The sequence below is a fragment of the Neolamprologus brichardi genome, chromosome 7 (genome assembly GCF_056152115.1).
Source record: "Neolamprologus brichardi isolate AB-2024 chromosome 7, ASM5615211v1, whole genome shotgun sequence".
Classification (NCBI taxonomy): domain Eukaryota; kingdom Metazoa; phylum Chordata; class Actinopteri; order Cichliformes; family Cichlidae; genus Neolamprologus; species Neolamprologus brichardi.
The window spans coordinates 32,495,513-32,636,807 of record NC_142110.1 but is presented as its reverse complement, the minus strand read 5'-3'; the positions used below and the strand labels follow the sequence as shown (position 1 = coordinate 32,636,807).

Genomic DNA, 141,295 nt, shown 5'->3' with positions numbered 1-141,295 from the left:
TAAACACAAAATATAGCCAAATGTACTTAACTGAAATCTGGAGTCATCATGTGAGGATAATTTAGACAAATTTGACTTCCTTGTATGAAAAATCAATAGCAGAAAATATGTGAAAAATCTTCACGTGCGTACACAAAGACATATGAAAAAATGTTATGAATTAGATCTGCTTTTAAAGAAACATAAACAACGAGCCTTTTAGACACCAATTCCTTTCCATTGATCAGAAGGCATATAAATGTGTTGGCTTTATGTCTGGTTGAGTACAATGGCTACTTTTTCATGAAGTCTGCAACCGCAGTCTTAGTAGGTCTGACCTTTCAAGATGACACAAGTGTGAACTATGCGCCTTTGCATTAAAAAATAAGCATGCAGAAGATCTCATGTCTAAACGGCTCAGTTTAAGATACCTGCCATGATGTATTCACAATGCATACACTATATGAACAAAAGCGTGGAGCCATCTACACATGACACCCACAGGAACTGTTTGGCTGTGAACCCCTGCTTTGAAGGTCCCAGCACACAGTTTTTGTGCTGCTGTTAACGCAAGATGGGATTTGAAAATCTGAAGCGTTGGCTGATTTTACACATGATGTGCTTCAGCACTCGACGAAACCCGCTCTGTAACGTTATCTGGTCTGCCACTTCATGCCATGAGCTGCTGTGGTTTATAAAAGCTTCCACTCTGTAATAATAGCACTTACAGCTGATTGTGGAACATCAAGAAGGGAAGAAATTTCATTACCTGAATTGCTGCAAGGATGACATCCTAATACAGTATAACAGACACTTGAATTCATCTTTAAAATCTTTAAAACAAGCCTTTCTTTCACAAGTGTTGGCAAAGGCAGACTCCTTGGCTAGGTACTTGATTTTGTACACATGTGACAACCGCACTGAAAATACCTGAATTCAAAGATTAACCACATAGACCACACAGTGTCAAAATTTGCAAGCATAACAACATTCATTCTGTCAGTGTTGTTCATATGTTGGAATAAAACCGAGGTGAAAATTCACTCAACTTACGTATGCATATTAATGAAGCTTCTTCCCATCACACCTTTCTTCACACATCTGTTGACCTGCTTTGTAAAGTACTTGGTAAATCCACCTCTAATGTGTTGAAATATTATTGTGTTGATACTTAAAATACCTTAGCAGACAGTATTTTAACAATAGGGTGTATATGTTTGCAGCTGTTGGTGTTGGTGATCAATATCAGCCAAGTGGGCTGGAAACTAACGTGTGTAGCCAGATCCCTTTTTTTGGTATATTTGTGCTTTTGTACATTTTCTCTCAGTGTTCTTTTTGTTTCTGTCTCTTTGTGTTTTACTCTTTGTACCTTTTCTGTATGTTGTTAAAGTGCTGTTATTGTTTTCTGTGAGGCAGCTAATTTCCCAGGCTACATTTATATAACAAGCGTGGCTTGAGTTTCGACCTCTTTATACCCTTGCTCTTTTCCAGGCACCTTAGAAGAACGCAAAGTTGAGCCAGAAACCTCCATCCTGTTTTCAGAGACCTTGATCACAAAGATTTAAACAGCACATTACTAAGTGTATTTGTGGCTTGAATGCACGCTTAACTTCACAGATATCTGCTGCCTTTTTGTCCCAGCTGTGAACTGCAGGACATTGATACCTGTCTCCTCTCCTCTCCAGTCTTTTATTTTTCAATCCAATTTTATTTATGTAGCACCAAATCACAACTTTATATTGTAAGGTAAAGAACCTACTATAATACAGAGAAAACCCCAGCAATCAAACCATGCCCAATGGGAAACCTCAGGCAGGGGCACTGGATAATTTGAATCCTCCTGCCTGAGCTTGTTCTACTTATTTACTTCTCTTTACTTTGTGAGTTAATGTAATTAAAACTATCCATCCTGCCTCTGTTGTGTCTGACCTTGACTTAATTTTTTAAAGAAGAATAACATTTACAATTACTCATTTGTTGTTATTCTATACAAAAAAAAACAAACAACCAAACATATTTAATCCTACATTTCCCATATTGCAAATTAATAGTGTTTTCTCCCCTTCCTGCTCACACCTCCACTTTGTACTGCAGGCTTTTGTTATAAATTTGCCATCTCAAACTCAAGCTAAGATACCCTGCTGGTTAGTCTCTGGATGATTTGACAAATAACTGTCTGCCTCTTGTAAACAGAAGAGGTAAGTGTGTGAAAGTAAGTGCATGAGTAAATGAATGTTAGTGAACAGCAGCTTCTCATAACATCCTCCCAAAGACGACAGATAATGAGTTTAGAATCAAATCAGGTGTAAATGCTTATATCATTATAGCAGCTGTAATGACTCAGTAATCACCACCATCGTAGTAGTTATGAGGACTGAAATGAAATTGTAAGTGAGCGATGGAAGTCGAAGCCAAGAAATGGAAAATTGGAAAATGCTTTGTATTGATGCATCGAACAGGATTTAATCTTCATTTAGAGCCATGTGTCCATACAGGGAGAGAAGCTGAATGGCCTCAGAGTTTGCACACGAAGCATCACATGTGCACACCTGGGCAGGACCTGTGTCACCTTGTAGTCTGGCTAAGAAAACTAAGGAGAATTTTGTTTGTTAAAAGTTGGACTTTTAATGTGTTTAATGGTGTGAAAGGTCGCATTTTAACCCAATCTATGAACATCAGTCTCTTAGCTGAAAAGGCAGCAGATGGTTTATGCAGAAGTGTAAACACTGAGTATTTTACAAGAACATTACCAACAGGTATGGAAAATGTTTACAGCACACTGTCTTGACAGAAGAAGAGCAGACAAGGGTGACTTTGTGATTTTGCAATCCTCATTACAGAATAATGATCTGCTTTAGCAAATCCATTTACGGACCTGGTCTGAAAGACTTTTGACTGAGAAAAGTTTTATGCTTTGAATGTTTAGTCTGTCTCGAAGTTTGTCAAAACTTATTTAATTTCTGTGTGTGCTGCTGAGATGAGGAAAGGTTTTCTCCACCAGAAATACTTTACATACCATGCAGTCTCTTCTTCTCAGCAACTTCTGCTTTTTGTTACTAATCTTGTTGTCCTCTCAATGAAGATATAAACCCTTTGCCCACCTCTTGCTTCCTTATAAATATTGCATAAGTAGCTGCTATTATCTGAGCTCTGTAGCTGTGACCCTTGCAGTCTTGACTTTCAGATAGTTCTACTTTTATTCAATGAATCTTTCTCCTGGAGTCATGGTATGTCTGGGTAACTGAAGACATATTTCACAGTATGATTGTTAGTAAACTCTTGTAACTGGTGGAATCAAGCAGGGTCAGTGCACAGGGTGAAAGGACTCATAAATCTGTGGATTTATCCAAGTGTGATATCTAAGCAGATGTTAAATGAAATATTTATTGTGTGCTTTCCAACCCACAGCAGGCATTAAGGTAGCATAAATCTGGGAATACATTTGGTGTGTCTTCAATATTGCATCTCTGCAGACTTCACACCATCAAATTACACCAAGAAGCATTTCAGAGCTAAAATGTTTAACCTGCACTGAGCCTTTTATTTTGAAAATCCTCCAGATTCTCTTTGGTGTTTCTGTCTCTGACTTCCTGACCATCTTATCTGCTGTGAGCACCTATTTTGAACTGCATGTAGCCTGCATGCCACAATCCAAGAAAGTTACCAAGAAAGTTACCAGATAAAAGTAATTTTGCATACAAGAATGAAAGTGTTTATACCAATAATATGTCTACATAACAACTGTACACAAAAATGAACCATTTATAAATGATAAAGCAGTTTGGTTATATATATCAAGGTAGTTACTCATTAGATAAAAAACCTTAATTTCAGTGATTATCGGCACAAAAACGTTATATATGGAAGAAGATGTGAAAATGTGAAACTTAAAAAGTTTTAAATTAACGTTTTAAAAGCTTCTTGTGCTGGTTATTAAATTACTATCATCATCTTTGCTGTTGTGGATATTTTCAGTAGATTTCACTTTATTTCAGTGGCATTTCCTTTTTTTTATAATGTCTCTGTTGCTACCCATGATTTAATCTAACAGTCACCATGGATACCACAGGCTCTCCTGCACTTGTCCAGCACAGTCCATTATTGTAAACTGTAACTGCAAACACCTCTGTTTAGCTGCCCAGAAAAACCTTTAAAACATGAATCTTTTTATCATTTCATTTATTAAAAACATTTAATGGACTGAATAAAACAATCTGTAGAGAATGAAGAAATCTGTATCCTCTCTCCTTATTTTCTCAGTCTCGTAGGTAAAGCACATTTATAACTTTTTTGTCCCCCTCACTGGAAAATACAGCAGCTGTCGCTTCAGCTAGGAAACAAACTGTGAGCCAGCTGCACAGAAATCTTCTGTTTTTGTTATTTGTTGAGATGTTTGAAGACTGCATTTGAAATTACCTGCTCGCTCCTGTATTATAGCAGTAGCTGTGGATGTTGGTCAGCTGGAGCACCCTTTATGTTCAGCACCCATGGTCCCCATGTGTCGTAGGCTATTGAAGGGATTCAATTAGACAGCTTGATGTTCCTCTCTGAGTAGGTTCAGGTTTATTCATTTATATAGCACATTTACAAACAACAGAGCTGATCAAAGTGCTTAACAATCAGCAAAAAAACAGCAAGAGATTAAAAGTAAAGCATAAAGCGTGTGATTTACCAAATGAGATGTTCCACCTTGATGGTCAGTCCACCTTAAGGCCCAGTAGCCAGGGACAGGAGACGATGATTAATCTTCACCTCTACATTATGTACTGGTGAGGTCCTCTATTTTAGAGAGATGCTAAATGAAGGAGATATGAATAACTTCCCAGGCAGCAAAGAAGAACTGCTTTGCTGCCTGGGAAGTTATTCATTCCTTGTGGATTGTGATGCAGAGTGAATCCCACCTCCCATACCCCAAAAAAGGTCAGGCTTAGAGTTCAACAGACTGCACTGTAGTGTTGGCTGCAGTTTTTTCCTTAATTTTTTATAGTGTTTATACTTTTTGTTTTTAACCATTGTATACTTTTATTATTGTTATATGAGTTTTTAAGTTTGTACTTACGCGTATAGCATTTATTAAGGATTGTGGCCTCTCTGATTGGTCTGAGCCTTTGCACCTGTTTGACTGAAAGGATGCGTGGCCGCCCATGAGAGAGCTGTCGGGTGAAACAATGGAGCCAATTATGGAGCATTTCTTCCAATCTGATTGTGGGAGTTTTATCTATTTTACTGTAGGGTTTTTGCAGGATATTAACATCCAGTTAGTGCAAAGTTTGAGGATATAAAAGATAAGTGCTTTAATTTGCTCTTATGCAACAAAAACAAGCACTTTTAACTCTTAAAAACTGAAAGTTGGCATGCAGAATAACCTCCAGCCCTACATCCTCAGGGCTCTTGAAGTGCCAGTGCCTCAGGGCCCAGCACGCCTAGTCCTGATTGATTCTTTAATAGGGAATGAACAGCAGCGCCTGGTGCTTTGGGTAATTGTCACATTTGTCACCCAGAGAGGCGAGCTGAGGCAGTGAGCTAAGGCGGCGAGCACGAGCAGCGTCTGTGATCTAATTGGACAGAGTTATCAGGCACCGAACAGCAGCATCCGAGCGACGAATGGTGGTGATCCATATCCTGCTCACAACAAGAATGAAAAGTCGTTGAGAGAGACAGAGAGACATTAGAGGCATTGGGCGCATGCATCAATTTACACACATTCTCATAAACACACACACACACATTGAGTGTATCGTATTAGTTTTAGTACCAATATATCTACGTAAATATATAGCAAACAAGTCTTTGCCATAAAACAAAGCTGCACACAGGCTTTCATCGTCACCTGAAATTTACACTAGAAGCAAGACATCATTTTAATAAGCACCATAAAAGCCTCTTTCCTCTTTACCAGGATGACTGATATCAGGAGTATTACCAAACGTTCAATGTGCAAAAGTGTAACACTTTAGTTTTTGCTCACATTTATTAATTGAAATAATTTTGCTGTACATTCTTACTCATATTTCTCATATTTTATTTTTCTCCTTCCAGTACTATGGTCACCTGCCAGATTATTCATTTTGACAGCCAGAGTGAAAAAATGCTGCCAATGTTCCCAAGTCTGAATATCAAACAATTATAATGACAATTATAATGAATTTATAATTTTTAAGACCTGGAGAAACTGGCAGTTGTTCAAAATTTTAAACCACTTCCTGAAGAATTTCTTTTACAGTGGAATCATTGGTTTCAAATCAGTTTAAATCCCTTACCAGACTGTTTGGCATACACCCCGAAGGTTTAGAAAGCTCTTTAGCTCTCCTTGTGATCATGAAACCGCACTGTTCAGTGGCAATGAGAGCAGCAGACCCAGAATATAAGAGGTTTTAAATAAGACACATCCCTCCTGTCTAAAAGAAGACCTTATTGTTGGCAACCCTGATTCAATATTTACAGATCTAAATGCATCACTTTAAAGAACAGGCACTGTTTCATCACTCATTTGATTGCTGAAATATACTGGAACAAATCAGTAGTTTCCTTGGGATGTACTTACTTTTTCATGACTTAAAGGAAGAAAACTTTAATCGATTTCAGTGAATTGTGCATTTTACTGTTCCACAATGAAACAAAACATCTAAAGGTGAAACTTCATGTCTTGATTCTCTTGCATTCATCACATGAATCCAACACAGATTTTACATTGATCCATACGTGGGCCATTGATCCACCCATACTGTGGGTGGCCCATGTATGGATCGGATGGTAGTTGAAGCCAAAGGCCTTGGTGGTCCGATCCCCAGGTGCTGAAATGGGGTTTGCATACATGGCTGATTTAAATATTGGACTTTATATTGGGAAATATAAGTAATCCAGGAACCACTTACTTTTAACCGTACTGTCCATGACCCTAATATGGTTGTTTTTTAATATATTTTAAAACTTCAGCACCAGAACAATAGTAATTCCTTATGGGGTAATGCGAGTGCATATAACAGCTGTTTTTTTTTAAGGGAGGACACTACAGGTGATTAGATATTTTTTTGTATTGCCAGCCTCTTAAAAGTGTTGAAAGTGGAGCTGTTAAGCTTTTTCCTTTCATTTAGTTAGTTTTACAGTTCCTGTTAAATATAGCGAGTGCTTCAAATAATTAGACAGAAGCTCAGACTAAAGAAAGGGTTTTTTTTATACTGAGGTCTTTATGATGTCAGTGAGATTTGACATCCTAATATGTTCATATCAGGTGCACAGCTCTTTGTGGGAAGGGCTAAAACAGCTTGTTTCAGATAGAGGTTCAAGTGTGAATCATTCTCTCTGAGAATAAAAAGGGGTCTGTAAATACAGAGGACCACTTAAATGTTTACTTGAAGAAGACATGCTAAAATAGCACAAAATCTTCTCATGTTGTCCCGTGATTATCCTGAATTATACATGTGATAACATGTGATGTTAACATCCCAACCACAAAGCAGAACATGGCACCAGCGCTATGGTTTGGTTTGGTGAGGTTTGCTTCTTCTGACTCTTTTCAGATAGTCCCTTTTTCCCATGAAGAGGGTGTCAGTGCTTAAAATGAATGGGTGACTGGTGCCTAAAACAATTTAGAAAAACGTTTTGTTGCATGTAGACGTCATAGCACAGATAACCCAGGACACATGAAAAAGGAAGCACGAGAGAGCCTCTTTGACAACATATGACGAAGGAGGATGCTACCTTGTTTAAGACCTTCTGATGAAAGAGTTGAACTAATGCTCATGTGTCCTCTGTAATAATTTATGACCCCCTGCAGCTGTGCAAATACCACTATCGAGCAACATTTCTCACCGCGAATGACGGCATGAGCTTCAGTATTATAATGACGGATCAGCCCTGGATAATTCATCTGAGGGCCCTAAAATATGCAATTACTCTGCAAGTTGCTGAGGATCCATCTATCACAATGCACAGCAATTCACCTAAAGGTTTTTATCAACGCAGCAGTTAAGGGATAGAACATTATAGACCCTTGGTGCGTTCTTTTGTTGACCAAGATGAAGATCTGATCCATAACAGCAACTTACAATGGAGGTGGAAGAAGGAAGGAGTTGCAAAAAATATTGACTGTGAAGAGCCAAGTGCTCAGGTTGACCTCTGACCACAACGATAAGGAGCCTGGGAGTGAATGCCTTACAGCCTGCAATCAATCTATCATAAACACAAAAGCCAGTCCACCAAGAATTCTAATGTCCAGGTCTCTTAATGTCTTACTATTTTGTCAACATGAACTTTTGGCTTCTGTCATCGCTTAACAAACCGCCACAATTGTCATCATTTTATTGCTGTCTGTCCTGATTCCAAAGGGGAGGTTGTATACCAAATTTCTTGGAACCAAATTCCAAAGATTCACAGGAACATAATTTAAAAAGATTCACGTAATAACATCTTTGCTCCTCTGCAGGAATGAAAAGTAAAGGCTGTGATTGGCTGAGATTTCTTTGTGTCTAAGAGAGAGGTGGAAAGGCCCAGTTCTAGTCCGGTACCAGAATGTCACCCCCACATTTATAATAGTAATGGATTTAGTTTCAAAACATAGTTACAAAGTGATTTACGGAAGATGGTAAAACAGCCCAAAGTCAAAAATGAAAAAAAAAAAAAAAGACTTGAGAAACAAACCATAAAACATGAACAAATGTGAATAATATAACAAATCAACTAAATAAGCGGTGGTAGAGAAATAAAAAGATTCAAGAAATGAAGAAAACAGCTGTCCTGTAAAAGTAAATTTTGAGGAGTGATTTAAAAGCAGAAACATAGTTTGCTAACTACGTTTCCTCTGGTAGAGTTCCACAGTTTTTGCGTCCATTTGTTTATGTATTTGGCTACCATGTTGAAGGATTTTTGGGTATGGAGTCAACCCAGATGTGCTTGAGTTCAGTCCTCCAAAAAGCCAACAGCACACAGCAGAACAGTGATGATGCTTTGCAAAGATGGAAGTCTGATGAGTTGAAAAGGTTTCTTGAGGAGGACGGAGAGAGTTCATTGCTTTCTGTTCCTCGTTAAGCTAGTGGACCGACAGCAGCACAACCATAAACAAGTGTAGTCCACAGTACTAGTGGTCCCACATGTTTTTTACACTGCCCCCTGGTGACTATACACAGAAACACCACGTATAACATAGTCTGCACAGTTCTTCATAGAACCAGGCCAGAACCATGCCTGTCCCTCAAGAAGGGTTTTACACTGGCCCTGAGAGGCCAAATGGACTGCAACTTAAGAAAACATTAGCAATAAAAAAAACGCTGCAAAAGCACACAAAACACAATGGAAATAGGAAAAAAGAAAACAGAAATGGGAAAAAACACAAGGGAAGTGTTTCTGGGGAGACAATAACCTGACGGACCAGTTGCAGGAACCAAAATATGCTAAGAATTGAGCTGGGAGCCACTTAAAAGAAGTTGTGTTTTTTCCTATTTCTGTTAGAAGGAATTACAGTAGTGCAAGCATGATGAAATGAAAGCATGTGTGACTTTTTCCAGTTCTGCTTGAGATAGCGTCTGTAATACTTTGGCAATTTGTATGTCAAAAATAAAGCTCTGTTCGAGTAAAAGATAACACTCAAACTGCACGTGGGATGCTGGATGTTGAAGGATGGCATTCCAAGATCACTAACAGCCATTCCAAACCAACTAGTCTGAAATGAGAATGGGTTATAAAGCCCTCAGTCAACAGGCTTGCTAACCTCAACCAACACCTCAGATGTGCAGAGGAAAGTGTGCACACTTACAAAAATTACTTTTGAGTTTTAAGCTCAGAAGAGCTGTCTCCGTAACAAACCAAACTGACTGTCTTTGGTGAAAAAAGGTAAAAAAAAAAAGATGATGGGGTTTTGATTTAAGCTGCAATAATTTCAAATACCTGTTAATAGTTTTTAATCACTGAGTTATCCTTTAACTGCTTCTGTGGTACTTCCAGATTTATGCTCTGTGGGCTTTTCATGTCCAGCATGTTTATGAATGAATGCAAATAAAAATTAACAGTGTGCTCATTTTTGCCTTATTTGTTCTGTATATATACTTCTAGTATTTTTATAGTGGCCCAATTTGAACTTTAACATGCAGATTTATCAGGACAGAAAAATTACAGAACATCGGCACAATAAACACACAAAGTGTTTTAACAGACTTTTTTATTCATTGTTTATTTGATTGTTGTAGCACAGCCAAGTCACATGTTCCCCCTTGTTTACCTATGAATTAAGAAAAATACATATTGCTTAATGTTTGATTAATTATTGCTCAAATTTAACTCAAGATAAATGACAGGATAATCCCATCACTCATGCAAACTCACCTCTGCCTCTTCACTAGTCTCCCAGAGTGTTTGGGCAAAAGAATTCCTGTGGAAACCTGTCACATGTTTTTTTTTGTTGTTGTTGTTGTGTTTTTTTGTAATGTAAATACTGCATACTAGGGACCCAGTGAGATGGAGGGAGATGATCTGCTGTGGCATCCCCTAAAGGAAGCAGCCAAAAGAAAACAAAGAAGACTGTAGATTTGTGCATATTTTTAAACCATTCTTTACTCTGTATGTGCATGCCTTTTTAAATGCACTGGCACATGCCAATAGCAGTCAAAGGCCTTGCAGTGTATATTTACAGACACTTGAAGAGGGCAGCATGGTGATGTGGTGGTTAGCACTGTTGCCTCATAGAAAGAAGGTTCCTGGTTCAAACCTCCTAATCAGGCTGGTGTTTTCTGTAGGCTTCACATGCTCTCCAGGTACTTTGGGTTCCTCCCACAGTCCAAAGACATGCACATCAGGTTAATTAGTGCTTCTGGCTGTAGGTGTGGATGCGACAGTGCAAAACGTGTAATAGAACTCTGATCCACCATGTCCATTTCATGCTTTGCCTCTCCAAAACGTGAAATGGACATGCATGCAGAAAGTTGCATTACTGCATGACTTAAAATAAAATATCTCGCTGTGCTATTACTGCAGCTTATGGCTTGCATTCCCATTTCACGTTTTCGAGAGCCAAAGAAATGGACACGTTGGACCAGCGTGTCTATTATAAGCTTTGGGTTGGGACATCAGATGGGACAGTGTGTGGTTCTTTTTCTATGCTGGCCCTGTGATAAAGCTTGCAGCTTGCACAGCATGCACTCCCTTAAGTCCCACTATAGCAGGGATAGGCTACATGATTGTAACCGTGGGCTAATGATCATAAGTTGGATAGGGAGTTAAGATGATTGATGGATGGACATTCTGTTGACTTATTTGGGTTTAAAGATGATTTTGCCTGCAATTGGGAGGTGCATGTATTCCCTTATGAATGTTGTTTATGATTGATCATCTAACTGACATTATACTGACATCATTTTAGTCCCGAATGAGGCATTCACCCTAGACATTGTCCTTTTGTCAGCCAAACTAGCTCACTGTGTATATCTGGGACTTGGACTCTTCTAGTGTACCCCCTTGGATGCCTGACTGAGGTCACAGTGCTAAAAAGTTCACGTTATTATTTCTTTTTCTTCTAAATTTCTACGATAAATACCAACAGAGTAGAAAAATAATATTTTAATAAAAACCTGTATTATATATTGAAACAGATCAGTCTTTAATCTTCAAGTTATTGACATTAATCTATTTGACTCATATGTTCATGTGATGGGAAGCTCCTGTTTTGGGCCTTAATTAAGAGACTGCTCCACAGGCACAAGTGTGAATCCATGTGGAGTTAACCTCTCGCTCTATGACAAGTGTGGGGACCGACAGGAATGTGGCCTTTATCTACTCTGCCGCAGTTTGAGCAGCTTTTTCTAGGTCATTCCTCCTCAAACATTTTCTTTTTAATATTACATCTATTATAGGTACATTAGTGGCATCATTAATCACTGAACATCTCAGTGGGAGTGATCACTTAAATAGTTTTTCAGCGGTATTTCAGATTCATTCGAATCATAGTATTTTTTATTTTATTTTATTAAAAACAAGTACTTTTGTAAGCATTTACATAACGAACTGTAGGAGGGAAATAACAATACCTCCACTCAAACATAACCTTGTAACTCTTTTCAAAAAGATTAGTGCTGATTTTGAAATGCTCTGAATATTTAACCTTTTAAATAAAACAAGTCCCTCTGTCCTCATTTTCTACTGATGTTCAATTAAAATAAAATTCACACCACAGGGTGAAATATCGAGAGGGGGACACAAAAATAATAAGAAAAAAGGGCAGTGATGATAAACGGCAATTACACGTTAAATAACAATAATCTAAAAAAGAGAGAGGACAAACATTTTACACTGTTGTGTAGAAGATCCACTCATGATATGAATTACATTTAAATGTCAGGGGCCACCCAGACTACACTGCTGAACAAGTGGGACGAGAGATTTTATTATTTGGTCACAGGCTGGTGTGGATTCATGATGAGTGTGTGTGACGGAGCTGTTTGAATATATTTCCTCAGTTTTTCTCCTTCTTCAAAAATGAAGTGCAGACATTGTTAGACTTACTCCATAAGCTGCTAATAGTAATTAAAATTAATATTTTGTATATTATATGTGTGGGAAGCTCTGGGTTTGCAGGAGGAAAGGTTATATGTTGTGTCATAGCAGGCTGTTATGTTTGCTACATTGTATTTAATAAAAATAAAAATAATAAAAATATGACAGTGAGTCACCTTACTTGTCTATTTCTTATTTTCTATTGAGGCATTGTGACTATCACTGTTGCCTCATAGCAAGAAGGGTCCTGGTTTGAACCTCCTGATCAGGCTGGAAAGATGCGGAAGGCATAAAAACCATCTACAACAGATAAAAAGTATCTGGAAGTCATATGCTTAAGAAAGAGGAGGAAAAACTCTCAGCAAGGATATGATCTGAAAGATGAATCTGTCCCTTCAGCTGATCCATCTAATGTTGGATCTAATTTCATCAGACATCTCAGTGGAAGAGTGGTTTTCAAGAAGCCGTCCTTAAGGAATGGAGACCGGGAAAGAAAAAAAGGTTCAGGAATGCCAAACTACACCAGAACTAAGCTGTAAATCATTGGCGATTGGAATTATAGATTGATAAATCCAAATTTGACATTATAGGGTGAAATCTTCATCAGTATGTATAGAGGAGTGGAGGAGAGAGGTGAGGAACAACAGTGAGTGTGTACAACCATCTGTAAAACCTGGCAGAGCTTCTGTCATTGTTTGGGGCTACATTTCATTCAGTAATGTTGGATTTCTTTTCAGAATTGATGGAATTATGGACACAGAAAAGTACCGTCAGATTTTAATCAACCATGTAGTACCATCTGGAAAACATCTGATTGAGAATGGCTTAATTTCTCAGCATGACAATGATCCTAAACAGACTGCCAATGCACACAATGGAACACCATCAGTCATGGACTGGCCTCCCAAGTGCCCGTAGTTCAATGTTATTAAAGCAATGTGGGATCATCTTCATGTAGAATGGAACAAAAGGCTGCGAAAATCCAAAGAAGAGCTTTGAATATCCTTCAAGAAGCCTGGAGAAGTATTCCTGAAGACAAGTTAAAGAAATGACAAGGAAACAGCCTAAGAGAGTTTAGACTGTGTGGAAGAATACATGTGGTCATACCAAATATTGACTTTTAAACTCAGTTCTTGCTTAATATAACATAATATATTGTTCCTGTGTGTTTCCCCATTTCAACAAATTGCTGCAACAATTCCTCTTTTTCCTAAAATGTAAAGAAATGAAGGCTGGCTCAAGAGTTTTGCACAGTACTGTATGCATCAAAGCCTCAACCACCACAAAAGCTTAGAGTTTCCACATAATGCTCTCAAGTCCACATGCTTGAAATAAACTAGTCTTTAACAAAGTCAGTGGATGAGTGAGAAGTCACGCACATGGCAAAAAACTTCTCTGTAAACTCTTTAACATCACGCTCAAAACCTTAGAAAGAGATTAAAGGTAAATAGGGCCAGAGAGCTGAAATCAAGTCAGCTCCTTAAAAACGTTTGGGTCTCCTTCCATCCATCAGTGTGTTCGTGGCTCTGACCTCTGTGGAGTCTCAGCAGTGCTGTAGACCAAAAAACAGCTCATCAGCAAACACATCAGAGTTTATTTATCCCGCTAACCCACTCAGCAGCGTCTCTCTATGGCAGATGAAGCTTGCTCCTTTGATATCCATTACCGTATTATTCGCCGGTAATATCTCTGCCAGCATTATGGCTGTAATTATGACTGTCATTCAAGCTGGGCTTTTAACATAATTGAGTCATAAGAAATTAGCATAAAGGCTAATTTGTTTGATTATGCGTGAATTTGGGGAATTATGGAGCTAAGTGATGACGGCTGTGTGGCAGGTTAAAAATGAGCTGTGGGGAAATTGTTTAAGGAGCTCCGAGGAGAAGTGCAACGATGCAGCCGCTGTTCATAATGTGTCCGTCATGCCTGCAGATCACCGCCGTCCTGCCAAAACCTCGTAAATCCACTCTTTGACTTTCATGGTTTAATATCGGGAGAAGGATCGCTCCCTCCTCTGTAAATCCCACCGTTGGTTGTGAGAAAGGACGAGGTCATCAGTTGACATTCTGTAGACAAACACTAAATCTCAAGGGGTTTATCCTTAGATTTGAAAGGAGTAGGATAGAAAGAGCACAGCTAGTTGGAGTTTGTGCTGGGTGTCTGACGAGCTTATTGTTGGCAATATGACAGAAATAGCCCCCAGAAAGACACTATTTGGTTTTTGTGCAGACTTCAAAATGAGATATAATGCATTAAACACAGGCAGTTGTCTCTGAGACAGGAAAATAAAGCAAACATGGAAGTGCTAACTCTAAGACTGGCTCCAAACGTGAGTCAGTCCCCATAGACTCTCATGTTAAAATGATCAACTTTAGGGGATCAGAAGCAAGATTTTGGCCTCTAGTTTTCCCCTTCATAACAGCTTTATGAGGGCTCTTTAATTAACAGGCGTCCCAACACAGAAAGCTGTATGCTAAGAAGATCTGCTGTTGGTGTCCTTTTGAGCAATTTTACTTGATATATCTAACAAAACACTAAGACGTACTGTGAGGTACAGACCACCCAAGAAGCTTGCGCTTTAGTTTTGGTACAAGAAATTCTAATATTTAAATTTGATACATAGATATATGTCTGTACACCCAAGGGTGACCGAGTGGTTTTGGGTTGAAAGGAACATGTCTGTGAAGGTTCTCAGTCATCCAGGTCATCGTAGTCTAAGGAGCTTGGAAAGAAAAGCGTCTGGACTTCTTTAAGTTGCTTGAAGACGTTTCACCTCTCATCCGAGAAGCTTCTTCAGTTCTAAGGTCAAATGGTGGGGAGTCCCAGATTTAAACCCAGTGGGAGTTTCCCCCCAAAGAGGGACAAAGGACCCCCTGATGATCCTCTACCTAATCACCTGAGGTGTGAAAGCGGGTGTGGGTCCCAATCAGCCAGGGTTTCGGGTGAGCTCATTGTGAAACCTGGCCCCACACTATCATGTGACTTCCTGAGGTCAGATGGCCCAGGATGTGAGTGGGCATTAAGGCGTCTGGGAAGGGATCTCAAAACTGGATTATAGATGGCAGACAGTTGGTGTCGTAAACCACCGCCTCTGTTCAAACAGAGACGGTGGTTTACGACGCTTTTCTTTCCAAGCTCCTTGGGTTGAAAGGAACCTTTCCTAAAAAGTGCAAAACATTAATGATTAAAAATCAGTCTCTTTATTTCTTTTTATCAGTGTTGGGTTGTGACTTTGGGCTGTTTTTTTCAAAGTGGACTGGAATAGAGACCTTTTTTTCAGTTTTGAGGACAGATCTAAGTGAGAGAAGCTGGTCACAATGACCAGTCTCGGACAAAAACATTTAGCATGACTATCTCATGATGTGACAGAGGCTACAACCTACATCTGCTAACTACCCAATAACAGGAAGAAGGAACTTTCTGCTGCTCACGTTTTTCTCGAGGGATCACCAAAAGATGTGGTTTGGCACAGATTTTGTACCAAATGCCTTTCCTGACACAACCTTTCCCTTTATCCAGGCACGGGACTGACACCTGAGGCTGAATTTCCATCTTGAAGTGGGTATCTTTCATGTGTGAGATAGTTGTGTTAACCACAACCCCACAGATCCAACTAACTAACCAGCTAATTATATACATAAGCATAACAGCAAATCTCCATACATCCATTCACCGACTCCCCCTTCCTGTTAATGTGAAGAAGTTTATCTGCACATTTAATGCCTGAAATATCTTAATATAAGAAGAAGTGCAATTGCAACAGTACAGAGAAATCTGACACTCTTTAAAATTACAGAAAAAAGGTTCTAGTAGCTCACTGCCTAGACTGCCCTGTAATTATAAAACAGAAACGTTTTGCTATATCACAAAAAGTCCTTTTTGGAAATTGCAAAAAAGCCTGAAAATCCTATGCCAGACAGTGAAAAACAGGAACTTTTCTGCCGTTGAATTGTTTACCTATTAATTCATTAGTTTAGTGCAGTATAAATGATCAGGGGGGAGCTTCACAAGTCTTTATTAGTAGGAAAAGCTGTAAAACTAATAAAATTGAAAGTCAAAATTTTAAGCCTTTGTTCACTTTTTTTCAAAGCTGTCCAGTGAACTAAATTAGACTCAGGCCAATTTTGGACTCCAGGACTTATGTCTTACACTCCTGCCACAGACAGTTTAAAAGATGGACACGGCCTAAAGTCTGCTATCATTTTAATGGCCAGTAGAGGGCGATACCTACAACAAACCCTCTGGTTGTATAGAAGTCTGTTGAAGAAAAGCCTTCAGCTCCTTTGTTTTTTGATTAAAGTAAACATTAAGTTTGTGGAATTGTACACAAATGTCTGTATTATAATTCCTGTGTTGTGCATTCAGTAGATCATTAAATGCATTTTGTAAACTATGATCATTTAACAAGTCAGAAAAGGAGGATTATCCAGGTTATGCGCGCTGGCTGGCTTGTCTGTGGGTAAAACATGCAAACAAAGTAGAGCTGGAGCAGCGGATGCTTGGTATTCAAGCAACAAAGCTGCCAGTTACATCCAGGTTACACAGTGTGGACCATAGCATGTAGACAACTTTACCCCAGGTCTGCCTTTGGTTAAGGGCTCAGTTTTTTCCTCTCCTTTCATGGATGCATTTTTCTGACCAAAGACATCGGTGTGAAGAAACTCTTCCCAAGAGACATTTAAATTCAAGCACAGAAGAAACTTTGTAACTTTGTATCCATTTCTAATGGATTTGGAACTTTTTACCTTCGCTGAGAACATCCTCTCTGTAATCACTGGAAGTGCTCTTTCTAAAGTAGAACTAGCCTTTAGATCAAGGACCCTGTTTTTTTTTTTTCTTTTTACAGTACACAGAGATCAAAGTTCAGCTCCAGCGCCTCACTCCTGAAGCACGTAGGATAAAAGAGAATTTGAAGCGGCAACAGCTTTTGTAATTTAGAGCGTGGCAGACGGACAGATTCTCAAACAAACGTAATTAACGCTGGTGCTTCAGGACAGCAAAGTAATGAAACATAATATAACAGCAAAGTAGGTGAAGAAATGAGGAACGAGCTGCTGATTTAGGATTACATCGAACAGGCTTTTTGACCCGAAGGGAGACTTTATGAAAGCCGGTTTTACACCAAATTGGCAGTTAGAGTCACAAACCCCACCCCACCCCGCACGCACACACACACACACACACACACACAAAATAAAGGTTAATAAAGGTTCTGATTTTCTTTTTACTAAACTTGCAGTCATGCAATTAAATACTTATAATAGATTTTTATTTGTTTGTGCGCCGCTGTTTAAAAATGGATAAAATGTTCAAATTAGCTTGTTTTCATTAGAAATAAATAATTGCTTTTTTATAAAACTTTAAATGAGCATATGTTTTCATTATACAGAACATTTCACAGTTTGCAAAGGTCAAGGCAAGAAATGCTACGTAGAAATAGCATCACATTTTTCCCGTAAAGAAAAATATTTTAAAGCTTTTAGTGATTTTTCTAAGTGTCCTTCTAATTTTGTGGCAACCAGAAGATGAACAAAGCCAGGGAGTGAAAAACAGTGTAGCGCTTAAGAACATGTGATTTATTTATGATAAAACAAGCCCGGGGGCATTTAAAAATGCTCTAGAATCATCCATCACAGCAATCAGTCACAACAGTTGTGTCTCACTGGGAAAGGCCTCAAGGTCCACCTCCTCCTCCACGTCCGACACCACCTCCACAAACAATTCCACGGCCAATCTCAGGTCTCCTTGGTATCCATTCATCTTCTTGCCAACAACCATGTCACATTCAAAGTAACTTAGACTACCTTTCTTGGCCACGCAAATACTCTGCTTGAACTTCAGCAAGTCGACTTGACCACGTCTAGGCCCCATGTGATTGGCTGATTAGACATTTGCATTATGAAGCAGGTGAACAAGTGTTCCTAATAAAGCAAACCAGTTATGTGTAAATGAATCATAAATTCAATTTAATAAGCATGATTTTTTGTTATATGTTTAAAATACACTGGCTTTATTTATTTGTTCTTTCTATGTCTTTACTTGTGATAGGCCTTTGAATGCAGCAGTGTTAAAAACACAGAAAGTTTTGTTTGGATCATACCACTTCATAATGGAGGGGGTGATGGTTTACTTTAAACATGTTGCTTGTTTCATTTGATTGTTGAGGGATATGGCAATTTAAATGCTGATAGGTTTAAGTAACTATTGAAATAACTGTTGGTTTTGTGTCTTAGTTATAAGACATGTTAGAGTGTGTTTGAGCTCCCCCTGTCAGTCAGTGAGCTTGGGTTGGATTTCCTCTGAGTAGTTTCCATGTGTTACTTTGATTGGGTTTAAGTATTTTTTTTACCTCTTACAAAAAGGCCCAGAACTACGATTTGACATTTTTGTATAAAATAAAACCGTTTTCCTTCAAAAACCACACCGTGTTTCTCATCCTAACCAGCTCACAGTCCTTTACAGCTCACCTGATTCAGGCATTATCACCCAGCATCAGTGTCTACCTCGCTAATCTCTCACGGCTGAGTGGGAGCGAGTCTCTGCAGTATATCTGCTCCTTATGTTGTGCAGAAATGCTTGAAACCAGAGTGATGGAGGCTGTTACAGCAGCAGAAAAAGCCACTGTTTAAATGACGGGGTGTCCACATACTTTTGTTCACGGGTTGTAAGTTTTCAGTCTGCAAGTGTTTAGCAGTGTCGAAGCAACAGCGTCTCCCCCCAGAGTCTATGTTTCTGGCTTGCAGCGGGAGGCTTTGTGTCCTGCAAAAAACTGATACCCAGAGTCAGTGAAGCGCACGAATCCAATTTGCTGTGTGGGAGCATTAGAGTATTAGACTCCTGTGTTAATTTCTTTCTGAAATGACTTCCAGTCTGTTGTGTGCGCACCCTGGGACAGAGAGAAGGGAAGGGGGAGACAGATTAAAAGAGGAAACAGGGGAGAATCAGAGAAAACGGGGGAGGAACCAGACAGAAGGCTGAGCAGAAGTATTCAAATTGCTCAAGTATCAGTTCTAATATTAAGACAGAATGGAGGCAAAAGTGTTTAAATATAATGGCATATCTTTGTAAAGTGAGGAGGGTACAATAAAGTCGAGTGTTTTTTAACGAGTGCAATAAGACTGAAATTCTTTAGACGGCTAAAAATAAGTGGATGAGATGACTCAGAGTGGGATGATAACAAAATTAGCAGCAGTTATAGCTGGACTGGAGCAAAATAGTGCCCTGAATATTAGTTTTGTCCTGTTTGTGTGGTCTGTAGATGGATTCTAGTGTGCCTATATCTGATTCATGTTTGATAAAACACTCAAACTTTAGAGGCTGAGGAGGTGTTCTTACCACAAAATGATAGCTTGATAGCATATTCAGGTTCTTTTATTGGATTTAATCCTGAAATAAAGGGGGAAGCCGTCCGATCTTTGGAACTTAACCCCTCAAGAAGCTACATTATAGCTCTAAAACTTGGCTTTCTCCGCCTCTCACTGGGTCAGTGCTGCACCAGAATAGGCGTGTGTTTGCTTGTGTTATTCCCACAGTAATGAAGTCACATGTGCTGACCCATCGTGTTTGTGTTCATGTGTAAGTGAACGTCTGTTTTACAGCAGCTGAGAGCCAATTAAAAGGAAAGCTGCCGGACTTCTGACTTCCCCGTCTGACACTGTGTTTCTCCAGTCAGGCAAATAGTTGCTGTAAGTCAGCAGAGACTTGTGATCTCAACTGTCCGCCTCCAGTTTAAAGGACTGGACTTAAACATGTTGCTGCCTGTAGCCTGTTTCCCTACTGCTGATCTGCTACGAGGACGTGTGGATGTATTTCCAATGCAGTGACCACACACACAGACTCTCTGGTGACTGAAAAACACACTTGCTCAAAACTTTGCTTTTGCTTCACGACTGGGTGGTCTGATTTTTGGGACGCAGATCCAAGCAGCAGCTGTCATCGCCATCTAAATGTGCATTATGGAGAAAAGGAGGACTAGAAACACAGAAGTTGTGATATGCACTTCAAGATTTTCTTTTTAGGCTCCTCTGAGTATTTTAACCATCCGACTGACGCAACAGTGGAATTACAGCTTTGATAAATCTAGCGGACCTTTATCAAATCCACTGAGATTTTAAATAAGCTATAACAAAAACATCATTCTACAAAACTGTTAGGGAAAATGGACCTCCCAAGCGCAAATAAAACACAGCAAAGCCAAGCAATGTGGACGAGAGATGGAATGGTTGACTGCTACCAATTAACCTTATCACCAGACTCCACCCAACAGGTGCCTGTGGGAAGGGGGCTTTCCAGAGGAGAAGGGGTCCCATCTGCAGCTTGGAGACCCGACAGACCGACTTTACTTCATTGCACGTCACACCCCACTTAACCTAATCTTGACCTGTCTGCACCACCCGCCCAGTGCTGTGGCTGTGCTTGATATACTCAGCCCAGAGGTCGTCACACTGGCTGCTTTTCAAGCTATCAAATTCTAATAGGAGCAAATTTCCGATACTGTGAAAAAGTGTCAAATCATCCTTCATTTCTTTATATTTTGCCTGGAAAATGAGAAATATGTGCAAAGATTTAATGAAAGGTGCAAATATACATGGACATATATGTTTATTCTTTAACACAGCCTGAGTTCTCTTAGGAACGCTGTCATTTCTTTAAGTAGCCTTCATTAATAGTTCTCCAAGGTTCTTGAAGGAGATTTAAAGTTCTTCTTTGGATGCTGTCGGCCTTTTGGTTCACTCTCTGTCAAGATGACCCCGCACTGCTTCAATACTGTTGATGTCTGGGCACCATGATGGATTTGGTTCCACTGTTTGTTTCTTCTAACCTTTTCTGTTCTTTTACTGCATTGTTATTGTGTTTGGGGTCATTGTCGTGCTGAAAAATCAAGCTGTTGTTGATCGGATGCTTTCCAGATTGTATTGCATGGTGGATAAAAATCAGACAGCACTTTTCTGTATTCAAAATTTCATCGATTTTGAAAAGCTCTTTCAGGTCGTGCATCAGGTCTTTGCTGGATTTCTTTCTCCCTAATTCTTGGACATGATTTTGATATTGTTAAGGACACACAGCACACACTGTTATCTTTGGTATTTCTTGTAGATTTAACTATAGAAATGGGAACAAGTTTTGTTTTTTGTGACATAGCAAAACGTTGCTATGTTTTCTGTTTGGTTTTCCCTTGAGTTTAGGTGCCTTTTTATGCTTGAACGATTAATAGGTCAGTGATGGTCAGGTATAAGGACTGAAAATGGATGAAAAAGCAGCCAGTGGTCAGAGAAAAACTTTGAAAGACCTGGAGAACTGTTGATTAAGACACCTTTTTAAAAATAGCTTTAAGAAAGATAAAAAGTCTGGTTCATTGGAAGCAACAATGAGGGGTGGGCCAAGCCTTTTCACAGTAGTGTGGAGTGCTAAATTGTCAGCTAATATAAGCAAGCAATGATGTATTAGACTGTCAATCAGCAAAACTGGAGCACAAGTGTCCAGCCTCTCTGAACCACACAACAAGCCATAATATCCTTTAGATAATTCCACTACAGATACAGATCCAGCTAAAAGTGATTTCAAAGTAAAGAATCCTCTTAGAATAACAGTAATAATCACAATGGAGAGTGAAATATAAAATAATTATGAATGATAGTTAGTTAATTATCATGATTAATAATAAAATGTTCTAGAAATAACAGATAAGAAATAGAATTTAAGTGCATCATTTGCCCATGATTATTTGTGTTATTTTATCATTTTAACAGATTTATTGCAACAAATAAAGAAACGTTCAGCTTCTTTATTTTATCATCTGAATCTAATTGACATGTTTTTTACGGTCATTATTGGCCTTGATAGACTTAATCAAGACCAGGCTGCACGATACGCTGCACTGTTATGCAGGAACCCCTTTTAACCACTAGGTGGAGGTATTTGTCTTCGTTCACTATGCCGACTGGAGGAGAGCGGTGATAGCTGTAGTGCCACTGCGATGCTACAGGCTGACAGAAGACGACAGGTCCATTATATCTTTAGCTGGAAAGCCAACCTAAACTATTTACCAGTTAGTGTAAAGTGCATTAGTTTATGTCCGTTTTAGGCCATGTTTTATGGTCCCACTCCACCTGTCAGCTGTGTTCATCTTTCAGAATAACGTGTTACATTTGAAGAAATACAAACAAGCCTATTAAAAAGAACTGTTCATTTATGATCGCTTTTTATATTTGTTGTGCCTCACAAAAACATTGTGCTCGTCCGTTTCACTGCTATGGTTTCATTCCCCTTCTAAATAAAGATTAGGAGAGAGTCCAGTTAAATGTATTAGATTTTTTGTTTTTTAACCTTTTCTTTTGAGTCTTTCATCTCCTAACACACGGGTTCCCTCTGCTATGCCTTTAGGCAAGTGCAGGCGTGCACTTGTAACAATAATTTTGAGTAAAACTGCAACTAAAATTTCTAAAATCAAATTGTATTTCTTAAATGAATCACTAAGGTGTACCAATGGATTAATTTTGACCAGATTCCATTAAATGAAAGATGTCATATGTAAGTCAGCTTTTTTTTTTCTTTCCTACAGCCAGGCATACTTAATGCAATAAGCAGTTTCAAGAAAAAATGCTTATAAAATGAATACAAGTAATCTTCTTCTGACACATAAACGCAGTTGATTAACATCATTATACATGACATACTGAATAAATGTATAATCATGGGTTCATTTAAATTCTCACACTATTTACTGAAGATTTTGTATGTTCCATACTGGCCTGCATTTTGAATTTTGCAGGGCAGCATGCTTTTCTGTCCTTTATGATACAATCATTTGCAACAACTGCAGAAAGAGAGTCAAAGGTCAGGTCGGCTTAGAGGAATAAAACAAATACCTACAGATGACCTATACCTCAAATAACTATTACAGTTTTAATACAAGTTATGTTTCTTTTAGGCCACATGCCTATAAAAATCTCATTCTTTTTCTTTAAAATAGTTCTGGTGCATGAAAGAAAAAAGATTTATTCATATGGTAAAAGTTAGCGCCCAAATATGTAGCATTAGGTTTCTTTTCAATTTGTATTAAAAGAAAGAACGATTTCTTAATCTGAGGTTTGATTAATGCTGCTAAATGCACTGACTGCTTTTTAATGTATTTGTTTCATCCTGTGATTAACTGATTAGTTTCAGTGGACATCTGAGGCAAAAGGAGTCGAGCAAAAAGTCCTAAAAAGTATACAAAAGAACGGATTTTGACAGCTGCAAAAGGAGAGGAAATAAAATATTAATAGCACTTATCAATCTGCCACACAGATCATCCTCAAGTACTAAAACAACAAAGTCTCTCACTTCTATACCTGTCTGGGTAATTGAGACACTGAGCTTTTAATAACTACATCACATCGGCCAATCAGAAAGTAGAGGTTTGTTGTTGCTGAGTAGTGCAGTGGGCAGAGCTCGAGCTGCTATTGGCCTAGGTTGGATTTCTTTTAGTGATTCCTGAACAAATGATGTGCCTACAACCATATGGCAGACCTCGGGGTCCTCCTTTGTGCTGTGACTGATGTGACTCCCATCAACTTTAAAGGGCCCCACTTTAAAAAGCACCCCCCCCCCCCCCCCTTCGCCCTGCTAAACCCCACCTTCCTCTTCCTCTGCTGCTGCTGCTGATCTGCAGGATCAATGGGGAGTCAACTCTACGTCGATCTGGCAAAGTGTGCCCTTCGTTTTGTATACAGCCTCCTCCCTCCTCCTCTTCTCCACCCCTCCAGCCGTGCAGCCTGTCCACTCACAGCGCCAGACTTTGTTTTTTGGTGAAAAGGACCAGCTCAAATGTCCCATGCAGCCAGCAGCAGCTGCTCCTGGACCTCGCCATTCTTCAGCACAAAAGAGGAGAGAGGGCCGAGGTCTCGCTGCACCTTTGTTCGAGGCCCCTCCTGTCGTTTTCTGCTCTTTGTGTCCATTGATGGGGGCGTAGACGTGTTGGCTGTAGCTTTTTTTTTCTTTCTTTTTTGCCAGAGTTTTGTTTTTGTGTGGGTGTGCAGTGGGTGGAGGTGCGGCACAGGCACATTTAGCCATCTGATCTTCCTCCTCTGCAGCATACAAGGATACGGGCCACTGCTGTGTCACTCAAATCTGGCCTCTAATCTACATTATTACATAAATTATGGTGGCTTTGGACTCATTTCAGTGTTGAAATTCTGCCATGTTGTCTGTAAGGCTAAATGCATACACAGCAATTCGCCGTGTTGAACCAGCAGCAGCTGAGCCAGGCCCTCGAGGGCCTCAACGCTCAATGGAGAAACAGACCCGTGTTTTGGCAACAGCTGGCAGCGCTTCTGCTCTCTGAGTCCACTTTATCTTAACAAGCTGCAACGCTGGACAAAACAGATAATCTCTTTGTCTTCATATTTACTTATAAACACTCTTGTTACCCGAAAGATGAAATTGTCATGCAAACAAATATATTTTCACTGTTTTCTAATTAACTTGTAAAATTGCTGAAGTTTTCTCTGTTACAAATACAAACAAGCTTTGGTTTGCTTCTTTAGATGGTGGCGTGTTTACACCGGATCTTTGTGCAGGATTGAGGCCACCGATGAGCAGTGCACCCTTCAGGGGGCCTGCTAATGTAATTAGTGATTAGACTCATTACGAGCCGGAGCAGGTCTGGGCGATTGCGATCACAACCAGAAATTAGCATCAGCAGCTGATGACCGGGGGAACAGGGTGGGCGTTTCTGTTCCGTATGTACACATGCACACAAGCAGCGCAACAGCAGCAGGCGTATGGAAATGATAAATCAGAAAATTTGCATACTTTAAAAAAAAAGATTAGCATTGTTGTCAGACAGCTACTGATTTCTGCAATTTTGTTTTTTCTAAAGTAAAAACATTTTAATTGACTTTGGCTTTGGCTAGGGCTCTTAGATTATTCAATATTTTAGGATTTTAGATGCATAAAAGCCTTTATTGTCCAAAAAACCCTAATAACCGAGCAAAGCAAGAAATATAAATGGACTGCTCAATCAAAACGCCAATAAAACAGGAGAACACAGAAACACACACTGAGCCTGCAGCCTGTCATTACCATCTGCTGCAGCTCTCCAGCACTGAAAAGACTTTAGGAGGAGAAGAAAGCTTTTATGTTGAAAGGATACTTGAGAAGCTGCATGCGCCTGCAGCAGCACAGCTCTTAATGGTTGGGTTGAGGCTGAGGGCAGCTGGGTTTGTTTAGGGTTCAGAGAAGCAGACAGAAAATGTACCCTTAAATGTGTTTGCAGGTGAGTTCCAGCCTTAATGTTGCTCTCTGACTCCAGCGATGCTAAGCTATCCCCTGCACATGGCAGACACTGGTTCTCATTTAGTGTATCATAAAAAAATAAAATAAAATAAAATAAAATAAAAGCACATTTTTCTAAAATGCTCAAAACTGTTTAACTACTTTTAGAGGCCGCTCCATCCTGCTGTGCTCAGACTTCAGATGTGTTTCTGCTGACTGCTCGGCCGGGGGATGTTGTTGTTAGTCAGGATTTGGCTTTGAGTGGATGAATGGCAGCAGACTTGTGCCAGGCACAGGGCCACCTCCTCCTCCTCCTCTCCCTTTCTCTCTGTCATTAAATTGGACAGCAGATGGAGTGAGTGTTGGGTTGGTTGCTGTGGAAATTTAAAGGGCTGATTACGTTTCAGCTGGCCTGGCCCTTTTTTCTTCCTTTTTTTTTTGTGTCACAAAGGGCTGCTGGGTGTGCGTACGTGCACACGCCAGAGTGCAACACAGACTGATGAAGCTACTCATTTAGATCAACCACTTTTCTTCTTCTTTGGTTTAATTTTTCAATCTTTTAAAACATCCCACTAGAAAGCAGATCAGCAGAAAGAGTAAGGACTTAAGTAGCAATCATGGGTGTCTGTGTTTGTGTTTGTGTATGTCATTTGGGGCATGGGGGGCCTGCAGCAGCTGTTGACGCCACAATAGTTCACACTGCAAGCAACATGCAGGTCAGAGCACCTTTAAAATCTGAATCCAAGCACACAAAAGCTTCTTAAAGGTTCTGAATTGTAAATTTGAGAATGAGAAGAAAAAAGCAGCGTGTGCCAGGAGCAGAAGATCACCTCCATTAACCTCCATGCAACCTCTGTGTAGCTGAGTTTTATTGGGGAGGAGTGTTTTTAAAGAAGGGTACAGGGAACAAAGTACAGTTAGCATGCTGACAAGAGTGAAATAATTTAAAATGTTTGGAGTTGGCAATACTAAATGAGCTAGCCTCAGAAAATGTCATCGGTTCAGTCACTGCAAAGTTTTATAAACACCCTTTTTCTTTAAAACATAAACATACCTCTGCATAAACTGGCCATCAATTAAATGAGGAGACTAAACTTTAATTTATTAAATTTAAATTTAATCTATTTATCTCAACTTCTTGTTAGACACATTAGACACAGTGCTGCTCAGTGTCTTCGTTCAAAAGCTCAAAATCTGTTTGTTGTCCTTTGTAGAAGACTGAAGCCTTTAAGGCAAACAGAGCCTTTTGGTCTGTGGCGCCAAGGCTCTTTACCACTCCACCTCTGTTTAGCCGACTCTGTGAAGTCTTTAAAAAAAAGTTCACTTCTGTTGAAAAGGGGGATATATAACTATGTTAAAGGTGTCAAATATGTTTATGTTGTCAAAGTCATCAGTTTTTGAGATAGATGCAGATGTTATTTGCCTGTCTATAGGCTGCACTCATTATTTGGTCACATTTAACTCGAGTTTAGGTTCATCATCAACTGGACTTTGTAATATTTTAACAGGAAGCAAAACAAACTTGAATATCACAAACTGAAAGTTTTCCTTCATAGGTCAAAGTCGGCCTCTCTGGCTATAGTACTTGACAAAGCGTGATAAACAATATATACAAAAAATACTTTTTAAATACATTTTTGAGATTAGAGGGTCACCTGATAGCAGCGTTCATTAGATCAGATTTTTAAACAAATTTCAAATTTCACACTATCCATCCATCCATTATCTCCCTTATCCTCATTAACCTTATTAGGGTCGTAGGAATTTCACACTAAAAGAAAAAAAAAGATTTTGGCATTTGAAGTACAGGAGAAGCAGCAGGCTCACAGAGACAAACTTCATTTGATCTGTAATCATTACTGTAGAGGGAGTGAAAACAGCAGATTTAAATCTCTGGCCATGCCAGGTAACGTTAAAATCACCTCACCTCCTCTAGACAAGTAAATGGATTGGTCTTAGCTGTTTTTCATGTGACTATGAAACTTTTTAGAGGTCTACCATTATGCATCTATTTTTCTCACTTTATTGTTTTTTATCCATCTCGTAACCCCTCCTAAACCTTTACTGCCATAAAGAAATGAGTCTGATAACAATAATCTGAGCTGTGCAATTACATTGTTATATACTTGGTTTTTTTAACTTTATTCCCATTTCACTCAGGAGCTGCAGACCTTGCTGAGTGATTCCAGTAAAAGTAAAACTCCCTAAAAGAAGCTCAAAATGTTGCCACGGAAAACATCCAAGTGTTACTGTGTTTCTACTTCAGACAACTGAGACAAAAAATTAAAGAATAGTGAATAAGCAAAGTAGAATTTTCAAATGTTTTATTTGTAACTTTTCATGTGAAAAAAAATATGCAAGAATTCACAAATAGTTTCGTTTTTCATGAAGTTGAATTGAAAGAGTTTTTGTTTCACACTTCAAGATTTAAAGTCAGATCTTTTTTTGATTTAAACCTTTTTTTAAATTCAGTATTAAATATCCAAAGTGAAACCTTTAGATCATTTTTTCAGAATCTTTTTTTTTGTCATTGTTAAATTTCTAAAGTGAAACCTTTAGAGAATTAAGACAATTCTGGAAAGTGGGAAACATTTCCGCTGACTGCAACTGATGTCATGTTGCTCAGCAAAGAGGACATCCTTAAAAAGTCTCTTTCTAAGAAGGCCTCTCTCTCAGCACCGCTTCTTCTCCTGCTGCGCGTGCTTCAACGTGCGACATTTGCTCTGTGGAACCACAGGACGCAGAACTCGCTTCTCCTTCCTCTCCAAACCTCATCCGCACAAAGAATGAGGGTCGATGCGTCGCTCTTGTGGCATGCCCGACCTCATTCACATAAAGAATGAGAGTCATCTTGGCATGGACGGGACAAGAGGCGACGGTTCACGGGGGCCCCTCGGGCCGGCGCCGTGCTGCCTGGACGGGAATCCTCCTCAGGAGTATCCAGGGATGAGCAGAAACAGGTCCATCCTGTCCATCAGGATGGGTCTTTCCAGATAAGAAGCTTTGCAGCATCTGAGCAAGTGAGGAGCAGGTCCCAGATCAGCGCTCGGGGAGGCTGATCTCAGGAACCCAGTCGTTCAGACGCCTGCTCTCCTCACAGAACAGGTGCAGCTTCTCCAGAGCAGGGTCCTCCCAAGACCCGTCAGCCGGGTTCTGATCAAACAGGAAGAGGAAAGTAGATTTAGTCACACGTTTCTTTTCAGAAAGCACAAAAAAAACAATCAGCCTTGAAATTCTTCACAGTGCTGCTACTGAGCTCTACATACCGTGATGAGGACGCAGTGCGCATCTTCAAACTGTTCCGCTTTGTCCCCAACAATCTCCACCAGACGCTGCATGTCGCTCACTCTGACGATGCTGATGTCGTTGTCGAAGCAGAAGGACTGGATGAGGGTGAAGTGGATCTGGAGGGCGATATCACACTCAAACTCCTCATCCATGGCCAGGACGCAGAAAGACACACTGTCCGGGTCTCTGTAGGCAAACAAAAATCATCCTGTTAAACGCTGCTGTTCAGTGTTTATTAACTCTAACGTTAAGAGAAGATGCTAAGGTCACATGAAGTTTACTTACTCAGTCATAATTTTTGCGCTCTCATAGACTCCAACAGTGAGTCGCTCCTCGCTCTGAGCACACAGCAGAGCTTCCTTCAGAGATTTTCCAGGAGATTGCATGGTTAGTTTGTATCTCACAGTTCTGCTGAAGCAGTGTCAGAAAGTCCAGAAAAGGCTGTTTGTGCTGCTTCCAGGAGATTGCCAACATTTATACTGCAGACCCGGCACGTGCTGACTCTCTCATTGGCTGATTGCTGCACAATGGTAACAAGAGGCCAGCAGCCCCCACCCCACCCTCAGGCACGCGTGCCCATAGAAAAGTCTTAGAAAGTTGGGGGCAGCTTCATTTGAAAGGATCAAATGTAGAAAGCCTGACCTTTAAGTGCTTGTTTCAGCTTACAAGAATAATGAAACCACACAGCAAGACCAGACTGCTATTGTGAAAGTCCTCAAAGTTTTGCAAGATTAAGAAGCGACTGATAAAGCCACTGAAATGCTTAAACGATGAAGCCAAAGGATATTTAAATCTAAAGTATTTCTCAATGCAACTGCACGCTTTCCAAATCATAATATTGTGCTTTAGGGGGGCTTGTTTTAATGCACCCAGTCATTTGCATTCATTTGCATGGAGTTAAATTTACCGGTGTTTGTGGCATCTCACCGAACATCAACAAAGTGTTTGTCAGGTTCATTTCAGACTTTTCAAATCTATCTGTTTCAAACTTGCTCTTTCTTGTGCAATCAGCTAGTTTTAATAAGACTTGGAGTGATCTTCGATTACATCAAGAGTAACAGAGCATTAGTAGGATGTAACTTTGGTCAAAACTCCTGCATTCTTGCATTCTTGAGGTTCTCCATGTAACTGTTGCTGTTTTGTGCGAATTGATGTCTGCCTGGATCAGTTCAATAAAAAGCTCCAGTGAAAACACTAAGAAGTCTACATCCTTTTGATCCAGTTATGTCATCCATATAATTTCATATTTGCCATTTAAAATGTATTACTCCATTCATCCACGGAGTTTGGGCTCTGGATAAAGCTTTCCTGCAAGGTTAGAATCCTAACACCAATGTCTTTGGACTGTCTGCATTCATTCATGTCAAAGTTAACTTCAGATCAGATCTAAGCAAGCTTATAAAGATTATTAAAATGAGCTGAAATCACAGAGAAAGACTTGCTGTTTTAGTTTAACCTTTTGTGGAAATGAATGGGTGGCAGTGGCTGATTGGTTTGGTCTGATCCATCTAAAGATGGATTTTTAAAATCTGAAGACAGAGCATTAGATGTTGAACTGGTTTGTTTTCAAATGATGACATTATATTTTTCTGTATAAATAAAAGTTTGATTTAATAAGCTAGTCAGATAAAGTCTTGTGTACACAAATGCTTCAGTAAATCTATTCAAGACTTGTAAGATATTTTCATGCTTTCACCACTTTTTGAAGTTTCTTAAAAGCTAAATATTTTATTCCTAACTGAAAACGCAGCTGGTGTAAAAATGCAAAGATATAAACATTTATGAAATATGCACAATGTATTTTTGTAAATAGGCGAGAAATGTCCAAATTGTTACTAATGCTGTGGTCAGAACAGCTAAAACACTATTGGAATACCGTTGGACAGGGCCATTTAAGACGTCGTAGAATTTTTTCTGGAAGAATAAGCAGAAACGTTCTTAAAAACAGCATCAATGCAGGGTATTCACCAATGTTTGATGTCAAAATAATCAGATCTATCCACCCTTCCAACTGTAATGACTGTCAGGCAGACTTTTAGACGTCGTGACCAGCTTCACAGCATGAACTGTTTGTTGTAGATTAAGAAATGGCACGGGCCGCTGCTTTGCATGCGTAAAGACTGGCGCGTGGCATCTGGAGATGCCTGCGTGCTTTATCTCTCTACTCTGCATCACTCTCCATAGTAACCGGCAGATGCCATCTGTCCCAGGGGGAAGGTAAAGTGAGGGTGAACAAAAGAAGTCACGCAGCACCTGCTGGGCGTGATAGACAAATGTTCTACTCCTGCAAAGATTATTTTTGTAAGTTGTGTTTAAAAAACGCAGAGATGTAGACAGACTGCGTGGATCTACGCTAAATATGATTGTTATGTAATGTGTGTCGCTCTCTAACTCAAAAACGTATTTTATCAGTGCAAAAATATTTACAAATATTTCGTTTTTATTCACAAAGCTTAAGTCATCTCTGCAAACATTAAAAACACATTTCTGCAAACCTCTGAATTATCTGCCACCTTTGGACATTTCCCTTTATAACGCAGAGGGTGGGCTCTGTTGAGTCGCCGCAGGTCACCAGTAAAGAGCTTTGAACACCAACACCTGTCGCGCACTGCCGGAGAGTCCACCATCTGGCAGATGTGCTTCACCAACAATGGGTCGGTATCGATTTGCACGCGCCTGGCCCGTGGTGATACGAGCTTATCCTTCCTAAAACTAGATGTGTGTTTTATTTTGTATCAGCTAGATCCAAATCAAACTTTAGGCCAGATGACGCGCAGATGAGGACTGAAGTGAAAACAAATAAATGACCTTGTTTGGAGCAATAATGCAAAGATAAGCATTTTGTTGTTAAACGAAACACTTGGGGCATTCTCGTCTGATTACAGCTCAAACTGAGAGTGATTTTTATTCGCCTCTACTTGTTTGGGGAGACAGCCTTTTACATTTTGCAAGTTTAGACTGTGAAGTCTCATCTGTGGTATTCTAACTTAATCAAAACTCAGACAACAGACTTGCGAATGTTGAGACATGTCGACAAAAGACAAAAAAAAAGCCCTGGGGTCGAAGATGACCTAGGTTTAGGAGAAAGAGAAGGGGGCTTGGAGAAGGGGGGCTTGGAGGAGGGGGTCCCCTCATAGCGACAGTTCTCCATCTGCCACTGTGCCTTCCACAGAACAATAGTGCTGAATCAATCACCACCGACCTGTGTCTGCACCTCCAACCCCCTGCGCAATTTACGCAGCAATGGCAGCAGGTCTGACCTGATGCAAGATGTGTTTTGGATTATTATGTAGATGAAATGGCACCAAATAAGAGAAGAGAAGAGAAGAGAAGAGAAGAGAAGAGAAGAGAAGAGAAGAGAAGAGAAGAGAAGAGAAGAGAAGAGAAGAGAAGAGAAGAGAAGAGAAGACAAGAGAAGAGAAGACAAGAGAAGAGAAACGGCACTAGAAGTGAACCGAATGAGGCAGGATCGTGCGTAAAAGTGTGAAAAGAAGTGAAAAGAAGTTGTGGATAATAATAAAACCAGACAGAGGTCAGGTTAGTTGAACTGGATACTAAAAATTACCAAATAATGACAATATGTTACATTGAAACGCGTCGAGCAGGTGAAATGGAGTCCTGCGTAAAAGTTTGTCGGGACCACTTAAATCGCAAATGAAAGCATTTAGTGGAACTATGGGCCAAATTCCAAGTAAAATAACTTTTAAGGCTATTTCTGCGTAACTCGCGTGGCTCCTGAACTCCCCAGAGTAAATAAATAAAACCCGAGGAAGGAAGGATTTGGGGGCCAGCTGATGGCCACGTGGTTCGCGTGGGCCAGCACTGCAGATTGTGCAGCACGCACTGCGTTCTGGCACGCGCTGATGATTTGCATTTGTATAGAAGATCGTGACAATAGAGGAGCTTCTGTGCTTACAATGGGGCAGTTTTATGGCCAGCCTCTACTCCACAGATGGCATCATCCACCTGCCCTTTCTCTGCTGCTGAGAGGGGGGAGGGGAGCTTCACACTTTCGCCATTCTGCTACTTAGATTCTATCAGAAAAGTATAAAATGAAGGAAACGGCATTCGAAGTTTGTTTGGAGTTCAAAAAATGTTTTCGTAAAGTTCACAAAGAAGTTTGTGGGGCTAAAAGTGTCCATAAGTAACATTTGCAAAGATTTCCGAGTAGCTATATGCGCATTTTACTTCAGTTTGTAGTTTATTATGAGTGCATGTAAAAAGACAGGTGCACGATGTGTCACTGCAACTTAAATCATATGCTGTGTTTTGAGTGTGTTGCACCAAAGTGCTGCAGAGTAATCAAACGCTTTCTGTAATATAATTAAGCAATTTTTTGCTTGCAGAGCAAGCTGCTGTGTGCGTGCAGCCGGGGGCGTGAGTGGCTCGATGACCCCCATCAATCTGCCACGAGCCGGAGTGTGACAATAGCATTATCATACCAATACACCATTCAGCTTTAGCCAATCAGGGCACAGAGCTTTCACTGCGCCGCACGAGCTGCAGGGTATAAAAGAGGGTGACTGAGGCTGTGAAAGCACTCTGCTCTCTCTGCGGATTTACTCTTCAGACTTTCTCGAGCTTTTCCACTGCGGAATATCCTCACAGCCTTCATCATGACTTTTGAGGAGGTCCTGATCCAGAAACCCACCGAGCGTGCTCAGTGCGCCGGCACTGCCCTCGAGGAGGTCCTGGTGACCGCCAAAGACAACGACTCCCTCACCGTTGGTGTCTACGAGTGCGCAAAAGTTATGAACCTGTAAGTATGAGACTGCTGGAAAGATAAAGTTTACTACGTGTAAACTCATTTAAACGCTGATTTATTCAGTTGTGGGTAGAATCTCATGGATTTTGTTCTTTAATGTCCCCACAGAGACCCGGACAGTGTGTCTTTCTGCGTCCTGGCCATGGATGAGGAGTTTGAGTGTGATATCGCCCTCCAGATCCACTTCACCCTCATCCAGTCCTTCTGCTTCGACAACGACATCAGCATCGTCAGAGTGAGCGACATGCAGCGTCTGGTGGAGATTGTTGGGGACAAAGCGGAACAGTTTGAAGATGCGCACTGCGTCCTCATCACGGTATGTAGAGCTCAGTAGCAGCACTGTGAAGAATTTCAAGGCTGATTGTTTTTTTTGTGCTTTCTGAAAAGAAACGTGCGACTAAATCTACTTTCCTCTTCCTGTTTGATCAGAACCCGGCTGACGGGTCTTGGGAGGACCCTGCTCTGGAGAAGCTGCACCTGTTCTGTGAGGAGAGCAGGCGTCTGAACGACTGGGTTCCTGAGATCAGCCTCCCCGAGCGCTGATCTGGGACCTGCTCCTCACTTGCTCAGATGCTGCAAAGCTTCTTATCTGGAAAGACCCATCCTGATGGACAGGATGGACCTGTTTCTGCTCATCCCTGGATACTCCTGAGGAGGATTCCCGTCCAGGCAGCACGGCGCCGGCCCGAGGGGCCCCCGTGAACCGTCGCCTCTTGTCCCGTCCATGCCAAGATGACTCTCATTCTTTATGTGAATGAGGTCGGGCATGCCACAAGATCGACGCATCGACCCTCATTCTTTGTGCGGATGAGGTTTGGAGAGGAAGGAGAAGCGAGTTCTGCGTCCTGTGGTTCCACAGAGCAAATGTCGCACGTTGAAGCACGCGCAGCAGGAGAAGAAGCGGTGCTGAGAGAGAGGCCTTCTTAGAAAGAGACTTTTTAAGGATGTCCTCTTTGCTGAGCAACATGACATCAGTTGCAGTCAGCGGAAATGTTTCCCACTTTCCAGAATTGTCTTAATTCTCTAAAGGTTTCACTTTAGAAATTTAATAATGACAAAATATTCTAAGACATATATAGAAAACAACAAAATGTCTATATTCTAAAGGTTTCACTTTAGAAAATGGCTCAATTAACTTAACGTCATGAGAATTTGTTAGATTATCCTATAAATATTTTACTATGTAGCCTGTAGTGAAAACAAATATTTAAAGAAAATAAAATTTGACTTAATGTGTTTGATCTTTTTGAGGCAATGCTGGAAACTAACTTGGTGTTAACTTATCAGCTGTTTCAAACATTATTGGAAGCTGTAAGTGGAAAATACTCAATAAAACTTGAAAGATGAATTTTGCCTTGTGTTTTCACTTGCAGTTGCAAAACTCTGTTTTTTGTGCTTGTTCGGGGTGTTTAGAGGGAGGAGGGCTGAAACTAACACAAGCTTTAAACTCCCTTTGGGTGGAGAGACCGATACAGCCTGACATCTGAGGGAGGAGGGGGCAAACACATTCAGGCCCTCCTCCTCCAGACTTCATCTGCATATGTATGGCGCAGAGCACAATAGCGGGGCTCCCGGCCTGTCAGCTCCAGCGGTCCGAACAGAGTGCCTATTGTTTAGCCCGCAGATGTCTTCCCTGGCCACGCCGCGCCATCTGCTGCTTCCTGCAGGTTGGGGTCGGGCAGGGCAGGGCTGGGAGGAGTCGGAGGGGTTAGTCAGTACAGTGCTGCAGGGGGGCTGAGTGAGGTCTGGCTGGTTTGGGCCGGTTTTGGGGAGAAGAGAGGGTGTCCTGACTATCATATGGTATCCTGCCAGCTGCTGTCGGGACTATTATTTACTGGCAGGCACTTGGTGAAACTTTGGTAAACACAGCACAAAGACAGGAGATCAGCTGTGTTTGGGTGCAGCAGCAGAACCACCTGCTCTGCCTTTAAAATGAAATCTGCATCAGGCACCGCTCCTTACTTTAGTTACACTTTCGTGAACAGGGTATAAGCTTGTCTCTCATTTAATGTATGGAGCAGTGCAATAGAGTCCCATTCTCTCTCTCTTTTTACAGCTTTTATATTGTCTGTTGGGCTTTGGGAATTTAGAAAAAAACATATTTTATGTGTTTAAATATTGCTAAGAGTAATAATTAATGAATGAAAACACACATTCCTTCATTGATTACTACCTTTGTTTAATTTCATTAGGCACTTCCATGTTTATTTAACATTAGGGTATTCCAAACAGTGCAGAAGGTGACTGGGGCATTGCTGCAGGTTGACACCTGAGTTGCATTAGGAGGAGAGAAACAAATTTATCAAAAGCTAAAAACTGTAAAAGCTACAAGTCATTTAAAAATGTTCCTGTTTGTTGCAAGTTGGTATAAAATAAGTCTGTGCAAAAGCAGTGCTTTATTATGAAAGCACACATAACTTGGAGGTGTGCCTGAGGCCCCTGTAGGCCCGGAGCCCCTCCCTCTTGGGGTCTCTCACCATCCCTCGGACTACTGGGGGAGAGTCGCAGCCCTTCTTCTTCTGGGCCTGGTGAAGCAGGATGCGGTAGACCCCGGTGACAGGACTCCGGCTGTCTTTCAGTGGATTGTTTTGCAGGTGCTCTGCGGTAAAGCCAAGCTTCTCCAGCGAGCTTCTGACCTCCTCCACTTCCTCTTCCAGGCTGGTGTTCTCCGAGACCATCAGGCTCTGCAGGGTGGTCATTGAGTCGGAAGGGAGAAACGACCAGGGGAACTCCACAGGTAAGAGCCAATCACAACCCAGCATCTGGTCGATAGCATATCGTTCGCTGGGGACCAGCTTCAAGATGCCTTTTATGAGCCTCTGACAGGGGCCTGGCACCCAGGGGGGGATGGCGTAATTGCCTTCAATGACGCAGCGCCGCAGCTTGCCCATGGTTTCGGCACGGAACGGCATGGTGCTGGTCACCATGAAGAAAAGCAGGACTCCCATTGCCCAAACATCTACCGGAGGCCCCAGGTAGGACTCATCCCTGAAGAGCTCTGGGGCTGCGTAGGGCGGCGAGCCACAGAAGGTGTCCAGGGCATTGTTGCAGTTTGATATCTGCGTGCTGAATCCAAAGTCAGCCACCTTCACGCAGCCGTCGATGGTGAACAGGACATTCTCTGCTTTCAGGTCCCGGTGGATGATGTTGATGCTGTGCTGCAGAGCAAAACATAAAGAGAAGGTTGGAATTTCAAACTGTAAAGTAAATGTGAGGTTAGACTTTCACTATTAAAGTCTCATCTGTTAAAAGGCTTTTGGGAATTTAGATGTACAGCTGGATGGCTGTAATGAATTATAATTTTAATGGTGACCAGTAAAGTGACCGCACAACTTTAACATTGTTTTGGAACACAAAAAAGTGCTCTGAGCAGACCTGCACCTAAGCTGCCCAGGTTACAGCTAAACCCACAATCACCATGAAAAAATCTAAAGTGAAAATTAAAATATTCACTCCAATGGTTTAGATAACTGGGTCAGCACAAAGGCTTGTTTATAATCATGTTTTTGCATGTTTTTGATGTATGTCTCCATTCTCCATTCCAAGATTTCATTTAACGGACCCTTTTTTCCATTCTTCTAATGCAACCTGACTATAAGAGTTGAGTGTGAGTCAATAAAATAATTGTATAAGATAAGAACCCTTTTATGAATAAATAGGAGATATATATTGGATCTTCATCAGGTCTTCATCAGGATTTTCCTGTAGAGAAAAAATTTTGGGACTTGAAAAGAGGTTTTATTCTTTCCCTAAAAGAAAATCACCAAGACTGAAATAAAAATATTAAGCAGGATTTTATTTACTGAAGCATAAAGTGCATCGAGTATTTCATGGCCAAAAATAACAGTACATTTCCTCATGTAAGGTAGCACAGACTTGATGCCACTGTCATGATCCTGGATATTTGACCCAGTGCTTCTGGCTTTAGACTCTTTGTTGTTGTTCTTTCAGTTTTTTGCGTTCTTTACAGTTATCCCCCGGATGGTTTCCAGTTTCCTGGCAATGTCAGATGTTCCTTTGTTTGGTTACTTCCTGTTTTATTTTGCTAGTCTCTTGTCTCCTGTGTGTTTAGTTTTGATTCCTCTTTATGTCATTAGTTTGATTCTGTCCACCTCTCTTTATTTTTCCAGCCGTGTTCTTTATCTATAATTACCCACCTCATGTGTGTATTTAAGCCCTGACTTTGTCATCAGGTCTTTGTTGTGTCATCCTGGTTTTTCCCTGGTGAATGTCCTGACTTTTACCCTTTGTTAGTGTGCTGATGTATGTAAAAACATCTTACAATACATACATGTCGTGAGGGGTTATGTTTTATTAAAATACCTAATATAATAAATACATAATGATAAACTAAAATGAACCGTGAAGCTGATGAAAATGAACCAAAACAAGCAAACCCACACTAGAAATTTACCAAATAAAAGAAAAGATAAAATTTCAAATAATTTTTTAAAATAAAATGGTGTATTGGTATAAAGTAAAATTATAACAGCTCTGTGTCAGACATGGTGGGATTAACTGTTAGCTGATCTTTGACCTTCCAGCTTCTCAGTAAAAATCCAGATTGTGTTCCTGTGTGAACAGGGCAGGTTATAATCTGGCTTATTCACAGCGAGCCAGCGTCTGTCATGTGTCCTGCCTCCTGCCTGCTCTACCCAGGCAGCTCCCTCACCTTCAAACCAAACAGAGGACTGCCAGCAGCCATGACACATCTGAAACAGATGACATCTTGTGTGTGTCTCACATGTGAGAAGGTGTGACTTCACTGAGCACATAACTAAACTGCATGATGGGAAACACAAGCAGCATCTTGCTCTGAAAGCTTTCAACATCACTGACCATATGTTTGATGGCAGAGAGGATCTGGGCGAAGGTGATCTTGCTGGCATTGTCTGACAGTTTTCCCTCGCTGCATATCCTGCTGTGGAGGTCTCCTCCTCCTGCGTACTCCAGCACCAGGTGGAGGCGTCTCGGCGTTTCCACGACCTCGTACAAACGGATCACATTTGGGTGGTGCAGGGCCTCCATGCTGCTGATCTCCCTGGAGAGAAGACGCTGGGCTTCAGCATCCAGCCTCGTCCTATCCAGGATCTTCAGAGCCACTTTGTCTGTGAAAGATTGGACAGAATGATCGTGTCATGGTAACATAACTCCAGAGAAGGTGTCCATGACATCAGAGGCTGAAAGTCGAACAGAAACTGAAAGCTTACACAGAAACCGGAGTACTTTTGCATTACATGGAGATACATGGAGAGAGTAGTTCAATGAATCTGAAAAACAAAGTATTTAACTAAAGAAGTGACTGTGAGCAGAATTCTTTTATTAAATTTACAACATATAAAAAGATGGTGTTAATTATTAAGTAATGATCAAAAAGTTAATAAAGGGTTAGCTTGCTGAAGGTAAACCTGAAATCCCAATGTTTGAAATTGTTTAGCTTAAAGCAGGACAAGATGAAAAAGGACTGGCATCACCAGAACAGCATGTTTATATTATATAATATATAATCAACTGCAGTTGATTGGTCCTCTTAATTAATTTATCCAGATGAACCACCAGATATCAGCTGCTTTTCAGACTTGACTCCTTGGAATAGAAAAAGTTTAACCAGGTGCATAGTGGAAGGCAACCTGTCTTTGAACATTTGCAGACCAACACAGATGGCAATCAGTCTCAGACAGATTGGCAACTGTTTGCAAATAACTGCCATCTAATTTATAAAAAAAATTGCTAACATGTTTCAACCAATATGAGTCGGTCTTAGGCAATAAGTGCAACTCAGCTGCGACATGTCTCTTTGCAATAGCAGACTTTTCTTAACTGTTTGTCAGCTGGTTGTATTCTGGTTATATTCCTATGTAAAAGCAGGTCTTTCCAAGCACTTATGCCATTTAGCAGTTTAAATATCTGAATTTCTGTTTCAAATCTACGAGAGTCTGGCTAGAATCAAAATAATTCATGTGAATTTCTGTGGATGAAGACGGCAACAGATTTGCAATCGTCACAGTTAAATGTTGTATTATCACAAACAAAATTACATGTAATTGTCAGTTTGACCCCATTCAATTCCCAATCGACAGGGGACTGATTGTTTTATTCCCATTGCCCTTCCTTCTTATTGCTTCCCATAGCAAGTTGCTTTGAAAATGGCAACTAACTGTGAGTGGTCACAGACCTGGCAATTTGAAAGGCAACAATTTTGCAGTAACCAGTTTTCTCTAGCAGTTCTTGTGGTTCTAGTGGTACAACCAGCATTAGCAGTTTTAAGTCATTGGATTTGTGCTTAAATGTTGAAGGTATTTATAATGATACAATCTGTTTGTGCTTTGCAAATGTGAAAATCTCCTCAGTTTAACTTTGCTGTATGTTGAATATGTTTGTGGTGGACTGTTTTGCAACACATTCAAAGAGAAGCTATCTCAAGCTATGTGAATAATTGGATCTTTTCAGGTCAGATTTCTGCCACCTGTCCTGAAACGACTCAACACATCAGGTTTGGAATCAGGTTGCAGCTGTTCTGCTGCTGTGCATTGTTCTAAGTATTTCAGTAATTTCTCCTTTTAACTGAGCAACTAATCAGCATCTGGTGCATTGGAAGCTTTATAGATGAGTTTTAAATTTGGAAACTGTGTTGCATGAAAATGCTCATCATTGCGTGAGCTGTGTTTGGTTCTCAGTTTCAGGCCCATCAAACATCAGATGTGTGTAGTCTTTAAAAAAGGTTTTCAAGTGTTGTCAACAAAGGGCTGCAACCAGTTTAAACCTTGCATATCCACACTCTATTCAAGCTCTGCTTTGAGAGGGTTGAATCTGAGACAGAGGCAAAGGAAGCAAAGGTAAAATATAAGTGAAGATTATCTTGAAGATTCAGAATATCCATCTACCTCTCGTCAGTGCGTGGAAAGCCAGTTTGACCCTGGAGAAGGTCCCGTAGCCGATCTCCCCGCGGACCATATAGAATCCAATTCTGCGCCCTATGATCAGCTCCTTGATGGTCTGCTCGTCCTTGCACATATCTCTGGTGAGCTTCTCCAGGGGAGTGAGGTTGTCTGTCTCCTCATCCTCAGGCCCAGCATCAGAGCTGTCCGTCAGGCTGTAGAGGCTGTGGTGGAGCCTGGCGCTCACCACCTGGTACTGGCCTCCAGGCATTTCTGCAGCAGGCTGAAGATAATGGTGGAGTCATTAACAGTCCATCTTATGTAAGTTACAGTACAGAGGAGCATATAGAAGCAAACTAGAGGGACAAAGGTGTTGTTTTTTACTTGATTCCTGATATTCTCTATAAATTTCCCCAAAAGAACCACTATTAAGTTTCGACACTTATTTCACTGAAACCAAATCGCTCAAGTAAAACATTAATTAAATCTGCAAAGTATACATGTTTTATACTGTTTTAGAAGCCTAGTAGTGAAATGAGAAATTTTCTTACCAAGTTTCTGCATCAAACCATGGCCGCAGAGCCCCTTGCAAATGATATTAAAAAAGGGGGTTATTTTTTCCGTACAGAACCCTAAAAAATGTCTTCAGAGCAGCGTTGTCATGGCCTCGCTCTCTTCTCAGTCCTCTAAATCAGATGACTACACACTCATGGCAAATCACATGCAAGGCAGCGTGGTAGGGGGAGCGTCTCTACGATTAGTAAAGTGTTCAGTCAGTGTGGGCATCTCTGGCCACACCCCTCACCTTTGCTTATCTTCAGCCTCTTTTCATGTCCAAGAAACAAAAGCTTAAGATGATGTCATGACTTCTAATCCTGCTTTAATCTGAGTCTGCCCCAGTCCTTTCATACAGCTAACATCAATTCAAACATCAAAAAAGGAGCCATAAAACAGATATGCACAAATAAGTTGTTTTTAGAGTTTATATGATCAGAATGCGGATTTCACGTCTAACATAATACACCTGTGCAACTGACATCCATGTGCTATCTAGGTAAAGTTGATCTCTTGGCTTTTGTGAAGATGAAATGTTATGCAACGGCATTAGCAAATGTTCCCATAGAGATTAGCTCTCTGTCCCCTTTAGATGCTGGCAGAACAGCACAGATAACGAGATTAGAAAGGTCAACGCCTCAGCAGGCATGAGCATCTTCATTCAGGTGTGTCATCCCTGTGTAGAGTAGTGGAAGGACATTAATCAGCAGACAGCAGTCAAACACCATGCAAATGTACAAAATCATAATTATTTTACACACTGCTCAAAACAAAACAAACAAAAAACACTTTGCCAAAAAAAAAAAATCATGCTGGATATTTATACTGATATGTACTGGGTAACATGTTAGGAATAAAAGGATAAATAATCAGCCTGCAGAAGGCTGAATTCAAAAACACCCTGGAAGTCAAAGTGAAAATGATGCAGCAGGCGAGTGGATATATGAACGTGTGAAGTTTTATTTTTACTGTGCAAAAGATGGAAACGTGACAGTAAGGGCTAAAGCTAACATAAAAGCAAGTAGCAAATAATCTCCATCCAACCAGCCAAAGCTTGATTTCCAGCAGTTAATCGAAGCAGTGGTGAGCAGACAGGCTTGTAGCACTGTAGCCTACCTGTAACTGTTTCCACGTGTAAACCGCTGTGAAGTGCTCTTACAGCTCATTTTCACCAACGTTGTTGTTGGCTTTGTGTTACTACTTAATGCTTTCTTTTTTAAAGAAGCTGACAATATGTCACACTGACAACACCCATGCTGTTCACACAATGATACAGGAAGTATAAATTGCTGTATCATCTATTTTATTCTAAACAGAGCTGTAATTTATAAAAGAAAAAGAAGAAAAGATTTGAAACAGAGGAGCTGTGCCCGATGTTTCACTGGATCAACTGAAGTTTTTTTAATACACATTTTCTTATACAGTCTATGATACACACAAAACATTAGCCTATGGCAAGACACTCTGCTAGTTGAAGACTTCTGTCAATTAATAATGCTCAGAACAATAAACCACAGAGAAAATGCATCTATATGAACACAAAGAGAACTCAGTGTGAATTACAAGAACCTTGAAAAAAGGGAGATAAGTAGTATTAATGATTTCTTTGAATGAAAACAGATTTACATCCTTGAATCAGACTGCCCTTTCAGCCAATTCATTCACAATCGCACTACTCCATCTACACTTCCTCTCTCCCTCCATCCTTCCCTGCAGGTGTCTAATTGGATTAAATCCTTAGACAGGAATACAGCATGTGTTTGTACTTTCTTTACACTGGTCACCTGCAAGAAGAGCACTGAATTTGCAATTTGCAGTCAAATCTAGTCACACTGCACAAGCACCAAGTAAATGTCCTGTTAAATATGTGAGATTGGAAATTTCAGAATGCTCTATGGGAATCATGCACGTCCACTGGCAGGTCAGCAGCTCGTTAGCCTCTAAACAAATTAAATCTTTCTTCTCTTTGGACGGCTGTCCAGGATGCTGCTGGCACGCTGATTCTCTTCCAGTTCTTTGATTCTCTGACGCAGGGCAAAAATCTCTTTGTTCTTTTCCTCCTGGAAAAACTGCAGCTTCTGAGAAAAACATAAAAAGACATACAACACACTTCTGAAAACACAAAATCACTGCTGACCTATAAAACACTCCCTGTAAATACTAGCTTCTATTCTTCAGATTAATGCCAGGTAAACGAGTTTAAATGAAAAATCTAGTCTGCCATGTGCTTTGCACTGAGTGGCTGCTGAAGCTGATGGATATTTTCATTGCTGTTCATGATTTCATGCCTTTTGAAATTATTTTCTTATTCAATCATTTAAAGCCCAAAATGTAAGAAAACACATAACTGAACGGTTTCCTCCCCAAATGAAATAAAATTTCATATCATATCAAAATCATAATAATGAAAATTTTGGTTAGCAGTTTTCAACAAAACATACTCCGACTCATAAAGGTAATTTAAGTGAATTTGAATATTGGATGGTTATATCTAGTGTGCATTTTCTGTATTCAATCAAGGTAGGCAGAAGCGCATCTCTGAATGTAGATGGAGGACGGTGACACAAGGTGACACCGCTGCCATCCAAGAACAGGAACCTGTGGCTACAGTTCACAGGGACTCCCCAAAATTGAGCAATGGAAGATTGGAAAAATGCCTGGTGTGATGAGTATTGCTCATACCAAACTGGTATAGCTAAGAAAGTGGACAGCTAGTGTTAACCTGAAGGAGGTGTTTGTGACAGTCAGCATCAAGATTAACTGTGGTGCAGTTCATTTATAGCAATGAACCTAAAGTTGCCATTTCACTTCTTGGAGTTTAATTTATGCTTCAAAAATGATCCAGCTGACACTTTCGGGGTAAAGACATGCCCATGTTAAAAGCTGAGTGGTCAAACAAGACTAGAAAAGCAACGTATACAGGCAGTCAGCCTACAATTTAAGTGGGAAATTATGTCTGTTAAAGCATTATAAAGGCTGATAAAGCTGACATAGCATAACGGGAAGTAGCCTGATGACTTAAAACGTGTAGACTAACAAGATAAGATTTCTAGTTAAGACTTAATGGACTTTGCTCTACTCTCAGTTGTAGTTTCTATGAGAAGGATACATCAGTACATCAGTAACAGTTACACACATGGTGTTTACTCACCTGTGCTTTTGTAATATGGTAAATCACACCAAGACACTCAGTTACAGATTGACAACAGTTTAAACAAGGGGGTGTAACAGGTTCTGTGTGGGCTGCTTACCCTTTTAAAGACACTCTGAGGAAGGTTTGGGCCATGTTGCTGCTGCTGCTGCTGTTGGCTCCACTGAGCTGAACTCTGAACTCTGGCTAACTTTGCACCAAACTGCCAAAAACACACAGAGCAAAACAATGAGCTTGTAACTGAAACTAGACACTCAAAACCAAAGCAGAGTTTATTCGGATTTCAAAGATTTAGACTCCTGCTCCTGCCTGTGTTCTTAATATTATTCATTAAAATCACACACAATTTAAACCTGATTATTAAACATCACAAATATATTAAAAGCTATGACAGATATTTATGTAGATCTATGTTAATCAAATTAAGTATGATGGTTACAATTTCATGTTATTTTACCTCCATCTGTAACTTCAGTAGCTCGTTCTGACTCTCCTTTTCCTGATCTTTTAGTCTCTTCTTCATGTCCTCTAGATCCAGATCCTTATTCTCCAGCAGCTTCTTACATTCAGCATCTTTAGCTTCCACTGAACAAAGCAAACCACAGGCAGATTTCTCTGATTTTGTCAGTAAAAAACTGAGGTTAAGTAAGGAAACTTCAACAGATCTGTTGTTAGCTGTCCGTGTTGTGCAATAGGACTCAAGGACCATAAATTATATAAATAATGTGTCAGTATTCCCTGAAACATTGCATAACATCACCACTCTCACTTATTCTGAGTCTTACAACCCCCTCATGCACTCAATGGAGTGTGCTCCCATTATGCATATAAGATCTCAAGGCTGTCAAATTGTGAGATAATTTGCTTGATGCTTTGTCTCACTCTGTCTACAGCCATAAAAAGCAATCAATCAACAAAACAAGTGCACGTGTTCACAAAAACATTTTTTAGAATCAACAAAACTAAAGATTTCCTGCAAATCTGAGCAAACTGTAAGTTGTTTGATGCCTTTAACAGTTTCTGCAGAGCTTCCTGATCAGAGTAGCAAGCATGTAGCTAAATAAGAGGGAGAAGCAGCCCTCTGCAGACTTTATTAAAGCTGCACTGAAATGTCTAAATGCACATCATAAAAAGATAAACTATGAAAGGATTTTGCAAGCTGACAATGCTTTTTTTGTGTTGGTGTGTCTGGCAATGCGATTTAGGTATCCCATTTATCAGACAGTGTTTGGAGCTCTTCCATCCTACTTGTTCTCATACATTTGTTGTAGCATGTTAGGGTGCAATGGGTTCATTCGAAATGAACCAGTGTCTCAGTGCACTGAGCACTCTGTGAGGCTTTACATTGACTAAAATACTCCCTGTGGGCATCCTCCGCCTCCCTGCCACACTGCTGTCTTAGATCCTCTAGCGCCCTCTTGTGTCTCCCTTCTTCTGCACTCATTTCTCTGACCAGCCGCTGAACTTCAGCCTTTCCAACCTGATAACAGCATACAAAGGCTGAAATTATGCTGAAAAAAGTTTTAGCACAGGCTCCGACAGGCTCATACCCCTCAGAAGTTTTCACTTCTAAAGATTTCTTCTCAACATACTGAAACCGAGTTTGATTGACAGCTCTGTCACTTGCAGGCATATTTTTGTATTTAGATAACATTGACACACTTATCATGATTTATTATTATTATTATTACAATTAATCATCAAAGTTATAAATTTGGGTAAATCCAAGCATAGCTTCAAGAGTGCACTATGAAGCATGTGTGACCTGGCCAGGCTTTCTTTGCCTCTAACAACAGCATCAATAAACGCTGTTGTTGAAGGCAAAGAAAGCCCGTGGCTCCGAAGAGATGTAAAGAATATTTTAAAAGTTGTTGCAGCAAAATGAAACACTGGTGATCCAAATAATGCAGAAAGAAAACTCCTAATCTTGTACAATTTGATTATTATTATTATATTTTACCCCTCTGTGCACTCTCAGTGACAGCTTCACTTTACACCTCTTAAACTCTAATCATGATATTTTTAACATCATAGGCTACGCATTAAGAAGTAAAAAGTAATTTCATTATTAAATATTCTGTGACAAAATAGGCTGATCAGTTCTCTAACCTGTCTGCTATTAGCTACAACAGCACAAGACTTTACTGCAAACCTGAAGCATTATGTTTCACTAAATGGGAAATTTCTTTACACTACTTGGCTCTAAGAAAAGTAATTATTGAAACACTTGTACAAAAGCAACGTTTAAATCTGAAACAAACCCAAAGCCTCTGTGAAAACACATTTATGTGCGTTCTGCATCATCTGCCGAATGCTCTATTGCAAATTTCTGGCACCCTGCTGGATGCAGTTTGCATTGCTGTTCACGACAAAAAAGAAAAATTGATTCATGACTTTTAGATAACATGGTGCAATCCCAACGAATACAACACCGCCGCAAACGTCTGCTTAGCCAAACACAACAGATTGACAGCCAAACATGTTAACATCATATTGTAACATCTATACTGGATATAATCCAGGAAAAGGCACCCTTCCTGCCTCAAGGTGTCTTGCATAGAGGCAGCATCAACTACATCCAACAGCAAGACTGAACAAGACTGCCACATTACATGATCAAAAAAACCAAAGGAGAAAGTAAAATGTGCAGGTACAATTCTGTGTTTCTCACTTGACCAACTCTAGGAAAAGCTTTGTATCATTTCTATGATAGATGTTCATCAGTTTAACCCTCTCGAGGCAGGCATTGCCGATTTGCAACAGTTAAAAACTAACAACCTGATTACCCCACATACATATTTTATGAGGTTTCTTTTACTCAGAAGTACCACTGCAGGACTTGGTTGTGCATTAGCAACAAAAGGTTTAATTTGAGCCTGAGAGGGTTAAGTTCCTTCACTCATCATAAACAGCTGAACAGGTTCTCAGACGTGCTCAGTCCTGTATGCTGAGGTGCTCAGACGTCACTGATGTCGGTCTTCGTGTTTCTAGCACCACCAAACTTATATAAAGTACTGAAAGTACTGAGCCTAGACTACTTATGAAACACATGAGCACCACCACATAAACAAGATAAAGAAAGATTCGACCCAACAAGACATGATCTGCTTGTTAAATTTGTATTTTCAAAACTTTGAAAAGAAAAATCAAACACAGAGAGCATATTGGTGGTAAGACCATCTGTGGCGAACAAAAAGTGTCAACTTACAATGGTCTTTAAACCAAACTCTGAACACAACCTGAAAACCTACTCTGGATATGTGTTCAGCATGTTATTATGGAGATTTAGCTAGGTAGAAACACTCTATGTACCTGATAAACCCTTTAGTTTTGCTTTGTAGCCTAACAGTTTAGGTCTAAGGAGCCAGAGTGATTACAAGAAACACCTGTTGCTTGCTCCTACTTCTGTTCGTACCTCTGCTGTTCTCTCATTCTGCTGTTTCAGATCTGCCATATCATTCTTGAGTCTCTCATTCTTCACTGAAACATGAAAAAGATTTTACGGAGTCATTTTCAGTTGATTATCACCCTATCAAAAATATAATTATTTAGTGCACATCGCAGCAAATTCCCCCACAAATCAGACCATGTAATGCTCAGAGAAACAGCAAACAACCCAGACAAGCCTTATTTTCACATTTCAAATGTTAAAGTTCGTGACATACAATCAGAAAAAGACTGAACGAGTATGGCTTGTTTGGAAGGGTTACCGGAACAACCCACATGATTTCTGGAACACTCGTTTTTGGACAGCCAAGACCAAAGTGAAGATGTCTGGCCATGATGCGCAGTGTCACATTTGGAGAGAACTAAACACAGCATCTCAATAGAAACACCTCATACCCACTTTAAGTACAGTGGTGGAGGGTTGATGATTTGGGCTTCCTCTCCAGCATACAAGACCAAATGTGCAGCCATCTCTGCAACAGCTAAAGTTTATCCAAAACTATTGAAATATTATTGTCTGATATTGAAACAAGGCAGTGATCCTAGAAGAAAACAATTACTTCAAGTTCTTGCTACTAAAACTTGTTCTACAAACTGCACAGGGTGCACTTAGTCTTTAACACAACATTTCTGCATTCTGGTTTAGTTCTTAAATAAATAACAACACAATATAATATGTCACATGTATATACCCGATTTTAAGACCTGCTAAGAACTATTATATTATTATGTCCTGATATGTAAAACTTTAGAGCTGACATAGGGCACCTTTTTTGCTGTATATATGTGTTTGATATGTTATTAGAGATACCTCTGAGGTTGCACTGCTCCTGCAGAGTCTGCTGCAGTTTGTTCACTGTGAGAAGAAGGCTATCTTTTTCTGAAAGAGGTTCAGAAACAAAGTCTACTTTCATGCTCCAAATACATATATAAAACAGAAATTAATTTAATAATTTACAGAAAAAATCCCCAAATATTTAAAATGTTTTTCTTCTGTAAAGTGAATCGTTACCAAATCTGGCTTGTTATTAATATCTGCTAGATGGTATTTTTCTATGACATATGTGGAGTTACAATGCTGGATACTGATATGAAATGTGGCTAAAATGTCAAATAACGAAATCAACAAGTTATAACATCTCACTTCATAAAGAGGATGAACCGAGGGCCTTCACCAAGGTCAGTATAAGCTGAATAACGATTATTTTTATGTATGAATCATACAGCACTACTCCAGCAGGGCCCAATGAATGCAAAACCACCAGCAGAGGGAGATGTTATTAAACTGAATGATAGGTTTTGAGCTTTAACACTCACCTTCAATTAGGCTCTTCTCCTTGGTCTGGTAAAACTTCACCAGTCTATTAGCATCCTCCAACATGATCTCCAACATGCTGTTTCTGCCATTAACTTCAGTTATGTTCTGTTTAATAAAGATCCAGAGAAAATACTTTATTCCATAAAGACACATATGCACATATATAATAAAACACAAACAGTCTCAGGTTTATTATAAAGTAAAATCCACATTTATTACAAATGTATGATGTATGTTCATTAGGATTAAGTTTATTTACAGTCTAATCTATCTTTTACTTACTAGATTTCCTTCTTATGCTTAAGTGACTAAGAGCAATAAAAAACAACACAAGAAAAAAAGATAGCTGACATTAATAAAAACATTTGAAAGCCTTCCTGTAAAAGTTCATAGATAAACTCCCAGTCTAACAAAGAGGCAGAAAGTAAAAAAATGAGAAAGTAAATAGCAGATGAAGTTAGCCTGTTAGCAAGTTAGCTGGCTAATAGGGCAATGTAAATTACTTTACCTGTTCTAGTTGACAAAACTCCTCCAGAAATTTCTCAAAATTAACGCAGTTTAACTTTGTCATATTTTAAGCCCGAGAGCAAGTCAGTATAGTATTGTCTTTATTATCTTCCTCATAAGTGATCTTAACATGACGCTAACAAAGACCCCAGCTCGTTTGGGCATACAGCTAGCTTACTAGCAGTGAAGCGGTTTTTCTGCAGTGCTATGATGATTTAATATTTAGTAAAATAAATAAATAAAAACCTGCAGTTTCTATAAATTTCACATAAATTATTACCTTTAAGAGAAAAAAAAAACTATATGGTGACAGTTGTTACCATGTTCTATTTTTTATTATTGCAAATAAAAATAAATATATTGTGACTTGTCCCCAATTTAGAATTTTTTTGATATTTTATGATTTTGACTTACTCAGAAGTAACCCAAAAATCAAGATACTTGTGGGTTTTTACCAATGGCCGTAGAGTCACTGGTTTTTACATAAATAACGCAGAAAAACAAAACACATTTTAGTTTATTAAGACACATTAAGTCAAAATCAGATTTTTTATTTCAATTATTTGACAATATTTTTAGATTATTGCAATAACTATACAAATTAACACTGTTCATATACCTTTAGCTTTTACATTGTATCAAATGCATATAAGCCAACCAGAAATAAAAAACAAAACAAAAAACATCAACAAAAGAATCAATGCACTATAAACACAAATACTCACTGAGCAAAATAATTTCAGTTCATATCGTTTTGGCTTTAGCTCTCAAAACTTTTCACAGTTTTTAAGAACACAATATGTGATAATATTAATATTAAACTAGCATCTTACATTGAGCTCCTGTTTATCCTGTCACACATAAATCATGCTTTATTATTCTTTTTTAGGAATCAATATGTTGATATACACTGAGCATTTTGAAAAGCACAGAACTGAATGCACTGAGTTTGCATTGAGGCAGAGTTGAACTGACAGATAAAAAAAAATGTCATTCAAAAAAAAATAAAAAAGAAGGTTATTTATTTGTTTCTTTTCAAACATTGTCTTTTCATATGTACAATATGCACAAGGACGTGGTGCCTTTAACATTAATACTGATTAAAATGTGAATCTGTAGCATAGCAGGTGTTGCTCGTTGTTAAAATATTGCAGGGAATTGTACACCTGCAATCCATTTTTGTCCTTGTTTGGCTTACAGCACCAAATGACAAAACATTAGCAAAGATTTAAACAAAGAGGACCACCAGGGATGAAAGGAAGTTTCATTTTTTTACTAAATCTTATAAATGCAAATAAAATAAATACATGTATACTGGATGGTGCACTTCATAAGCAATCAATATTTACTTTTGATTTTATTCAGGGGGTATTCTGACCCCTAGTGGTCAAAAACTGGTTAATACGGCTTTAACAAAGGTGGTTAGTTAAGTTGTTGCAGACCTGGTTTTCGACTGCAGCATTCCCTTTTATGCTTCCCTTTTCCACAATCAGAGTAAAACACATTTTTATTCAGTTCCTTTACAAAACTCTGCCAAAGGATGCAGTCAACATTCAACCTCCAGATTTTTAATTTGCACACTTCGACACTGAATTACGGTGTGATACTTCCCAGAAGGTTAGCGGTCAGGTAGCCGTCTGGTGTCGGCATATTCTTTGGAATTATCAGATGTGGGGCTGGAGCTGAATTTGGTGACAGTAAGAGACTGTTCTGTCTATCAACACCTTCGACCACAGTGTAGACAGGAGCAGGAATTGGTGGGGGCGAGGTGGTGTTTGATTCATTGGGAGGTGACGGAAATGTTTTACAGGGTTCAGTCAGGTCCCCTGTGGATAATTCTGGGCTTGTTTTTCCTGCATTGAGCTCTGAAGTGTAGTCTCTGTGATCTGCATTCATCACGAGGAGCTGAAACTCTTTCTTCTCTTTCTCTACCACAATTTCGTCCTCCTTCTCTTTACTAGGCATTTTCTCCCCCTCGGTCTGTTCCTCAGGTAAGAGCAACACCTTGCCCGATGACCTCACCTCACTCACCTGGGTGTACAAAGTGTCTCTGTCCGTGACAAATGAAGGAAGCTCCCCAGAGTTGCAGCTTTGGATGGGAGAGCTTGGCTCGGAGGTTGCTGCACATAATGTCTCCTGACTGAGGGCAAGATTTGGGACCAGAGGAAGGAAAGGTGATGGTTCTGGGTCGCATGGGAGATCTGGATCGCAGCAGCTTGCACGACCTGAATCGTCATCTCTGAAGACAAGTGATAGTGGGGAGCAGTTAGAAGTCAGGTGGTGGTTCATGAGACAGTCAGTGTCCAGTTCTGTCACTCTGTCGCTTTGCTCTTCAATGTCCAGATCGATGAATTCCATCCAGGGGTCGGAGTTGTAGAGCTCCGGCCTCAAATCAGGAGGACCACCCAGGATTGATGTCAATTCCCTAAGCTTCCCACTCTGTGAGAAAGAAAATATAACAATGCACTTAGAGGCCATCATTGCAATTTAAGTCTTGTTTTTAACCTGTAGACTGTACTCTAGTGTAGTGTCATTCAAATATATATATATATAGTTTTGTAATTAAGCTAATCAAGCTATTTTACTTTGGATAAGCACCTTGAGTAGTTCAGAGTCAATTCCTTTAATTTTGGGTCCAGGAACAGGAGGCAAAAGGATAACCATCCACCTTGAGGAATAAATGAAAAAAGAATAGTAAATTCCACAATGCATGAAAGAAATTAGAAAACAGTAAACACAATTCTTCACATCTGAGCCTGTGGTAGATTTTCAAAGTTAAGCAGCCAAAACCGTTTCAGCTTAGCATAAAAACCTAATAAATCTAAAATGCTTACTTTTCTTGCTGTGATATGATAATCAACATCAGGATTCCCACTAAACACAAGGCACCAAAGATGAGCAAAGCCACCACGGGGAATCTTGAAACTGAGGAAAACAATGGACACACACACACAAAAAAAAAATCACATTAAACTTCACATAAAACAATGTGAAATAGTACTCAAATGTTAATTCATGACAAATATAAGATGATCTTTACAAAACCGTTTACACCCGGTTCAAACACTGAGTCAAACGGTGAGTTTACCTTTCGATGGGATGTGAATGAAGACAGATTTGCTGAATTCTCCAAACTCTTTCCCACTGAACATTTTGCACCGAACCCGGATCTCATGATTGATGTTAGTTTGAAGTCCGTAAAGGGAGCACTGTGTACTCAAAACAGGGTCAACCTGTGGTGAAAAAATAAGGTTTCAAAGTCTGACATTTAGGTTTCCTTTGACAACAATAAAAAGATTATTACCAAAATCAGCCAGTGTGCACGCTCCCCATAAAAACTGAACGTTTTGAAAATGCATCAGAGCTCGATGGGTAAAAACAACCCCCAAAACAAATCATGCTGGATATCTGTACTGATATGTACCGGGATAAGGTGCTAGGAATGAAAAGATGCCACATAATTTGATGGAAATGAAAATGATCAACCGACAAAGGGCCGAATTCAAAGACACATCAAAATCAAAGCAGGCAAGTCCATTTTGCCAAAATTCAACTGCAGCAACTCAAAATGATACCAGGTAGTTTGTATGGCCTCCATGTGGTTGTATGCATGACTGACACCATCATCATAACGAGATGATGGATGGAGTCCTGGGGGATCTTATCCCATATCTTGGAGTCACTGAGCTCAAAGGTGCAACCTGTCAGTGTCAGATTGACCAAAGCATAACTATTGGATTTAGGTCAGGCGAATTTCGGGGCCAGTCAGTGGTATCAATGTCAGGCCCACAGGCTACCCTCGTGACATTTCTGATTGTTTGGTTAGAGACATTCACACCAGTAGCCTGTTGGAGTGCATTTTGTACCTCGGCAGTGCTCATCTTGTATTGATGGCCATTGCCAGAGGTTGGACTACTTGTGTATTGCCGCATGCTAACAATAGTGACACTGACCCTAGCCAAATGCAAAAAAACCACAATTGCAAGCAAAAAAAACAAAAACAAAAAAGATAGGAGGTAAAAATGTTAGTAGCCTCCACCAGTAAAACAATTCCTGTTATTGGGGTTGTCTCATTGTTGCCCCTCTAGTGCATCTGTTGTTAATTTTAATAACACCAAAGCACCTGAAACTCATTAACAACCCTTCTGCTATTTAACTGACCAGATAAATACCCCAGAAGTTTGAAATGCTACTTTAATTTTTTTGAGCTGTGTATTAGATTCATGACACACCAACCATTTCCCACACACTGGAGCTGTTGTCACGGTGCTGAACTTCATACTGCAGCTTCATCCACCCTGTCTCCACACCTGAAGATGGAGGAGGCTTCCAGCTCAACAGTATGTCATAGTAGATGCCAGTCAAACTCACATTCAGCAGCATCCAGTTCAGGCTGACAGGAGGATCCGGTTGCACTGCGGAACAGAAGGTCACTTTAGAGCACTTTTTCATCAGTAAGGGGGCTGGTGTCAGGAAGTCTTCCACTGGACTGAACTAATTAATTTGTTGAGTAATAACAGACTGATCCTTACATCACTGTCCTCGACTGTCTCTTTCACTGCCTACATGAAAGCAAGCAAAGACCAGGACATTGCAAATGATTGCTGAACTTGTTTTTACAAAGCAAATGGAATACATGCACTGCTGTAATCGCCTCTTCTTGGAATTTGGCTGCAAGTCATCCTGAAGCAAGATTCCAAAACCTGACATCAAGCCTTTAGTCACATTCGGCCCGAGAGAATTAGTGAAGTCAGCCACTGATGGCTTGGCTCGCCGTCAATGTTCAGATTTAATCATGTTGAAACAGGAAGAGTTTTTCCCAAACAGTTGGCACAAAGTTGTAAGCACATTGTTGTAGATATTTCTATGAAAAATAGGCTTAGATTAAACAATAAAAAAAAGGGGGGGGATGTTATGAAACTATCAGTAGATGAAAGTCATGTGTGCTCTATGCTCTATAAAGATCCTAACTGAGTGTTTTCACAACAGTAAGTGAAAAACTTTGAGCTGCACGAGGCGTTAGAGGAAAAGCTGGAAGATATGTCTCTTCTCTATTTTTTTTAAATGTTCCATTTATTGGCCTTTGCAAACGTCAATACAGATAAGTCCTTCATAAATAAACCTTTAAAGCAGACACAAAGAGAGAAGAGGTGAGAGATATGCCGCCTGACGGGGTGACGACAATAAACCAAACCTTTCAGGCTGATGGGTGAAAAACTGCATCCCCAGTTTTTCTTTTTGAGGAATACTGGATGTGTAACAATTTAGGAGTGGAGGATAACGTAAAGTGACAGATTATCAGAAATGTAGCAAGGCCCTGACCATGTAAGCGAGTCTCATATACAAGCAAGAGCATTTTATAATCAATTCTGTAGGACACTAGAAACCACTGTAGCTCTGTTAAACCTGTTCTGCAGCTTCTATGAAGCCTGAACAATATGCAAATGCTAAGACTCATGGGAGATGTTATCCATAATTGCACAGGCAATCATAGGAGGGATGACCTGAACTTTGGCCATAACCCTTTATGTTAACCAAAAATTCCCTTTTTGAAGTTTTCTCTAGCGAATTATAAGAAAAAGATGAAACAGAAACAAAACTTTGTAACAAAGCTCAAAAGTATTGTTCACCCCTGAAAATGTCATATAACTACCTCGCGTACTTGTGATGCTGTGACAGTTAAAAGTGGTGACAGTGTAACATGCAAAACATTTACAACTGTATCTTTTTATTAGTCTTTTCTAACATAATAATTTCAGTGTGTGCAAAGAGGCAGTGAACTCACCAATGTCATTAACAAAGAAACCCTTCTCATCATAGAGGATGGTCTCATCCCTGGAGCGGAGCTGGACGTTGTAATATGTCCAGATCGAGGTGTGGTTCTGATCGAAAAAGCACTCGTTTGGTGTCTCGTTGCTGTAGTGAGGACATTCACTCCAATTTTTAGAAGACAGAGGAGGGGGTCTGAATGGTGGGGGACAGGATCAGTGCATTAGTCAGTTAAGAAATCCATGAGCAGTGCAAGGTCACAAAAAAAGGTTGTTCCCATGTATGCATGAAATGCGATTTCATGGTAATCTGCAGACCTACCCTGCTAATAAATGGCATTTTGTTATGAGGGGAATTATAGATAATAATGAAAAGAGGCAGTATGATTAACTAATCTTTTAAATATTCTGTTTGAGTTTTGAGGAATAAACAACTGTGTTATATGAACTCATCAAGTATGACATGTATGTAAAATTAAAGCAATTTATCTAGTTTTTCCTAGCTTCACAATCAAGCAACACAGCTGATAACACATAAAATACAGCCAAAGGATTCATGGGTCATGAAGGTAGTGCAGGTCGGCCACAAGAGGTCATTCATCATAAATAAAATAATTTAAAAAAAAAATTGAACTAAAATTCTTACTCCTTATAAAATTTTCCAATTTTAAAGAGACAGAACTATATAATTTTGAAGGGTTGCATCTTTTAAACTTTTACAAATCTTCATAAAAATCTTTTGGAATAAACTTGTAGGTTTAGATGCACTTCTCTGACTGAACCAAATCTAATTCTTATTAGATTCTACAGGATAAAGTTCTTACATTTAGATGCAAATTCTCATGAAATATTTGTATTATAAAAAGACACTGGAATAGTGAAACGAAACAAAATCAGAAGATTTAAACAAACTGGGCTGTAGCAGACAGTTTAGAAATAGCTGGTGATAGTCTGGAGATGGATTGTAACTGGGATTTTCATTATTCCTATTTTATCTTTTTATTGCATTTGCTGACAATTAGAAAATTTACTTTCCCTGTGTGAAAATGTGTGTACATAAAAAGAGTATTTAAGGCAATAAAGTGAAATCTGCCCGAAGTTAGGCGTGTTAAACGTTACAATGGGGTGGCTGTAGCTCAGGAGGTAGAGCAGGTCACCTACTGATCGGAAGGTTGGTGGTTCGATCCTTGGCTCCTCCAGTCTGCATGTCAAGTATCCTTGGGCAAGATACTAACCCCAAGTTGCTCTCCGATGCATCCATCGGAGTATGAATGTGTGTGAATGTAGTTAGATATAGCACTAAGTATAGATAAAGTGCTTGTGAGAATGGGTGTGATTGGGTGAATGTGGCATGTTGTATAGAGCGCTTTGAGTGCTCCGAGAGAGCAGAAAAGCGCTATATAAGAATCAGTCCATTTACCATTTACAATATAAGCTGGACTTTGCTTTGTCAACAGAGTGAATGTCTGCACCATAAGTTTGAATTTTACGCATTGGAGGTATAAACCCAGTGGCCCTGATTGACCTAAGCAGCTAAATGATGGTTTATCTACACATAAAGTGTTTCTACTGTGTTTTTGCTCACTTAACAGGCTAAAATTTCTATTCTTCTAACTTCTATTCTAATACTTTAAAATCATTTCAAAGGCTGCAAACAACTGGCGTTTTCCTCACACTACATACGTGGAGAAACTCTTTAAAGCTGTGCTTAAGAACCTGCAGATGTGCGAATGCCTGTACAAAACAGGCACCTATGACCCATGTTTTTCTTCTTTTTTCCCCTTCCTAATCTTTCCCAAAAAAGCACTCTGGTAGTGATGAGAGATCTTTTCTTCTTACACATTTATAAAGTAGAATAAGCGGAGAGCTCTGGGATCAGAGAGATTCTGGAAAGGGCCAACATTCCATCTGCAATGGAAAGTCATCATGTCTGGGGAAGCACAGCCAGTGAGGTGTGGACGTCTCTCAGAGAGAACTGAAGGAAACAGGGAGAGAGGAACAGAGGGGAAGATTGCACATAATTATCTTTAATACAGCAAATATCTACTTCTCTTTTCTTTTCCTTGTTGCAAGTGTTATAAAATCTTGGTGCTTTTGAGGATTGCAAAGATACACTTCAGTGACAAGCTAATAATGGTAATCTAACTCCACTGAGGAGCGCAGCCACAAGGCGAGTATCAGCAGTTTCCTGGAAGTCATTTTATTGCTCTTTAAGAGAAAGCAGCAGCTGGAGAGTTCAGTGCCACGACGCTCACGGAACAAGCTATTTGCTTTTGCCTTACCTAGAAACACAGTTACACAGAAAGAACCTCCGGGAATCTGTTTTACTGCCTGAATAAACTCGAAACACGTGTGCAGAGAGCACATTTCTGCAGTTTCCTTACGATACTCTGACCCAGATCCTGCCTGTGTGAACTGTGATCAATGCAAAGGTGAAAAATGTGAGCATAATGTGGTTTAACTGGTCTTTTCTGTACAGAATGAAGAAAAACATTTAATGCAGAAACCAAAGTTTAAGTGGTGCATAATATTCAGTGCATACAGTTAGTAATTTAGCACTGCTTCTTTTTCTCTTCAAGCACTGATGTGCATGCTCAACACGTTCACCCGTAAGGTCATTTTGTCCATTTATTCAATGCTTTCTGCAACACAGTAACATAACACCACTTTAAACATTTGTTTAAACAATACTGATGACGCCAAATATCTACTGCACTCTGCAAGATATGCATGGGACTTTTCTTGTGGTAGTCATAAAAACTGATTTGGACTTGGCTTGGCAATTTGATTGAATGTGGGTGGTTTCCAAAACTATGTGGAAAAGATTAGAAGGTTGTTTTTTTTAAACCTAAAGCACAAACGTGTTGTTTTTCAATTTACTGCAAATGCTGAACTCATATCAAAAAGCTGTGTAAATGTTCACATTCACAATTTATAGTTATGCAAACATTTAGACACATATATTTAGCATATATATTATATAGAACCTTTCTGGGGATTTCAAAGTACTTCCCAACAGCAAATAACAAATAAAAAGACAAATATTCAAACAGAAGAATGTGTGTGCTGGTTCTCAGTCATCCAGGTCATGGTAGTCTAAGGAAAGAAGGTTAGTGGACTTCTTTAAGTTTCCTGAAGTTTCACCTCTCATCCAAGAAGCTTCCTCAGTTCTAAGTCCAGTCACCTTCTTTCCAAGCTCCTTAGATCTACTATGATGAGCTCTGAAAGTGAACACCAAGGCCTTGAACTAACTTTCAGTGCAAAGATGACACAAAATAGGTGTCGCACGGGACACCAGAAACTTTCAGTATTATCTGCTGTATTTAGCTTTAACTAAAAATCCACTAAGTCTGTCTGAACCTTCACAATACGTTACTGTTTAAATGAATACATGCTTCCTTAGCTCTTTGTGAAGAATGTTTAAATCATTTTGCAGGCAGAATCTTATCTCTAAGAGTCTTGCACCCCTCTGTGATGAGTCAGGCCCCAGCTTTACGATGCTCCACTAACCTCAATCAGTTTCATCCAGTTTCGCTCCCTACTCTTAAGTGTATAATTGATCACCTAAAACACTCAAACGCTGTTCATGACATCCACCCATCTCGCATTATTAAAGATGGGTTTAACGTTATCGGGCCCTGTATTTTATCACTAATTAGCCTGTCATTGTTATCGGGCTGTTCTGGCTGCTTTTAAACATGCTGTAGTGCAAACTATACTCAAAAAGAGCTGCCTCGATCAGAAAGATCTCGCTGACTTTAGACCTATTTCCAAACTCCTGTTTCTGTCTAAAATCCTAGAGAAGATTGTTCATTCCCAACTTCAAACTTATCGGGGAAAGATTTCAGTTAATTTAAAAAAAAAAATTGTATTTAGCAAAGATCCGGCCCAAGGGTAACAAGTATAAAGAGAACAGCATAGAACCTAGCACAGACCCCTGGGGGACACCAGAGGTAACAGGGGCAATGGAGGAAGAGTAGGTACCCATCGTAACAGAAAAGGACCTTTCGGATAGATCAGATTTAAACTACCATCTGATTAAATTCAATTTTTTAAATCTTGATTAAAAACTTATTTATTTAGCCTTGCCTTCCCTGCCTCCTGGACCCTGCATTTTTAAGTGTACTGTAACTTATCTTTTTTTGCTTTTATTAATGTTTTTATGATTTAACCTTCAGCCTTTCGGCTCGTGCCTACTATGCCTGCTGTATCATTGGTTAGTTATGTCTCCCACCTGTCAGTATATTTTATTTTTATTTATTTCATTTTATTATTTTATTTACTACTTATTATTGCTCTTAATTGGTTTCTGTGAAGCACTTTGGCATATATGTGGTTTTTAAATGGGCTATATAAATAAAATTGTATTGTATTGTTATCCAGAATCCTGCAGTGAAATCACTAACAGAGACTAGGAAAGAGATCACATTTCTCCCATATCATCATTGGCTGCCTGCTAAATCCAGATTTGACATTAAAGTCCTCCTCACATACCAAGTTCTTAAGGATCAGACCTGATCGTATCTCAAAGACCTCATAGTATCATATTATGCCAATGGAGCAATTCTCTCTCAGACCGCTGGCTTGGTTGTGGTTCCTAGAGTTTCTAAAAGAGGAACGGGAGACGAAGTCTTCAGCTATCAGCTAAACTCCCAGTTTAGGTTCAGGAGGCAGGTACCCTCTCTACTTTTCAGATTGGGCTTTAAACTACAAATCTGGAGGACCTCCTGTGGTTTTGTGCTGGGCACCTCACCCCTATTCCCCTCTGTCCTTGTTTATCATCATATTTTCATAATGATGATAAACCATTAACCTTGTGTCTTTTCCCCCATGAAGTCCCACTTGCTTTGTTCTTGTTCTTTCCTGCAGATGTTTCGGTTTCCGGAGCTTTGTGTTCCCGGTGTGAGTTTAATGAAGCCTCTAACCGGCCAAATGTTTCCTTTGTGTGCTGTTTGTCATCTCTCTCTGCTAAACTTTGCACCTTCCCCTCGCTTTCCAACCAGTCGCACCAGATGGCTGCCCCTCCCTGAGACTCCACCAATGTGCAGCTCAGAGCAAGATTGGCAACGGTTTCGGTTTTCTCCAATATTATAGAGATTTTACCATAAAACAAAATGCTGTTAACTGGTGCTACAATTTTGGGAGCTCGTGGTTTACACTTTGTTCCTTTTTTTTTTTATGAAAGGTTTTCAGTTTTGTTCATATTGTTTGTGATTTGTTTATCATCTCCACAGGGACCGTAGTCCCTGCATTTTGTTTGGTTATTTTTAGGTTTGGATTCTCTGTGTGTCTAGTTTACTGTTTGTAGAGCAGTTTTAATTTAGTGCCTCGTGTTTAGAAGTTTTGACGTGTTTATTTTCTGAGCTTCCCTATTCAGTCTTTATGGTGTCTTGTTTTTCTACCTTTGTCGTTTGAGTCTTCAGGTGTTATCTTTATTTACTGATGTCTTTACGGAGTTTTTGTTTAGTTAGTTCCCTGTTTGTCTTCGCCTTTTAGTGTTTCCTCGCCCCGTCTTCTTGTGTAGACATGTTCAGTACGTTTTCTTGTCGCACTTGGTAAATGTTTGTATTCTTTTCTGTTTGCTTCCTTTAGAAACTGTGTGCACTTTTACTTCCTACCCTTGCCCCTGATCATTCTCAGCTGTTTTTTGTTAGCCCTTATGTGTCTCCGTATAAAGGCATCCAATCCTCCTTTTGTGGTTGTGTCATGTGGTCCTCCACCTGTTTACTTCCAAGCGTTCCTAGTTTAGTTTTGGATTCTATTTTCTCTTTGTTTTGGACTCTTGCTGTTAGAGATCTGCATGCATGAAGGTATAAACAAAACAGCCCGCCTCTCCGCTTTTGGGTTCATCTTTTCTAATAATATTTGATATCAAATCAGGGATGTGGGAATTAAAAAAAAAAAACCCAAAACAAGGTAATTAGTTTTGCCAAATAAAAAGGCACTTTTTAATCCACATATGCACAAAACTTATAATTAAGGATGTTGGCGCTTCAGCTGATTTTTCCTGACTTTCACAAAACAAATCAGCAGTGCTGATGGGAAGAGTGATTTTTTGGGCTTTTTTCCCTCCAAGTGAAAACCAAATAACAGCCGGTATTATCTCATCTTAAAAACAGTTAAATTTTGTGTGTCCATCATGTCCTTTTACACTATAAGTTGGTTTTTTATTATTTTCATGAATTTTATTTTATTGTACACTGGTCAAAAAATCCAAAGGAACACTGGATATCTACACTGATATGGACTGGGCAGTGTGTTCGATTTGAAAGGACGCTACATTGTTTGATAGAAATGAAAATAATATGCAGCAGGTTAATCCATTTTGCTGAAATTTCATTGCAAATGAAAATTGTATTCTGTAGTCTGTATGGACCCCGTGTCCTTTATGCATGTAGAGACATTCACAACAGCAGACTGCTGAAGGTCATTTTGTAGCTCTGGCAGTGCTTATCCTGTTCCTCCATCCACAAAGGAGCAGATACCATCCTGCTGATGGGTTAAGAACCTTCTACAGCCTTGTCCAGCTCCTAGAATTAACCGTCCGTCTCCTGGAATCTTGAGTCTGTGCTGGGAGACACAGCAAAGTACATCTTGTATGTTGGGGCTATCTATTCTGTGTACTTTGTTGACTTGGGTGGTTAAAAGTGACTTGCTTTGGCTAATTAGGGTATGTATGGACAGCAGTCTGCATGGGAGAATGGAGATATGTTTGTGAAATGTCAAGTAGGTGTCCTTTTAAATAGAAAACTGAGAGCTTTTTTTTTTTATTTTTTTAAACAAGCTGTTAGGTAAACACAGCAGTAGCCGCAGGCAGCTGACTACATCAACATGTCTGAGAGGATAAAACATGAGATAGAAGTGTGAGAATGAGATGACTCCTTCACATCTGAGAAGCAGCAGATGAATAGCTTTGGCCTGCTTCAGAGAAAAAGCCGTCATGGGTTAAGAATAACCTGTGTATTCGATCCCCTGCTCCTCCTTAGAACTGTGTCAGGACTAAGAGAATAATTAATTTGACACTCATATTGTGGTGGATTCATGTAGCTCAGTTTAGTGATAAATGAAAACATGGTAAATTTCTTTGAGTTGGTATGCGCTTGAATGTGAGCATTCAAGAACATTACTTCATATTAATTATTATTAATTACTCTTAAACTGTAGGCAGGAGGTAGGCGGAGCAATGCAGGTATTTGTTTTTCCTTTTTTTAAAGGAAAAAAAAATCAACAAATAAGAACTTTCTGATGCAACTGCACTTAATGTCAAGTGAAATTCAACTTTGATCTCCTTGTAATGTTAATCATTGACAGAAATTGTGTGTGTGTGTGTGTGTGTGTTTGTGTGTCTCGGGGGGGGGGGGGGGGGGGGTAGATCCTTTTGTATAAATGAGTAACTTGCAGATTTGCTGATGTACTTTGGATCACTGACCCACTTTTGCACTCAAACACAATATTTTTGAATACCGAGGACTTCATGGTCGACTCAATGACTGCAAGATGCCCAAATCACCGCCCCTCCACCACCATGCTTGATAGTTGGTATGAGGTGTGGTGATCTGCATGTATTATGGCAGGACATTGTTCCAGATGCCTTTGGGTTTGTTCAGATGCAACTTAGATGCAAACCTAAACCATGCTGCCATGTTCTTTTTAGAGAGAAGAAGAGTTTTCTTTTTTCCTAGAAACCCTTCCAAACAAGCTGGACTTGTTCAGTCTTTCTCTAATTGTACTGTCAAGCATTTCACATGCTAACTGAGGCCTGCAGATTTTAGGATGTAGCTCGGGGGAGGTTTTACAGTTTTTCTGAGTATTACACAGTATGACCTTGGGGTAGAATTGCTGGGTATCCATTCCTGGAAAAAAAAATTCTGGCCTTGTGTTAACATGAACCTGGATGCTCCAGACCGGCAACATGTCAAAACCTCTTTTTTTTCCTTCTTTTTTCCCCCCCAAAAAAGCTAGTCACACTTGTTAATAATGAAAGCAGCAAGGATGTACTTAGTTTTTCACTAGGTTGAAGAACGTGAAAACGGTTTTTCACATGACTGTAGTGCCGGCATGGAAAATCTTAACCTTGGAAAGAGTGATATACTGTAGTTTGATGACACAAAGTCCTCTTGTAAAGTGCGTAATTTCATTCAAAATGCAAAACTAGCTATCTGCATCTCATGTGTTCACCCTCAAACGGTTTTCCTCGAATGTTTCTGACTCGAAGTGTGTTTCTACCACCACAGTGACACCATCTATCTTCTCTAGCTTCATATATAATCTATGATCTCAAGGGACATGTAGGCACGTGACTGGGGAAATATAGTTTGCATAAAACAATGACACAGAGGTTTGAATATGGTCTCTGTATGATTAGAATTAAAAAAAGGAGATTACTGATGCCATGAAAAGTGTTAAATAATACTCTTGTTTCAATGGGCAGAAGGTATGCTGACCATTCTGGTCAATCAGTAACACTATGTGGATATGTAATAACTTCTAAATAAGGCATGTTATTAGTCAGAATGCCCAGCAGGTTGCAAATTAATCGTAATTCATTCAGCTCCACCAGCCAAACAATAAAGTGCTTTCAAATGAATGCGACTTTAATTATGGCCCAATAAAATGATAAGAGGTGAAATTATTACTCAATCGATGGTAACAACATTGCTGTGAAATAATCATGATTTGATTTGCTAAAAGCACAGCTTCCCTGCTTAAAATGGTCTTAAAGGGAAAAAGCAAATGGGGTGCTGCACTGTGTTTTGTTTGAGTTTAAGATAAGTTGCGACCAAATAATATAATATAATTAGTGCTGTCAGCGTTAATCTCGTTAAAATGACATTAACGCCATAACCGCATTAACATGGCAAATCTCCGTTACCGAGTTAGCTCGTTAACGCGTTAGCGCCGTCCAGCCCCATGCACGGGGCTCTCCGCGCTAACTGGCTAATGGAAATTTGCCACGTTAATGTGGTTATGGCGTTAATGTCATTTCCTTTGGGATTAATAAAGTATTCTGATTCTGATTAAACGAGATTAACGCTGACAGCACTAAATATAATACAATGAAAGGGTAAGCAGAGTAATTTTATTTTAGAAACACTTTTGCTAACAACAATTCTGTGATTTCAGGGTTTATTTCACTTGTATTTAAAGTACTGAGTGAAAGTTAAAAAGAGGACAAAATGAAAAAAGTGTATTTTGCCACAGCGTATTATACACGTGTTGTGTAGTTGGGCCATTTGCAGGCAGAGAAGTAATTAAAAAAAACTAGACTGGCTTGCAAAGGGTTTTCATTTTTGTGCTTGTTCATCAACGTGCTGCTGTGTTTGCTTAGCAGCCACCAAGCAGAGTTCACTTGTGGTGTAAGTAAACATGTGAGCAGTAGTTCTGGAGCAGCAGTTATCATTAGAGCTACAAAACACACAGACGGTTTCCAAGATGGCAATATCAGCTTACAGCTTGTTCTCATTACAGGGCTTCTCTTACAGATCTGCCACGAGCTTACGGGGTAAACATGTTTACTGCATGTTTTTTCTCAGAGGCCTCCTGGCAGCCTATTTCAGGGTAAAACAAAACACCCTTGTGTGATTTGTTTTGATAAGATGTGTTATGTTTTAGCTCTGAAGGGAAATAGCAGATAAATTAATTTCCTTTTGACGGACTGCCTCGTACACTCACCAAATCCACCTAATTAATCAGTTCATGTTTTTCCCCTTATTGCACCTGTTAACCTGTGCTCAGCATAGTGGGAAGCCTTCATTAATGTCTTTCCTGTGAGCAGACAGCGAAAACAGTGATTTAGAGATTCACATGCTCAAACATCAATAAGTGCACTCTCAGGGGGGAAATGCCTTACGCGCTACATTTAGAAAAGCCATTTCCTTCCTTGGCTAAGAGCCAAGAAGCCTTTATCGGTGATTAAAGTCCCAGCCTTTTAGAGACCCAACAAGCTTTATGGGCAAATCATGGGCAGGAAAACAGTTTATTCATGCCAAAAAGCAACAATATAACCTCCTAAGGGAGGAAATGCTGTTTTATCAACGGCAAATGTCCTGATTTCTAAGTAATATCCCTTGTGGTGCTCTAGTAGCAAAGAGGAAAAACACTTGTTGACCCCTACATAGACCACTCAATTCCTAGAAGTAGTACCTCCCACAGCTGGTGCTTCAGTATAGCTGGAAAGTGAGAGGAGTTATTTTTGGCTATGTGTGCTCTCAAAAGAAATGTACTATTTGTTCCAGTGCTGTAGCTTGACCCAGATGAGCATATAAGGGGCCAAATGGAACAAGAAAGGAGGAAAGAAAGAGCATAAACACCCCTTAATCTGTGACAGAGCTATTGTAAAAGTTTTGTTACCTTAGGTGAAAAAAACAACAACCTTGAAACTTGAAACAGATAATGTTGACTTTTATTGTGAAACAAGAACAAAACAGTTAAAGCCGACTGATTGTTGACTATTTTTTTACCTCTTTAAAATCCTCTAACTTTTTCCTCTGCTTTCATCATCATTACTTTGAAAGCCAGTTACATTTCTTAATTATTTCATTTATGTTTAACCGTTTCATTTTCAAAATGCTAGCGGAAATGCCAGATTGAGTGTGGTATTTTATGCCTCACTGGTTGCCTCAGATGTTACAGCCCTTTCTCATCTCCAGGGCATCAATTAGTGCCCCTTTGTCAAAACTACTGGTATGGCAGATGAAAAAAGGCACAAGTTGTCCTTTTGCATCTTGCCCTGATGCACCATGTTAAGGATTAATTGAGCCCAATTGGTCCCTCCCAACTCATTATTTCACAACAAACAGGGCCATTGTTGTGAAAGGGTGTGTTTAAATCCGAACCAGTCCTCTCCTAATCCTATCCATGGAGATTTTACCTAAACTCAGCACTAGTTTTCAGTGCCAAATCTAACCAGTGAGTGGAATTAAAAGTAAAAAAAAAAGTTAAAAAAAAAAAAAATCATTAAAAGTTTAATAAACTATCATATTGTCTTCATTTTTAGTTAGCACATACCTTAAACACTTCAAGCTGTAAGCTAATGATAGTTATATAAGAGCAGATGCATGCTGGTGCAATAAGCTGTACGCTTTACGTCCAGTGGATGCATGATCTGATTGAAAATTTGCGATAACGATATAACTGACGATATAATTGACACTAGACAAAATACTTTACAACACCACAATTTTATTAGTGCAAAAAATAAAAAAATAAATCAATGTGTTTTCACTTAAACAAGCAGCTGTTTTTTATGTGCATTAAAGTTATATAAAAATTTAACAGTGCAAATGCAAATTCCTTGCTGACAGTTTAACCAAAAGGCATTCCCAGTGGAATTTGGCCGACATATCCTCAGCATAACCATGTATAATATCCACAAAACTTATAAAGAGGTTATACACACACAATACGGTAATATTATGTTGAAGCACAGTACGTATCACTCCGCGAGGCTCCTGCCCACGATAGCCGTAATGCTCCGACAATCCGCGGTGCGGCTTCGTAGCTTAGCAAAGTCATACTAAAACATTTGACAGATTTTCGAGCGCCGTGTACGACATAAAATCGTTTCGAGGTCAGTAAACACAACCAGAATTCATACATAAGGCCCATTGGATTAAAAGGGGCACTGCCGATTTTCAGAAAAATCAAAGGATTGATTTTAAGTGTGCCGTATTTTCCAAAAAACACGGTAATAACGACGGCCCGCTAGCATGCTCTACCAAAAATAGTGCTTTGTTGTGTATCTGACGGACGAAAGCTAAACCAGTTCCACATCACTGAAGTTGCAGCATTTTTACAAACCACTTCTGGTTCATCCCTTTCATTCAACAATCCGCTTTCGCCCTTCTCATTCTGCGTCGCTGCCGCCATACTCCGCCATGTATGTATGAAAACAAAGGCACTGCGCATGCACGTTTTACCCATATTCTATCGCGATATTTCATTTTCTTATCATTGCCCAACATTATACCGGTATTACCGTGAACGGTATGATATGGCTCAGCCCTACTGTACAGTACAGAATGCATTCAGCTTGTCAAATTTACATAATTCTTCGATCGCTAGCAGCGTGACTCTGAAGTGCTGTACTGTATGTTTGCAAGCTTTCTCCCCAACAAACACAACAATGTTGACGAAACGTTTTGCACCATCAAAGGTACTTGCGGTAGCACCCAAGAGGCAGAGGAAGAAGACCATCGCACAAAAAGTTAAAGCTAAAAGAAGGTAGAAGTTACCGTATTTTTCGGACCATAAGGCACACCAGATTATGAGGCGCATTAAGCGAAACAAAACAGTAGATAAGTCCAACTTTACTCAACTCATTTTTCTTGCTTCCTCTACTTCCGTACCATTGATTCATCAATGTTGAATTCTCTCGCAGCTGCTCTATTCCCATGTTCTGGACCTGAAAATAGGGTTTGATCTTTGGTTTCATTCTATAATGGTGGACATATTTTTCTATGAAGGTCTAAACTTTGAAAGTGTTTAAATAAGAGAGAAAAGTGTGAAAATGTTCATGCCTGTCTGAGAAACATGTATAAAGTGTGTAGTGGGGGATTTTACAGCCTTAAAACATCTATAATAATTGTAAAAAATAAAGCTGGCTATTTCGCAGATTTCACCTATCGCGGGTTATTTTTAAGAACGTAACTCCCGCAATAAACGAGGGACCACTGTAGTGCATAAACGTCACCAATGATCTGCTGAGTCAGCTACTGCAGAGCTAGAAATTCCTATGGATATAACATCAGCACAGAAACTGTGCAGTGGAAGCTTCATGGAATGGGTTTCCATGGCAGGGCAATTGCACGCAAGCATTACATCACAAAGCACAACACCAAATAGTGGCTATTATAGCTACAAAGAGGGTCCCAGTACCTTTGTCCATATAGTGTACATTTGCGTAAATACAATTTCAAGGCCTCTGGCTATATTTTGATAATGATTCAGCCTTTTTAAATTTATGTTGATTCTGAAAATTTTTCCACACACTAAAAAATTCCAGAGTAGATTCTCATATTACACAATTAGATCACGAAGTTTATGTTGATTCTGTAGATATTCCTCCCACTGGGCAAGCAGCCATTAACTATGGTGACACTAAACCAATAAGAATCCCTCCACAACATTTGAGATCACTGGAGTGAGTCAGAAATGTACAGGTCACTACAAGCTGGCTAGCGTGTTGCCAAATCTGTTTTTAAAAAGAACTCTTTTTACTTGTGACTTCACTGTTTTCAATCTACAAGTTGTCCTCAGTCTCATATTTTTTTTTCTAGAGCAGCAAACACTCCTGTCAAAACACAGCGGCCTTGTAAAATCCCACCTAAAGAGTACTGAGCACAAAGAGGATAATAGCAAACAGCAGGAGATCATGTTCTCTGTCCACACCTCTGCTAATTTACTGAGCATTATGTAACAAGACAAAGCACCGGATGTCCGTGTGTGACATAAATAGCCAGCACAGACATAGTTTATCACTGTGGATAAAACACAGCCTATGTGTCCACATACACAGCATTTCCACTTCCATTTGCAGAGTGTTTGGTAGAAAGCCAGGCCTCTACGAATTGAACAGCTTCCCATTGTTTAACAACAGCCGAGTGCTCTCTGTTCAGAATTCCTGGGAAGCCACTTTACTAGAAATCTGCTCTCTGCTCACCGAGGCTCTCTGTGAATGTGTTATGCAACCCACTTCATTTGAAGCCAAACCAGCTCAGTAAGTATGCAACTATTAGTATTTTACATTATACTAGGCTCAAAGTCTCCTGTGACCATTAAAAGCATCCTGATCTCTGGTAATAGTTCCCCAGTTATTATGATGATCCTCAATTTTTATTCCCACAAAACATTTCAACAGCATCTGAAAATCTGGCTAGTAGAAGGCACCAGATGTCATAGCAGTAGAGTTGCAAAACACAACCAAAGGCACGAATAAATGTCATTTAATGACTGTGTTTTCAAACCTGAGTCAGGTCTTCCACAGCTTTACAAACATGCATGCTGATTTATTGAAATAAATATTCAAAATCCTACCTGGTTCTGAGGCTGACTGCAGCACCGAAGCAGTGAGGATGTGAAGCACAAAGAGGAGCATGGTGAGAGTGGGAGCCATGGTGTGGAGCTGTGGAGGAGACATGTGGGTAATGTTAAGTTTCTCAGGGCAGTCCACCCAGCTGAACCACACAGCCGACGAAGGCCCAGCCCACTACCACCATTAAACCAGTACGCTCCCACCAGGGGCGTAACTAGATCTAAACCTCTGCTGAGGCAGTTATTTAAGGCAAAGAATTTTTTTTCCTGGTTTACTAAAATATTCTATACCAGCTTCCCATGCTGAACTTATTACTACTTCGACTACTGCCACACTGCTGCAGGTGCTATACATTAGTAACAATCTCTGTATGTTTATAGTTTCAGCTTGCTTATACGAAAATTGGATTAACTTTATTAAACTTTTGCACATTTGCATTCTTTTGCATTTTTTCTGCACAATAACTGATAAAAAAAATCCATGACTTGAGTAAAGATTCTAAAATAATATATAACAACCTAGTGCTTAATGCATGTAGAAGACCAGCTGTACTGAAAACAAGAAAGCACAAATATTATTTATCTCAGAAATCTCTGTCCTCCCCCTCTCTATCTTCCTCTCTCCTTCTCTGTGCCAAGGTAACAGTGAAACAGAATTTATAACAATAAAGTCATACCAATATTCTAAATCAATACGGGCTGCTGCTGGCCATGGACAGGTAACATTCTTTTCACTTGTTCATACCTGGATCTGTAACTGTCCTATACTGTAAACAAACACTGAAGGTTAAAATTGTCCTTCACGGTTTTTGATTGGTTGAGTGGTTGCTGGAAGCTGACAAGCATCCGCCAGCCGGTTAGGGAATACACATTTTCCCTAGCACCCAGTGGTTGCCGGGGGCTCGCTGTATGACTGAAGCCTTTGTTAAATACACGGCTCAATTCCCCCAAAATGGATTAAGCCTCATCCTAGACTAAACCTTTTTTCAATAGAGTTGTCGCAGATTTTTTTCCTTTTAGTCTTTTAGGTTTAATCCATGTTTGGGAAACTGGCTAGTAATTCAATTCAATTCAATTCAATTTTATTTATATAGCGCCAAATCACAACAAATGTCGCCTCAAGGCGCTTCATAGATACAGAGAAAAGCCCAACAATCATATGACCCCCTATGAGCAAGCACTTTGGCGACAGTGGGAAGGAAAAACTCCCTTTTAACAGGAAGAAACCTCCGGCAGAACCAGGCTCAGGGAGGGGCGGCCATCTGCTGCGACCGGTTGGGGTGAGAGAAGGAAGACAGGATAAAAGACATGCTGTGGAAGAGAGACAGAGATTAATAACAGATATGATTCAATACAGAGAGGTCTATTAACACATAGTGAGTGAGAAAGGTGACTGGAAAGGAAAAACTCAATGCATCATGGGAATCCCCCGGCAGCCTACATCTATTGCAGCATAACTAAGGGAGGATTCAGGGTCACCTGGTCCAGCCCTAACTATATGCTTTAGCAAAAAGGAAAGTTTTAAGCCTAATCTTAAAAGTAGAGATAGTGTCTGTCTCCCGAATCCAAACTGGAAGCTGGTTCCACAGAAGAGGGGCCTGAAAACTGAAGGCTCTCCCTCCCATTCTACTTTTAAATACTCTAGGAACAACAAGTAGGCCTGCAGAGCGAGAGCGAAGTGCTCTACTAGGGTAATATGGTACTACAAGGTCATTAAGATAAGATGGGGCCTGATTATTTAAGACCTTGTATGTGAGGAGCAGGATTTTGAATTCAATTCTGGATTTAACAGGAAGCCAATGAAGGGAAGCCAAAACAGGAGAAATATGCTCTCTCTTTCTAGTCCCTGTCAGTACTCTTGCTGCAGCATTTTGGATTAACTGAAGGCTTTTCAGTGAGTTTTTTGGACATCCTGATAATAATGAATTGCAGTAGTCCAGCCTGGAAGTAATAAATGCATGAACTAGTTTTTCAGCATCACTCTGAGACAGGATATTTCTAATTTTAGAGATGTTGCGCAAATGGAAGAACGCAGTCTTACATATTTGTTTAATATGTGCATTGAAGGACATATCCTGGTCAAAAATGACTCCAAGGTTCCTCACAGTGTTACTGGAGGCCAAGGTAATGCCATCCAGAGTAAGAATCTGGTTAGATACCATATTTCTAAGCTTTTCAGCGCCGAGTACAATGACCTCAGTTTTATCTGAGTTAAGAAGCAGAAAGTTAGTGGCCATCCAAGTCTTTATGTCTTTAAGACATTCCTGCAGTTTAACTAATTGGTGTGTGTTATCTGGCTTTATGGACAGATAGAGCTGGGTGTCATCTGCATAGCAGTGAAAATGTATGCTATGTCTTCTAATGATGCTGCCTAGGGGAAGCATGTATAATGTAAACAGAATTGGTCCTAGCACTGAACCCTGTGGAACTCCATAATTAACCTCAGTGTGTGAAGAGGACTCTCCATTTACATGCACAAATTGGAGTCTATTAGATAGATATGATACAAACCACTGCAGTGCAATACCTGTAATACCTACAGCATGTTCTAATCGCTCTAACAGGATATTATGGTCAACAGTATCGAATGCTGCACTAAGGTCAAGAAGGACAAGCACAGAGATGAATCCACTGTCAGAGGCCATAAGAAGATCATTTGTAACCTTCACTAAAGCTGTTTCTGTGCTGTGATGAACTCTGAAACCTGACTGAAACTCTTCAAATAAACCATTCCTCTGCAGATGATCTGTTAGCTGTTTGACAACTACTCTTTCAAGGATTTTTGATATGAAAGGAAGGTTGGAGATTGGCCTATAATTAGCTAAGACTGCTGGGTCTAGAGATGGCTTTTTGAGTAAAGGTTTAACTGCAGCCACCTTGAAGGCCTGTGGTACATAGCCGATTATTAGAGATAGGTTGATCATATATAAGATCGAAGAATTAATCAATGGCAGGACTTCTTTGAGCAGTTTTGTAGGAATGGGGTCTAAAAGACACGTTGATGGTTTGGAGGAAGTAATTATTGAAGTTAACTCAGAAAGATCGATTGGAGAAAAAGAGTCTAACTTAACATCAATGGAACTAAGAGTAGCTGTAGATAATATTACATCTGTGGGATGATTATTGGTAATTTTTTCTCTAATGATAAAAATTTTATTTGTGAAGAAGTTCATGAAGTCATCACTAGTTAACGTTAAAGGGATGGTTGGCTCAAAAGAGCTCTGACTTTTTGTCAGCCTGGCTACAGTGCTGAAGAGAAACCTGGGGTTGTTCTTATTTTCTTCAATCAGTGATGAGTAGTAAGCTGTTCTGGCTTTGCGGAGGGCTTTCTTATAAAGCAACAAACTATTTCTCCAGGCTAAATGATGATCCTCTAAATTTGTGACACGCCATTTCCTCTCCAGATTACGAGTCATCTGCTTTAGGGTACGTGTTTGAGAATTATACCACGGGGTCAGGTACTTCTGATTGGAGACCTTAGTTTTCACCGGAGCTACAGTATCCAGAGTCGTACGCAGTGAGGAGGTGAAATTATTAACAAGATAATCGACCTCTGTTGGGGTAGCGTTCAGATAGCTGCTCTGCTCTGAGTTGGTACAGGGCATTGACGATGATAACAGTGGCTGGATTATATTCTTAAACTTAGTTACAGCGCTTTCAGAAAGACATCTACTTTGATAAAGTCCACTCTCCACTGCTGCGTAATCAATTATTGTAAATGTAAATGTTATCAAGAAATGATCAGACAGGGGAGGGTTTTCAGGAAACACTGTTAAATGTTCAGTTTCTATGCCATATGTTAAAACAAGATCTAGAGTGTGATTAAAGTGGTGGGTGGGTTCTTTTACATTTTGAGAGAAACCAATTGAGTCTAACAACAGATTAAATGCCATGTTGAGGCTGTCATTTTTAGCATCAACATGGATGTTAAAATCACCCACAATAATTATTTTATCTGAGCTCAGAACTAAATTAGATATAAAGTCTGAGAAATCAGACAGAAACTCTGTGTAAGGCCCAGGTGGACGATAGATGATAACAAGTAAGACTGGTTTCTGAGTTTCACAGCTGGGGTGGACAATGTTAAGCATCAGGCTTTCAAATGAATTAAAAGTCTGTCTTGGTCTTTCATTAATTAATAGACTGGTGTGAAAAATTGCTGCCAAACCGCCCCCTCGACCTGTGCTTCGAGATTTCTGGTAGTTAGAATGACTCGGGGGTGTTGATTCATTTAAACTAACATAATCATCCTGCTGCAACCAGGTTTCTGTAAGGCAGAGTAAATCAATTTGTTGATCAATTATTAAGTCATGTACTAACAGAGACTTGGAGGAGAGAGACCTAATATTTAATAATCCACATTTCACTGTTTTACTCTTTGGTTCAGATGTGGATACTGTATTGTTCTTTCTTTGTAAATGTTTAAGTTGTTTGTTGCTGGTTTTTAGTTTGTTTTTTGTCTTTTTGGAAGCAGACACAGTCTCTATGGAGATGGGTTTTTGGGGGGGTAGCAGGAGGAGAGAAGCTGCAGAGAGGCGTGTAAGACTGCAACTCTGCTTCCTGGTCCCAACTCTGGATAGTCATGTTTTGAGGGGTTTAATAAATTTGTCCATATTTCTAGAAATGAGAGCTGCTCCATCCAAAGTGGGATGGATGCCATCTCTCCTAACAAGACCAGGTTTCCTCCAGAAGGTTTGCCAATTATCTATGAAGCCCACATCATTTCTGGGACACCACTCAGACAGCCAGCAATTTAAGGAGAACATGCGGCTAAACATGTCACTCCTGGTCTGATTGGGGAGGGGACCAGAGAAAACTACAGAGTCCGACATTGTTTTGGCAAAGTTGCACACCGATTCAATATTGATTTTAGTGACCTCCGATTGGCGTAACCGGGTGTCATTACTGCCGACGTGAATTATGATTTTACTGAATTTACGTTTACCCTTAGCCAGCAGTTTTAAATTTCCTTCAATGTCGCCTGCTCTGGCCCCTGGAAGACAATTGACTATGGTTGCCGGTGTCTCTAGCTTCACATGTCTGAGAACAGAATCACCAATTACCAGAGTTTGACCCCCAGCGGGTGTGTCACCGAGTGGGGAAAAACGGTTAGACACATGAACGGGTTGGTGGTGTACCTGGGGCTTCTGTTTAGGACTATGCTTCCTCCTCACCGTTACCCAGCCGCCTTCTTTCCGCAGCTGCTTGGGATTTGCCGGGGAACAGCTAGCGGGGCCTACGCTATCTTCGGCTGCACCAGCTACAGGGGCCTGGCTAGCTAAGGGTGAGAGAAGGGTGCAAAGCCGAGTCTCCAGATCAGTAATCCTGGCCTTCAGAGCTGCAAATATGCTACATTTGTTACAGATATCATTACTGCTAAAGGAGGCCGAGGAGTAACTAAACATCTGACACAATGAGCAAGAAAGTGCAGAAGGGACAGGTGAAGTAGCTATGGTGCTAACGGGTCGGCTACGAGCTAAGCTAGCGAAACAGTACAGAGACAGTGAGTGAATACTTTGGCTATAAATTAGGTAGTGAGTACACAGAAAGTGTGCTTCGGATGAAGCACGTGAAGATTATACTGTGGAAAAAAAAAAGAATGTATTTAAAAGTTGTTAATTAAACTGCTAAGCAAATAAGCTACTCAGAAACACCACTGTGTTTGAGCAGGAACAGGAAGCGATACTATACCACAGAGCGAGCGAACACCAAGTGACAGCGCCACCGACAGGACAGTAAAATTCTTTATAGTTAAGCTTTCAGTTTAAGAGTGAGTGACATTTTCAGATTCGTCCATCCACATGTCTAAGAAATTTCTGAGCTAACAAGCTAGCCCAGTGTCCATTTTAAGCTAGCTGCATGTTGCTTGTTTTTCCAGACACCACTACGTGCTACATCTGCTGCACTATCACAATTTAATGGATGCATTTCTTGTTACCAGCATTAAACTCAAGAAAAGAATAAATGACTAAGTCTCATTCATCCACACTTCAAATCACTTTATTATATGACGCTCAGAGTGCACAAAGAAAGCAGCAGCAGAAGCAGAAACTGCAGCTTCTTAACGCAACGAAATGATGAAGCAATAAGACAGTTACACTCACTGGCACCTTAATTAGGTACACCTTGCTAGTGGTGTTTTGGACCCCCTTTTTTCCTTTGAAAAACTGCCTTAATTCTTCACTGCATAAGTTAAACATGGTGCAAACATGGTGATAACATCGTGCAGTTGCTGCAGATTTGTTGGTTGAGTGGGAAAATCCCTTCAGATCAGCAGTTCCTGAAATACTCAGACCAACCCGTCTGGCACCAACAATGATGCCATGTTCAAAGTTACTTCAGTCACCTTTTCCCCCCATTTCAATGCTCATTCTGAACTTCAGCAGGTCATCTTGACCATGTTTACATGTCTAAATGCAGGCTTAGCAGATATGCATTTAAAAAGCAGCTGAGCAGGTATACCTAACAAAGTGGCCAGTAAGTGCATATCCATCGTAGTATTTTAGAAGCTGTTCAAAACTGCAACCTGTTTAATGACATGTTTTTATTATCTTTTTTTGCTTCACAAAGATGGGGATGAATGAGACAACACCAGTTATTTGAAAGCAGCAAGGACAAGCAGGTTAAGAAATGTGTTTTATTCATTATGCTTCTTGGTATTCACAAACAATCCATCTTTCTTGGAAAGGCATATTTCGAAATACTAAACAGATTTCTTCTGAACGTGACACCCAGCCAGTGGTGCTGGATTCCTGCCAGCTCTTGTGAAATCCAACCTTACTACTTCTCTGGGCTTTGCGTAGCTCTTGTTTGCTGACATCAGTTGCCATTTTTTCGGTGCCAAATTAATCTACCCAGAACTCACTTCTGTGAGCTTTGATTAGAGGTGTTAATGAGGGATGATGATAATAAAGGTCTATGTGTATAAATATTTCTCACAAACACTTATTATAACATTTAAAAACTTAGCACTGCTCAGACTGTTGGAGCTTATAAATTTGTGCCAAGGGATTTTCAAAAGTTAAAGAAAACGCAAAAACCACATATATGTTAGGATGGAGGCAGCATTTGTTGTAGGCCTTGTGAATGACGCTGCACCACATACAACTCAGAAAACACTTTCAGTGGTTTCAAAATGTTTATCTTTTAATAATTTAACTCTTTCACAAATAAAGATCTTCTATGCATAATGATGAGTTTTCACACCTCAGATCAGGGATGTCAAACTCATTTTACACCGTGGGCTACATACTGCTTAAGTGGACCGGACCAGTGAAAGCCCTCTTTTTGTCAGTGAACCAAAGTATAACTCCACATTTAATCCCTGACATATCCTAAAATAAGAAAAATAAGTGCAATTTAAACAGCATGTCTCAGTGTTTATACATGATATTTAAAAAAAACACATGTTGCTCTAGTAAATGAATGAAATGTGTCAGTATGACTTCTTGGGTTTAAATTGTAAGATATGAATGTGCAAAATTTTGGACACCAGGCCTCATGTTTGCGATCCCTGCCTCATATCAACAAAGATGTGGTTTTGATCTCCATTCGAAGAGGCAGAGACCTGCTGAACCCATTCATGTTGTTCACTAAGCCTGTTTAGCTTCGATCTACATGAATGTTTCTCTGACGTCTGCCGTCTTGCCAGTTTACAGTCTCCACTCTAATATATTCACTGCTATTTGTTGCCGTGCTATTCAAAGATGTGCAGCAAGGTCATATTTCTTTCTTCAACTAAGCTCACTTTGGAGCATTGACTTTCTTACACTTAATTTACAAATCATCCAATATTAATTTACTAAAGGTTTACTGAATGATATCAGGACTTAGGTACATGTGTATTTTTGTATTCTTTTTAACTTTAAATATTTATCAGAATTAGACACTTGTTTGGTTTACAGCAATCACTGATAACTTTCCTCCTTTTCTTTCAAACTCATTTTATACAGAACATCATTAAAAATGAAGAAAGTGACTGATAAATGCATTAGTTAGTGTCACACAATTAGATCAGGGTTATTCTATGTCAGTGTATCGAATTCCTCCCGTCTGACAATCTTGGATTTGCCTGAAAAAACAAAAGCTGCACTTATCGGGAATTGTGCAAAATTTCAAGTCTCTACTGTGGTTAGTTTTCTACAGGCAGGGCTGTTTTTAGATGATTTTCTAGCATCGTTTTCAGAGGGCCCATTTGAAATCCCATTATCTAAAGACCTTGAGCTGAACTTTTTTAGGATAAATATCTCACAGTATTGTTCTGAGAAAACAGATTCTCAGCAGCTAACACAGATTGGCCCTAAAATGTTTCAATATATGTGATCACTGACAGCAGACTTGGAAACCTGCAGATACCACACTTCTGTAGGTAAATCACACATAACCTTTAACTTATAAAGTGGAGTCAAAATGCACACAGTAGTGTAAGTTAGTGTTTACCTCTGTTTGTCTACACGGAGTTAAGAAAGTGGTTTCTTACATGTGTAGTTTTTTTGAGTTTTTTTTTTTTTTTAACTCATGCTCTTCCAGACTAAACTTTGCTCACAGCTGCAGAGGTCAGAGCCTGTTAAATAAACACACCTGGGCTCCGCTACCATGTTCAAGGCCAATACCAAGTTCTAGAGAAGCTTATCATAACTTTTTAACATGTATTCAGGGCCTCGTTGTACCGGTGTTTTCACAAACAGACATCATTTCAGTTTTCATAATCTTTATGAGCCTTAGTTATGTTTAATGATCAGGCTTGATTGCCCTGTGTCCAACAGCAGCAGTAATTATAATGGGGACAAAGGAGGAAGTACACAAAGTATTCTCAGCGCTTCACTTGTTCCACATTTTTTCATGTTACAGCCTTATTCCAAAATGGATTAAATTCCTTTTTCACCTCAAAATTCCACACACACTACCAAATAATGACAACGTAAAAGAACCCAGCTTGAAATTCTTGAAGTTTTTGTGTATATCACACAAATATATTGCTAAAAAAAACCCAAGTATTTAATAGAATCTGATATGATTGCAATTTTTAACACTGTGTGATATATGTTTATGCTCACATACTGCGATTTATCATGGGGGGTTTTTTCAACTGCAAATGATTCCCCTCAAAGTTACATTTTCTAAGTATCTGTTTTATCTAACAAGATTAAATTATCTCATGTCAAGTCTTTATTTTGCTCACCAACCCTGTCACTAAAAAGTGTTGCCCACAGACAGAGTTAGAGCCATTCATCACAGAATGAATGGGTCAAGTTGGCAAATACATCCAACCTGTTTGTGATAATACAGTAACTAACTGTGAGAAATTATTTAAGATCATACACCTGTTTATGCTTGAAACTAGGGCTGGGCGATATGGCCTAAAATCTGTATCGCAGTATAATCTGAAGCATGTGCGGTAACGATATATATCGCGATATATTCTTTTCCTCTGTATACCGTGTTTTCTGCACTATAAGGCGCACTTGAAATCCCTTAATTGTCTCAAAAATCGACAGTGCGCCTTATAATCCGCTTTATCTGTGAAATCTGGTTGTGCTTACTGACCTCGAAACCAATTTTATGTGGTACACGTGCTCAAAAATCAGTCAAAAATGTTTTAGAACAACTTTGGTAAGCTACGAAGCCGCACCACTTGATGGATTGTGGGAGCATTACAACTACCATAGTCAGGAGCCTCGCGGAGTAATCTGGGTCCAAAACTCCGTCTGCTTCAGGTCCCAAAGTCAAACGAACACTGCGGGATCACTGAGAGTTAAAAACTGTCTACATTTTTCATCTTTAGTAAAATGAGCAGCGTTGCTGCTTTACCAGGTGTAACAAAAAAGTTTAACATCCAGGCATGAAAACAGAATTTATTAAATTTCACAGAGTTAGAAGTTAGCTCGCTAGTTTTCACCTAAACATGATATGCCATGTTAAAACATACAGGTCTGCTATCACTTCCAGCATAAATGAAGACAGAAAACTAAACAACAGTGACTTGATGCATTCTCAATCATCCAGGAAAATAAATCTCCAAAAGTTGATTCTGTTCATCTGGACGTAGATCAAACCAGCGTTCTTCCCTGTCCAGGAAGAACGCTGGTTTGAGTGGGGAGTCAAGGAGGCCATTTACCTGAAAAGGGAAAGACCATCTCTGAATTGAGGAGGGGAGCCTAAGGGTACATCTTTCGCCATCTTACAATGCTGTGATTGCAGCCATCCCCCAACTCTCTGTGAATGGTACTCATGGCTATTGATCAGTGGTCTTTGATCAGTGGGTTTTGGTCAGTGGTTGTTGATCAATGGTCATGAGAATTTGCATAATTATGATTAAGGAACTGACCTCCCAGCTCATTGTTCCTTCAGTGGGCTGGTTTCAGTCATTATGCAAATGTACTGTTTATAAGATTGGGGAAACCTGCAGTCAGCTGAGACTGAAGAAGTCACTTGGATGAGTGACGAAACGTTTCTCCCAGAAAACGCTACGTCCAGATGAACAGAATCAACTTTTGGAGATAAACAACAGTGACTTTTGTAGAGTTAGTGAAGTTGGACTAGCTGGTATATAATGATGTGCTACGTGATCGCTAGCGACACAGCTATGTTAGCATAACATAAACACAGTGAAGCTGGAGGATGAACGCTAACCTTTTTCGACTCGATAAAAGTTAACATGAGGGTTCCTGATGGTTAGAGACAAATGCAATTGCATGGCAGGATGCTTTAAATGGACCAAACTTCAGTTAGGAGAACAACTGAGATAATCCATCCACAATACGAGGTTAGTTATTAATATACTGCAACAACATGGGAATAGAGCAGCTGCGAGAGAATTCAATATTGATGAATCAATGGTACAGAAGTGGAGGAAGCGCAGTTTTTGGTTTTGCTCATATTTCAAAATGTGCTTCTTCTCTTTGCTATTACTGCCAACCGGCATAATTTGCAGATGATGTTGTTTGCAGCCACTGCAATGCTTTCGACCAAAACAGGCTTGATGACACCATCAACATGCGCTATCGAGGTGGAGTGGTATAGTCAAAATCTCTACCGTTGGCCAAATTCATATTGTTTCTACCGTATACCGTTTATACCGCCAACCCCTACTTGAAAAAAAGGTTATAAATACTATCACTTTTCCTTTTCCATCCAGGGAAACTTTGTAAAATACAAATAAAAAGTCCAGCGATTTGCAAATTTCACAACCCCATATTTTATTTACAATAGAACAATGAAAAACATATGAAATGTTTAAACTGAGAAAAAAAAGCCAGATGATCCCAGAGGATGTTTTCCAAAAAGAATTTGAGATTTCAGTTTGTCTGACCACAGAACACTTTTCTACTTTACCTCAGTCCAGTTTAAATGAGCTTTGGCCGAGAGAAGATGGCAGTGTTTCTCGATCATGTTTACCCCTTTGCATGAACAAATGCATTAACCTGCATTTGTGGATGACACAGTGACCTGTGCTCACAGACAGTGGTTTCAGAATCATGCCTATTTTTAATGCAGTGCTGTCTGTGGGACTACAGATCACAGTATCCAATACTGATTTTCAGTCTTGGTGCTTGCACACAGAGATTTCTCCAGATCTTTTAATGGCATCATGCAATGCGGATAATGAGATATTAAACTAGTGATGCACCGATACCGATACTGGTATCGGGTATCGGGGCCGATACTGTGAAATGTGTGTGTACTCATACTCGTAAAAGTTAACCGATACCATGAACCGATACTAACTTATTTCATTAATCAGAGGGTGGCTTGTCATTTTTGTTGTAGTTTTTTAGATTGGCCACTAGGGGGCATCCCGCGCTAAACAGGCACACGGTTAGAAGAGTCAGACTGGCAGCTCCAAATAAAAAAAGAGAAACTGGAGGCTGCTGTAGCTAGGCTAAACAAAATGTCAGCAGTGTGGACTGGAACAGCCAACTTTAACTCAGGTTTTGGAAAAGCGATGAAAAATGTCAACAGAGGCTCTGACTCATTTTATCGCTCTGGATGACCAGCCAATGCCAGTCGTGGAAAACATAGGATTCTTCTCAGCATACTCGAGCTGCGATATGAAATTCCCAGCCGCCCACACATCAGGGAGATAATGGTGCCAAAACTTTCTAAAGAGGTAAAGACAAGCAGTGTGTGCGCGATGTCAGTCCTTGGTTTAACGACACAGTGGACTGATGATCCACAGATGGGGAGTTCGTTCGTTAATGCCAAATATTTTCGTTATTTTGTTTGTTTGTTTACAATATGGACACTCTGCAACAATTTAAAAGTTTATTTTATTCTCAAACCTAATTTGTATTTATTTTATTCCAAACAGAAGTGTTTATTTATTATTCTGAAAGCTCGAGACAGTGCCAATAGTTCAGTGATATTTTGTTAAATTACAATGTGGAGACTCTGCAATAATTTAACAGAAGTGCTTATTTTTCACTTGAAATTTATTTGTGGTCATTTTTATTAAGATATTATTTATTATCGGCAGAGAATAAAATAAAACCTGTCTTCCAATTCATTGCATTTGTGTGTGTGTGTGTGTGTGTGTATGTATGGTAGAAGTATTGGTTTTTGTACTCTGTATCGGCAAGTACTCAGATCCAAGTATCGGTTTGAAAAAATTGGTATCGTTGCATCCCTATATTAAACCCTTGGTCATTTTATACTGAGGAACTAAAACTGTTTCACAATTTGTAAGCACAGCTTTAACTCTATTTTCCAGCCCTTTTAAAACTACTCGTACTTGTCTTCAAATTATGCATTTTCTCAGTTTAAACATTTCAGGACCTTAAAAAAAAACGAAAACAAAACAGTAAAATATCTTTTGGGTGAGACTGCATTGGGTTTTTTTTTTTTTTTTTTAACTAGGACAGGGCTGTCAGATTTTATGAAAACAGGAAACTTAACACCGTGACAGGCAGGGGAATTCCACCTTAGGTTTAAGGCTTTAAAGCTTTGTACTCAGTTACTTCACAAAACATTCAGCCACATTCAAATGAGATTTTATTCCTGCAAATAAGAAGAGAATTTTCTCATTAACAAAAGCCTCTTATATTTCATGGAAGTCTGTTTTTCCCTTCAGCTTCGAGATGTTTTGGAAAGACATTCTTCTCAGCACATCATCTCCAGCCCCACCCTCCATTCATTAAAAACCAGACTTTCTTCTAATTCTTCAAACTGGTCTGAGGAATAGTTCTCCAGGATGTCACTCACTTTCAGTGCAGTCCTTGTATCTGATCATTTTCAGAGGAATTTTGTTTTATTTGTTTGTTTAAACAGTATCTAAAAGTCATGCCGTAAAGAAATAGGAAAAATTCCAGCAAGACCTGACACAGTACCTGAAAGATACATCTGTGTCCTCAGCAGATCCATCTACTGTTCACTGAAGCTTCTCAGAAATTGTCTCAGTGTGAGGTTGGTTATCAAGAAGCCATTCCAAGGGAAACAGGGAGAAAATACTGAAGTATGCCATAATATACAAGAACTGGAATAAAAACAGTGACAACAGGTCTTATGAATCCAAATTTAAAATTGATAGTTCAAATTGTTGTCATGGAGTTCAGAAAAGAGGAGCAAGATTGCATGTCATTGTGTTGAGGCTCTGTCATGGTTTGGGGCTGAATTTGCGGTGTTGGGGATAATGTTAAAGTTGATTAGGAAATTATGAATGAAGGAAGTACAGTAAGATTTTGATCTACCATTCTGATTCCATCTGGAAGGCATCTGATATGCTTAATCTTTCAGCATGACAGTCTCAAACACCCTGACAGTGCAGTAAAAGCAGACCTGGATAGAAAAGATAGCAGACAATGGAACAGAGCGAAGAGCTTTGAACGTCCCTTGAGAAACCCGGAGAAGTAGTCCTGAAAACTACATAAAGAAATTACAAGAATAATTGCATTTGCATGTTTCAATAAATCTCTACACCTACTTCCTATTTTCCTGGTAAAATACAGAGACATTGTCAACCTTAGTTCTTAGCATTCTCCCCAGATGATTCAGTTTTTGACTCATTCAGTTAGAGAATCTTCTTCCAGGAAATCCAAGAGTCCTCCAGCACAGCCAGTACTCCAGATGACCGCTAAAGCTCTGTTAGAGTGGTAGAGGGATCCCAGGCTATTTTGAGGCCCTAGTTACTACTGGTGGCTCTAAATATCTTTAGTTTTTGAGTTATTGAGGCTAACGTGTTCACAGGAACCCTCAGAGCTTTAGAAATGGTTTCATACCCTCTCCCTGATCTGCACCTCGCCACAGGTTTTAACGGTTTTTGTCCTGACATGCAGCGTTAATTATAGGAGCTTAAACGCACACTTTTGAACGTCTCTAAACTATTGTCTAGTCCCCTAAGGTTGCCACGAAAGGAGCCTAGACAGGTTCTAGATGCATTTTCAAAAATTGCTGATTCAAACAAGATGCATCTGATGCCACTTTGCATTCAGAGTCATATAATCACATAGTGCTGTGCCAAAGTTTTGACTCACCCCTCATTTCTAGCTTTCATATTATCCAAATATATTTTCACTACATGTTAGCTGAAGATATTAAAAATGGAATGCAGCGCTGCAATTCATCATGTTGTAGGAGTTAATCATTTCCCTTTGTAACGTTCCTAAAATCCATGAGGCATTTGGAGTATTTCATTTTTAGGTTTCCAAGTTACAAGTAGTGTCATTGCCAAATATTTGATTATCAACGAATTGATTAATATGTGCTTCTTCTTCTTATGTATCCCCCCCACAAAGTTCTGTTTTGCGTGACAATACAAAAAGTAAACTTTTTTAGGTTTCGTAAAGATCTAAAACCCCAAAATTGCTCAGTTTACTCAGTTAAGACGAAGGAAAGGAGAAAATCCTCATGAAAAGACACATGAAAAGAAATCCACATGACTAGAGAATTTTTGCTTGGAAACATTACATAGCTTAATTGATTAATTAGTATTTTCTCAAAATAATAATAATAAATAACCAAAGTAAAAATTTAATTAGCATTAAAGTAGTTCTAAACAAAAGTAATGAGCAGGTGGCAGCACCCTTACAAACCCCGTTTAGTCCCAGAATAATGACGTCTTGGTTTGTTTACACAGTCGGAGTTGTGTCCTTTCCCCTCTTCAGTCTAACCTCATGAAAACGTGAACGAGAAGCTCTGACAGTATCACACTCAACACAAGCAAGGCTTAATCTACTGCGTGTGGGATTCCCAGATCCACTGGTGGCTTTTAGATCCGCGTGGGTTACAACACACATCTGTAACTCACCGCAGTGTGCTCGGTCCTGGAGGTCTCACTGCTGTCCTGGGTAAAGCTGTAGCAAAGGCGAACGCACGCAAGAAGGAAAAAAAAAAAAAACTAAAACTCCTACTTCGCTCAGGAAAGAATGGCCTCCGGATTATCTCTGCTGCGAGCCGTGATGATTTTTTGTTACTTTTATTTTTGTATTTGTTCACAGAATGCGGGATGAGCTGGCAGCGCTGTCGAAGAACGCCTCGCTGTATGTCAGTCGGCAGCAGCTGTGATGTGTTTACGCTGTGGAGAAGCAAAGAGTGGCGCCATCTACCGGTGGAGTCTGAGAACAGCAGGAAAACAGTGAGAAGGCGCTCACCGGACACTTTATTAGGTACACCTTGCTCCTGTCTGTCTTCATGGCTCTGTGGGATTTAGATGTGGTGGCTGTGGAGGCCATTTACGCACAGTGAAGTCATTTTCATGTCCATGAAACCAGTTTGAGACATGGTGCGTTCTCCTTTGTGCTCATAAAGGGATGGGCAAGGTCAGCAACGATCAGCTGGGCTTTGCTGGTAAATGATCCAGGGATCCATGTTGTTTATGCCAAATTCTGAGCCTTCCATCCAAATGTCACAGCAGAAATCTATTTTTGGTGAGCCTGTGTGGGTTGTAGCTTCAGTTTCCTGTTCGCAGCAGACAAGAGTGGCACCTGGTGTGGTCTTCTGCTGCTGTAGCCCATCTGCATCAAAGTTTTGCATAAGAACCACATGTGATGCTTGTCTGCACACTTTGGTTGTAATGATGGGTTATTTGAGTTTCTGATGTCTTGCGGTCGAAGAAGTGTGGCCATTTTCATTTGAATTTGCTAGATCTTTTCCCTATATATTTCTATTTTTTTGAGTAAGTAATGTACCAATTTTTTTCCAAAACATTTGCCTTATTTCTTCCCAATTTAACATTTTTTTTCTTGTTGAGTTACAAAATTTACAAAAAAACTAAACCTTTTAGTATTTTCTTAGTCTGCTACAGATTCTTAATGTATTTTTTCACTCTCACCTTTTGTCCTTTGCAATAATCATAAGTGTGTCATGTGCATTTGTCTTTATTTGTTTTATAAAAAATGTCAATATTTTTCTGTCATTGTTGAAAATGCTCTGGAAAAAAATGGATAACACAGTATCATCTAAACAATTCAATTTATTTACGTGATTACGTGCATTAGTCAACCTTTTTAATAAAGCTCTTACAGCTGATTGGTAGCTGCCATGGGTGCTGAGAGAAACTGTGAGAGAAACTTAACAAATGGCTGAAAAAAGCTCAGCTCCAACTTGGACTCTACATGTGGACTAACAGAGCGAATGCCTCCCAGCCTGTGGAGTCACATTTCAGTGCTTTTTCATTCAGCAGTACATGTGAGTCCTTACCCAATCATATGTCAGCTACAGCTTGTTTTTGACCCTGTCCTCAGACCACCCCTCAAACCACCCATCACTCTCCACATGCTGGGTGGTTTGAGGGTAACATATAGGATCTCATAGCACACACAGAGACACACACATATTCTGCAGTTTTGATATTTGAGATAGGACGCAAACTCAGTCAATATAGGTGAAAAGTTATGGTTATAAAAGAAGCCTTATGTTAGTGATATTAGACTCTCAGGGGAAGAGGATACAAAATCACAGAACACCCTGTTAATTTAATATGTTGAAATTTTCACCAGGTGTATACTTAGACTGCTCTTACAGTTCAATCACAGTAACTCAAAGAATCTCATAAAAATCATTATCATCAGTATCATCATGATTTGGAGCTGCTTTGTTTTTGGTCGGCTGAAGACTCTTTTACGCTATGTCCGCACCTACAAGGGTATTTTCGAAAACACAGCTGTTTCGTCCACACGTAAACGGCGTTTCGAATCACTTAAAACGGAGCTTTTTTAAAACTCTTTTTTTTTGCGTTTATGTGTGGACGAGGAATACAGAGTTCATCACGCAATGTCAAAGGTATGTGCCTTTTTTCATGTCATGCTGTGCGCCACGTTATTGCTTATATGGCTGAATGGCAGATATTCAGATTAACAATATTTTGTCTCTATCTGCAGGTTTTACACGCTTACATATAAACACGCAGTTACTGTCCCTCCATTTACAAAGGCAGAGGCGTCACGGTGTAATTTTTTTTACATGTAGTTGTTTTTTTCCTGTGTAATAATATTCAACATTGTTATCAATACAATTTTCCAAAAAAAAAGCCTCTCTGTGCAAAATGGGCTTAAAAACATAAACAGTTGTGGGATACTGTTTGTCCGTGATTTGAACCGGGGGAACAAATCGTGGCAGGATCAGCCTGATAGTATTTGTATCCCGCTGTAACTTTACTGTATAAAGAGCTAACATCTCCAAAATGTCAGGAGTAGTTAGTCATTACAACAAGTGTTTGTGAACTAAAAATCAGGAATGTGGGATACTGTTTGTCCATGATTTAAACAGCCCAGCGGTGTTCCCGATGCAGGGGAAACCAATCTTGCAGGGGAGACCTACCTTTGCACTTGTGCAAGTGAAACCAAAGGGAAGATGGGCTTCACCATATTTTCTAGTCTTTGGCTTAAAATGAAGTTGGTTTGGAAACATATTCAGCAATGCTTCATCATCTCCTGCTTTGTGTTTGTGTGGGAGCCCCGTGCTAATACTAAAATACTAAAAAATACTAAAATACTAATCACCAGAACGACAATACTTCACCAAAAAAAAAAGGGGGCATGAGCAAGAATTTATAGTCCTGTGTCCGGAGCATCCATCAAGCACCACTACAGCACAGGTTTGTGATACTGTCGCAGTGGTAACCAGTGCCCTCTAGAGGACCAAGTGTGCACACAGGCAGAAACACAATAGAACTACAGCTTCTATTATTATGCTCCATCAGGCTGACAAAAATAGAGGCTACTGTGCTTTTAAACATCATTAGCAAACTTTTACATTTTTTGGGTGTGATCTTTCTTTTCTATTTTTCAGTTTCACACATAATACCTTCTTGATCTACTGATTTTACACACCAGGTGAAAGAATTTCTGCTTTCTCAATCATGCCTTACACATTATGTGTAGACCACAGAAGGGCAACTTCATCATTTTAGCACCAATTAATGTAAAAATCCTGGTTAATTCCTAAGACTTGAACTATTTCTTGCAGCTATTTGTTGCATAATGACAGACCACTGCTGGGCTATAATCCAGTCTGCCTGTATAAATTCTACCTCTGACGGGAGTTTTAAGTACTTGAAATGAAGGCAACTGGACTTCTACCAGTATTTAATACCTGGGACTTTTCTACATGAATTGTGCAACAAAAAAATCGAATGTTTTCAAATATGGGTCTATGTGACCTTTGGCTAAATCACGCTGACTCAGCTTCTGGAAGCCTTAGCCAGGATAAACAGCTGTGACGTAGCTGCTGCTTTTCTCCTACAATGAAAAAAGGACAAAAAAACAGCACACCGTTCTTGTTGTTCCCAAGGCAAACAGGATTATCACATACTTTTACTGGAAATAGACAAACAGATAAAAAACGACACAAAGTTTGACGGAGAAATGGAAGCTGTGGAAAAGAACGCCAAGTCTCTGTTCACGGCTCATGAATTGTGGTTGTTTCTTCAGTGTGGGAATTCCTGAACTCTAATGAGTAAAAACCACCAACCCTCCTCCAACCCTCTCCAGCTGGTTATATGAGCCTGAGTGCTATTGTGCTAGTCCAGAGGAGACGGCTGAACTCTGAGGAGCACATCATGAAGGTAAGCACTTATCAGATTTAGATTATATCTAAAAAATAATTGGGAGGTATTTTTTGGCTAATCAAGCACAACTAGTTTGTTAATGGTAAATAATGAAAAATTAGGAGTTTTTACATTAAATGAACTCTTTCCCTGCATTTTTTTCACAGCTGAATTTGGCTGCTGCTTTGGCATTGTCACTTGCCTTCATCTCTCCTGTTTGGTAGGTGCACACATGCAGAAATCTTTGACACTGATGGCTGTTAAACCTATCTCTGGTACACTGTTTGTCAAAAATCATAGTTTAGATTTTTTTTTCATTATCAAAGGTTTTTCCACTATCTGTTCATTTTAAATAATATAATATAACATAACTGTTTTGCAATGAATACACTGTCCCATCCTCATCCCCAGTTGTCAGCAGCCTGTAAACTGCAGATGGGGGCCTTATGGAGACTGGTCTGAGTGTGATGGCTGCACAAGTACAAAGGTACATTAGAACTGCTTCAGCATTCACTTACATGCAGCAGAGACATGTAGCTAAAAGCTTTGCACGTAAATAGAGTGCCTTTTAGCCTGAGGTACTGTAAATTCTAACGAGTAATTGTGTTTCTACTCCTGCTCAAGGACACTTAAGCACAAGGAGTGCCTCGGAATCAACTCTCCAGTCCTAAAACAGCTCTAAACCCATAGACTGTATATAAAAGATGGGATCTCAAATCAACTACTGATTTGAGAAGTCCTGTTGTGAAACCTCAAGCTGAACGCCAAACTGCAATTTTGAAATTGGCACTGCATGGAGGGAGAAAAGCTACAGCCACAGACTTGACTGGGGAAGCTGACAATCACACATGCCAGAAACAGTTATAAACAAAAATGGAGTCAGAAATAAGACGTGTGTAAATGTCGAACAGCAGTTGCCCTTCCGTACTCTGAAAAGTAGCATTTATACAGCACTTCTTACTGAAGAGGAGCTTTAAATGGAGTGATAATTTAAAATATTAGTGTCATGTTGTATTAAATAGGGCCTAAAACTAGTTATTGAGATCATACAGAAACTTTTTACAGCCTAGGCCTGTTCTTTCACATAGATTTCTAGACAACAAAACATGCCAGAGTCGCCCGCTGCAGCCCTTTAGAAAGATGCAGCTTTATGGCACTTCCACTTTAGCTTTACTTTGAGAACTAGAAGCGAAATCTAATTTTTACACATGCATCTTGCTGTATGGGTAATTTGGCCCTACTTTTCAAATAATATCTTTAGGAACTTAAAAACAAACTTTAGTTTTGGCTTGCCTGCCTGACCCCCAGTTTAAACAAACTGTTACACAATGCAAAAAATGTTTGGTGAGGCATAGGCAAAGATCACCCCACAAGTTTGGCTTTTGTCTCTTCTGATCTTCACTTTAAAGCCAAGCCTATTAAAGTATAATGTTTTATGATCAGTGTTTTGTCCCGAGACGTGCATTATTTCTGCACAGTTTGGCCCTTTGCTGTGACATAATGAATATAGTGCACACACAAATTGTTTACACAGCAGTCACATATTCAGTGATGCCTGATCCCCCAAGTCCATTACGTAGACTCTGATTTGCACTTTGTGTAATCCTCAGGCCAACAGAAATGATAGGCCTCAGGACTGTGAGAGGAAACACAGTGAGAGCGCTCCATCTATTCATTACACTTGCATGGCTACAGTTTAGTCAGAGCCACTGCAGTCAAAGGAGAAGTAATGTTTCTATTTTAGCAGAAGCAAGGTCATCACCAAACAGAGCAGGAGTGAGTGACCAAGGATTGGATATTTATGAAGTCAGATACTAGCTACAAGGAAGAACTGGGGTGGAAGTGGGTTTCAAAGCAGTGTATTGATAAACAACAATTGTAGGCAATTGAGCTTCAATAGTGCATGTGACCATGCCAATAAGCGCGCTTACATAGGGTGCACTAGCAGTATTAGCGTGCAAAAAGACTATTCATGTTTTGAATCACTTTTTTTTACAGGTACGAACTCGACACGTGGAAGTGTTTGCCCAGTTTGGCGGTGTGCCGTGCTCAGGAGAGGCCACTCAAACACAAACATGTGTCCCACAGAAAAGATGTCCACTGGAAGCAGGCTGCGGAGACAGGTTTCGCTGCACCTCTGGTAAATTGCAGTGTAAACAAAAATATCGCAAATAATTAAAATGCTTTCTACAGCGTTTTTTGGGGTGTTTTTTGCAATCTGTGGATAAACCTCTTTACTGAAACCATCATGCAGGTCAGTGTATCAGCCAGTCTCTGGTGTGTAATGGAGACCAGGACTGTGAGGACGGGCTGGACGAGCGAAACTGCGGCGAAGACAACAGCCTGGCCACGTGTGACCTCGACAAAACACCTCCAAACTCTGACTTCACAGGTCGAGGGTAAGTAGCTACAGCTCCCAACACCAGGAATGTGACTGCAGATCAGAATATGATTTTTGGGAGGGAGAATATTTAACTTATGTGTCTATAATATAGACTGCATAACCTCAGTGGGTTCTGCTTTAAGTTCTGGACTCAACAATTTGTCTCTATGCTAGCCTTTGAGACTGCAGTTTAGTGTAAAACTGGTGTGTGTGTGTGTGTGTGTGTGTGTGTGTGTGTGTGTGTGTGTGTGTTGTGCAGGTACGATGTGATAACAGGGAAACTGAGAGCAGGTGTGATCAACACTCGAAGCTTTGGAGGGCAGTGTAGGAAGGTGTTCAGCGGTGACCATAAAGTCTTGTACAGACTGCCACACAACATCCTCAGATATAACTTTGAGGTGAGTCAAACAGGAGCCTGTAATTTTCATGCAAAATAAAGTTGGTGAGCTGACTCCTATGAATAACCCAGTAAGATAATAAAAGAATGCTCAATTTGACATCAAGTAGTTGCAGGTAAAAGTTCACTCAAAGTGACAAATTTGCTTTGGATGATGGTCTTTTGAGGAACACTCTGTTGGATTTTTCCACCGGTTGGGATAATAAATGTTTGCAGAAAATTGCCAGCAGTTGTTGAGTTGTGAGCTGACTGACAGCCTGAACAACACGGAGCTGATGTGACAAGCGGCCATCTGATTTTAGAAAATGCTGAACTCTGATGTTTGTGCTGCAGGTGACAGTAGACAATGATGAGAGCGACGAATCCTACGAGAGCTCTTGGTCCTACATACAGCACATCCAGAGCAACGCCTTTCTGGTGCACGACCGGCGCACGTTTCACAAGGAGGTTACTAACAACAAGGTGTGTATACACAAATACAGTTTATGTCTTTTCTTTAATTCCAATGAGATTAACAAACTGTACCTATGCTCAGATCAGTCGGCTCTGTCAGCATCTTGCTCAAGTTTTTCCTTCCACATCTGTTGTCCAGGCCTACCGACTTATAATCCTGAAGAATAAAGTGGAGCTGGCCCAGTTTCAAAACTCTGCCCCCCAGTATCTGACTCTGGCCGAAGGCTTCTGGAAGGCCTTGTCCTTGCTGCCCCTCACATATGACTACTCAGCCTACCATCAGGTGCTCCAGAAGTACGGCACACACTACCTTTCCGAGGGCTCACTTGGAGGCGAATACCAAGCCTTGTTGGAGTTAGACCGTCAGGCACTCGCATCTACCAGTAAGAATATTTGGTATTAATGACACCAGGCATTTTAGTCAATTTAAAATAATGCACACACATTAGAGATAATCTGTTTGATCCTGGCTTGTTTTCTGTAAAGGTACGACAGATATAGATTACCAGAGGTGTTGGAGGAAAGTTAAGCGCCGTTTCTTCAGGAAAAAAGTCAAAACCGTCTGTGAAAAACTGACAAAATCTGTATCAAGCAGCCACGGTGGGTGAAAGGTTTTTATATCAAGACTTTCGAACCACACACAGTGGCCCATAGAGAGTCAAAGGAACCAAATAAATGATTTAACCTCCGCTTACTTTCTACAGGAAGCAGTGTTAACAAGATGCCCATTAAGGTCAATGTGTTCGGAGGAGATATAGGACTCATTGGTGCTCTGAGTGTTCTGGATCTGGAAAACCCAGAAGCTAATGGAGAAGTTTACGATAACTGGGCTTCATCTGTCAAAGACTTCCCTGAAGTCATAAACCAGAAGGTATAACAGTGAAAAGAGTGAAACATCTATTTGCTTTCTTTCTATTGTCTGCTTCATCCTGGTTAAGTGACTCTTTCTCAGGCCCCTCCAGGTGTGGGGGCCTATCTCCCCTCACCATACTCGTGCCTGCTTCATGCCCTCGGGGGCAGGGCTATGGTTCTCCACACCCTCTAGCAGATAGTTACATGGAGAAACCTTTTGAAAACACAGGTGTTCACGTGGGTGCTCATAGACACACACTATATCTTCCTTGGCTGCTGCCTCAAAGCATACCATGCGCTGTCGGTCTTGCATGCTGCTCAGTAACTCTGTTACTCTACTTATCTAGGTTGTTGCTGTGGTCTCCCTATTGTGTTGTTCTCTTTTTTGCTCGTTTTCTTTTTCTGTTTTGTTCCATCAGGTGATCGAGAGGATTTTTTTAGTGTCTTCTCTCACTGTCCCTCCCCCCCTCTGTTTTTCTTTCCCACCTTTCTTGCTTTCTTCCTTTCTATCCCCCCTTCATATCTGTCCATTCTGTAATAACTTAAAATATGATAGATAAATAAATAATAACAATAATAAAGATCAATCAAGTTGACCAATAGGATAGGCAAAAAAATAAAGTGACTCTTTGGTTTGGGCAGAAACTCAAACAGACTCACAGGAAGGGAAAAACTAGAGTTTGGAGTCAGTGAAGTGAGATGTGATCTTTTGCAGAGTTGCCATTATAAATTATTGTTTAGAGTTTAGGCTTGGCTTCTGCCAGCTATGCGTTTGCACTTAAGAAGATGTAATTTGGTTTCTTTTCATAATAAATAACCTTCCTTGATGAAAGATTATGTGTATTTGTTTTAAATGTGTTTAAGTCCCTTATAACCTTTGGGGTTTTTTCAGCTGCGCCCTCTGTATGAGCTGGTTAAGGAAGTTCAGTGTGCAGGACTGAAGAAGCTCCACCTGAAAAGGGCCACAGAGGAGTACCTGGCGGAGGAGCATCCCTGTCACTGCCGGCCGTGTCAGAACAACGGTCAGCCACTGCTGACGGGCTCCGAATGTCGCTGTGTCTGCCGCCCGGGAACCTCAGGACAAGCATGCGAGAACGGAGCTGTGATTGGAGAACAACCAGGTAACCAGCCATAAAACCCAGAGGGGTCAGAACTTGTGCCATCCAAACTCCTTTCCTAACAAGACAGAACTGGAAACTGAAGCTCTCCTGATTTCCTTCAGGGGTGATCCACGGCAGCTGGAGCTGCTGGTCTTCCTGGGGATCATGCTCTGGAGGTCAAAGGTCAAGAACCCGAAGCTGCAATAACCCCGCCCCCAGCAGAGGTGGTCAACATTGCACGGGACTGCAGGTGGAACAGAAGCCCTGTGAAGACCCAGACATCCAATATTTACAGTAAGAATCATTTAATTTAAGTATTAGTCTGGTAAATGTAACTTAATCAACATAATGCAAATAAATAAATGAAATAAAACAGTTTAAAAAGCAAAACCAAAAGTTTTCATTCATTTCAATCTCAAGGTTATTTGCAATGTCCTTAATGATTTGGATCCACAAGTTGTGATTTTGATATTCCAAACTAATCCACTCCGGTGACATTCATTTAGGAGTATCAGAGTCATCTAACTGCAAACTGTTTGCTCACAGGATGATGGAGCCCCAGTGCTTCAGTCTTTCTGTAACTCCACCAAAAACCTGTGGGCCTCCTCCAAACCTCAGGAATGGATTTGTTCAGGTGAGGCTAAGCAGCTGTTGAGGCTACTGAACCTCTGGTGTTTGGGACTGAGAATCGTCTTTAAGTCCATCAGGCTGAGGATGATTGAGCTTTCCTGTCATTTTTTTTCTAGAATCCCAGAGATTTTTACCTGGTTGGAAACACGGTGGAGTACTCTTGCGTGGACTGGTATTACCTCAGTGGAAATGCAGTAGCAACATGTGCTGAAAACCAGAAGTGGACTACAGGACCGAGGGTTTGTAAAAGTACGTTTTGTGATTTATTTAATTTTTTTTGTGTGTGTATCATTGTTTCCTTTGCTATCAGGTTATCCCAGAAACTGCTGTGTGAATGTAGCCACTGGCTAAGAAGCCAGGACTCAGGGGTCTGGAGTCATGGAGTAATTTTTTTGTGTGCCATGTGGTCATTTATGAGTGCTTTGGTCCAGAGAGTATTCTTCAGTATGTATGAACGGATTCCTTAACATGAGCAGAGGTGGCAAAAACATAAAGTGACAACTCTATTTAAGTACAGCAACAATGTATTTGTACTTCATTACTTCACACCTTTGCACATGAACGTTTTGTGCTCCTGTTCAGAGATTTCTGGAGCTTTGAGGCTTCTTTTTGCAGTCATCTTAAATTTATTTCAATAGTCACAATTAGGCAGGTTGCATTAAGGTAAACGGTTTGTGCAGCAAAAGAGGGAACTGGATGGCTACAACCAGCTTTGTTACTTACTGAGATAATGCAGAGGTGATTTCCAAGTCAAAGCTTTGCCTTATCTGTTGGTTGAGACACCACAATATTTCTTGCTGTCTGATTAGATGATAAAAGAGTCAGAAATTATTGGTGTTGTGCGTGGTTCAAAGGGGCCTGGGTCCACTCACTTCAACAACTTGTCCATCCTGACTGTGAGAATTGTTTTCTTAGGTGTTTTTGTCAGTTATCAAAATAAATATACGACCAGATGTGTTTTCTTTTCTAAAAGACAGTCAGCAGATCTGACCTATTGCCCATATCTGTGAAATCTGAGCAGCTCGTCATGAATCAAATGTTGCTCAGAAGAGATTGAAGAAACTTTCCTTACATTTTGTTGTTTTATATTCTGCTGTGGGTGCCGTGTTTTTTGACACAGGGATCATGTAGGGGAGACCGGGGATAGTTGTAACATTTTTGACATTTCTGTCTGTAAATTGGAGCTCTTTTAAGGTAGTGGATTCAAAATGTAATGCAAAGTATTTACATGTCTCGGCTATTAAATAGTGCAGCTATTTTCTCTGCAGCACAATTACCCATTGCATGGTATGGTCTCAAACACAAAGAGTGAAATGTTACAATTAACCCCATAGTCTGGGTTAGTTGTAACATATCCTGGGGTGAAATGTAACACAATGAAATAAGGGTACTAACAAAACATTAACATGTAATCTTTGTTTATTCAACACATGAATGCCCTTAGAGCCATTTATGTAACTATGTGTGTGTGACAGAATGCAGAAATCTAGCTTTTGAACATATGTCAACCCCCCAAAAAAGACAAATTATGGAATTTTCTGCAACTGAATATTTTATTAATTTTGGTTGGTCTTCCTTGAGTTTGGCCTCATTGGCTCAGTGGGCATTATAACCTACAACTCTTGCACCAATTTTGAACATAACAATGAAGCTGAAAAAATGTAGTTGTTCACCAGCATCGCAATTCCATTACTTTTTATCATGGCTTACCTTGGTGTGGTTTGCAAAGTGCTTCAGAAAGATGAGGAAATCTGTTTCTTGCACCCATCCTGATTTATTTCCACTACCAGTACTTCCTACTGGTCCATCTCTGACACAGTGGTCTGCATAACGTATGTGTGGGAACACAAACAGTGGAGGAATTGTGTTGCCAATGGCATTAACCGCATATACAAAAGTGACCAGTGAACCTCTCTCTGCTGATGTCGTTGCCCCAACTTGTTTAATATAAGTTAAAGTAATAGTGTAGTAAGTTGTAACATCTGCATTATTGTTACAACTGACCCAGACTGTTGCTGTTACAACTGACCCAGACTCCTGTAGCCATGAACTAGCTAACATTACAGCCAACAGCTAAAACATTAGCACTAAAGACCTACACAGAATATATCCCCATAGACATACAAATAACATAATTTAAGTTTGATGAGTTTAACTGCAAAGCAGATAATGCTATTAGAAATTGAAATAAAGTAGAAAAACTTACTTTTTGGCATACAAATTACTTTTTTTCGTGTTAAATTGTCTGTGTTTGACCAAATGTGCTGATTTTTCACATGTGATAGCAGAAATGAATTGGGCATGTACAGGATGAGTCACATCATTTGAAGCTTAGCCCTGATTGGAGATATTGGAAGTGTTACAACTGACCCACGTTACAACTATCCCCGGTCTCCCCTACACCTGAAGCCTCAGATTGGGAGTAAGGGCGTTCAGAGTGAGGATGAAGTCACTTGATGCAGCTACTTCCACTGAAAGTAAAAAACCTACAGAACATAACATAAGACAGGTTGAGGTGGTTTCTGTTGAGAAAAGTTGTACCTCTTTCTTTTTCTCACTCTCTCATCTGTAATGAGGGTAATCATTCAAATAAGACTTTGATAATTGAATTACATTTTGGATATTGCTGCCAACATTAATGAACCGTCTGAAGCCTGCATTGTTTTGTAATGGCCAGCAGAGGGCGACTCCTCCGGTTGCAAAAAGAAACATTTTTTTAATGACTGCATGGACTCAGTTGCTATTTTCATGTCTTACTGAATAAAAGTTGAAGTTAATTTTGTAAATGATCGTTATTTCTAGGGCCAGAAAGGAGGATAATCCAGGTCATGAGAGTGCTTGTTAGCATATGAACAGTCTAACAGTCAGAGATGCTCCTCAACCATGGTTGGATGCTTCATAGCAGAACTTCAACGGGTGATGTCTTTGGTGGCGATGCCCATCTTTTATGTACAGTTTGTGGGAACCAGCAGGTTTCGCCTCATTTCTACCACCTCCCCCTTGCTGCTTTATAACCACTTGAATTTTGGACATAGCAACCTGCTGAACAGGGCACACAGCATGATCATAAACCCTACACAGCCTCGTAAGATGGAGTAAAATTAAGTCCCAGAACTGAGTAAAACCTTAAAGATATCCATGTTTTTAGTTTTTCCATTGTTAGTAACTGTATTGGAAGTTCAGTTTTGTTGTAATTCTCACTCCCTGATGCTCAAAAGCTTTGTCCTCCTGTTCCAGGTTCCACATGTGGGATTCCCTCACTCAACAATTTAGTTGTAGCCACACCAACCAAACAAGCCTATGAGATTGGAGACAGTGTATCCCTGTCCTGCCCCGAGGGCTCGGTGATTGACAGAGAGGTGTCGGAGATCCTCTGCACTCCCAGTCTGCAGTGGTCTCCTTCTCCTGCCGTTGTTCATTGTACAGCAGGTAAAATACATTTCATCTTGCTCTTCTTTTTTTGCTCTCTAAGGGTGACTTCTGTCTCTCTAGCTGTTATATGTTCAGTATTTTCTTCTCAATAACTTTTTCTGGCTGCATTTTGGTGGTGGGCTGGTAAGGTGCAGTCAAGTTTTGTCACATTATATCTGCTTTAACATACGGTTGAATCCTGCTTTTTGTATGCTTTCCTCAGCCCCCACAGCTCCCTCTCCTCCTTCTGGCCTAACATGTAAACTATGGGAGACTCTGGGAAAGAACGAGTGTGTCTGTAAAATGCCGAATCAGTGCACGTAAGCTGATGTCCATTTCTGTATTTAGCACATTGGAAATGCTCCATCTATTTATAAAACCTAATTCAAATTCTCTCTGTTTCTGTGTATTATCTTCTTTTAGGACTTCTCTGCAGCTGTGTGCCACACTTCGTGCAAACCGTAATATGGTGCTAGATGTCTGTAAGCTCGGAGCTCTGCGGTGTATGGGCCAGAACTTCGTGTTAACCAGTGACAGCGACTGCCGGTGGCCAGAGAAGAGGTTTACATCCTGCGAGGATTGCCAGCCGGGGACAATCTGTCAAGGTGTCTCCTATAGAAGAGTTTTTTTTTCTCAAAATAAAAGCCAAAAACAGGATGTATATGTGACAGGATGCTGTATAAAACCATTGTGCTTTTTAACTGCAGAAGCAGAGAGAAAATGCGTGTGCAGGAATGCATCAGAATGCCCCAAAGACTCTGCTCCACTCTGCGTCAGCTCCGGTGACGGCAGCATTCACGTGACCACGACTGAATGTGAGGCGGGGGCCAGGCGATGTGCTGGAGAGCAGGTCAACGTGATCAGTATTGATCCCTGCCAATAATAAAGATGCTGGTTTTGGCTTTTTCTCTCTGAAAATTTTGACATTGTACATACACACAAATGTTTTAATCTAATTGCTTGTTTTAGTTACATACGGAAAGTTAATAAAACGTTTTTGTTACAGTATCATACAATCTAAGGACTTATTTTTGCTGTTGGTGGAGCCATTACACATAATTCTGACCCAGCCATCAAAATGTCTCAGCAGAAATCAAGACTCATAAGATCAGGCTGTGTTTTTTCTTTTATTGTCTAATTTTGGTGGAACTGTAGCCTCAGTTTCCTGTTCTTACCTGACAGGAGTGGTACCTGGTGTGGTCTTCTGCTGCTCATTCAAGGCTGGACATGTTGTGCATGCAGACATCCTCTTGTGCATACATTTGTTGCAGTGAACTGTTATTTAAGTTACTGTTACTACCTCTCAGCTCAAAACAGTCTGGCCATTCTCCTCTCATCTCTGACATCATCAAGTCATTTTTTAAATTTATTTAACTATTTTCTATTTTTTTATTATTCTCTATAAATCCTTGCATGTCTGAACCACTTCCAAAGTCACTTAATTTGGCATTATTCCTGACTTTGATAGTTATTCTGATACCTCAGCATGTCTAACTGCCTAAGTGCACAGAGTTGCTGCCATTTGATATAGTCACATCAATTTGCAGTGTAAAAAAGGCAAGGGATGAGAAAGTACTGCAGGAGAAAATGAAAACAAAGTTACAATTTTTTTTTTTTTATTTTTGCACATGAAGCACATTTAGCAAGGGTAAAAATACCTGGAATTAGATTTGACTGACAGACTGCTGCTGCTTTCTTCCTCCTTCACACATAAATCAGATTTTTTTTTAAACTGCTTCATTCATTATAGAGTATCACTAAAGTGAGGCTATTGATATTCATAGGCTAATGAGAGGCATGCAACTCAGAGGCCATTACAGCGACTCAGAACAAAGTAAAGGTGAGCTCACTGAAGCTCGCTGTGGTTTTTCACTCTAACCTGCAATTCAGCCTAGTCTATTGCTCCCCTTTGGGAGAGGTTGTTAACTTTCCCCCAAATTTTGTGCTCACAGGCATGTTCACTCAATGTGTAAACTGAAGAAGCAGATATTTTTCAACCAGGAAGTTATGATGATGCAAGCCTTAAAAGCACCTCTTAACCTCATAAACATTTCCTGGAAATGGAGTTTCATTTTTTACTTTTACCAGATATAAAAGTTGTAACTGTGTAATATTTCTTTCTTTTTTGAAAATCATTTTTTTTATGTCAAAGTTCACACCATGTTGTTGTTTATTATGTCTTTAAATTGATGTTTGTGGTGCTCAACGAGGTCTAAAACTATATGTGCTGAATGCAGTTTTAAACACAACATTCAGTGTTAGATGACTCATGCTGCTGAGTATAATGCAGCAGAAAAGCTTTAAAAGCGTCATCACGACTCACATTGGCCTTCATTGAGAATTTCAAACTCGTACTTTGAGCATTTAAGCGCGGACATAGAGCAAAGGTCCATGCTGCGAGTCCTCTGGAGCCGGGTCAGCTTTATGCAGAACATGTGCTGTTTCACTCTGGGGCACTCCCGAGCAGCTCTGCACTCACATTTCTTAAACACTGCGGGACAGACGTGAGTTAACATTAGGTCAGTTATTTGGGCTTTATACTGTTAAGCTAAAAGTCTTGTGAGGTGAAACTCACCAGAGCAGGTCTCCCACTCATAGCAAGTGTCAAGTTCACAAGGCTCCTGAACAGAGCTCTTAGAGGACATGTTGGCTCTAAACATGGCCCACTCCAATTTGTCCAAAGTGCCCGCGTCGCACGCAGCTTTACTGACGAAGAACAGTGGGTCACCGTGGCAACGACCAGCTTGGAAGGAGCAGAGCGACATTGACACTGTGATGCCGAGGTCTACGTTCAGGATGCAGAGATTCTCTGGCTGTGAACTACACACACACACACACACACACACACACACACACACACACACACACACACACACACACACACACACACACACACAGGGCTGTCAATCACATTTCAAACATTCAAAGAGGATTGTTGTAAAAGTAAAAGTACGTACATTATATGGAAAAATCCATTCAAATGTGACCAGTTCATTCGTAAATACTTACAGGCAGCTCTCCCGTGGGACACAGACACAGCGAGAGTTTCGCAGTATCTGTCCTGGACCACACTGAACATCAGGAACAAATGGTTCCTCTACACACAGCACATACAAAGAAACAGCATAAACTAAGTATTTTCCACAGAAACTATGTCAGCAGGTTAATGGATATGATCATTTATAGCAGATTAAACTACTCAGAAGTAAAAACAAAAAAGATCAAGGTGTAAAAATTATGATGTAAATATGCCAAATTTTTAACAAAACTGCTCATTTACACATGTGGTTCTCATTTGAAATCTGAGATAAAACGTTCTGAGAACAGGTCCACAAACATCCAAAATCTTTAAATTTAGCCAATTTGTTGTTCAAGTTTCTCCTCTGGGAAACGACCAGATGTCCACCAGCGCTGCTGCGGTTTGTAGATAATTGCCTGGAATTCCTTCAATGTTTTCAATGAGCCTCCATACATCGATAAATAAAGGATAGCTAAATAAAATTCACTTTGCCAAAAACTCATTACAACTTCTACCTTGTGTTCTTTCTGGCTCAAAATGTCTTGATATAATTCATGAGAGATATGTTTGACAATCAGATTTTGACAAATACCGAAAATCAGTTTTTGGCACAATCTTCTGACCATTTGGGAATGTCCTGCCAAAATTTCCAATCTATCTGACTGGGTGGTTTTGAAAAAAGGAAAAAACTGCAAAGCAGGTTTTTCACTGTGGGTGCACAAAACTGAGCAGCTGATCTTGAATGGAACCTCTGCCAAACTTCAAATCAGATAAGATTTTTTACTTTTAAAGGCCGCTTCCTGGAACTTGTTTTGTTTTTTAATGAAATCTTGTCAAGTAACTAAAGCTTCAGAACTGTGTATTATTATTATTATTATTATTATTATTATTATTATTATTATTCATTAAAACCATCACCACCTGCTCTCACTGACTGGTGAGTATCTCCAACCAATCAGAGTTTTATCTAATGAATAATACACATGAATGAAAAGTGCAAGTCAGGAATCAGAATTTGACCAGTAGTTCTCTCGTTTTCTTCAGCGGTGTAGTGTACCATTAGTGCAGCGCAGTTCAGCAGGTATCGGGGGCTCCCAGGTGAGACTGTCGCCACACTTGTAGAAACCTCGCGGCAGCGGCTGCAGTCCCGCCTCATTGCAGTTCAAACGCACCACTTCACCCACTCTGTACTCGTCTTTGCTGGGAGACAGACTTGTGTCGTCAGGGATGTCAGGGGGAAGGCAAATCTTCCCTAAAGGTTACAGGATCACATAGACGTCAGGCACAGCTAATCCTTGGTAAATGGTAAATGGCCTGTATTTGTATAGTGCTTTACTAGTGCCTAATTACCCCAAAGCGCTTTACACATCCAGTCATCCACCCATTCACACACACATTCACACACACAATCCTTAAGCAGTTTGTCATTTTTTTGTGCGTTAAGGACTATTGTGGTGAACCACTAAGATAAGTGTGGACTGGTTTAATGGGAAAACAGACTTACTGATGCATCTCCCACTTATTTGACTCCAGCTTCCATCAGGAAGGCAGTTGATGTACTGAAAACCGTCGAGATCAAACCCAGTGACACACTCAAACTCCTCGTCCTCACCAAAGGTATAATACTGCTTCGCTTTCTGTCACAAAATAATGTAATGCAGATATGAGCGTCTATATAAAGCATATGTCATAATCTGACGCATTTCAGCTTGTGTGTCTGGTTTTACCCGGAGGAAGCTGTTCTCAGGGCTCTTTGGCCGCAGACATCCCTGCACACCAGGTGGCAGCTCGTCCCTCCAGCCTATCGTGAAGTCGTCATCATTGTCACAGGTCTCCTGTCTGAGAGACACAAATCAGATCCTCCAGTAATTCTGAATAGTCAAAATAAACAATCAGCTGTTGTACAGGAGCAGCAGTGTATTCTCATGTCCATGTGTCAGGGTAAAAGCAGCGAAGATATAAGGTTGACAGAACTTATACTGAAATATAAAATAAAAACAGTACTTTGTGAAGATGGAGATGTGACAGGCCTCCTCCTGTCTGTCTGGGCCACTGCAGGGCTGTCCTCCTTTGAGAGGGGCGGGGTTATTGCACCGCCTCGTCCGATGTCTCTTCATGGAGGCTCCACAGCTGCTCCACGACCCCCAGCAGCTCCACAAACCATCCACCGCCTCTGTGGATGTAGCAAAGCAGATAATGTTTCCAGTGTGAATGTTAGTAAAACCTGATTAGAATCTGTGTTTCATCTTAACTGTGTTTGCTTCAAGGTTTTGAGACTCGCTAACAGTTCCTGAAGTATTATTCAAAGTTCAAAATAAGAAGTTGATCCTAAGAAAATGAGGGGCATATTAGAATAGATATTCTGGATTTAATCAAATAAAAAAATTGTGACTGACTAGCAGAACTCGGTCTACAAATAAAAACCAGAAACAACAAAAAATCCTAATTTTTAGCTCCGTTACTGATCAGGATCTTTTCATGTTGTGGGTTGGACTGCCGGTCAAACAGTGCTTTTCTAGTCTCACTGACCTCTCAAAGCGCTTTAGCCTACAAGCTTCATTTCGCCATACATCAGGACAGAGCCAGACTGCAACGGACAATCAAGTCTGCAGATCTTCCCAAATTGTTTAAACTGCTGCCTTTAGGCAAGCGCTACAGAGCACTGTTTATGAAGACCAGCCGCCACAGAGGCAGTTCCTTCCCCCAGGCTTTTACTTTAATGAACACTGTGGAATAACCCACTGTTATATTAATGCTATTTCACTAAGGACACTTTAAAGTATTAAGTATTTCCACATCACACAGCAACAGTGTTTTTATAACTAGACCTGGTGACCACCAGATATACCTGAAGTGTAATCAGGAGCCCGTATTTCACAGTTGGCTCCATAGGTGCCAGTCTGGCAAACGCACTTGCACTCTGTGCCGGACAGAACAGGCCTGGCGTTGTTGGGACAGGGAGCGCACTTGCAGGGATCAAACTCCTGCATGTATTGCTGCAGGGCCTTCCTCAGATGCCTCCTCTTTGTGGAAGCGCAAGGAATTCCTTGAACCAGATCTATGAGAGGAAGCAGCTGGACACGCCGACTCAGATGTAAGTGCAAGATTTTTTGTAGATGGTTATTTCTGTGATGCTTGAGGAAAGAATACTACAGTTAACCTTGTAATCGACGACAGCAGGGTTTTCAAGGACAGACTTTGCCCAGTTCTTGAAGGATATTTTATCCGGAGTGGCGCCCTGCCTCTCCCAGGCCAGAGCTGCTGCCTCTCTAGCTCGACCTCCTTTCACCATGGAGAAAGACTTCTCCGATGCCTGAACATATGAGCCTGGACAAAAGAAATGTGCAGGGAAAGAGTGAAGAAGATAACATGGTAGAAGCTAAATCAATGCTCTCCATTGAGGCAGAAATATAGTATTATTGTTACCTTCATATTTCTGAGTCATCCGGTTGTTAGAGCATCGGTTTTCACGCCTGTGTTCTGTGTAGAGGATGATAGTCCAGGTGGTCTCTCGGCCCAGGCAGTCTATCGCGCTCTCCTCAGTTACACCTGCAGAGAGAAAAAGAGCAAGAAATGCAGAAATGCAGGAAATCAAAACAAGCTGTTGTGTGTTTTATGTTGTAGACAACAACATGTTGTTTCTGAGGAGTGAACAGGTCAAAGTGTATTTCTCCCATTCCCCTATACGTTGAGAATATAAAGAAAAAGGTCAGGATGAAAGTGAGGTAAAACTGGAGGAATGGTTACTCAGCCTCGTTTAACCAGATGTAAAAAAAAAAAAAAAATTGACTTGCTCGAAAATATTTCTGGCGTTTTCTGGCAAATGCCAGTCAAGAGGCACGGTGCTGGACTGTGAGCACAGGAGCCACCGAAGGATGTTTCTGACAGACTGGTCAGAAAAATTCACAAATAACCACGTGGAAGTCATTGTGTCAACCACTGGCTGTGTTCCTCGGAGCAGACATGTCATGTCTCATTGATGCTCCTCTAGTGCACTTGCTGTTAATTTCATTTGCACTGAAGCCGGTGAAATGCCCTCACAGTGCTTTATGCTTTCTAATTGGACAGATCTGATATCCCTGAAGCTTAACTGACTCTGGGTTGTACTGTGGTATTTGAGGGTTTCCTTCATTTTTTTTCTTTCCAGTTTTTAGTGTTTAACTAATTTTTCAGTTTACTGTATGTGCCCAGTGCTGCATTTTCCATTTTTTCCACCAGGCTGTGCTGTTGTACCTGAACTCTTGAGCTCCTCTCTGCTGTACTGGTACAGCAGATCATAGTGGCCTCCCAATGTCCCTGAGCTGTAGTAGTGTGTCCCGAAGCGCTGAAAGATTTCCCTGTAGAGTGCGTAGTTGTAGTCGAGAGGAAGGGCGTGGAGGAACTGTAAGAAGGGCTGTGACAGGACGAGGTCCCCCGGGTCCCGAATCTTGAATGTTGACACAGGAAGGACTTGGTTCACTCTGATAAACTTGGAGTCCTACAGAAGAACATCCAGGAAATAAATAAGAAGATCATAAGGGGAAAAATACAGATAAAAAAGAAATATGTGTTCCTGCACACATGTTGACCTATGTATCTTTGTGGGGACTGTGTTTCAGATCCTACTAGTGAAGACATTTTTTATACAATGTAAACATCATGTCTTTTCTTTCCTTTTCTTTTCTTTCTCCTTCTAACATAACATCTATGATTAGAAAATGAGGGAAAGCATAACGTGAATCTGGGTTTCTCAAAACTACATTATGTCAAATTTGTGAGTGCATCCCAGTGTTTTCTGGACTCACCTTCTTCTTTGAAGCTTCAAAAGCTTCACTTTTAGAACTGGAGTGCGACTTAGACGATGCACTGAAGTAAAAGATTGGGAAGAAAAACGAGTCTCGAGATTGCGTGCTGCTGCCAGGCGTCGTTTGGGAGGTCTTCAAATCGATGGACTCGGCGTGCAGCGGCTGAGGCTCAGTGTTGAAGTCCTCTGGCTCTCCAACCTAAACAACCACAACTACATCTGTTACCTGGGACTTTTCAAACCCTGTCATATAAAACAGGCGGTGCACCGGTTCAACTCTTGGGTGTTCAATGCACCATCCTTTCCATTTAAAACACATTTTGTTATGTTTTGTTGGGCTGAGCACAGCAGTGGTTTGATTGAATGTTTCACACAGTGTTTAAACAAAAAGTGCTTTTTAATAAGTACCAATAAAAAATACTGTACATCATTTCTAATGTCCACATATAATAAAGAGGCGTTTCGTTATTTGTCTAGAATAATTTAGATTTTTGTTTTAGAGATTAGCAGATGCCTTTTCGGGGATATTTGCATTTTAGTTAGCACTCTGCACTTTAGGAAACCATTTGCACATCAAGAAACATACGTACACATTAGAGATCTTAAATATATACTGATTATTTATTGAACATTTTAATGATTTGTGTGATTCTGCACTCGAGTAGCTACTTGGCGTACGGTGGACAGATGCTGTAAGTTAAAGAGTACTTGTCACAAATGTAGTTGATTATTATGTAGTTTGGAAAAGTGCGGGTAATGCATTTGCGCAATTATTATGAATATAGATCTTAGTGTAAGTGGATTTGTGGTGTAGCGATCACTCGCCTGTTCTCTCTTTTGCCGTCTACAATGTGTTTGAGCAAATGTGTCCCCGGGGGTCTAAACACTATTTAAAGGTTCTGGTAGAGCTCAAGTGGGAAGTTTGGTCGCTTGGGGGTTTTAGGTGTCATTTGGGATTTCTAGGGTTATTCGGTTTTAACACAAATGTATTTATTATGGATACTATTGGGTGAAAGCTTTAATTATAAATGTGCACAAATGGTTGTGTGGCTTATCTGCCTTTTTGGAATGTGGAAAAACCCCTGAAGGTTTTGAGAAAAGTGTGGCTCATCAGCAGCACGGTAGCAGGGCTACCAATTACCCAGACAGGGCTGCTGGTATACATCACTAATGCTCCACAGAACTGCCGGGTTAAGCTTAGTAAATTCAAGCTTTGATAATTAAAAATAAAAGAACAGGCTCCATTAACTCGTGTGTCTGCTGCAGTGATTGTAGCCTTGCTGCTCAATGGTCATTCGTCACATCATGACATTGTGCTGCACAAGCAGTTTATATAAACGTATGTCAAGCAGTGTTATGTACAACTCAATGTGAGCTTCCTTAGGAGCTTCCTTTTTAAAGATTACATTGACAATACTGTTAATGTCTTAAGGTGGCTGCCCGATGCACCTGGCAGTGCATGTGTTAGCTTGATCAGGCTGCTGCTGGTTTGCATTAAGTGCCAGTTGGGTAGGATTTGACTCTATTGCAACCACTTTAGTGACACAAGTAAAATGACTTTGTAAAGACTGTCACTGCTGATTATTTACCTGCAAGTGACAACAGCTCCATATGAATGCAAGACTCCAATACCAAGACCTACCTTGATCTTCAAAGTTTCAAAGTTGTAAGGAACTCGGTGGTAGAGTAATGTGCTTGGAGGCCTCTCAATGACGCAGGTTCCTCCCATGAACATGTTGTCCAGCACTGCTCCCCTCGGTTCCTGGGCGAGAACATCAAACCTTCACGAACACAAATCGGGGTAAAGTCAAATCTCATTCTCTTGTAAGAAAAAAGTTGTTTTTAAAGTCTAAAAGTACATCCACAGGCCGATGTCATTATTGGCTTATATTGAAATTTCTGAATAAATAAACTGGAATAAAGTGTAATAAAAAGTACTGAAAGCATTTTCTGCATTTTTATGTCAGAGTTTTGTGTTTATAAATGTTTTTATGATATTCACTATTATCGTGAAGATTTAAAATTTTATTTTAAAGGATTTTTTTATGTGTGATATTTTTAAAATATTATGCTTCTATATTTATGCATGAACCAAAAATTTCAAGTCGTCAGATGATTTGTTTTCCTATTTGAATTGCTTTCAAAGCTTGATATCAGCCTCACAAACAAAACGGTGATTATCTGTTTACAAGTAGAAATATGACTGGACCACTGAGGAGGAGGAACATAATATATGAACACAGGAGGGAGGAATGCAAGAGGACAAGATCTCAGCTGTAACCTTTTGACCTTTAGCTTACCCGTTCCCCACCAGGTCAGACCCTGGAGCAACTCTCTTCTCTACAGGACACACAACAGTGAACTCGCCACAGTCCCTCTCATCGGAGTTATCCCCACAGTCGTTCTGTCTGTTGCACGTCAGTGTCGAGTTAATGCAGCGCCCTGCAGCAGGAAGAATGTGAAACTGTTTCTGTTACTGTGAAGCATTTATGTAGATATCATTTATGTTAATATACCACTAACCGTTATCACACTTGAAGTTGTCCCTGCAGTTGACAGACTCTATCCTGCACTCTGTGGATGGATAGCATTGCCTCTCCTCTGTCAGCTCGGGGCTGCAGTCGGATCCACCGAACTGAGCCGGCCTCTCGACAGACCGGGTCCGAAACTGTGCCAGTGACACGAGATCATTCTGGTTATATTATATTAGATTTTAAGTTTCCTCCATTATAAACTAATTTGTTCCCCCAATCTAACTCTCAAATCAGCACTTTATAAAAATATCACACTATTAAACATTATCAAGGTATTAGTAAGGCATTGGCAAGTGCTCATTTCATCATTTATATAACATTACTCCTCCTTAGTATGCCATTTACAAATAGAGGTATATTTTTATGACAATGATCATGATTATTACAAGCAGTGATGTAATAGCAGTGATAGCTCTACATGCTGTAACAGTAACAGATGGATAAATATTATATTTGATATTATATGGAGTCACCCTTTAGCCAGTAACCAACTATTTGGTTATCTAAAGCCCTCAGTATGACCCAAATGCTGATCAAATCTATTTTATATATATTCAACTCTTTTTATGTTTATTATTTGGTAAAATGTTCATCTATGTTACTCAATCTTATGTAGACCTAATATTTTCTTAGATGAAAGGCTTATTCTTAAAAATAAAACCCTTTATTTGTATTTTTCAGAGCTTTCAAAAACACTGTCTTATTTTAGTCCTTCATTTTTTTGTCCATTTAATCCAAGGACAATAATGTGGCCGTTTAGAAATTTGTGGAGAAAATGTTGAATTAAGAGGAGAGTCACTATTTTACACCGTGACTGCGAGTTCCTTGCCTGTTTCTTGGCACAGGGCGAGCAGTCGGACCACGGCCCAAAATCAGTGAGCAGGCAGTTGATTGGACAGGCGTGCTGGTTGCAAGCTCTGCTGTCGTATTGCTGACATAACTGAAAGCAGCTGCTCTTCCAGAAATATTCGTCATGCTGAAACTGCCTGTCAAAAAAGCATGAAATCCTTTTACATGCAGCATCTGCTGGCATCATGTGCATTTCACTACAGCAGTTGAAAATGGGAGAGGAAAGGGATTCATTTTTGATTTACAGTGTTGCACAATTACTTTGGCTTTAACAGCAAACAAAAGAAAAAGCAAAACTTCTGAAAAAAAATCCTAAAAAGGACACTTGCGCATGCCATTTTATCTGTTTTGTATTAAATAGGCATTACATATGCGCTCTGTAGAGTGTCCCACCTGTTTGTGATATCTATGCTGCATCTCACCTGTGTTTCTTCTCAGCATCATACACTTTTCTTACCTATCGCTTGCGTCTATATCGGTTTCACCGTCTGTGCTCTGTGTGTGTCTCACCTCACTCTGTTCTGTGTGCCATGGTTGCAGGTGCTGGAGCAGGCAGACCAGGAGCTCCAGGAGTATCGGTCGCAGAAACAGCCCAGACCAGTTGATATGCAGCTGAGGAGCAGCAGCAGGGCCAAGCTGCTGGAGGGAGCCATCATGGGAACTCAAAGTGGTTTTACCTCCACTGAAGATGATGTAATTCCCAGCTCATTATTGAAAGTCCCCAATCTCCTTTTATTCATTCAGGTAAATATCATAAGTGGTGTTTTGCAATTGGACAAAATTCCTTTTTAATGCAAGCGATGAGCTTTTTTCTTGTAGGAAAATGCATGCTTTATCATATTTAACACACAGTGGTTTACACATTATGAATATAACATAAGACTAAAGTAAGTGAAAACTATAAAGAAATAAAAGAACAAAGCAATCAGGTGTGAACTGGTGAATTGCAAGCTTTCAGCAAAATGTATTTTCCCTTTTTTTTAAAAAAAAAAATGCATTTCTTTAAAAACATGAAAAAAATCAAACTCACCAGTGATGTCCTGTTCAGCAAGTGCAATTCTGTAGTTAACCTGTTTGGCTGAATGTTAAAGTTAAGTGTAAGTGGAGTAAATGGTCTCTGCACTGCAGGCAAAGCTGAATGTGACTCTGACGGTCCTGAAAGCAGGAATAATAATAATCATAAAAAAAAAACCTCCCACTGCTTTTTCTCTTGGAAACCTGCTTGATATTTGGACTTACTTTGACCAATCAGAGCCCAAAAACTTTAAACTACTTAAAAAAAAATAACCACAATAATCAGTGCACATAAAGTCCTCCTTGTTACGGGAAGTAAAAAGCTCTGGAGTTTCCCAGCTGCTCAGACATAAACCAGATGTTCAGTGCTTGACACTCGACAGATATAGATAGCAAAGGGGGGAGTACGCTTATTGTCTTCCCACACTTTCTTTAGTTGTCCAAGTGTTTTCACAATCTGGCACCAAACATAGTTCTTGTGCAACACTATAAGAGAAACTAAAATGCAACAACAGAACTTTATACGTTGTTTTCAGCTGTATAATTGGAGAAGTTTAATTCATTACAATTAAAATGTATTACTAAATGTGCACAGGGAAAAACTGGGATTGAATCCTTGGACAACAAAGTAAAATTTCTGATATAACAAGAAAAAAAGTGAATTAACTGAGAAAACTGTTAATATGCAAATTAATTCTTTCTTCTTATGTGGTGGGGTTTGGGCACTATGATGATGCAGTGCATGCTGGCAGGGACCTTTCATCATGGAGTTTGCATGTGCTCCTTTTGCCAATGTGGGTTTCTTCTGGGTACTTTGATTTTCTCCCACAGTCTAAAGACACCTATATTGGGTAGGTTCTCTCTCCTTCTCTTTGTTAGACGAAATGTCAGACCAGATGAAAAGATTGCCAGCCAATCACATCCCAGCAGCTGATCCAGTTTGTCCGACAGGGAAGCAAAGTGCCGAGCTGTCCCATGCATTTGAGGTCCCTTCTGTCATTAGGAGGTAATTGGTAAATTACAGCAGCCCTTGGCAGGCAGCTGAAGTTCCCCAGAGAGATCAACATAACATCACTGCATCCAGACATCATGCTCTGGTCCGTGGTACAGCTGAGTTTCTGTAAGAGGCAGCTTTTGAGAAAAAAAGAGCTCCTGGCAGCAAGCTAACAAGCAGAGTGGTGAGCATTGATCTTCTCAGTGGAAGATGGATAGAGACGTTTTATTGGAAGATCCACATAGAAGTTCCTGAAATCTCTTGGAGTCATGGGTGGCAAGAGTAGGAGAAGAGCTATCCAAGGTATTGTGTAGGAGGCAGAGCAGGGGAGCTTTTGGCTCTGGCTCCAGAGGAATGATAAGTTGTGGGACAATGATCTTAGTCCAGGATGAAATGAACGGTAGGGAGTGAACCAGCAGGGAGAGGTGGCTCCTGGCTGAAGACCATTTATCCTATTCTCTCGCACTGTTGGAGGTGGTTCAGAAGGAGATTTTTACTGGTGTAGTAAATTGATAAAAAATTGATAATTGGCTCACTGACAAGCATTTTAGCTCCAATTATGTTTAATCATCTAGACACATGGATTTTCTTACATTAGCAAGTTTCTTTATGCCAAACTAAGCTACGCACATCTGGATTTCAGCTTTGTAGGTAATCTAAGAATACGGAGTCATACTTACCACCTCATCGTCTCATTCATAGAAAGAAAGCAAATTGGTTTGCTGCCCAAAATATTAAAACATTTTAGGTTAAAAATTTAACAAAAAAACATCTTGTATATAAAACTTTATTCATATTATAAAATGTCCTATTGGCTGTACATAAGTTTAGCTGTGTTTCTCTACATTGCAGGACACGGTAACTACACACAAGTCAAACACATGCCTGACAAAAATAAAACGACGCATTCCTCAATTGAAACACCACCAATGTTACATTAAAGTAATAAATAGCACAAACACTAATTTACAACACAGGTGACCGTTACATTCAGCGAGGAAAATGGCTCTGGTAGAATGCTTCATATGGATTTTGTCTGCGTGTTTGTGTGTGCGGCTTTTTTAATATTTTCTTCCTGTCAAAACTATTCTTTTAGACTGATAATGCTAGTGCCCCCTAGAGGCTTCAGTGTGCATAACATCCCAGATTACTGAATGAAATACATCATTGACAGCTTAGCTTAGTGTAGTGCAACAGCTAGGAAAATAACTATAACTATAATATAATGAAAGGAAGTTTGATATTTTTTCAAGATATTAAAAGACATCATTCTTACACAAAATTGGATTCAGTACTCTTGTTGTTTTTCTAGGATGAAGGGCAAAATGACAAAATGATTTACTTTTAATTTTTTATTTTATGATGCATTTCTTTACTTTGAAAGCAAAGCTGTTTATTTCCTGGCTGATTTACGTCCCTACCCTATGCCCAGGGCAATACTGACGACATGCTGAAGAGATGTCTCTTCCAGCTTGGGAATGAATCTGTGTCCCCTCAGAAAAGCTGAAGGAAGTAGCTGGGGGGACGGAAGTCTGAGCATCTCTGCTTAGACCGCTGCTCACGTGACCCAAACACAGATAAGTGTTGGAAAATAGATGGATGGATTTTCTTAAAACTAGAGTAACACTTTATTCTAATGTGACAGTGTTACTATAGGGTAATAGTGACTTTGCCAGAGAATGGGGCTACAGAAAAGTTCATGGACATCAACTGGCTTTATCCCCTGGACACACTTCCAGATATTACATTTCTTGTTGCATCCTTCCTATTTAGATAGTTCGTACATTTTAATATGTTTGATTTGGACTTTTCTTGATATTAATGGAACTGTAAAACTGAAAACAGTGGTAAAGTCAGGAAAATGGTTAGTATTCATCTTCCAGGGGTTTTGAGTAACCATTATGGCAGCTTTAAAGTGTTTGTCAATGGAACATTTGACCTGCCCTTGCTGAAAACACCACCAAAGCCATTACAAAACCATCATCTGCTGGAGGTTAAACTTCAGTAAAACTCCCCTAGAAAAACACTGTCAGCGTCAACATATACACATATCAGGGGGGACAAACAAAGAGGCTGATGAAATTTAAAAGGCAAAATTCAGGAAGTGTGCTAAACAGCTCATTCTTTCCTGGTATAAAGCTTATTTTAAGCCTAGACACACATAGTTGAATAAATTCTAAATCCTTTACAGTAAGAGGAATGCAAATATCGTAGGAGCCAGTTATGTTTATGCGCCATAAGGCTGTAGATGAATTGTTTAACCTACACCACACAGGTATACAGAGACTCACCAGCCTCACATTGTGACACATTCAACCATGGCAGTTTGACACAAGCACACTAGAGATAGCTGAAAACTGACTTTGCCTGTGCATAGCCTGAATATGTACATTTGTTAGCTTCCGCTATGTAAAAACACAAAGATTGGGAAGAAAATTTCCCAAAACAAACAAACCAACACAAAAATCAAAGATGTCTCACTTTTAAGCTTTGGTAGACAACATGTTGGACCCCAGTAATAACACAATTCATAATAAACTTTCTTTATATTGTAATTCAAATGGTCTGAGGGGGAACTAGGCTTCTTCACCTATTCTGGACTCTAATTGGAGGCTTTAGAAAATCTAACCATTGATGACTTTGGCTATTTATGGGTCTTTTTTAGGAGAACTAGTGCACTTTTAGCCAGCTAGGTCAATTAAGGGACTTTCATCTGGGTGATAAGGGTTTATATCCTGTGTTACATTTAATGGGTTCCACATTATTGCAAAAATAAAAAGGGGGTTAAAACAATTTCCAAATTTTGGGCTTATAGTAGATAACTAAATTTTCAGTTGTGTCCTTTTTCCCCAGGAAAATACTTCTTTAATTCTACAACACTAATTATAAAAATAATTTTACAGCATGAAACTGTTTTAAAGTGTTTCAGCATGACATCATGCTATAATTTAAGAACTGAAAAATGACGTACACGCTATTTAGCAAGTGTAAATTGATTGTATGCAACAATCTTTACCAACTGCTATTGGTCAAAGTTATTAATTTGCCAACACTGATGGCAGCACAAGGTGAATACTGGCCAAAGTGCAGTATTAAGTGCTCTAATAAACCAAAGAAAAAAAATTTTTTTATTCATGACATTTACTTAATTTAGGACATGTTTTTTTCTGGTTTCTCCTCTGCTCTCTGTTTCACCATGTGCATCTGCTCTGTGCGGTGTTGGTGAAACAGGAACAGAGTGAGCAGAGAAGAGACTGGTGAACTGAAGCTAACATTATTTCATCTTTGGGTTTTACCTTGTTAGCATCTGATAGTGGCTGTTGCTGGATTTCCTTTCTGTTTATTTTTAAGTGCACACTTTCAGGTTGTTAGAAAAAAATCTAAACGGAGCAGGGTGTGGCTGACGGTGGGCCCTTTGTTTTGGGCTGACCTGCTGGTGCTCTAATACATCACCCAGTGGTTCTGTATGTCATAAATAGCACCTTTAAAAAGAACGAGAAAAATATCTCTGTATTTAAAGCCCAACAAGATGGAACCTGAATCTGAGAATGGCAAAGCAATATTACCAACAGTTAGCCTACGCGCTCTCAGGTATATAGAGCTTAGAAGATAAATGTCTTAATAAGATACATTTGAAAGATCAATCCTGAAACTTCAAGCACCAAAGCTGCCTGAACACATGAGCTGAGAAGTCTGAAACAGTAAATATCAAGATGACGAGGACAAATAGAGCCTGGTAACAGATACTGCAAGATTACAATTTCAGATATTGGTTTAAAAAATGAAGGATGGGATTAAATAATATTAAAGTGCCTCTAAATAAATAGACATTATTGAATAAAAGAAATTAAAATGAAAGTCCTTTACTGTCACACTCTTAGCCGGACACCATGCAGCAGAGTCCAGGGAAGCGTCTCTTCCTCTGCCTTATCAGTGGGTGAGGAGTCAGATTCAACAAGCTGCTGTCATCTGCAATAAACAAACATGTTATCTTGTTTCCATCACAGTGACAGACTACAATTTTTACAGTTTTACTACTGTTTACATGCACTGCACCAGCTTGAATTGCTAAGTTGGGGTTGGTGGGGCTATCTGAATTGACAGGTGGCATTCCAGTTGAAAAAGTGGGAACTCAAAAATTCCAACTTCAAACTCTAGTCCGACTGCCACCTTGGAGGTCGCTCCAACATACACAGACATGGCAGAGCATGTTTGCATATTGTCAGGAGATTTGTGAGTTGGTGCCCAACCCTCCCATCATGTTGGTAAGGTCACATGGGTCAGTGTTTGAATGGTGGTTAAATCACCTGGGAATGCATCTCAGCACGGCATTATAGGTGTCCGGAAGCTGTTGTCGTAGGACACCGCTATCAGTCAGTCAGTGATCATGACCAACTACAACTGGTAGATTCTCTTTGCCAGCATAAAAAAGGACAGCACTCACTTGATTGGCCAATACTCAGTCAAGAGAGTATTGATTGGGAATGTCCAAGGAATTCAATGAATATCTAAGAAAGAGAAGTGTAGACTTAAACAACTTGGCAAAGTCTCTTGTTCTACGTTCCTGAATAAGTCAGAAATCAGAATTTCCAAGTTGCCAGTTGGAATTTGAATCTAGAACACCAACTTGCATTTCCCACTTGGAAAGTCGAAGCAACGCCGGACAACCCTGAGTTGCCCTCCAAGAAAAGAAAACCTTTGATCTGTACTGCCACTGTTGTGTATTTGTGGATCCCTAAATAAGCCATTCACAGAGCACTGACCAGGCTTTATCCATGATTTTGCTGCCGCAGTGCAAAACCACAAGTATTATGCTGTATAGCTAGTGATACCTGAATGGCTCTGCTTTGCTAAGACCAAAAAAAACTCCTGTTTGCTCTCATTCTGCTAGTTTCCAGAAGAACTACTAGTTGTAGGCGCTAGGCGGGAGTGATGTCACATTCAAGTTCCCAGGTATCTGGAACCATTTCTAAACAACTAGGAACCAACATTTTTTAAAAACCCAGGAACCAACAAGGCTCAAACCTACCATGAACTGGAATTGGCTAGAACACCAGAGTCACTGTCCACAGTGAAGCCAGTTTTATATCACCATGGACTCAGAGGGTGCCGACCAAAATAAGAAGCGACTCTGCTCCAAAATCTCCACCTTCTGAAATTTTCAGCTGCCCACATAAACAAGCCAATTGCCTTCTGGAGAAACGTTTTAAGGACTTTTCTGATTTCCATTCTTCTTTATCAACTCTCTTACATATATTTTACCTATAACAAATATTACATACCTTGATTTTTCAGTGGCAAGGGCATCGTCTCCCTGAGTTTGCTGAGTAAATTTCGCATCTCTCGCATGTCTCTGCACACAAAAAACCAGCAGTGTTTTATGAGTAGTTTAGATAATCCTGGACAAAAACAGAGTTTATACTGGTAAAATATTTTCAGAATATAAATTTAAAAGCAAGTGCAGTGCGTGTACCTCTCTATGTTTTCAATATCATTTCCCACCAGCCACTGCTCCTGAGGAAAGTCGATGGGAGAGGAGGATCGGTCCTCCAGGATGGGAACATCTGAGCTCTCGTCCAGCCTGAAATCCACCTTTGGCTCCGAGTCTGTTCCTTCAGAACCGCACAAATATAGCAGCACTCAAGCACAATTGACAAGTAAATCTCACACACTATAAAATACTTACATCTGGAATGCAATTCATGATTTCAAGAAAATTAAATACTTTAGTTTTAATATTTAACAAAAAATATTTCTTCCTTTTAACATTTTTTTAAAATTCTGTTTTTAAAATGTAATGAACGTGAATACAGCACTCTGCTTCCCCCTACTGTTTCAATACAAAATGTCAGCTCCACTGCAATCTCAAATGGGAAAGTTGTGACGTTTATTCAACAGCTATTTACATATAACATTTAAATATATCAGGAGTTTTCCTGCATATAAGAATTTCAGGTGCCCAACAGTGAGGTTTCAGGCAGATCCAAAATAAAATCACCAGTTTTGCAGTAAATGAACTTTTAGAGTTTTAATTAGTTTTTCATTAAGCCAAACAGTTTTGAGAAGTAACAGGAACATAAACTGCACTTGGGCAAAACCTGTGCAGTCACCCCTAAAGCCCCAGTGAGCTGGGCAAAACTGTGCATATAAAAATAGTATATGATATATTTTATTGCATTATGCCCTTAGCTATCAACTACTGATGTTCAGCATAATTAGTTTTAATAACTATAAGCAAACCAAACAAGTATTCAGCAAATGCTTTAATATTTATATGTATTGAAATGTGTTTTAAGCCAAAAACAGCACTTTTGGACAAATGCAGTTTGAACTCATTACCAAGTGAACTAGAAATGAATGGCAGATCACAAAAAATTATTCCTAGATGAGGGTCCAGTACAGTAGGTCAATCTGAATTCCTGACTAAATGTAAATGAACTGCATAATTTTTTTGTACTTTAATAATTTACTTAATAATATTTTAATTAGTTCAATAATGGAGAAATCCAAATTCTGAAGCTGTAAATCCCAAAAGTGCCAGAAGTTTATATTTTCCTTCTATACAGTAGGAAAAACAGAACATAATGTGATAGTTAGTGTGAGTACAAGAACATAATTATTACAATATAATGTTGTTTTGTTTTTTGTTTATGATGTATAGGGAAGGTTTTACCATGGCACACACCTGGGGACAAAGGAAGAAACTGATCATTTCAATCTGATCATTGGTTGGTTGATGAAAGTTTTGGGGATTTAATTGTAAAATTATTGCCTAAATTATGGCAATAATAGTGATTTAATGATGAGAAAACCTGCACATGATACTTGTCTTTGATGCTGAATACTTTATTGCTCTTTTGATCTACAGTTGGTTGCAAATGTGAAGTTTGATTTAACAAATTTTTCTTCCAGGATACAGGCTCCGGGTGGAGCTGGGAGTTAAACAAGCTTAACATTTAACCATTGGCTAATGTTTTCTTATGAAATGGTTACAGGCTGGAAGTAGAGTTAATCCAAGGGAGAAGCCCTGTGAACTTTTGAGAGAATGTGCAACTTTCTTGTGAATCTCTAATTGTGTGGAGTTGACGCATGGTGAGGTCCATGTGCCAAAAGAGGGTTTTCTGGGGAGTTTCATTTTCAGTTGCAGGAGGAGCGATGGAGTTATGGTTCTGTAAGCAGTACAGACACCAGGAGCATGCGGTGCCAGAGGCGAATTGGGTCTGTCGGAAAGGGCTCAAGAAGAAGAGGTCGGGCCCAAGCTGGACCAAAGAATTCAAGGAGGTGGACAGGATCTCACACCCAGTCCAGCTGAAAGGAAAGGCGAGACCTAGCACCATGGGAACCAGTGTGCGGTGGCGGAAGAGCTTAGGAGGTCAGAAAGGCTCTTGGCAAAAAAGGGGGACTCGGTTGAGACCCCCTACATGGATCCCAGCCCAGGGACAGAATAAATCCCAGATCCATGCAACGACTGAAGGGTAGTCCACCCCGGAAGTTGAAGAAAGAAGAGGAGCAGAGAATTGCCCGACTCGGAAGACAGAAGGACCGACATCAAATCACTCCAGCGACTCTGACATCACAGGTCATGGTGGAGCAAACCAAACACAGACGACATGATGCTACTTTTGGGAAATGGGGAGAGCTTGTATGAACACATTTTGTTAACAGATTTAGAGTATTGTCGATCTACCATGGGGCAGATCAAAAGAGGGATTTGTGAGTACAATAAAATAACTATTACAATATAATGTTTTATTTGCTTAGATCAGAGGAATAGGGAAGGATTTGTCTGTGTTTCAGTTTGGCTTAGCTGTAGGCTTGCGAATGTGTGTAATTGTTTAGAGGTAAAGGAATTTATTGACACTGGGGGTCTGCTGTCATAAAAGGAGACAGGAAGCTACAGTTGGGGATTGCTGATGCTTGTACCTTTAATAAAAGCTCATAATTGTTATAACTTAGAAGCAGGTTTGCAGGAGACTCTCCACATGCTTATCTGTAAATGTAAGACAATAAGAGGCCAATGGCCCAGTGGATGCAGAGTGGGGGTCTCAGTGTTTGTAATATGTTAACTCTGTTTTGTATGTTGTCTAGAGGAATTTGGTGTAGCTTGGGTGAGGAGATTACTTTTATGACCCCCAGGAAGTCACGTATACAGAGACACACACACAGTGCTTTGACTGTTACGACGCACCCACACCTACATGCACACTCACTCAGGTACTCGTGCATACACACACAAACACAGAGTTTGCAGCACACCATGGGGGTTTTATGATGGGGTTGCTTCTATAAAGCTGACTGTAACAAACAAAGGAGAGGAAGATTTGCAGAGGGACTTGCACATCTCCCCTTCTAGAAGATGCATGCTTAAATGAAGATGAATAAAGGTTTTTGTGAAAATGACTACTGAGTCCGGTGCCGTCTCTGGATGCCCAAGGAATAAAAAGAACCGGGGTGAAACTGATTTCGTAACATTAGTAAAGGCTGCACTGTAAAAAAACAAACACCACTTTGTATTGGTCTTTCACGTGGAATTCCAATAAAATTGATTCATGTTTGTGGCTGTAATGTGACAAAATGTGGGAGAGTTCAAGGGGGCAGAATACTTTTGCAAGCCACTGTATCTGGTGCAGAAATTCACTGTAGTGTACAAGTAGTGATGTAGTTGCTGCAGGATGGCAACCTAACTGCACAGTGACAAAGGGCCTGGTCAAAGTGCTGTTACACGGTGATCATTCACAAATCGGAGTGAGATTGGTTGGAGACAGCAGCTACCATGAGGCAACCTGTGCACAAATGTGTTCCCCCAGAAGATGAATTTGTCACCTCTGAACAAGCAATTGGTTACTGCAACGACTTGCAACTGGTTGATGAAAGTGAAGAATAATTACTGCAATCACCAAGCAACCACCTGGTGATATACTAGTCACAAGGAGACCGGTGTTCTACTTTTACTCCAAGTGTGACTGAGCCATTAGCACAAAATGCAAGACATGCTGCACAACTGCCTGGAAAACACGGAACCTTTTCCTCCATATACGTCAGAAATATTTATAAGTTGAACCACAAACATGCACTCAGGTCTTTTGGGATTTCGGGTTGTAAAGTCTGCATCTCATCAAGCTGCGTCAAACATCTGTACTGTGTGTTATTGGGCATATATATATCCAATTACTCCTACTATACAAACACAGCCCAAACAAACCAAAACATAATATCCATGGTAGCAGCATATTGTACTTGGAAGGTGGTTAAAACAACAATAATAATATTCTTGTTATCTGAAAGCAAAATGAAAACTGTTGGGAGTAACACTTGATTTTTAAAGCTTTTAAATATTACACTTGCAGACGATCAAACACCTGGCCACAGGCGGTTTTTATTTTTTATCTTTACTCAGCAATTCAGCATCATCACACCGTGTGTTCACTACTGTAACTGTACTTTTTCTGTGTAGCTGCAGCACCCCCAGCAGGCACATCGACTTGAGCATCTCCGTTATGAACATCTCCAGGCAGCACTGCAGCTGGATGAAGAGCCGACAGATCTCGGGATGGATCTCCCCGTCCTCTGGACTGCAGCATTAAGGAGAGGAGAATCAGACACTCACAGTCAATAGTTTCATCTGTTATTCCACACCAATACATAACAATTAAACTGCTAGACAAACTTTTAGCTAAATAAGTTCTACTTATATTTTTACTGTATTTAAACCATTTTTTGTTGTTGTTTTTTTCATTTTTTGTGGTCTCAAATCAAGAATAATCTATAACTTTTCATTCATAATTTAGCCACGTTTTTCTGTTAAGTTTATATTAAACTGTTTAATGCATGTAATATTTTTCTAATCGTGCTTTTTCAACCTTTTATTTTGATCATTACTTTTCTATTTCAGTCACAAGTTAATTTATTTTGTCTATATTCTAAGTCTTATTTTGCATTAATTGTTACCTTTTCTGCTCAAAGCTAATTCATCAGTTGTAGTTGTTTAGTTAACTGATTGATTAGTATCCCGCTTGTATGTATCCCTGATTGGGAACACCTAGTATCTAGCATATTTAACCTTCACTTAATAAAATAAAATATGTGTATACGTATGACTAACTGTGGATAAAATCTATCACTGACTCCTTTTTCAAAATTGTTGCTTTACTGATTTAAATTAAAATACACTCTGTGATGCTCACCTGTTCTACCTGAATAAACTTTAGCTCATAAACGTTTAAAAAAAAAAAGACAAAATAAATTCAATAAATGAGGAAGCCACAGTTTCTTCTTAAAAAAATAGTATCATTCAAACTCGTGTCTAACCCCGAAACAGAGATGACGGCGAGGTCCTGGTGCGCAGCCCGGGCCATGGAGCATCCTTTGGACCGTGTGTGGTGCATCTGAGCCCGCAGAGAGGGACAGTCGGCGGAGATCTCCCCGACGGAGATGACCTGCTCCCGGTACAGCGCTACGAGGGTGTTGAATTCCTGCACAGTCTTAAGGAAAACAAACCATCATGCGATCAGGAAGATCACGATATTACTGTGTGTGATTTCAAATACAACAAATACAACAAACACTCTCTTAATGCGGCTCATCGCGACGCTTTTTATCCATTATGCGCCAATGCTGCTGCACCTGCGCGTAAAAAAGTCGGATTTACACGCATGAATCTGTCCTTTGGTGCAGAGCTGAGCTCAAGTTAATCATTAACAGACATGATTACGATTCTTATTTCAGTACCCACCATCCTGCTGTCGTCCACAGCCCCCTCAGTACTCTCCCGGCGATCCGTCTCCGTCTGCGCCGCTTTACCAAGCGGAAAGATGCTCCCTGTGGATCTTGGGCGTTTTTTCCGCCCGTACGGTGCAGAACACATGCATGCACACCCACCACCGGAGCCGAGCCAGACGCAGCGAGCGATGCCCTCTCTTTTCTGGTGGCTGCTGTGTCCTCTGTGGAGAAGAAGACGACACGCAGACGCTGCTGGGTGTGGGCTTTTCTTTTTTTTCCCCCTGCTTAATGCCTAAAGCCCCCTCCCGCAGCGGTGCGTGACTGTTCCCCGGAACAGGATCAGAAAAGATATCCCAGCAGCTCCCTCCGCATCCCAGCCGAGCGGAGAGTCACCTTCAGCCCCTCCTGAAGGCCGACAGGGAGGCTCCTCCGTCTTCCGCCCCACGCTCACGTGTGCGGAGGATACAGAGAGAGCCAACGGCAAAACAAGTCGTCACCCTCCGACTGAAAATTAACCGTTTCTGTGCATACAGGACAAACGATATGATTTCTTCCACGAGATGCACGTTATTTAAACTCATTACCTACTTATGCATATCAGTCAGGGGCGTGTGCGAAGTGGACTGTGGTGGCAGCAGCCCACCTCCCTTTCACTGGTCTGGTCGAAGTGGGTTGCATGTGGCCTATGACATTAAGTTGGTTTGATATCCCTGGTTTAAATGAAGATATTCACTACAAAAGAACAGGTGAAAACTTGTGTAAAGTACAAAGCTATGTTTTTTTAGTACCCAGTGTGCCACCTTATTAAAAAGGGAGTCCTGGAAACAACCCCAACATCAGACATGGGGTAACTTCTTTTTATAAGAAACCAAGACCTTGTCAGCATAAATGCTCATCTCAAGGCTTCAAAGTATGACTTGAATGAATGAATCATGTAACTTCATCCATCTTTTGTACTGTTATGTCATGTATGTAAAGAAACTAGGCTTCAAAATACAGACACTTGATGGCTAGATTACAGCTTCCTGTGCTTTAAGCTAGCTTGACGCAACCTCAGACCCCAGTCTGAAATAACCAGCATCATTATGGTGGTTATCAACTTTATCTGTTAAACCAGGCTCTCTGCTGCAGGCACCATGTATGCTCAAATATCAAGGTCATGTGACTTCTGACCAAAATGCTCTCCGAGTACTGCCTGTGCCAATCAGACTCCCAGTTAGATGATGATAAAAATCTGTAATGAATAAAACAAACGTAACAGTAAAACACAAAATATACTGGGACAGAAAAACATTAATGTGGTGATTTAGGGCTTTACTTTGTCAGCAGATACGGATTTAGATTAGAATCAAGTATAAGAACATGTATAGATTTTCTCCATCACCACATTATTGCATGCAACTATGCAATGCACATTTTGTGCTTTATATCGTGGTTTTACTAAAGAACGACATTTCGACAGCAGAGAATTTTAATCATTTAATTACATGGTGCTTCAGCCATTTTTAAACCACAATTTAAAACCTGCTCCTGACCAGGTGTTTGCTGATTTAGCTGGGTAAAGAGAGACAAAGGAGGGGCTTTGGGCCCACTCTGTGAGCGCACTTAAGTGGTCCAGTCAGGGCCCAGACTAACTCAACTGAACATCTCTGTAAAAATCTGAAAATGGCTGTGCACCAGCGCTCCCTGTCAAACCTGACAGAGCTTAAGAGGTTCTGAGAAGAATGAGAGAAAGTGCCCAAAACAGGTGTACAGAGCAGAGTTATTATAGTTTAGCATTTTCCAATGAGTTAAAAACCATAAATAAAAACACATTTTCAACCAAAAATCAGCCAGCTAACCTTTATTGAGACTCCTAGTATGGATTACATTTCACAAAAGCAGCGTGTCTCTGTACATTTAATACAGAAAATAGAACAGCAGCAAGATCTTTGGATGGCACTTTTGAAAACACAAAGTGCTTCACAGTTTGGATGAAGTGTACATAAGTCAAGGATATGTACTTACATTCAATTTGTTCACATCCATACGTTGTGAAACATGACGGACAGAAATTAAAGACCTATGAAACCGAGTTTTCAGCAGATAGTTGGGGGAAAAAAAAACCAAAAAAAAAAAACCCCACAAAACACTGATACGGTCGTCTTCAGGTGATGCCTCAAAGCTTGGCACCTTTGAATTTAAGGAATATGGCATTCAAAATTTAAATTGCTGTCAAGTGACCTTAGTGAACATGATACAAGAAGCTCAGTTTTGCAGTTCTGTGCTTTGTTATGTTAGCAGGACAAAAATCATCAGACTGAAGATTTTTCAAGTAATTAGGTAGTTATTAAACCCCAATCACACTCAATACTATAAACTTTTCCCAACAATTTCTGCAAATGCCTCACATGCCCTCTGTTGTTTCGGAGGTATTCCCGGACTCTATTAACATCCGACATGCGATTCAGTAGGCCTAATCTGGAAAAAATGGTGGAATTGGACCATAAGGTCTAAAACAGTAGAGGAATAGGATAAAACAGAGGAACACTAGAACCAGGAAAAAGCACAGTATGCAGCTGATGACAAAAAATATCTTTAACAAAATGTGGCCCATATGCACTCCGTAAAAATGAAGCACGGGAAAATCTTCGTCTCTGATACCTAATGAGAAAGAGATGAAATGTTCCACATTTAATGACCAATCAAAATTTGTGTGTAATGTCATTATTTGTGCCGAGGTTCAAAATGTTATTCTTTTAAACAACAGAAATACAAGTTTTATATTTTACAAAGTGATACATGTTTAATGAAAAAAAAATAATTCTCCAAATACAAATAAATCATTGATAAGAGCAGAATTTTAATAAGTGGAAGAATATTAAACTATAAAACAATGATTAGCTTTTAGATGAAACAGACAAACATATGAAAATATTCAATTCATTCGGCAGATAATCGCACTACACATCATTTCCTTAGCCAGAAACCTTCATCTGGTAATTCTGCCTGAGTCTATTCACAACCATCAGATCCTTCAATCTCTCATCAGTTTCTTTCCTTTACTTTTGATCTGTAATAACATAAGGAGCTCTACATAAAGAATTCAAGTTAGAAAACCAGACATTTTTAATGGGACTCTGTTTTTTTCCTTATTTTAGGTTCTATTACTGTTCCAGTGCTAGATACTCACGTTAGACATGACATGTCTGAACATGTAAAAATAATAGAGGTTATCCGAGTAATTAATTTGGATTTATAACAAGTATTAAAACAAAATGAGTGAACTGAACTGCATTCTGTTCAATAATTTACTCCTTTTGTCCTTCAGCAAACTTTTCTTTTACTCTTGTTTCTCCATGAAAGTCCAGATTCACTTGTTGCCAGGCTGCTGTGAAAGGTTTAGTTCATTTATTTATTAACATTTTGAGTACATTTCATTTGAATTTTAATTAAAGCTCAAGGAAAAAAGTGAGCATAATAGTGGTAAATAATCATGATCTCTAAACAAACATAATTATGGTTTTATGCCCTGATCGAGAAACCAGAAGCTCAGGCTTCAGACTGCTCCACACACTCCTCAGTTTCACACAGTGTCATCTTCTCTTGGATTTGTTTGTGAGTAAGAGGGAGTAACTCCAATATGGTCACCTCAGGCACACAGCTAAGGGGTTCAAGTGAATACATACATATATCACAACCCCAAGTGTACATAAGTGTGTTACATTTAAGGAATTAAAAATTATTTCCCAAAGACATAAATATCTATTGTCAAATCAGAAGTGGTCCCATTCCAAAACTTTAAGTTCTGATGCTTCTTTCTCTGGGTGTCACAGTTATCACAGGCAGTATTATTGTAGCGTCTATTTTACAATATAAAGCACCTTGAGGTGACTGATGTATAAATAAAAATGCTGTATAAATAAAATTGAATCATCTATCCACCATAAGAGACTAAAAGCTTTTAAGTGGAGGAATGCTCTGCCTGGTTTGCAAACCTAACTATATTGATTTTAACTCCAGTTTCAGTTATTGTTTTAACAGTTTACAACCAGCTGTGTAAAGATAAAATACCCTACAGACACTAAAGCAAGGCAATAAAGCAATATCATTTATTGCTTCCTCAGAACCAAGGTCCTGATGCAATGTGAGCTGAGATTGAAAACTACTTCATGCATTTTTGCTTTTGTCAACCTTCACAGAAACTGGATAATCCAGACTTTTCTGTCACAGTATTACACTGGAAACACTTCCTAGTCAAATAAAAACAAATTAAACTAAACAGCAAAGCTTCTCACCTTCAGGCAGAGGCCATAATGCACACGGCGAAGCCTCAAATTCACGCTTGCGAGCCTTGTAAAGTTTTGGGAAAAGGGTTTTTGCCCTTTGATCAAGCTCTGAAGAAGACAGAACAGGGGACAAACTAAAGAGCATATCCTCACCAGAAAATGTTTGCCATTCTGAACACAAAGAACGAGCTAACAAACGTACCAGTTTGTAAGTTGGTGTATAAGATGACATCCCGGCAGAGAGGGCAGATGGTCTTGTCATTTCCGCTGTTCATGGCGTGTGCGCGAAGACATGGCTCACAGAAGACATGACCACAGGCCTGACTTCTGTGAGGACTGAAGTAGACATCCAGACAGACGGCACAGGTGAGGTTCTCCCTGTTCTCCTGGTGTTCCTCCTCTTCCTCATCCTCCTCCTCATCATCATCCAGCAGCAAAACTCTCACACGTTCAGCCTGGACATAAACATCCAAGTTTTTATTTTTTGGTCCCAAACAGCGGAGCGGAAAAAATGCTTCTACAAGCATACTTTGGAGGAGAAACTGCCCAGATCACATTTTGAATCTTGTATCTAAAATAATTTAAGTCCTGCTCATTATTACATGCATATGGTAACTGCACTGGTTCTTATAGTGTTTTTCTACACTTACGGATACAGTTATGTCTGAAGGTTTTCACAGGACTCCAGGCAGTCATATGAAAAACTACACTCCATTCAACAGCATCTAGAACCACCTTCAACAGCAACTTTAAGTAACGATTTTCTGTATGACTCAGTCTCTCACATCATTGTGGAGGAATTTTGGCACACTCTTCTTTACCATGTTGCTTCAGTTCAGACTTTTGCACACCACAGGGAAACGCACTTCAGCTGATTAGTGCCAAACAGCAGACTACTAAAACACCAGATTTTCACTAACCACAACTGAAGCACGGCCTTCATGCATTTGGTCTTCCATCTATACACAGCAAGGCAAATCAGATCATTTTATTAAAATGCATCTAAAAGTGCTGGCGGAGCGCTGCTGACGTCGACTGAGAAAATTGTCAGGTGGTGGAAGGAATACTTCGAGGACATCCTTAATCCCACTGACGCGTCTTCCGAGGAGGAAGCAGAGTCTGGGGATGAGGGGAATGACCCGCCAATTTCTGGGGGCGAGGTCACTGAGGCAGTTAAACAACTCCTTGGTGGCAGAGCCCCTGGTGTTGATGAGGTCCGCCCCGAGTTCCTGAAGGCTCTGGACGTTGTAGGGCTGTCCTGGCTGACACGCCTCTGCAATGTTGCGTGGAGATCAGGGGCAGTACCCGTGGATTGGCAGACCGGGGTGGTGGTCCCCATCTTTAAGAAGGGGGACCGGAGGGTGTGTTCCAACTACAGGGGGATCACACTCCTCAGCCTCCCCGGGAAAGTCTATGCCAGGGTGCTGGAAAGGAGAGTTCGTCCGCTAGTCGAACCTCTGATGCAGGAGGAACAATGCGGTTTTCGTCCTGGTCGCGGAACACTGGACCAGCTCTTCATCCTCTCGAGGATACTTGAGGGTGCATGGGAGTTTGCCCAACCAGTCTACATGTGTTTTCTGGACTTGGAGAAGGCATTCGACCGTGTCCCTCGGGGTGTCCTGTGGGAGGTGTTGCGGGAGTATGGGGTGTCTGGCCCATTGCTACGGGCCATTCGATCCCTATACAACCGTTGCAAGAGCTTGGTTCGCATTGCCGGCAATAAGTCGGACTCGTTCCCAGTGGGTGATGGGCTCCGCCAGGGCTGCCCTTTGTCACCGGTTCTGTTCATAATTTTTATGGACAGGATTTCTAGGCGCAGCCAAGTGGCGGAGGGCTTTCGCTTTGGTGGCCTCAGGATCTCATCTCTGATCTTTGCGGATGATGTGGTTCTGTTGGCTTCATCGGGTGAGGGCCTCCAGCTCGCACCGGAGCGGTTCGCAGCCGAGTGTGAAGCAGCGGGAATGAGGATCAGCACCTCCAAATCTGAGGCCATGGTTCTCAGCCGGAAAAGGGTGGAGTGCCCACTCCGGGTCGGGGATGAGGTCCTGCCCCAAGTGGAAGAGTTCAAGTATCTCGGGGTCTTGTTCGCGAGTGATGGGAGAAGGGAGCCGGAGATCGACAGACGGATTGGGGCTGCGGCTGCAGTAATGCAGACGCTGCACCGGTCCGTCGTGGTGAAGAGGGAGCTGAGTGTAAAAGCGAAGCTCTCAATTTACCGGTCGATCTACGTCCCTACCCTCACCTATGGCCACGAGCTGTGGGTAGTGACCGAAAGCACAAGATCGCGGATACAAGCGGCGGAAATGAGCTTCCTCCGAAGGGTGGCTGGCATCTCCCTTAGAGATAGGGTGAGAAGTTCGGCTATCCGGGAGGGGCTCAGAGTAGAGCCGCTGCTGCTCCACATCGAAAGGAGCCAGCTGAGGTGGTTTGGGCATCTGACAAGGATGCCCCCTGGGCGCCTCCTGGGTGAGGTGTTCCAGGCATGTCCCACCGGGAGGAGGCCCCGGGGCAGACCCAGGACACGCTGGAGAGATTATATCTCTCGGCTGGCCTGGGAACGCCTTGGTGTTCCCCCGGATGAGCTGGAGGAGGTGGCTGGGGAGAGGGAGGTCTGGGCCTCTTTGCTTAGGCTGCTGCCCCCGCGACCCGGCTCCGGATAAAGCGGATGAAGATGGATGAAGATGGATGGATGGATGGATCTAAAAGTCACACACATACAAACACCGAGGTGAATCAGAGCTATCAGCCCCATCAAATAAAGCAGCCACAGCCTCAAGTTTCAGTCTTAAAATAGAGTTTTTATGAAGGGAAAACTATCCACAGAGGCCAAAGCCCCCTTTCTGTGCCAAACAGATTTTTTATGCTGTAATGTTTTGGGGTATTTTACCATGATAATGGTGACGGCCCTGCTTTTTGAGCTAGAATGAAGGAATCATTGGAGAAGCTGCAGTTTTCAGCACTTCTATGTTGGCTTCCTTTTTCAGCCACAGCAGCTGCCACTTGATTGCATCCTTCATACTGACACTAACTCAGTGTGAACTTTGCTCTCTCACCAGTGCTTTCTCCTTCTGGTGTTGCAGCCATCTCTCTCTCCTCCTTTGTTTCCGTCTCACACTCTTCATATGGTTCTTCTCTCTTTTGCTAAGGCTGTTTGAGGGTGGGGAGCCCACAGAGGTTTGAGGCTGAGACAATAACACACATATGTCACTTATTTAGCAGCTCAAACAACAGAATCTATCAGCTAGTGAATTTTTTTTCCCACTGGTATGCAAGCAGACAGTTTAACCCCAAGTTTGGGCTGTCTATCAGGGGGCAAGAGGTTGGGAACACAGGGTCATCAATCTGTCACAGAGCTAAATTGGAGAGAAAAACAACCAGCTGCACCCACATTCACACTTATAGCAAAGTTAGAATCACAGTTTAACCCAACATGCTGGTCTATGGAGTGTGGGAGGAAGCCAGAGCACGCAGACATGGGGAAAACATGCAAACCTCACACAGAGGTCCTAGTCATTGGATTTGAACCCAGGACCTTCTTGCTGTAGGTGACAATCCCATTGGACCACTTTGCTGCTCACTTTGGAAGTTATCTGCCCACCAGCTATGGTAGGCTACAGCATACATTGCTATATGAGAATGAGGTTAACCGTGCCTTAAAACTCTCTTGGCTGCTAAGTTAGACTGAAAATGGAAAATAACCTTGCCAAGGTTTCAGCCCCCCCTCCCAAATTCAGATGCATTCTGAACACTGGAAATACTCAGTGTGGTTTTGGGATGAAAGTCAGTAAAAGAGTAGAGAATTCACTTGACCATTACTTCTACTACTCTGTACTCACACGTAATCACGTGGTCTGGCAGGTTAAAGACCATTTACAAACAGAGAGAAAATAATTAAATAAATAAAAATGAATATACCACTGGTTCTTCTTCATGCTCAGAGACACTGTCAGAGATCCATCTCCTTCTGAGAAACACAGCAGGATCAGAAACCTCGTTGCAGAGAGCTGCAGTCTCTACAGAAGACTCAACACCCTCCTCAGTTAGCAGGAGATGCTGATCCAGAGGCGGCTGCGTACCCTCAGAAACAGATGAAGAGGCTTCAACATCTGTGTGAAGCTGCTCGCTTGCAGAATGTGAGACAACATCAGGGTAAAAATCACGACCACGGGAAGCTGGCACACTCTTCCAGAGAGCATTTTCTCTTTCTACAGGAGTTTGTCCATCCGTTTGTGGATTTGAGGCCTCCATAGGACTCTCATGAGGCATTGTAGCAGCACAGTTAAAATCCTGAAATCTATCCAGTGTAATCATGCTAAACTCAGCCCTCTCCTCGTGATTCTGAGAAACGCCCATCTGTCCCCTGTTGAGCCTCGACCTTAAAGGCTGGCCGATCAGGATGGAGTGCTTGTGGTCGTAATCCAGGCGGCTTTTGCTGAAGTGAATGGAGGCATCAGTGCCACAGGGACACTGACTGCGATTAATGAAGTTGAAGCCTCCCAGGCGAGCTCTACAATTCTGGCAGTTCAGTTTTCCAGCAGTCCACTGGGTCTGGGAACACCAAAGGAACAAAGCTTAATGATTAACTTTTTTCAGTTTCTTGCTCCTCTTACAACAATAACAGTCAATACAGCTTTAAAAAAAAAAAAAAAATGTTGACATATTATTTTTGTTCACACTGGTCACACTTACTTGGTGAACTGAGATCAAAATCCACTCTGGCAATGTGTCAACATCGAGGTGCCAAATACTGCAAACATCAGCAGAGGCTTCATCTGTGTCCGGAATCTGCTCCAAAGCAAAAAACACACAGACAGCCGAGACTGTTTACATGAAAAAAAAACAGCTTATCAGGTACTGATAGCCAGTTAGTGCCATGTGAGAAAGGATGTTTTCACATGACTTTCTACAGTCCAGTGGTGGAGGTGGTGATGATTTGGGCTTGTTTTGCAGCCATGGGACCTATGCACCTTTAGTTATTGGGTCGACCATGAACTCCTCTGTACATCTGTGGACTAGAGCTCTATTAGTTTGAGGTCTGGTCCATAAACCTCAATGAACTGAAGCAGCATTAAAAGAGTGGGCCAAATTTGCTTTTTTGTGGGTTTTGTTTTAGCTTCTGTCACACATTAATTTCCCAATCAAATACCATAAAACGTCTCCTAAAGTAAACTATGAAGTTAATGAAAGAAAACACATTTAGGATTTTAACATAAACTGTTACCGTTAACAAACATATTGAGTCTATGACGCTTTTCCGACACTTCCTGCAGCGCAGCATGGATCTCTGCACATTTTCCTGCAGTGGGTCCTTCATCTGTACATGGTGACAAAGACAGTCAATGCATAATGATGAACTCACCTGCACTGGTCCTGACTCTCAAATAAAGGACAAAAAGACAAATAAAAACAAAACTAATGACAAAAATATTTGGACATTCAAACTGTCAGCTGAAATAATCAGCTGTGAATACAAACAATTGGTTGTTTGAAGAGTCCTCCTCCCATCTCTCCTCCAGAGGCATTAGGAAAACCACATGTACAGAGATTGATTTCTGAGTCAAAGGTTGGAGGCTGGAAATCAATTAGTTCAATCGCAACTTCACTCACCTTCAGGACTTTTTGGATTGACAGGGATGTTAATCTGAGCACTGAGAAACAATGTGATGAATCCTGGACATGAGATGTTTCAAAAATCAAAACACTTATTGTCACATGGATTTGTTGAGACAACACCGGTCTCTGCAATTCTTTTGGTCCTGGTAGAGATCACGCTGAGATGTTTCCATGTTTTACACAATCCTTTTATTTCCCATTATTCTTACAGATGCATCTGGAAATCAGCACACTGCATTCCTATGCAGTCCTATGCTAAAGGCTGATCTAAAGAACTCCACACAACAGTTACAGTTATAACCTCTGGTCTCCCCTTCAGTAAACACCCCCACAATGGACCAACAGTGGCCAAGAGTGCTGACACCCTGACCCCCACCTCCTTTTAAGGTAGTGTCCGTTTGCCCTTTGCCTGCTCCTCAGCCTCAGTAACTCTTGCTTCATGCCCTGGGGGTGGGGGTTGATTGTCCTTCTGCCCTGCACCTCAGTTCTTTGTTCCCATCCCAGGCCTATTTTTCTATTTTGTATCCTTACACCCATTACCACAATATTATAATGTTGCAAGCAATCACAACTATATTCTCTTTAACTTTGATGTACATTAAGGAATCTATTCTCAACAGATTACATGGATTCTTTCATCAGCTGACAAAGAGGTGATCAAAAGGTGAGCTATTGATCTGATAACCCTCTACACCACCTATTGGAGATGAAGATGAACACTACAGAAAGTATCGTTACCGCCTCATAGCACTATACGTGCTACTTATTCTAGATTTAACTCCTTAATGTGTCTTTATAGGGGTTTTTTAAGCTCTTGTATAAATTACCTTTATTGTATTTTTTATTTTATGTAGTTCTGTTATAATGTTTGCTATGTTGAGCCATGTGGCCTTTTCATGTTTTGGCTGCTGTACCACAGCAATTTCCAAACTTTAGTGGTAGTAAGTATTTCTTATTTAACGTTATTTCTTAACGCTCACAGGTGTTTTGCGGCTCCAAACAATCTTTAAATAGTCATTAAATAATAAAGGACACTCTACAGGCACGCTGGCGTGCACAACACACATGTCAGCCTGCGATGTTTAAACTACGAGGGCAAAATTACGGTTTTTTTTCCCTCTCTTTTCGCTTAACGTGCATAATTTAAAGTTAACGGTTTCGATGAAATAAGAAAAACATAATTCAAGTAAAACAGTAAAATGTGCCGCTAGTTAGCTACTGAGCCCTATTAAACGACAGCGGCTTCGGTCCAAATGCAACGAAGAACATTTCGACAACTGTTATAAACTAAGCTTACCTTTAAGACAGACGTATTTGCTAGGTAAACACGGCTACATTAAGAAAACAAAGTAAAGTATTTCTCTTGAGTTTAAATAGCTCGGTGACGTCATGAAAAGCGCTCAACGGGACGTCTAATGGGCCAAAAAGGACCGTAAAGAAAAGCGCAGCAGGCCGCTGCTGTCGCTTCAACTTCAGTGTTTGTTTATTGAGCCTGAGCAAGGTTATTGTAGATAACTAAACTAAAAACTAAAATCACGTGTGTGAAAAGAGATTTTCGTTAAACACAAAATCTAGACTTGAATAAAAAAAAAAGAGAACTTGTAAACTAAAATAAAATGAAAATATAGAGGACAGATCTTTAAGTAATTTTTTAGTTTGGTTAAAAAACATTACAAGTTGCCTGATGAGTCACTGAAAGACAAGTTTACTGAGACTCTGGATGTTTATAATACTATGACACACGTTCAAAAATTGTGTTATTCTAATAATACCTGTACTAATCTTAACTATGACACGTCATTGCACACAGCAATAATTGGAAAGACAGAAACTAACAAATACTAAACTAAAAACCCAACATTGTCAAACAAAAACTAAAATGAAACTGAACTAAATTTTAAAGAGATCAATTAAAATAACAACAACAAATAATTCGAAAATAACTCTGAGCCTGAGGAATAAGCAGTCACCAGACTTGCGGGATGTTAATTTATTCTTTAACAATTTCATTTGTAAATCACAAAATAAAACTGATTTCGTTTAATAGCTAAACACAGTGTTATGTTACTTTTATGGGGTTCGCCTTGGGAGTCCAGTAGGGTCATTGTGTTCCCCCAGATGAAATCTACTGATATGTTTTTACATCTATGAGTAAAACATAGAGATTCTTAGTTTTGTAATGACAGACTTAAACGCTCACGCTGCAGCGCACACAAAGATCAAGCTTACTCCTGCAGCAGCAATGGAGGGAAAGAGTGTGACTGAGGATACAAACTATAAAAGTCAGATTTTGAGAAATACTAGTTTCCTTTTTTGACTTAAAAAAAAACTGCAGTGCTGTGAATTTCTGCTCTTGTCTGTGACTCCAGGTATTCTCGTGTGTGGTGATTTCATTAATCCACTTGTGCACATTGAGAAAATTTCTCTCCTTTCCACAATATGCTACCCTCTTTGTCCTTTAGAAGTACTCAAAGTATGCTAAGAAAATAAGTCACCATCAGCCCAGAGCTTTAATAGAAGGCAGCATGGATCCATGCTTTCATGTTGTTGATGCAAAATTCTGACCTACCCTGTGAATGTCTCAGCAGAAGACTTAACAGAGCAGGTGATGTTTTTCCAGTCTTGCATTTTCCAGTTTTGAAACCTCACTTTCCTGTCCTTAGCTGGCCGGTGTTCTGCTGATGTAGACCATCCGCTTCAAGCTTTGATTGGATTCAGAAATTCTCTTCTGCATACAGTGGTTACATGAGTTATTGTTTCTGTCTTATCAGCTCAAAGCAGTCTGGTCATTCTTCTCCGATTTCTGGCATCAACAAAGCATTTTCTCTTTTGAACCATACCCTATAAACCTTAGACATGGTTTTGCAGGAAAATTCCAGTAGATCACCAGTTTCTGAAATACTCATCTGGCGCTAACTGAAATGAAATGCTATGTGACAGGTAAAGACCGAAACACAGGACTTGGGAGACTAACTTGCGAGAGTAACTTAAAGTCAGCTTAAGAACAAAGCATACATGGAGCAAGGCCAGCGCAAAACACATGGAAAACTTAAATAATACAGGGAACAGAGGGATACAACATAGAGAGAGAACATAAGAAAGGACAGATTCACACACTACACACCAGGTAATGAAGGAAGAGGAAACAGGTGGGAGCACAGCTGCTGCTAATCACAGAAGAATAGACAAGGGAAGAAGAACTTAATACAAAACACAAGAGATTATCAAAATTAAACAGAAGCTAACACTGAGACACAGACTCAAACCACAAAACGTGACACAAGGACAGAAAGGTAAACATGAAGAAAAAGCTGACTTCACCTGAGAAAAAATAAGGACAAAACACAAAGATGAGGCTTGGACAGAATGGACACGAAAGAGACCTAACATCATCAAGCGACAAACAAAGAACTAGAAGCATAAAAAAAGAAATTAAAAAGCAAGAAGCAATAATAACAAACTCAAAAGAAAAAAAATGATAGAAAGCTTGACCATAAATCAATATTCAAACCCCAAAAGAATCATAAACCTACAATACTCAAAACCAACCAGATCAGTCTTAGTAGACCTAAGAAACACCCTTTCCACATTCCACAGTTACTTAAATTGCATTTATTGCCCATTCTGATGCTCAGTTTGACCTTCAGGTGGTCACCTTGACCATGTCTGCATGGGTAAAAGCATCAAGTTCCTGCCATGTGTATTCCTAATAAAATAGCCAGTGAGTGCAAATGGTTGTATACTAATGCAGGCCATTTATGATTTAAAGCAGGATGTTTAACCTTGTTTATACTTGACATTGTGTAACCTGTGACACAGATGACACAATGTATGAGTTTATTAATTATACAGGAACTCATCCTGCACTCCAGTTTTGCATGTAAGTTTGCGGTTGTGCATCTGAGTTTATAACCTCTGATTTGTGGACAAAGTGTGTAAGTGCAACAGCACACATAAAAGATACTAAAAATAAAAGTTAATTTGGCCTTTAATGGAACAGAAAAGTGATGTAGGGAAAATGCCTGTTCAAAATGCCCTGTTAAAGTTGTTTGGTTGTCCAATGTTTATGTCTGTCACAGATCCAGCTAAACTTTCATGACTTTTAAATATTTATTTAAATTGATGGCATAATTTTTTCCAAATCAAATAGAGGAAACTATATGGAATTACTCAAAGATTTTAGGCTCTCATTAAAGCTCGTGGAGGTGCAGCAAAGCAGTACTTTTTATATTGTTCTTGACGTTGTTTGGTTTTTAACATTGAACAACTGAATGAAAATAATACAGTGTCATAATAATACAACAATCTGGCACAATGGCCAAACTTTTTTAATCATTTTATTTTATTTTGAAGGCGTTTGAAGCTTAAGATAACAAAAATGTAATAATTGTTTATGTGTTGTGACAGTGAATCAACGCCGGGTGGCAGTGTGACATCTCAGATTGACTGCACTGCGCTGATTGTGGTGCTGAAAGCAGACGACTGCCACAAATGGACTACACGGGAAAAAAAACACATTTCATATCAACTCATATTGAGTTGAAACAATAACTGAAATTGTTTTAAATAAAAAAAAAATATTTTAATTTTAGGCCATGCAAAAATGAGCAAATCCACTTTTTTCAATAAAGTTTACATAAATAAATAAATAAATCCTAATCCACTTGCAGACTGGAGACCACGGAGTAAAAGGAAACTACTGTGTTTTTTTCACAGCTCCTACATCTTCACTGCCTGCGCTGTGGACTAAACAGACATAACCATGCCTCTGTTACAGCCTCACACAGAAATGACGTATTTTCCATCACCGGTATAAAACCGCAGCATCATTCTCCGTCAGCAGCCAACACTCGCAGTTTACAGCCTCTCTGCACTTCTCGGCAGACCAGCTGACCGCTATGCGCTCTTCACGGTGTTTCCGTGCCATGCGCTCTGCAGAGTAGAACCTCTCCAGTCGCATCGAAGTGGCCCAACGATGGAGGGAACAAACAACACGACCGCCTGGCTTCAACTCGACAACTCTTCAAACAAAGCTCCAAAACCAGAAGACGAGGAGGTGAAACTCAGCTACCAAGTGGTCACATCCTTCCTGCTCGGCGCGCTCATCCTGTGCGCAATATTTGGGAACGCGTGCGTGGTTGCAGCCATCGCGCTGGAGCGCTCTCTCCAGAATGTCGCCAACTATCTGATCGGCTCTCTTGCCGTCACGGACCTGATGGTGTCGGTGCTGGTGCTGCCCATGGCGGCGCTCTACCAGGTTTTGAATCGGTGGACTCTCGGGCAGATTCCGTGCGACATCTTCATCTCTCTGGATGTGCTATGCTGCACGTCGTCCATCCTGCACCTGTGCGCCATCGCTCTGGATAGATACTGGGCCATAACCGAGCCCATAGACTATATGAAGAAGCGGACCCCGAGGAGAGCCGCGGTCCTCATCAGCGTCACTTGGCTAGTGGGGTTCTCCATCTCCGTGCCGCCTATGCTGATCATGCGCTCCCAGCCCAGCAGCATGGCAGAGGACAGGGCGAACCCCAAGCAGTGTAAGATAAGGCAAGACCCCTGGTACACAATATACTCCACTTTCGGGGCTTTTTACATCCCGCTAACTCTGATGCTGGTTTTATACGGGCGGATATTCAAAGCGGCCCGGTTCCGCATCAGGAGGACGGTGCGTAAAACGGAGAAGAAGAAAGTGTCCGACTCCTGCCTGGCGCTCTCTCCCGCGCTCTTCCATAAAAAGATCCAAGGAGACGCACAGGGCAAGAGCTGGAAAAGGAGCGTGGAGCCCCGGCCGCTGCCGAGTGTCAACGGCGCGGTGAGACACGCCGAAGACGGCGAGTCTCTGGAGATCATCGAAGTTCACAGCAACTCCAAAGGCAACCTGCCGCTGCCCAACACCCCGAGCTCCGTGCCGCTCTTCGAGAGCAGGCACGAGAAAGCGACGGAGGCGAAGAGGAAGATCGCGCTGGCACGGGAGCGCAAAACGGTGAAGACTTTGGGCATCATCATGGGCACCTTCATCCTCTGCTGGCTGCCTTTTTTCATCGTCGCCCTGGTCATGCCTTTCTGCCAGGAGTCGTGCTACATGCCCCGCTGGCTAGAGGATGTCATTAACTGGCTGGGCTACTCCAACTCTTTACTGAACCCCATCATTTACGCGTACTTCAACAAAGATTTTCAGAGCGCTTTCAAGAAAATCATCAAGTGTCACTTTTGCAGACCGTGATGGTTCAAGACTCACCGGATCACTGAGGGCTGATCTGGAGACATCCAGGTGAAAAAGAGACCAACAGCCTGCGAACAGATTGTTCTAAAACAAGAACTGAGGGCTCACAATGATTATTGCCGCTCATCACCATCGTTAAATATCTCGAGAGAATTCTATAGCCTATGCATAGATAAAGCTGTGATCGTTTGATTCAAGCTCCGTGTTGCTCATCCTGTTCTTTGATGTCCAATAAAACAACAACTTTTTAATACTTTTTTCCCCTGAAGTCATTATTTTAACACTTTTAAATTCTGCGCTAGGAAGAATTTATTGAATTGAAACTGTGAATCCACGTTTCCAGTAGCTAAGCTGCGGATATTTAAAATAAAAAAATAACATTTTAACTAGGCAAAATATCAATAATATAGTGTTTCCAGCTTTTAGAAATTTGATGCTTTCCTCAGGTGTCAGTCGAAATTTTAGGGTTATTTTAATCCGATGGTTTACATTACAACATTGAGGCGATGGTTGTTGTAATATGTTACTGTATAAAAAATAAGAAAGAGGAAGAATATGAAGCATTTTGTGGGGTCTGTTAATTGAATTAAAAAACAAACAAACAGAAAATTAAAAAAAAAAAATAAGACGACAATTATTTGGACATTAAATCATAGACAATGACATGTATCTATGATGTCGCTCTGCTACACCGTAAGTAATTACATACTTTAATAATGGATGCAATAATAATGGATGCAATAATGTGGCAATTAGCAAAACAGAAACGAATTTAGTCACAATAACATAACCTTCAACTTCTGAAGGATTGTCATTGTCTCTGGTGATTACCCGTCACCCAGCTTCGATAAACTACCATGCATGAGCATGCAAATGATGGCATTAAATATCTACTGCAGTGCCCTCAAGCAAGGTGCATAACGAGACACTTTTCCCAGCAGAAGCTGTCAACAGTTAAGGATGTGACTGTGCACCTTCCACATGTGGATTAGATTTTGTTTTAAATCCGTCTGTCTGAATATGACTAAATTACCTCTCCATCCACTGCTGACCTGTTGGAGGCCGACTCATTACAGAGTCATGCCATTTTGGTGTTTATTAAATTAAAAAATATAATCTTAAATCAGAATACTGTATCCCAGAGGAACTTATATAGATGGAACTGAATTTCTGGGAAATGTGGCCATAAATTAATGCTAAATATAATGAGAATATTTAAATGGATGAAAGGGTGTCTCTAATTAGAGAATTTCTTTCTACAAGAGCAGGAAAGAATTAAACTGTGATCTTGCAGGCATTAAAGAGGAAAGTGGTCTTAAATTTAAAGGGGCAGCTGTGCATTTAAATCTGTTAAAAAAGCACCTCACTTCCTTACAGGATCTAATCCCTTGCATTTGAAGCATGTCACCCTCTGCACAGCATCTTCACACAGACTCCTGAGTCCCGAGATGGTTCCTTATGAGCGCCACCTGCATTCTGATCATGTCGTGTCATGCATGTATGGGTGTTACATCAAAGCGTTCTGAGTGAAACAAAAGCTTCCTTATTGCAGTCTGAAAAAATGTATTTCACCATTCCACTGAGGTGTGTGTGTGTGTGTGTGGGAGCTTTTTGCATGTGCTGGATGTATGGACAAACCCATGGAAAGAGGGGACAAAAAATAAACACACACCATTCATCATATGTGAGATTTCACAAATAGGTTGCAGCTTAAGTGGAAACGGTGCTACTTCACTTGTGGCTTCGTAACATATAAGTTCATCTTAAAAGGGGTGTGAAGGCGGCTTGCAGATGGATGCTGAAGAGGTGGTCGCCATAGAGACATATGGGGGATGCAAACTCCAGGGCCGAGGGGCAATTACCTGATCAAAGGCCTGCTGTGACACAGGAACACGGAGGTGTGTATGAGGGGCCCACAGCTGCCTGCTGCCTCACACAATAAGCAGGTGTATTATTTTATTTTATTTATTTATTGGCTGATGCTGAAAAGTGGTCTTCTAGCAATAAGAGTCCCAGAAATCTTCCTCATATCTAAACAAAAAACCTCCAAAAGAAATAAAAAAGAAATTATTTTTTCTAGAAGTTGGGAAATTATAATTACGGCAGCTAAAACATGAAAAGTGGCTTATTTCAATATAATGAAAACAATTACTCAGAATGAACAAACTCTGAAAATTAAAAAAAAAAATTACACTAAAGAAGAAGCTCAGTTTAATAGAAAATGAAAAGAGGTAAGAGCTCAAGAATAGAAATTGAAGATGCTTTAAATCCTATTTAACTTTTATTTGAACTTAACTGTTTTTTCCCTATAAACCTCAGACAATGACAGAGCCACATGTACACCCACTGACAATTCTTTGTTGCAGTTCAACGAGGTGCTGGAAACATTCTTCAGTGAGTTTGATTCATATTGATTTTACACAGATTTTATGTGGCTGCACATCCTGAATCTCCTGTTGCTCTGTTTGATTGAGATGTTTTGGCTGTGGAGGCCATTTCAAGCTGCTTCACTGAACTCAATGTCATGTTCAAGAAACCAGTTTGAGATGATTTGACCTCTGTGACATGGTGTGTTATCCTGCAGGAAGTAGACTCCAGGAGATGGGTACAGTGTGGTCATGAAGACATCGAGATGGTCAGAAACAACACCAAGCTGTGGCGTTTAAACAGTGCACCACCAGCCTAAACTGGTGCTACACGATGGAAGGGATCCACACTTTCGTGTTGTTTACATCAAATTGTGACCCAACAACGTGAACGCCACAGCAGAAATCCAGACTCAGTCCAGACAATTTTTTTTTTTTCCAGATCATCTATTGTTCATTATTTTAGCTGATTGGAGTGGTGCCTGGTGTGGTCTTCTGCCTCTGTAGCCCATGTGCTTCAAGGTTTGATGTGTTGTACAATCAGAGATGATCTTCTGCATACCCTGGTTGTAATGAGTGGTTGTTTGAGTTACTCTCGCCTTCTTATTTGCTTGAAGCAGTCTGGCCATTCTCCCCTGTCATCAAAAAAGCTTTTTACCCAGAGAATGGCTGCTCATTAGATATTTTCTGGTTTTTTGGACCATTCTCTAAAAACGCTACAGGTAAATGTGAAGGAAAATCCCAGCAGATCAGCAGTTTCTGAAACACTCAGACTAGTGATGCACCGTTACCGATACTGGTATTGGGTATCGGGGCCGATACTGTAAAATGTGTGTGTACTCATACTCGTAAAAGTTAACCGATACCATGAACCGATACTAACTTATTTCATTAATCAGAGGGTGGCTTGTCATTTTTGTTGTAGTTTTTTAGATTGGCCACTAGGGGGCATCCCGCGCTAAACAGGCACAGGGTTAGAAGAGTCAGACTGGCAGCTCCAAATAAAAAAAGAGAAACTGGAGGCTGCTGTAGCTAGGCTAAACAAAATGTCAGCAGTGTGGACTGGAACAGCCAACTTTAACTCAGGTTTTGGAAAAGCGATGAAAAATGTCAAGAGAAAATCCACGGGCAGTTAAAATAACAGAGGCTCTGACTCATTTTATCGCTCTGGATGACCAGCCAATGCCAGTCGTGGAAAACATAGGATTCTTCTCAGCATACTCCAGCTGGGATATGAAATTCCCAGCCGCCCACACATCAGGGAGATAATGGTGCCAAAAC

General features: G+C 40.3%; 10 protein-coding genes across 16 annotated transcripts; 3 read left to right on the top strand and 7 right to left on the bottom strand.

Moving 5' to 3' along the window:
* Positions 1-28,080: 28,080 nt before the first annotated feature.
* LOC102786702 (growth arrest and DNA damage-inducible protein GADD45 gamma-like) lies at positions 28,081-29,471 on the bottom strand. Its single transcript, XM_006803467.3, has 3 exons — positions 29,290-29,471; positions 28,983-29,190; positions 28,081-28,869 (listed from the first exon to the last, which is right to left on the bottom strand). Exons 1-3 carry the CDS (start codon positions 29,388-29,390, stop codon positions 28,756-28,758), a joined length of 423 nt encoding a protein of 140 aa, XP_006803530.1. The 5' UTR covers positions 29,391-29,471; the 3' UTR covers positions 28,081-28,755.
* A 4,059-nt stretch (positions 29,472-33,530) lies between these two features.
* gadd45gb.1 (growth arrest and DNA-damage-inducible, gamma b, tandem duplicate 1) lies at positions 33,531-35,117 on the top strand. The gene is made up of 3 exons (XM_006803466.3): positions 33,531-33,763; positions 33,878-34,085; positions 34,199-35,117. The coding sequence occupies exons 1-3, from the start codon at positions 33,621-33,623 to the stop codon at positions 34,310-34,312; spliced, it is 465 nt and encodes a 154-aa protein (XP_006803529.2). The 5' UTR covers positions 33,531-33,620; the 3' UTR covers positions 34,313-35,117.
* An 810-nt stretch (positions 35,118-35,927) lies between these two features.
* nim1kb (NIM1 serine/threonine protein kinase) lies at positions 35,928-41,979 on the bottom strand. Its single transcript, XM_006803465.2, has 4 exons — positions 41,199-41,979; positions 40,654-40,930; positions 38,609-38,877; positions 35,928-36,927 (listed from the first exon to the last, which is right to left on the bottom strand). Exons 2-4 carry the CDS (start codon positions 40,916-40,918, stop codon positions 36,169-36,171), a joined length of 1,293 nt encoding a protein of 430 aa, XP_006803528.1. The 5' UTR covers positions 40,919-40,930; positions 41,199-41,979; the 3' UTR covers positions 35,928-36,168.
* Positions 41,980-42,588: 609 nt separating this feature from the next.
* Positions 42,589-49,901, bottom strand: ccdc152 (coiled-coil domain containing 152). Its single transcript, XM_006803464.2, has 8 exons — positions 49,627-49,901; positions 49,118-49,223; positions 48,612-48,680; positions 47,769-47,833; positions 45,698-45,833; positions 44,811-44,938; positions 44,454-44,555; positions 42,589-43,280 (listed from the first exon to the last, which is right to left on the bottom strand). The coding sequence occupies exons 1-8, from the start codon at positions 49,687-49,689 to the stop codon at positions 43,152-43,154; spliced, it is 798 nt and encodes a 265-aa protein (XP_006803527.2). The 5' UTR covers positions 49,690-49,901; the 3' UTR covers positions 42,589-43,151.
* Positions 49,902-51,076: 1,175 nt separating this feature from the next.
* Positions 51,077-85,148, bottom strand: LOC102785154 (growth hormone receptor-like). Of its 5 annotated transcripts, XM_035913238.2 has the most exons (10): positions 84,666-85,147; positions 82,750-82,895; positions 69,428-69,515; positions 57,233-57,368; positions 55,411-55,589; positions 53,862-54,040; positions 52,714-52,858; positions 52,460-52,550; positions 52,224-52,293; positions 51,077-52,064 (listed from the first exon to the last, which is right to left on the bottom strand). In XM_035913238.2, the coding sequence occupies exons 3-10, from the start codon at positions 69,504-69,506 to the stop codon at positions 51,219-51,221; spliced, it is 1,725 nt and encodes a 574-aa protein (XP_035769131.2). In that variant the 5' UTR covers positions 69,507-69,515; positions 82,750-82,895; positions 84,666-85,147; the 3' UTR covers positions 51,077-51,218. The 5 variants fall into 5 exon arrangements, with proteins under 5 accessions (XP_035769131.2, XP_087699629.1, XP_087699628.1 ...); XM_087843503.1 differs by lacking the exon at positions 82,750-82,895 and having other exon boundaries at positions 53,997-54,040; positions 69,428-70,735; positions 84,666-85,148; XM_087843502.1 differs by having other exon boundaries at positions 82,750-85,147.
* Positions 85,149-87,678: 2,530 nt separating this feature from the next.
* Positions 87,679-98,652, top strand: LOC102784854 (complement C7b). Its single transcript, XM_087843500.1, has 18 exons — positions 87,679-88,421; positions 88,571-88,623; positions 88,815-88,890; positions 90,402-90,543; positions 90,658-90,802; positions 91,046-91,184; positions 91,517-91,645; positions 91,776-92,019; positions 92,123-92,236; positions 92,341-92,507; positions 93,381-93,609; positions 93,711-93,882; positions 94,135-94,222; positions 94,335-94,467; positions 97,456-97,647; positions 97,853-97,949; positions 98,053-98,234; positions 98,337-98,652. Exons 1-18 carry the CDS (start codon positions 88,356-88,358, stop codon positions 98,510-98,512), a joined length of 2,544 nt encoding a protein of 847 aa, XP_087699626.1. The 5' UTR covers positions 87,679-88,355; the 3' UTR covers positions 98,513-98,652.
* Positions 98,653-99,217: 565 nt separating this feature from the next.
* On the bottom strand, positions 99,218-110,165 carry c6.2 (complement component 6, duplicate 2). 3 transcript variants are annotated; one of them, XM_006803459.2, is made up of 18 exons: positions 109,845-110,165; positions 109,325-109,543; positions 108,795-108,951; positions 107,955-108,099; positions 107,732-107,873; positions 107,074-107,212; positions 105,433-105,630; positions 104,882-105,125; positions 104,075-104,197; positions 103,809-103,975; positions 103,497-103,722; positions 102,653-102,821; positions 102,376-102,487; positions 102,153-102,285; positions 101,706-101,900; positions 100,639-100,726; positions 100,205-100,449; positions 99,218-100,120 (listed from the first exon to the last, which is right to left on the bottom strand). In XM_006803459.2, the coding sequence occupies exons 2-18, from the start codon at positions 109,468-109,470 to the stop codon at positions 99,942-99,944; spliced, it is 2,808 nt and encodes a 935-aa protein (XP_006803522.2). In that variant the 5' UTR covers positions 109,471-109,543; positions 109,845-110,165; the 3' UTR covers positions 99,218-99,941. The 3 variants fall into 3 exon arrangements, with proteins under 3 accessions (XP_006803522.2, XP_006803523.2, XP_006803521.2); XM_006803460.2 differs by having other exon boundaries at positions 109,325-109,540; XM_006803458.2 differs by having other exon boundaries at positions 109,325-109,496.
* A 1,430-nt stretch (positions 110,166-111,595) lies between these two features.
* LOC148102076 (regulator of G protein signaling 7-binding protein B-like) lies at positions 111,596-122,076 on the bottom strand. Its single transcript, XM_087843504.1, has 6 exons — positions 121,555-122,076; positions 121,131-121,303; positions 120,264-120,394; positions 116,296-116,434; positions 116,105-116,175; positions 111,596-114,791 (listed from the first exon to the last, which is right to left on the bottom strand). Exons 1-6 carry the CDS (start codon positions 121,684-121,686, stop codon positions 114,700-114,702), a joined length of 738 nt encoding a protein of 245 aa, XP_087699630.1. The 5' UTR covers positions 121,687-122,076; the 3' UTR covers positions 111,596-114,699.
* Positions 122,077-122,698: 622 nt separating this feature from the next.
* Positions 122,699-132,816, bottom strand: LOC102779495 (E3 ubiquitin-protein ligase RNF180-like). The gene is made up of 8 exons (XM_087842682.1): positions 132,720-132,816; positions 131,031-131,123; positions 130,499-130,594; positions 129,725-130,357; positions 128,863-128,991; positions 126,012-126,264; positions 125,819-125,917; positions 122,699-122,775 (listed from the first exon to the last, which is right to left on the bottom strand). The coding sequence occupies exons 2-8, from the start codon at positions 131,121-131,123 to the stop codon at positions 122,699-122,701; spliced, it is 1,380 nt and encodes a 459-aa protein (XP_087698808.1). The 5' UTR covers positions 132,720-132,816.
* Positions 132,817-136,397: 3,581 nt separating this feature from the next.
* Positions 136,398-137,883, top strand: LOC102783631 (5-hydroxytryptamine receptor 1A-beta). The gene has a single exon (XM_006803456.2). The coding sequence runs from the start codon at positions 136,398-136,400 to the stop codon at positions 137,646-137,648; it is 1,251 nt and encodes a 416-aa protein (XP_006803519.1). The 3' UTR covers positions 137,649-137,883.
* The last annotated feature ends 3,412 nt before the right edge of the window (positions 137,884-141,295 follow it).

What these genes read in the sequence shown, in the direction of transcription:
- LOC102783631 (XM_006803456.2), top strand. Translation starts at nt 136,398, where the DNA reads ATGGAGGGAACAAACAACACGACCGCCTGGCTTCAACTCGACAACTCT.
- c6.2 (XM_006803459.2), bottom strand. Translation starts at nt 109,470, where the DNA reads ATGATGGCTCCCTCCAGCAGCTTGGCCCTGCTGCTGCTCCTCAGCTGC. An exon ending in CTGAGAACAGCTTCCTCCGG is followed by an intron (nt 102,286 to 102,375) that starts GTAAAACCAGAC and finishes ATTTTGTGACAG; the next exon opens with AAAGCGAAGCAGTATTATAC. An exon ending in GTCCCACGGGAGAGCTGCCT is followed by an intron (nt 100,450 to 100,638) that starts GTAAGTATTTAC and finishes GTGTGTGTGTAG; the next exon opens with TTCACAGCCAGAGAATCTCT.
- LOC148102076 (XM_087843504.1), bottom strand. Translation starts at nt 121,686, where the DNA reads ATGTGTTCTGCACCGTACGGGCGGAAAAAACGCCCAAGATCCACAGGG. An exon ending in CTGTGGACGACAGCAGGATG is followed by an intron (nt 121,304 to 121,554) that starts GTGGGTACTGAA and finishes GTTTTCCTTAAG; the next exon opens with ACTGTGCAGGAATTCAACAC. An exon ending in GCTGCAGCTACACAGAAAAA is followed by an intron (nt 116,435 to 120,263) that starts GTACAGTTACAG and finishes GCGGTTCTGAAG; the next exon opens with GAACAGACTCGGAGCCAAAG.
- LOC102786702 (XM_006803467.3), bottom strand. Translation starts at nt 29,390, where the DNA reads ATGCAATCTCCTGGAAAATCTCTGAAGGAAGCTCTGCTGTGTGCTCAG. An exon ending in AGCGCAAAAATTATGACTGA is followed by an intron (nt 29,191 to 29,289) that starts GTAAGTAAACTT and finishes GTTTGCCTACAG; the next exon opens with AGACCCGGACAGTGTGTCTT. An exon ending in CGCACTGCGTCCTCATCACG is followed by an intron (nt 28,870 to 28,982) that starts GTATGTAGAGCT and finishes CTGTTTGATCAG; the next exon opens with AACCCGGCTGACGGGTCTTG.
- LOC102779495 (XM_087842682.1), bottom strand. Translation starts at nt 131,123, where the DNA reads ATGAAGGACCCACTGCAGGAAAATGTGCAGAGATCCATGCTGCGCTGC. An exon ending in AGCATGAAGAAGAACCAGTG is followed by an intron (nt 128,992 to 129,724) that starts GTATATTCATTT and finishes TTATTGTCTCAG; the next exon opens with CCTCAAACCTCTGTGGGCTC. An exon ending in ACCAGAAGGAGAAAGCACTG is followed by an intron (nt 126,265 to 128,862) that starts GTGAGAGAGCAA and finishes GTTTATGTCCAG; the next exon opens with GCTGAACGTGTGAGAGTTTT.
- gadd45gb.1 (XM_006803466.3), top strand. Translation starts at nt 33,621, where the DNA reads ATGACTTTTGAGGAGGTCCTGATCCAGAAACCCACCGAGCGTGCTCAG. An exon ending in TGCGCAAAAGTTATGAACCT is followed by an intron (nt 33,764 to 33,877) that starts GTAAGTATGAGA and finishes ATGTCCCCACAG; the next exon opens with AGACCCGGACAGTGTGTCTT. An exon ending in CGCACTGCGTCCTCATCACG is followed by an intron (nt 34,086 to 34,198) that starts GTATGTAGAGCT and finishes CTGTTTGATCAG; the next exon opens with AACCCGGCTGACGGGTCTTG.
- LOC102784854 (XM_087843500.1), top strand. Translation starts at nt 88,356, where the DNA reads ATGAGCCTGAGTGCTATTGTGCTAGTCCAGAGGAGACGGCTGAACTCT. An exon ending in CGTTGTTCATTGTACAGCAG is followed by an intron (nt 97,648 to 97,852) that starts GTAAAATACATT and finishes TGCTTTCCTCAG; the next exon opens with CCCCCACAGCTCCCTCTCCT. An exon ending in GCCGGGGACAATCTGTCAAG is followed by an intron (nt 98,235 to 98,336) that starts GTGTCTCCTATA and finishes TTTTAACTGCAG; the next exon opens with AAGCAGAGAGAAAATGCGTG.
- LOC102785154 (XM_087843501.1), bottom strand. Translation starts at nt 69,530, where the DNA reads ATGTCTCCTCCACAGCTCCACACCATGGCTCCCACTCTCACCATGCTC. An exon ending in TTATTCTACTTTATAAATGT is followed by an intron (nt 55,590 to 57,232) that starts GTAAGAAGAAAA and finishes CCCACCATTCAG; the next exon opens with ACCCCCTCCTCTGTCTTCTA. An exon ending in GCTCCAGTGTGTGGGAAATG is followed by an intron (nt 52,859 to 53,861) that starts GTTGGTGTGTCA and finishes TTTTCACCACAG; the next exon opens with GTTGACCCTGTTTTGAGTAC.
- ccdc152 (XM_006803464.2), bottom strand. Translation starts at nt 49,689, where the DNA reads ATGACAAAGTTAAACTGCGTTAATTTTGAGAAATTTCTGGAGGAGTTT. An exon ending in AGAATGAGAGAACAGCAGAG is followed by an intron (nt 45,834 to 47,768) that starts GTACGAACAGAA and finishes TGCTGTTATCAG; the next exon opens with GTTGGAAAGGCTGAAGTTCA. An exon ending in CAGGGAGTATTTTAGTCAAT is followed by an intron (nt 44,939 to 45,697) that starts GTAAAGCCTCAC and finishes TGCTTTGTTCAG; the next exon opens with TGGAAGCTAAAGATGCTGAA.
- nim1kb (XM_006803465.2), bottom strand. Translation starts at nt 40,918, where the DNA reads ATGCCTGGAGGCCAGTACCAGGTGGTGAGCGCCAGGCTCCACCACAGC. An exon ending in TTTCCACGCACTGACGAGAG is followed by an intron (nt 38,878 to 40,653) that starts GTAGATGGATAT and finishes AATCTTTCACAG; the next exon opens with ACAAAGTGGCTCTGAAGATC. An exon ending in TCTCTGCCATCAAACATATG is followed by an intron (nt 36,928 to 38,608) that starts GTCAGTGATGTT and finishes TTTGCTCTGCAG; the next exon opens with CACAGCATCAACATCATCCA.